A 144,179-nucleotide genomic window follows, 5' to 3' on the forward strand; every position below is an offset into this window, starting at 1 on the left:
GACCCGGTCCGTGCCCAGGGTGGTCAAATCAGAGGCAGAGTTATTGGTATGATGATAGTCCGACTACGCCACCCGTGGATTGCGGTCAGTGGGGACCGCCGCTGCAAGGCAGACCACTGAGGCCGGTGTTATGTGTGCAGCTAAGAATGGGATGACTCCCCACGGGAGGAGTACAGCCTCAGGGCAGTTAGTGTGAATGATGGGAGTGATGGTGCACGAGTGCAGCAGGAATAACTCAGAGTCCGTGCAGTGCAGTTCAGGGTCTTTACTGGTGTTATAAGGCAGACCCTCCCGGGAGTACTGGTTAGCAGTAGAGGCCTGGTCAGTCTGTGAGCAAGTAGGATCTCCCCTGGCCAGGTGGAGTTGTAGGCCTCCCCTTCTATCTGCACTCTTTCCTGGCTACCTTGTTGTATGCGGGTTGAAGTAGCCCACGTCCCTGAGTATACCGTGTGGTGCTCACCCGTATGGCCGGTGACTTGGGGCCTTCTGTTAGCCTCCACTCCACGACGGCGGTGCTGGTCCCTTGCTTGTGACCGTGCCTCCGGGCTTCTATGGCCAGAGGACCTGGAATCCCCTGCCGGTTGGATTCTGCTGCTGGACCTGGATGTCCCCACAGCCTCGGACTCCGTGTTCGGTATTAGTGTCTCCAGCCAGGGCGAGCTATCTGGCTTCCAGCCCCTGGCACTCACTCCTGCTCCTCCAGAGCTCCTGGTTCTTCCTTTCCCTGTGTCTGCTGTCCTCCAGACCAGACTGCATCTCTGTCTGGGGCTCTCTTTCCTAATCCCGCCCCAGACCCAGTTTATAAGGGCATATTTAACCCCTCCCAGGTCTGGGCGGGCGGTGTTGCATGCTTAGGGCTCCTGACCAGAGAAACCTCCTACCTGCTCTCAGACGTAATATTTCTATTACTGTGGTAACCAGACCCCTGTGGTGTCACACAGGCAATGGCCGAATTCAAGATACCCTCCATCGTAGTGGGTAATCCTACTACTAGAGAGATTTTAGACATTAAAAATATCCATCAATGAGCCTACTGTGGTATCTACACCTCGCTTGCTATTCACACCACGTCGTGCTATTCAATATTTCCGTTTTCCACCATTAGGTATCACATAAGGGACTTAGCAGAAAAAAAAGACTCTACCGCTACTACAATCATTTATGTGGTTAACAGTGTAACTGCTGTGATTCCTAAATGAAAAACATAAATCGTAATGCTCTGTATCATTCTGTAACAATTGTAATGGTATATATTATTAAATACAGATCACTGTATGTTATTGTAATACTTTATAATATTCCGTAATAATTGTAAAATAAAAAAAATTGTAATGCTGCATATTATTCTGTAATATTTTTAAAATAATTGTATTGCTCTATGTTATTACAAACAAATCACTCTGTATATTAATGAATTGTACTATATTAATCTGCAATCCTACTGAAATGTGATGTGTCTGATTTGTACTTGTTCAGTAAACTATAAACTTTAAAATATTGTGTCTCATTTTTGAGACACTATTGTGTTCATTTTTTTTTTTACAAACAGTATAAAATACACACCATTATACTTGAGATCTATATCTACTGAGTGGGAGCTATAAAGAAGAGGGAATATAATTATATATACAAACATATGGGCCATGCACACGGTGAACAAGTCTGTAGGACAGTGTTCACACCACCAAAAGACTGAAAAACACAAGGACACAGTAAAACAAATGTATAAAATACTCTCTTGTAAAAAAAAGTAACAGTAAACAGCAAGTGCTAGTAAAAAGGTGATAAAAAAAGAGCGTATTTAGTTCACATGTTTTTTTGCAGAAAATTATACTAAGGTGCTCTACCAGAGTCAGTGTTTTTCAGTCTTTTGGTGGTGTGAACACTGTCCTACAGACTTGTTCATCGTGTGCATGGCCCATGTGTTAGTATTTAATTTGTTTCTTGCTTTTACAAGATTAGGAAGGTCTCCACCCCTCCCTTGTGGGCCATGCACATAAATGCCGTTCTCTGCAGCATGTCCACATGGACATTACCTGTCAGATCTGCTCATATAGGTACTATACACATGATCAGTTTTTAAATACATCAGATAGGGACTGCTCTGATCTGGGTTACCTTGACGTTGGTAGAGCGGCTTAGTATACATTTTTTGCAAAAAAACATGTCAACCAAATACCCTGTTTTTTATCACCTTTTTACTAGCACTTGCTGTTTACTGTTACTTTTTTACAACAGAGCATTTTTATACATTTGTTTTACTGTGTCCTTGTGTTTTTCATATTATGTACAGTATATATGCCCAATAGCATTTTAAAAAAAGAATATCCATAACATATTAACTGAATTGGGAATAACTCTATCAATACCATATCAATTGCTAGGACAATTGGGCATACCACTATCAAAAAGAATGGAAGAACAATTAAATGAACTGCGCTTTCAAAAGCATTTATACTGTATACAGATGCTGACCGAGGAGAGAGGCCCTGTGTGTGGTGGGAAGGGAGGAGGGAGAGAACTCACACACTTTTTATACACCTGTCAGATTATATTTGACGATCGATATGTAAGCTTCACTACTACCAAACCCTATTTCTAACCATAACCTAAACCCTAAATCTAAACTAGTTAGGGTTTGGAAAATGCCAAACAAGATCTAAAGTGTAGTGTTTGTATTTTTTCACAGGTAACAACTTTTTAGATTTTAAACACATCTCTGACTCTCCTTTAATAAAATCACAAGTGAGAAAAAACACAGGGAGCTGTGGGAGAGTTTCCAGCAGCAATCACTATTGTAAAGGTTTATCACTTCACCCTATGTTAAGATGTTAAAGGCTTGGGATTAAGATTTTAGCTCTGCTTGTGGTACAAGATATTATAATTCAACACTGTTGCTTCAAAAAGGTGGCACAATAGAATTAAGCCTATTTATTTTGAATGCGAAAAGGCATTACAGCAGACATTAATGGGAATCAGTCGCCAGGTTTTTACTATGTAATCTGACATCACCATGATGTAAGGGAAAAGAGCATGAGCCAAGTGATGTATCACTTACTAGGCTGTGTTTTGCTGTTCCAATACTGTGTTTTATCAGTAGAAGATTATCACTACAGGACCAGCAGCCCTATTGCCTTCTAGTCCAAACACACCCCCCAGCACTGATTAGCACTTTTTGTCAATGTACATTGTACACAGAAAGCTGCTAATTAGTATGGTGGGCGGGTTATACAGGGCTCAACATCCTAAATTCTGCTAAATCTGCAACAGAGAAAACTGTGATTCTAGCATAACTGTTGAATCTAGAAAATTAAATGGTACATTCAGTGTCAGACTGGGGTGTCTGGGGCCCACAGGAGGAATTGATCCTCAGGGTCCACCCTACAGCAATATGCAAATAACTGTTAGCCGATATACCCGTTATAGTGGAGCGTCGACTGTAAATCGCAGGCGGCTCCTGCACATATACTGTGCACCACCATAACTTGGATGTAGAATTACGGTAGTTTGCATTAAAGGGGTTCTTTGGTGAAAACGAGTTATCACCGATCCATGGGATCCACAGGATCAGTGATCACTTATTGATTGTTTGGGTCCGAACATTGGAAAATGCACCTATCGGAAGAATGGGGAAGTTTTATCCCTGACAGGACACTTATCCCCATTTTAAAATGCAGCAGCAGGTGGGATGTCTGACCGCAGCGCCATTCATTCTCTTTGGGGCTTCCAGAAAAAAAACAAGAACAGCCACTGAGGGAATGAATGGATCAGTGGTCAAGTCGCACATGAGCTCCAGTCTAATGGTGATAGAAGCTCCACATTCTACCTATCGGTGCGTGTCCCAGAAGTCAGACCCCCACTAATCAATAATTTATCACTTATCCTGTGGAGAGGTGATTACTTGTTTTCCCCAGAGAACGCCTGGAAGTGCATCTTGTTCCAAGTATTTAATCACTAATGGAAATAAAGAATCTTCTCCTAATTAATATCAGAGAGAACAAATGACCACCATACACAGCACAATCCACTATACCAACACCAATAGTACCATATACAAGGAAGAAATACCACCACACCATGATAAGACCACATACAACCACCACATAGTGACTGAATAATACTACATACAAGGAAGAAATACCACCACACCATGACCAGACCACATATTACCACCACATAATGACTGAATAACACCACATACAAGGGAGAAATATCACCACACCATGACCAGACCACATATTGCCACCACATAGTGAATGAATAATACCACATACAAGGGAGAAATTCCACAACACCATGACCAGACCACATATTACCACCACATAGTGACTGAATAATACCAAATACAAGGGAGAAATACCACCATACCATGACCAGACCACATATTACCACCACATAATGACTGAAAAATACCACATACAAGGGAGAAATACCACCATACCATGACCAGACCACATATTACCACCACATAGTGACTGAAAAATACCACATGCAAGGGAGAAATACCACCACACCATGACCAGACCACATATTACCACCACATAGTGACTGAATAATACCACATACAAGGGAGAAATACCACCACACCATGACCAGACCACATATTACCACCACATAGTGACCGAATAATACTACATACAAGGCAGAAATACCACCACACCATGACCAGACCACATATTACCACCACATAGTGACTGAATAATACCAGATACAAGGCAGAAATACCACCATACCATGACCAGACCACATATTACCACCACATAGTCACTGAAAAATACCACATACAAGGGAGAAATACCACCACACCATGACCAGACCACATATTACCACCACATAGTGACTGAATAATACCACATACAAGGGAGAAATACCACCACACCATGACCAGACCACATATTACCACCACATAGTGACTGAATAATACCAGATACAAGGGAAAAATACCACCATACCATGACCAGACCACATATTACCACCACATAGTGACTGAAAAATACCACATACAAGGGAGAAATACCACCACACCATGACCAGACCACATATTACCACCACATAGTGACCGAATAATACTACATACAAGGGAGAAATGCCACCACACCATGACCAGACCACATATTACCACCACATAGTGACTGAATAATACCACATACATGGGAGAAATACCACCACACCGTGACCAGACCAGATATTAACAGCATATAGCATCCAAATAATTCCCCATCATTTCTCTCCCCCCACCTCCATCATTGCTCTTCCCATACCCATCATTGCATTCCCCCATTTCCTCCATCATTACTCCCTCCCATCCCTATCATTGCTCTTCCCCACCTTTTCCATCATTGCTCTCCCCCACCTTCACCATCATTGCTCTCCCCCACCTTCTCCATCATTGTCATATCTCCCCCACCTTCTCCATCATTGTCATATCTACCCTACCTTCTCCATCATTGTCATATCTCCTCCATCATTGCCATATCTCCCCCACCTCCTCCATCATCATTTCATCATTGCCATATCTCCCCCCACCACCTCCATCATTGCCATATCTCCCCCATCACCTCCTCCATCATCATTGCCATATCTCCAACCCACCACCTCCTCCATCATTGCCATATCTCCAACCACCACCTCCTCCATCATCATTGCCATATCTCTCCCTACCTCCTCCATCATCATTGCCATATCTCCCCCCACCTGCTCCGTCATCACTGCCGTATCTCCCCCCACCTGCTCAGTTATCATTGCCATATCTCCCCAACCTGCTCCATCATCATTGCCATATCTCCCCCCACCTGCTCCACCATCATTGCCATATCTCCCCCACCTCCTCCATCACCATGCCATGTCATATCTTCCCCACCTCCTCCATCACCATGCCATGTTTATCTCCCCCCATCTTCTCCATCACCATGCCATGCATATCTCCCCCAAGCTCCTCCATCACCATGCCATGCATATCTCCCCCACCTCCTCCATCACTCTCCCTCATGTCCCCCCACCATCACCATTGCTCTCCCTCATCTCCCCCCACCTCCTCCATCACCATTGCTGTCTCCATTTCTAACCATCTCCAGTCCAGTCTATTAGTTAAAAAAAAAACACTTACCTCTCAACATGCTCCCCCGAAGCATCGTCCTCTGCTTCCTGCCCAGCTTCTTTATCCCTGACACAGGCTCGCGCATCATCAAACAGTGAGAACCTGTGTCAGGAAGGAAGCGGCCGGCAGAGGTGAGGACAGATCCCTCCAGCTCCGCTGCCATTTTCCTCTTGTCGGCAGCGGAGCTGGAGGGATCGCTCCCTACCCATCGCACAGGATGAGGGCAATCTGGTCATGGGCCCCCCCGAGCCCGGGGGATCGAGAAGCAGGCCAGATTGCCCTCATCAGCTTCACTGCAAGGGCCCTCCTGACCCTCCGGGCCCTTGCAGTCTGGAGCACCGGTGGCCATGTTAACCAGGGGCCCTGTGCATCCTACTCGGGGGCCCACTGAGGACCCCGGGCCCACCGGAGAATTCTCCAGTGTTCCGGTGCCCCAGTCTGACCCTGGGTACATTGCTGTAATCAATGTCTCTGTCCATGCCTCATGCTGCTGTCAGATTATATAGCAAAAAAATTTTGAAAGATTCCCTTTAAGGGGTTTATATTATTTTCCATTTTTTCTTTACTCAGGCCACTAATGTCCCTCTATATTAAGCATTAAAAAATTCATATAGTTTGTAGTAACTTGTGATTACAACTGATCAATTAGTACATCTGAGGACTAAAAATGTTGACAATCTGAAAAATTAATTCAGACAGAATGAAAATTGGCCAAAAGCAAAGATAATGCGTTGAGATGGAATCATTTACAATCTGAGTGCTGAAAAAATAAATAGATGCATAAATTCTAGAATCTCATTATCAAAGAAAACATTTACATAATTTAACTTAAAAAATAAAATAAATTAGCAAATTTATATGTACAAGGCTAAACAAAAAAAGAGTCTTGAGCAAAAACAATCCAAATATGGAAATACATTTCATTTGTTTCATGTAGGAATGAGCGAACATATTCGAAAAACGTTCACCAATTTCAAATTGTGCGCGAATGTTACATATTTGGATTCGTGATCGGTCAGGCGGGCTACTCCACTCCCTTTTTTTGGCAGCCGCACAGCAGTACGCCTTGTAGATTAGGGCCAGAAAGAGCATGTGCTCCAGTGGATGGCAAGTGCTGCATCAAGTGGCCTCTCTTCCTCCACCTCAACATCACACACAGTACAGTCCTAAGAGTTGGCACCCCAATAATCCTTGTTTCTCTCCGCGTCACAACTTTTCAACTGCCCAACTGACTGTAGGGAACCATAGATGGGCGAGTCTGCGGAGCTGTTCACACATTCTATGCCATGGGCATCAGAGGTCTGCTCAAAAGATTCACAGACTCAGGAAAGCATCTGCACCGATGCTCAAAATTTTTTTAGGTTGCATCCGGGGCAGGACGAAGTATGTTCCAAGCAGAATCCTGACCCTCATAACCAGACGTTAACCACCATGGGGGGTAAGTTGATCCTGATGAGACCGAGATACCTGAGGCGCACTCAGACTGTACTATGCTGTCAGGGCAGAAAGAGGAAGAGGGTGACTTTCAGGGCGAGGAATGGGAGAACAGAGAGGATGATGATGAAGTTTTAGATCCCACTTGGTGTGAACCCAGAGGCATGCAGCTGAGTAGCTCATCTGAGGAGGTGGAGGAGGAAGACAAGGATGTTATGTTGCGGCCTTCCGCACTGCACAGACACAGAGTGATGTAACCACGATGAGCACTGCATCCTTAGCCACAACTGTAACTGTGGCCAGCAGTGGTTGCGAGGCTGCCGCTTGCAGCGGCAGCAAGGGTTGCCTAGCCTGGGCCTTTTTTGACACCGCAAAGGATGAGCCAACTGACATTATCTGCCAACTTTGCAAAAATAGACACAGTAGAGGGAAAAAATGCAATAATTTGACTACTACATCCATGAACCATCACATGCGCGATCAACATGCGTTACTCTGGCAGTCTCACTGCTAAGAAATGCAGATCAGTGGGCCTCACCAACCATCGACCGCCCTATCAACCGCATCTGGTGCTTCTTCCTCCTCCTTTGTCACCATGCCAAGTGTTCTTACGTAGGTCTCCAATCGCAGAACCTCCACTTGTTTACCTGCTCCAGTAAAGCTGAGTGAGAGACCATTAACTGTAATGGACGTTTACATACCTGCTGTTTTTGTTTCACCGAGCACACTACATCTTTCTCAATCCACCGCAACATCTCCGCCTGCACTTCACTCATGGTCCAGAAGTTGGTAGTGTTCACCCTATTCTGCCCTCTCTCTGCACTGCAGCCAGCCCTCTGTCCCGCAGTTGTGGTCACGTAAAAGATTGTTTCCTCCTACACATGACAAAGCTAAGAGGTTAAATGCCACCATCTCCAATCTGTTGAATGCTACCTTTTCACCTGGTGGATATAAACGGTTTCTGAAAGCTGATGGCCGTCACAGTCCCCCAGTACCAGTTGCCAGTCGCCATTACTTCTCTAAGAAAGCTGTGCCTGCGCTACACCAGCATGTCGCAGACAACATCACCTGTTCTTTGACAAAATCTATGTCTGCTAGGGTGCATATCACCACAGACACCTGGACGAAAGCTCTGCGGAATATCTTGGCGCTATATAAGTAAAAATATTATTATTATTATTATTCCAAGAATGATGATATTTAAAGAAAATATGTCAACTCCAAAATGGCATTAACAGACAGGAACAAAGCGTCAGAATGCACCCACAGCCACATAGGGTGTGTACCTGCATTGATACTTGAAGAGTGCCACTGTGCTCCTCCAATGTCGGTGCACAAGCGCAGATACACAAATTAATTTTAGACAACACTTGCTCTTACCAGTCGAGCGCTGTCAATCAAAACAAGGGACTTGTTGTAATATGCAAATATTCCCTCATCCTACTGTCTCCTTCCCCATCATCCTGTAGAATGTAAGCCCGAAAGGGCAGGGTCCTCTTCCTTCTTTACCAGTCTATGATTGTTAGTTTGTTTACTGTAAGTGATATCTGTATTTTGTATGTAACCCCTTCTCATGTACAGCACCATGGAATCAATGGTGCTATATAAATAAATTATTAATAATAGTAATAATAATAATTAGGGCATATTGGTACACAAAAACATAGGTCCCACCAAAGGTGCACTTAAACACCCTCATTTATATATTAAATAAATGTAGATTTTTAAGCAACTTTTAAGTTAAACTGTATGTGCCTGCTTTTTATAGTCGCTACATCCTCTATATAAATGATTGTGCAGTTTCATTGGCATTTTGGGGGCGACAGTCTCCTTTTAAGTAAGATCAAAAATTATTTTACCCAACAAACAAATGTTTTGTTTGTGCATCGGGTTATCGACTGTCTGCTTAAATAGTTCAATAATCGGTTATCAGTCACAATGTAAATGTACCTTAAAGAGTAACTAAACTTTTGAGAATTTTTTTATGTTTTAAGCCCAATAATTCTGAGCAGATTATTTGGAAACCCAGTCCTAAGATCCCCACTCAAAATTGCCATAAAAAACAGCAATCCAGCACCACAAAAAAAGGAAAAACTTTAAATACCCATATTCATAAAAATAGTTCTTATTACTTCTTTGACTATGGACTCTTAGCAGTCTGAAATGCACAAGGCTTTCAAATACATTCCTTCCATGTACTATTTTTTAAATCTATTTTTAAAATAATGTTTATTTAATAAAGACAAAGTATTTGTTTGTTTTTTGTATTCTTATACTGATGGTGGTTCAGGTTAGGTGGTCATGTGCTGATGATAGTTCTGACGTTGTATTTATATACTGTTTGTGGTTCTGCTGATGGGGTCATCTACTGATTATGGTTCTGGTGTATTAATGCAGTTGTAAGGTGCCCAAACGAGGTACTCATGGGCGAGTTGTAGTCCATGCTCGCTTTGGCACCCTACAGACAAAGTGTGTCCTTGCTCTGAATGTGGTGTTTACAACTCACTCCTGGCCAGTTGGCCTCTTCTGACTACAAGAATTCCTCTTTTGGAACCAGGGCAGCAATCAATTCAGAGGACACAGAGTTCATACACTGCTCAAAAAAAATGAAGGGAACACTTAAACAACACAATGTAACTCCAAGTCAATAGCACGTCTGTGAAATCTACCTGTTCAGTTATGAAGCAACACTGATTGTGAATCAATTTCTCCGGCTGTTGTGCAAATGGAACAGACAACTGGTAGAAATGATCGGCAATTATCAAGATACCCCCTATAAAGGAGTGGTTCTGCAGGTGGTGACTAGAGATGAGCGTTGTTTGACTCGAACTGTTCGCCAATCTCAAATTTGAGCTGTTTTGGGCGGTGTTCGAGCCGTTCGCCGAACACGAACAATTTGAGAAAAATTCGGCTGTTCGAGGTTATGTTCGATAACTGTTCGTGCACCAAAATCATAACTGGATTGTTTCTCAGTAATGATGAAAATTAATGTTAATACGCAGTTTGAGTGTACAGCGGGGTGGGGGGAGGGGCAGGGGATGGATCTCTGCAGGAATAATGAAGATCTCCATTTTTTTTTCTCTTTCCCGCATTTACAGTGGGGAGGTGCAATCTGTCAGCCTATCAGCAGCGCACACACGGAGCGAAGTGCTTTTTTTCACACAAGCAAGGGCATGTGTCATTGGCAGTGTATGTCACATGTCCTTGCCCTATAAGACCAAGCCATTTTCCCCGTCGCCACCATTTTCTCACTGCTGCAGCTGCATGTTAGACGGCACCGCTGTTGCTGTGTGCGCTATACCTTGTTAATTTCAAGTCAATTTTCGCACAAATCTACAGATAGCTTGGGAGTAGGGAATAGTTGTGATTGCAGTCCTTTTAAGGACTAGGTTACAGCATTTCCTACGACTTTTATCAGACAGGTCTGTGCTCTTAAATAGATAGATTGTGGGAGTAAAGACTAATTGTAATTGGAGTCCTTTTCAGGACTAGGTTACATCAGTTCCTATCAGTTTTTGCCAGGCAGGTCTGTGCCAGTGCTGTGCAAGTTTTTTTCACAGCATTTGGCTGAATCTAGCAAAGCTAATCCTTTTTGGCCTACTGCAGAGTGTGTTAGTCAGTGGAGTAGCCTATCTGTGTTGCAAGATATACCACCTGTGTATAGAATACCAATTTTTTTACTGCACCTAGTGAAGTAAAATCTTTTGGGCATAGCATCATTCTATTAGTCCATCTATACTGACCTCCATCAGGTTGCAAATTGAATACAATTTTTTTCTGCATCTAGCTCTGAAAAAATATTTGGGCTTCTAGCAGTGTGTAGGACTTGTTCTATTAGTCCATCTATACTGACCTCCATCAGGTTGCAAACTGAATATAATTTTTGTCTGCATCTAGCTCTGAAAAAATATTTGGCCTTCTAGCAGTGTGTGGGACTTTCTCTATTAGTCCATCTATACTGACCTCTATCAGGTTGCAAATTAAAAATAATTTTTATCTGCATCTACCTCTGAAAAAATATTTGGGCTTCTAGCTGTGTGTGGGACTTGTTCTATTAGTCAATCTATACTGACCTCCATCAGGTTGCAAACTGAATATAATTTTTTTCTGCATCTAGCTCTGAAAAAATATTTGGCCTTCTAGCAGTGTGTGGGACTTTCTCTATTAGTCCATCTATACTGACCTCCATCAGGTTGCAAATTAAACATAATTTTTATCTGCATCTAGCTCTGAAAAAATATTTGGCCTTCTAGCAGTGTGTGGGACTTTCTCTATTAGTCCATCTATACTGACCTCCATCAGGTTGCAAATTAAAAATAATTTTTTGTCTGCATCTAGCTCTGAAAAAATATTTGGTCTTCTAGCAGTGTGTGGGACTCTCTATTAGTCCATCTATACTGACCTCCATCAGGTTGCAAATTCAAAATAATTTTTTGTCTGCATCTAGCTCTGAAAAAATATTTGGCCTTCTAGCAGTGTGTGGGACTTTCTCTATTAGTCCATCTATACTGACCTCCATCAGGCTGCAAATTAAAAATAATTTTTATCTGCATCTACCTCTGAAAAAATATTTGGCCTTCTAGCTGTATGTGGGACTTGTTCTATTAGTCCATCTATACTGACCTCCATCAGGTTGCAAACTGAATATAATTTTTTTCTGCATCTAGCTCTGAAAAAATATTTGGCCTTCTAGCAGTGTGTGGGACTTTCTCTATTAGTCCATCTATACTGACCTCCATCAGGTTGCAAATTAAAAATAATTTATATCTGCATCTAGCTCTGAAAAAATATTTGGCCTTCTAGCAATGTGTGGGACTTTCTCTATTAGTCCATCTATACTGACCTCCATCAGGTTGCAAATTAAAAATAATTTTTTGTCTGCATCTAGCTCTGAAAAAATATTTGGCCTTCTAGCAGTGTGTGGGACTTTCTCTATTAGTCCATCTATACTGACCTCCATCAGGTTGCAAACTGAGTATATTTTTTTTCTGCATCTACCTCTGAAAAATTATTGGGCTTCTAGCTGTGTGTGGGACTTGTTCTATTAATCCATCTATACAGACCTTCATCAGCTGGCAAACTGAATAAAATTTTTTTCTGCATCTACCTCTGAAAAAATATTTGGGCTTCTAGCTGTGTGTGGGACTTGTTCTATTAGTCCATCTATACTGACCTCCATCAGGTTGCAAACTGAATATAATTTTTTTCTGCATCTAGCTCTGAAAAAATATTTGGCCTTCTAGCAGTGTGTGGGACTTTCTCTATTAGTCCATCTATACTGACCTCCATCAGGTTGCAAATTAAAAATAATTTATATCTGCATCTAGCTCTGAAAAAATATTTGGCCTTCTAGCAGTGTGTGGGACTTTCTCTATTAGTCCATCTATACTGACCTCCATCAGGTTGCAAATTAAAAATAATTTTTTGTCTGAATCTAGCTCTGAAAAAATATTTGGCCTTCTAGCAGTGTGTGGGACTTTCTCTATTAGTCCATCTATACTGACCTCCATCAGGTTGCAAACTGAGTATATTTTTTTTCTGCATCTACCTCTGAAAAATTATTGGGCTTCTAGCTGTGTGTGGGACTTGTTCTATTAATCCATCTATACAGACCTTCATCAGCTGGCAAACTGAATAAAATTTTTTTCTGCATCTACCTCTGAAAAAATATTTGGGCTTCTAGCTGTGTGTGGGACTTGTTCTATTAGTCCATCTATACTGACCTCCATCAGGTTGCAAACTGAATATAATTTTTTTCTGCATCTAGCTCTGAAAAAATATTTGGCCTTCTAGCAGTGTGTGGGACTTTCTCTATTAGTCCATCTATACTGACCTCCATCAGGTTGCAAATTAAAAATAATTTATATCTGCATCTAGCTCTGAAAAAATATTTGGCCTTCTAGCAGTGTGTGGGACTTTCTCTATTAGTCCATCTATACTGACCTCCATCAGGTTGCAAATTAAAAATAATTTTTTGTCTGAATCTAGCTCTGAAAAAATATTTGGCCTTCTAGCAGTGTGTGGGACTTTCTCTATTAGTCCATCTATACTGACCTCCATCAGGTTGCAAACTGAATATATTTTTTTTCTGCATCTACCTCTGAAAAAATATTGGGCTTCTAGCTGTGTGTGGGACTTGTTCTATTAATCCATCTATACAGACCTCCATCAGGTTGCAAACTGAATATAATTTTTTTCTGCATCTACCTCTGAAAAAATATTTGGCCTTCTAGCTGTGTGTGGGACTTGTTCAATTAGTCCATCTATACTGACCTCCATCAGGTTGCAAACTGAATATAATTTTTTTCTGCATCTAGATCTGAAAAAATATTTGGCCTTCTAGCAGTGTGTGGGACTTTCTGTAATAGTCCATCTATACTGACCTCCATCAGGTTGCAAATTAAAAATATTTTTTTGTCTGCATCTAGCTCTGAAAAAATATTTGGCCTTCTAGCAGTGTGTGGGACTTTCTCTATTAGTCCATCTATACTGACCTCCATCAGGTTGCAAACTGAATATATTTTTTTTCTGCATCTACCTCTGAAAAAATATTGGGCTTCTAGCTGTGTGTGGGACTTGTTCTATTAATCAATCTATACAGACCTCCATCAGGTTGCAAACTGAATATAATTTTTTTCTGCATCTACCTCTGAAAAAATATTTGGGCTTCTAGCTGTGTGTGGGACTTGTTCTATTAATCCATCTATACAGACCTCCATCAGGTTGCAAACTGAATATAATTTTTTTCTGCATCTACCTCTGAAAAAATATTTGGGCTTCTAGCTGTGTGTGGGACTTGTTCTATTAGTCCATCTATACTGACCTCCATCAGATTGCAAACTGAATATAATTTTTTTCTACATCTAGCTCTGAAAAAATATTTGGCCTTCTAGCAGCGTGTGGGACTTTCTCTATTAGTCCATCTATACTGACCTCCATCAGGTTGCAAACTGAATATATTTTTTTTCTGCATCTACCTCTGAAAAAATATTCTGCTTCTAGCAATGTGTGGGACTTTCTCTATTAGTACATCTATACTGACCTCCATCACGCTGCAAATTCAAAATAATTTTTTGTCTGCATCTAGCTCTGAAAAAATATTTGGCCTTCTAGCAGTGTGTGGGACTTTCTCTATTAGTCCATCTATACTGACCTCCATCAGGTTGCAAATTAAAAATAATTTTTATCTGCATCTACCTCTGAAAAAATATTTGGGCTTCTAGCTGTGTGTGGGACTTGTTTTATTTGTCCATCTATACTGACCTCCATCAGGTTGCAAACTGAATATATTTTTTTTCTGCATCTAGCTCTGAAAAAATATTTGGCCTTCTAGCAGTGTGTGGGACTTTCTCTATTAGTCCATCTATACTGACCTCCATCAGTTTGCAAGTTAAAAATAATTTTTATCTGCATCTAGCTCTGAAAAAATATTTGGCCTTCTAGCAGTGTGTGGGACTTTCTCTATTAGTCCATCTATACTGACCTCCATCAGGTTGCAAATTAAAAATAATTTTTTGTCTGCATCTAGCTCTGAAAAAATATTTGGCCTTCTAGCAGTGTGTGGGACTTTCTCTATTAGTCCATCTATACTGACCTACATCAGGTTGCAAACTGAATATATTTTTTTTCTGCATCTACCTCTGAAAAAATATTGGGCTTCTAGCTGTGTGTGGGACTTGTTCTATTGATCCATCTATACAGACCTCCATCAGGTTGCAAACTGAATATAATTTTTTTCTGCATCTACCTCTGAAAAAATATTTGGGCTTCTAGCTGTGTGTGGGACTTGTTCTATTAGTCCATCTATACAGACCTCCATCAGTTTGCAAACTGAATATAATTTTTTTCTGCATCTAGCTCTGAAAAAATATTTGGACTTCTAGCAGTGTGTGTGACTTTCTCTATTAGTCCATCTATACTGACCTCCATCAGGTTGCAAATTAAAAATAATTTATATCTGCATCTAGCTCTGAAAAAATATTTGGCCTTCTGGCAGTGTGTGGGACTTTCTCTATTAGTCCATCTATACTGACCTCCATCAGGTTGCAAATTAAAAATATTTTTTTGTCTGCATCTAGCTCTGAAAAAATATTTGGCCTTCTAGCAGTGGGTGGGACTTTCTCTATTAGTCCATCTATACTGACCTCCATCAGGTTGCAAACTGAATATATTTTTTTTCTGCATCTGCCTCTGAAAAAATATTGGGCTTCTAGCTGTGTGTGGGACTTGTTCTATTAATCCATCTATACAGACCTCCATCAGGTTGCAAACTGAATATAATTTTTTTCTGCATCTACCTCTGAAAAAATATTTGGGCTTCTAGCTGTGTGTGGGACTTGTTCTATTAATCCATCTATACAGACCTCCATCAGGTTGCAAACTGAATATAATTTTTTTCTGCATCTACCTCTGAAAAAATATTTGGGCTTCTAGCTGTGTGTGGGACTTGTTCTATTAGTCCATCTATACTGACCTCCACCAGGTTGCAAACTGAATATAATTTTTTTCTGCATCTAGCTCTGAAAAAATATTTGGCCTTCTAGCAGTGTGTGGGACTTTATCTATTAGTCCATCTATACTGACCTCCATCAGGTTGCAAATTAAAAATAATTTTTATCTGCATCTAGCTCTGAAAAAAGATTTGGCCTTCTAGCAGTCTGTGGGACTTTCTCTATTAGTCCATCTATACTGACCTCCATCAGGTTGCAAACTGAATATATTTTTTTTCTGCATCTACCTCTGAAAAAATATTGGGCTTCTAGCAGTGTGTGGGACTTTCTCTATTAGTCCATCTAAACTGACCTCCATCACGCTGCAAATTCAAAATAATTTTTTGTCTACATCTAGCTCTGAAAAAATATTTGGACTTCTAGCAGTGTGTGGGACTTTCTCTATTAGTCCATCTATACTGACCTCCATCAGGTTGCAAATGAAAAATAATTTTTATCTGCATCTACCTCTGAAAAAATATTTGGGCTTCTAGCTGTGTGTGGGACTTGTTTTATTAGTCCATCTATACTGACCTCCATCAGGTTGAAAACTGAATATAATTTTTTTCTGCATCTAGCTCTGAAAAAATATTTGGCCTTCTAGCAGTGTGTGGGACTTTCTCTATTAGTCCATCTATACTGACCTCCATCAGGTTGCAAGTTAAAAATAATTTTTATCTGCATCTAGCTCTGAAAAAATATTTGGCCTTCTAGCAGTGTGTGGGACTTTCTCTATTAGTCCATCTATACTGACCTCCATCAGGTTGCAAATTAAAAATAATTTTTTATCTGCATCTAGCTCTGAAAAAATATTTGGCCTTCTAGCAGTGTGTGGGACTTTCTCTATTAGTCCATCTATACTGACCTCCATCAGGTTGCAAATTCAAAATAATTTTTTGTCTGCATCTAGCTCTGAAAAAATATTTGGCCTTCTAGCAGTGTGTGGGAGTTTCTTTATTAGTCCATCTATACTGACCTGCATCAGGCTGCAAATTAAAAATAATTTTTATCTGCATCTACCTCTGAAAAAATATTTGGCCTTCTAGCTGTGTGTGGGACTTGTTTTATTAGTCCATCTATACTGACCTCCATCAGGTTGCAAACTGAATATAATTTTTTTCTGCATCTAGCTCTGAAAAAATATTTGGCCTTCTAGCAGTATGTGGGACTTTCTCTATTAGTCCATCTATACTGACCTCCATCAGGTTGCAAATTAAAAATAATTTTTTGTCTGCATCTAGCTCTGAAAAAATATTTGGCCTTCTAGCAGTGTGTGGGACTTTCTCTATTAGTCCATCTATACTGACCTCCATCAGGTTGCAAACTGAATATTTTTTTTTTCTGCATCTACCTCTGAAAAAATATTTGGGCTTCTAGCTGTGTGTAGGACTTGTTATATTAGTCCATCTATACTGACCTCCATCAGGTTGCAAACTGAATACAATTTTTTACTGCTTCTAGCTCTGAAAAAATATTTGGCCTTCTAGCAGTGTGTGGGACTTTCTCTATTAGTCCATCTATACTGACCTCCATCAGGTTGCAAATTAAAAATAATTTATATCTGCATCTAGCTCTGAAAAAATATTTGGCCTTCTAGCAGAGTGTGGGACTTTCTCTATTAGTCCATCTATACTGACCTCCATCAGGTTGCAAACTGAATATATTTTTTTTCTACATCTACCTCTGAAAAAATATTGGGCTTCTAGCTGTGTGTGGGACTTGTTCTATTAATCCATCTATACAGACCTCCATCAGGTTGCAAACTGAATATAATTTTTTTCTGCATCTACCTCTGAAAAAATATTTGGGCTTCTAGCTGTGTGTGGGACTTGTTCTATTAATCCATCTATACAGACCTCCATCAGGTTGCAAACTAAATATAATTTTTTTCTGCATCTATCTCTGAAAAAATATTTGAGCTTCTAGCTGTGTGTGGGACTTGTTCTATTAGTCCATCTACACTGACCTCCATCAGGTTGCAAACTGAATATAATTTTTTTCTGCATCTAGCTCTGAAAAAATATTTGGCCTTCCATCAGCGTGTGGGACTTTCTCTATTAGTCCATCTATACTGACCTCCATCAGGTTGCAAATTAAAAATAATTTTTATCTGCATCTAGCTCTGAAAAAATATTTGGCCTTCTAGCAGTGTGTGGGACTTTCTCTATTAGTCCATCTATACTGACCTCCATCAGGTTGCAAACTGAATATATTTTTTTTCTGCATCTACCTCTGAAAAAATATTGGGCTTCTAGCAGTGTGTGGGACTTTCTCTATTAGTCCATCTATACTGACCTCCATCACGCTGCAAATTCAAAATAATTTTTTGTCTGCATCTAGCTCTGAAAAAATATTTGGCCTTCTAGCAGTGTGTGGGACTTTCTCTATTAGTCCATCTATACTGACCTCCATCAGGTTGCAAATTAAAAATAATTTTTATCTGCATTTACCTCTGAAAAAATATTTGGGCTTCTAGCTGTGTGTGGAACTTGTTTTATTAGTCCATCTATACTGACCTCCATCAGGTTGCAAACTGAATATAATTTTTTTCTGCATCTAGCTCTGAAAAAATATTTGGCCTTCTAGCAGTGTGTGGGACTTTCTCTATTAGTCCATCTATACTGACCTCCATCAGGTTGCAAGTTAAAAATAATTTTTATCTGCATCTAGCTCTGAAAAAATATTTGGCCTTCTAGCAGTGTGTGGGACTTTCTCTATTAGTCTATCTATACTGACCTCCATCAGGTTGCAAATTAAAAATAATTTTTTGTCTGCATCTAGCTCTGAAAAAATATTTGGCCTTCTAGCAGTGTGTGGGACTTTCTCTATTAGTCCATCTATACTGACCTCCATCAGGTTGCAAACTGAATATATTTTTTTTCTGCATCTACCTCTGAAAAAATATTGGGCTTCTAGCTGTGTGTGGAACTTGTTCTATTAATCCATCTATAGAGACCTCCATCAGGTTGCAAACTGAATATAATTTTTTTCTGCATCTACCTCTGAAAAAATATTTGGGCTTCTAGCTGTGTGTGGGACTTGTTCTATTAGTCCATCTATACTGACCTCCATCAGGTTGCAAACTGAATATAATTTTTTTCTGCATCTAGCTCTGAAAAAATATTTGGCCTTCTAGCAGTGTGTGTGACTTTCTCTATTAGTCCATCTATACTGACCTCCATCAGGTTGCAAATTAAAAATAATTTATATCTGCATCTAGCTCTGAAAAAATATTTGGCCTTCTGGCAGTGTGTGGGACTTTCTCTATTAGTCCATCTATACTGACCTCCATCAGGTTGCAAATTAAAAATATTTTTTTGTCTGCATCTAGCTCTGAAAAAATATTTGGCCTTCTAGCAGTCTGTGGGACTTTCTCTATTAGTCCATCTATACTGACCTCCATCAGGTTGCAAACTGAATAGATTTTTTTTCTGCATCTACCTCTGAAAAAATATTGGGCTTCTAGCAGTGTGTGGGACTTTCTCTATTAGTCCATCTATACTGACCTCCATCACGCTGCAAATTCAAAATAATTTTTTGTCTACATCTAGCTCTGAAAAAATATTTGGCCTTCTAGCAGTGTGTGGGACTTTCTCTATTAGTCCATCTATACTGACCTCCATCAGGTTGCAAATTAAAAATAATTTTTATCTGCATCTACCTCTGAAAAAATATTTGGGCTTCTAGCTGTGAGTGGGACTTGTTTTATTAGTCCATCTATACTGACCTCCATCAGGTTGCAAACTGAATATAATTTTTTTCTGCATCTAGCTCTGAAAAAATATTTGGCCTTCTAGCAGTGTGTGGGACTTTCTCTATTAGTCCATCTATACTGACCTCCATCAGGTTGCAAGTTAAAAATAATTTTTATCTGCATCTAGCTCTGAAAAAATATTTGGCCTTCTACCAGTGTGTGGGACTTTCTCTATTAGTCCATCTATACTGACCTCCATCAGGTTGCAAATTAAAAATAATTTTTTGTCTGCATCTAGCTCTGAAAAAATATTTGGCCTTCTAGCAGTGTGTGGGACTTTCTCTATTAGTCCATCTATACTGACCTCCATCAGGTTGCAAATTCAAAATAATTTTTTGTCTGCAACTAGCTCTGAAAAAATATTTGGCCTTCTAGCAGTGTGTGGGAGTTTCTTTATTAGTCCATCTATACTGACCTGCATCAGGCTGCAAATTAAAAATAATTTTTATCTGCATCTACCTCTGAAAAAATATTTGGCCTTCTAGCTGTGTGTGGGACTTGTTTTATTAGTCCATCTATACTGACCTCCATCAGGTTGCAAACTGAATACAATTTTTTTCTGCCTCTAGCTCTGAAAAATATTTGGCCTTCTAGCAGTGTGTGGGACTATCTCTATTAGTCCATCTATACTGACCTCCATCAGGTTGCAAATTAAAAATAATTTATATCTGCATCTAGCTCTGAAAAAATATTTGGCCTTCTAGCAGTGTGTGGGACTTTCTCTATTAGTCCATCTATACTGACCTCCATCAGGTTGCAAACTGAATATATTTTTTTTCTACATCTACCTCTGAAAAAATATTGGGCTTCTAGCTGTGTGTGGGACTTGTTGTATTAATCCATCTATACAGACGTCCATCAGGTTGCAAACTGAATATAATTTTTTTCTGCATCTACCTCTGAAAAAATATTTGGGCTTCTAGCTTTGTGTGGGACTTGTTCTATTAATCCATCTATACAGACCTCCATCAGTTTGAAAACTGAATATAATTTTTTTCTGCATCTACCTCTGAAAAAATATTTGGGCTTCTAGCTGTGTGTGGGACTTGTTCTATTCGTCCATCTATACTGACCTCCATCAGGTTACAAACTGAATATAATTTTTTTCTGCATCTAGCTCTGAAAAAATATTTGGCCTTCTAGCAGTGTGTGGGACTTTCTCTATTAGTCCATCTATACTGACCTCCATCAGGTTGCAAATTAAAAATAATTTTTATCTGCATCTAGCTCTGAAAAAATATTTGGCCTTCTAGTAGTGTGTGGCACTTTCTCTATTAGTCCATCTATACTGACCTCCATCAGGTTGCAAACTGAATATATTTTTTTTCTGCATCTACCTCTGAAAAAATATTGGACTTCTAGCAGTGTGTGGGACTTTCTCTATTAGTCCATCTATACTGACCTCCATCACGCTGCAAATTCAAAATAATTTTTTGTCTGCATCTAGCTCTGAAAAAATATTTGGCCTTCTAGCAGTGTGTGGGACTATCTCTCTTAGTCCATCTATACTGACCTCCATCAGGCTGCAAATTAAAAATAATTTTTATCTGCATCTAACGCTGAAAAAATATTTGGCCTTCTAGCTGTGTGTGGGACTTGTTCTATTAGTCCATGTATACTGACCTCCATCAGGTTGCAAACTGAATATAATTTTTTTCTGCATCTAGCTCTGAAAAAATATTTGGCCTTCTAGCAGTGTGTGGGACTTTCTCTATTAGTCCATCTATACTGACCTCCATCAGGTTGCAAATTAAAAATAATTTTTTGTCTGCATCTAGCTCTGAAAAAATATTTGGCCTTCTAGCAGTGTGTGGGACTTTCTCTATTAGTCCATCTATACTGACCTCCATCAGGTTGCAAACTGAATAGATTTTTTTTCTGCATCTACCTCTGAAAAAATATTTGGGCTTCTAGCTTTGTGTAGGACTTTTTCTATTAGTCCATCTATACTGACCTCCATCAGGTTGCAAACTGAATACAATTTTTTTCTGCTTCTAGCTCTGAAAAAATATTTGGTCTTCTAGCAGTGTGTGGGACTTTCTCTATTAGTCCATCTATACTGACCTCCATCAGGTTGCAAATTAAAAATAATTTATATCTGCATCTAGCTCTGAAAAATTATTTGGCCTTCTAGCAGTGTGTGGGACTTTCTCTATTAGTCCATCTATACTGACCTCCATCAGGTTGCAAACTGAATATATTTTTTTTCTGCATCTACCTCTGAAAAAATATTTGGGCTTCTAGCTTTGTGTAGGACTTTTTCTATTAGTCCATCTATACAGACCTCCATCAGGTTGCAAACTGAATATAATTTTTTTCTGCATCTAGCTCTTAAAAAATATTTGGCCTTCTAGCAGTGTGCGGGACTTTCTCTATTAGTCCATCTATACTGACCTCCATTAGGTTGCAAATTAAAAATAATTTATATCTGCATCTAGCTCTGAAAAAATATTTGGCCTTCTAGCAGTGTGTGGGACTTTCTCTATTAGTCCATCTATACTGACCTCCATCAGGCTGCAAATTAAAAATAATTTTTATCTGCATCTACCTCTGAAAAATATTTGGCCTTCTAGCTGAGTGTGGGACTTGTTCTATTAGTCCATCTATACTGACCTCCATCAGGTTGCAAACTGAATATAATTTTTTTCTGCATCTAGCTCTAAAAAATATTTGGACTTCTAGCAGTGTGTGGGACTTTCTCTATTAGTCCATCTATACTGACCTCCATCAGGTTGCAAATTAAAAATAATTTATATCTGCATCTAGCTCTGAAAAAATATTTGGCCTTCTAGCAGTGTGTGGGACTTTCTCTATTAGTCCATCTATACTGACCTCCATCAGGTTGCAAATTAAAAATAATTTTTTGTCTGCATCTAGCTCTGAAAAAATATTTAGCCTTCTAGCAGTGTGTGGGACTTTCTCTATTAGTCCATCTATACTGACCTCCATCAGGTTGCAAACTGAATATAATTTTTTTCTGCATCTACCTCTGAAAAAATATTTTGGCTTCTAGCTGTGTGTGGGACTTGTTCTATTAGTCCATCTATACTGACCTCCATCAGGTTGCAAACTGAATATAATTTTTTTCTGAATCTAGCTCTGAAAAAATATTTGGCCTTCTAGCAGTGTGTGGGACTTTCTCTATTAGTCCATCTATACTGACCTCCATCAGGTTGCAAATTAAAAATAATTTATATCTGCATCAAGCTCTGAAAAAATATTTGGACTTCTAGCAGTGTGTGGGACTTTCTCTATTAGTCCATCTATACTGACCTCCATCAGGTTGCAAATTAAAAATAATTTTTTGTCTGCATCTAGCTCTGAAAAAATATTTGGCCTTCTAGCAGTGTGTGGGACTTTCTCTATTAGTCCATCTATACTGACCTTCATCAGGTTGCAAACTGAATATATTTTTTTTCTGCATCTACCTCTGAAAAAATATTTGGGCTTCCAGCTGTTTGTGGGACTTGTTCTATTAATCCATCTATACAGACCTCCATCAGGTTGCAAACTAAATATAATTTTTTTCTGCATCTACCTATGAAAAAATATTTGGCCTTCTAGCAGTGTGTGGCACTTTCTCTATTAGTCCATCTATACAGACCTCCATCAGGTTGCAAACTGAATATATTTTTTTTCTGCATCTACCTCTGAAAAATATTGGACTTCTAGCAGTGTGTGGGACTTTCTCTATTAGTCCATCTATACTGACCTCCATCACGCTGCAAATTCAAAATAATTTTTTGTCTGCATTTAGCTCTGAAAAAATATTTGGCCTTCTAGCAGTGTGTGGGACTATCTCTATTAGTCCATCTATACTGACCTCCATCAGGCTGCAAATTAAAAATAATTTTTATCTGCATCTAACTCTGAAAAAATATTTGGCCTTCTAGCTGTGTGTGGGACTTGTTCTATTAGTCCATCTATACTGACCTCCATCAGGTTGCAAACTGAATATAATTTTTTTCTGCATCTAGCTCTGAAAAAATATTTGGCCTTCTAGCAGTGTGTGGGACTTTCTCTATTAGTCCATCTATACTGACCTCCATCAGGTTGCAAATTAAAAATAATTTTTTGTCTTCATCTAGCTCTGAAAAAATATTTGGCCTTCTAGCAGTGTGTGGGACTTTCTCTATTAGTCCATCTATACTGACCTCCATCAGGTTGCAAACTGAATATATTTTTTTTCTGCATCTACCTCTGAAAAAATATTTGGGCTTCTAGCTTTGTGTAGGACTTTTTCTATTAGTCCATCTATACTGACCTCCATCAGGTTGCAAACTGAATACAATTTTTTTCTGCTTCTAGCTCTGAAAAAATATTTGGTCTTCTAGCAGTGTGTGGGACTTTCTCTATTAGTCCATCTATACTGACCTCCATCAGGTTGCAAATTAAAAATAATTTATATCTGCATCTAGCTCTGAAAAAATATTTGGCCTTCTAGCAGTGTGTGGGACTTTCTCTATTAGTCCATCTATACTGACCTCCATCAGGTTGCAAACTGAATATATTTTTTTTCTGCATCTACCTCTGAAAAAATATTGCTCTTCTAGCTGTGTGTGGGACTAGTTCTATTAATCCATCTATACAGACCTCCATCAGGTTGCAAACTGAATATAATTTTTTTCTGCATCTAGCTCTGAAAAAATATTTGGCCTTCTAGCAGTGTGCGGGACTTTCTCTATTAGTCCATCTATACTGACCTCCATCAGGTTGCAAATTAAAAATAATTTATATCTGCATCTAGCTCTGAAAATATATTTGGCCTTCTAGCAGTGTGTGGGACTTTCTCTATTAGTCCATCTATACTGACCTCCATCAGGCTGCAAATTAAAAATAATTTTTATCTGCATCTACCTCTGAAAAAATATTTGGCCTTCTAGCTGTGTGTGGGACTTCTTCTATTAGTCCATCTATACTGACCTCCATCAGGTTGCAAACTGAATATAATTTTTTTCTGCATCTAGCTCTAAAAAATATTTGGCCTTCTAGCAGTGTGTGGGACTTTCTCTATTAGTCCATCTATACTGACCTCCATCAGATTGCAAATTAAAAATAATTTATATCTGCATCTAGCTCTGAAAAAATATTTGGCCTTCTAGCAGTGTGTGGGACTTTCTCTATTAGTCCATCTATACTGACCTCCATCAGGTTGCAAACTGAATATAATTTTTATCTACATCTACCTCTGAAAAAATATTTGGCCTTCTAGCAGTGTGTGGGACTTTCTCTATTAGTCCATCTATACTGACCTCCATCAGGTTGCAAATTAAAAATAATTTATATCTGCATCTAGCTCTGAAAAAACATTTGGCCTTCTAGCAGTGTGTGGGACTTTCTCTATTAGTCCATCTGTACTGACCTCCATCAGGTTGCAAATTAAAAATAATTTTTTGTCTGCATCTAGCTCTGAAAAAATATTTAGCCTTCTAGCATTGTGTGGGACTTTCTCTATTAGTCCATCTATACTGAACTCCATCAGGTTGCAAATTAAAAATAATTTATATCTGCATCTAGCTCTGAAAATATATTTGGCCTTCTAGCAGTGTGTGGGACTTTCTCTATTAGTCCATCTATACTGACCTCCATCAGGCTGCAAATTAAAAATAATTTTTATCTGCATCTACCTCTGAAAAAATATTTGGCCTTCTAGCTGTGTGTGGGACTTGTTCTATTAGTCCATCTATACTGACCTCCATCAGGTTGCAAACTGAATATAATTTTTATCTGCATCTACCTCTGAAAAAATATTTGGCCTTCTAGCAGTGTGTGGGACTTTCTCTATTAGTCCATGTATACTGACCTCCATCAGGTTGCAAATTAAAAATAAGTTATATCTGCATCTAGCTCTGAAAAAACATTTGGCCTTCTAGCAGTGTGTGGGACTTTCTCTATTAGTCCATCTTTACTGACCTCCATCAGGTTGCAAATTAAAAATAATTTTTTGTCTGCATCTAGCTCTGAAAAAATATTTAGCCTTCTAGCAGTGTGTGGGACTTTCTCTATTAGTCCATCTATACTGAACTCCATCAGGTTGCAAATTAAAAATAATGTATATCTGCATCTAGCTCTGAAAATATATTTGGCCTTCTAGCAGTGTGTGGGACTTTCTCTATTAGTCCATCTATACTGACCTCCATCAGGCTGCAAATTAAAAATAATTTTTATCTGCATCTACCTCTGAAAAAATATTTGGCCTTCTAGCTGTGTGTGGGACTTGTTCTATTAGTCCATCTATACTGACCTCCATCAGGTTGCAAACTGAATATAATTTTTTTCTGCATCTAGCTCTAAAAAATATTTGGCCTTCTAGCAGTGTGTGGGACTTTCTCTATTAGTCCATCTATACTGACCTCCATCAGATTGCAAATTAAAAATAATTTATATCTGCATCTAGCTCTGAAAAAATATTTGGCCTTCTAGCAGTGTGTGGGACTTTCTCTATTAGTCCATCTATACTGACCTCCATCAGGTTGCAAACTGAATATATTTTTTTTCTGCATCTACCTCTGAAAAAATATTGCTCTTCTAGCTGTGTGTGGGACTAGTTCTATTAATCCATCTGTACAGACCTCCATCAGGTTGCAAACTGAATATAATTTTTTTCTGCATCTAGCTCTGAAAAAATATTTGGCCTTCTAGCAGTGTGCGGGACTTTCTCTATTAGTCCATCTATACTGACCTCCATCAGGTTGCAAATTAAAAATAATTTATATCTGCATCTAGCTCTGAAAATATATTTGGCCTTCTAGCAGTGTGTGGGACTTTCTCTATTAGTCCATCTATACTGACCTCCATCAGGCTGCAAATTAAAAATAATTTTTATCTGCATCTACCTCTGAAAAAATATTTGGCCTTCTAGCTGTGTGTGGGACTTCTTCTATTAGTCCATCTATACTGACCTCCATCAGGTTGCAAACTGAATATAATTTTTTTCTGCATCTAGCTCTAAAAAATATTTGGCCTTCTAGCAGTGTGTGGGACTTTCTCTATTAGTCCATCTATACTGACCTCCATCAGATTGCAAATTAAAAATAATTTATATCTGCATCTAGCTCTGAAAAAATATTTGGCCTTCTAGCAGTGTGTGGGACTTTCTCTATTAGTCCATCTATACTGACCTCCATCAGGTTGCAAACTGAATATAATTTTTATCTACATCTACCTCTGAAAAAATATTTGGCCTTCTAGCAGTGTGTGGGACTTTCTCTATTAGTCCATCTATACTGACCTCCATCAGGTTGCAAATTAAAAATAATTTATATCTGCATCTAGCTCTGAAAAAACATTTGGCCTTCTAGCAGTGTGTGGGACTTTCTCTATTAGTCCATCTGTACTGACCTCCATCAGGTTGCAAATTAAAAATAATTTTTTGTCTGCATCTAGCTCTGAAAAAATATTTAGCCTTCTAGCATTGTGTGGGACTTTCTCTATTAGTCCATCTATACTGAACTCCATCAGGTTGCAAATTAAAAATAATTTATATCTGCATCTAGCTCTGAAAATATATTTGGCCTTCTAGCAGTGTGTGGGACTTTCTCTATTAGTCCATCTATACTGACCTCCATCAGGCTGCAAATTAAAAATAATTTTTATCTGCATCTACCTCTGAAAAAATATTTGGCCTTCTAGCTGTGTGTGGGACTTGTTCTATTAGTCCATCTATACTGACCTCCATCAGGTTGCAAACTGAATATAATTTTTATCTGCATCTACCTCTGAAAAAATATTTGGCCTTCTAGCAGTGTGTGGGACTTTCTCTATTAGTCCATGTATACTGACCTCCATCAGGTTGCAAATTAAAAATAAGTTATATCTGCATCTAGCTCTGAAAAAACATTTGGCCTTCTAGCAGTGTGTGGGACTTTCTCTATTAGTCCATCTTTACTGACCTCCATCAGGTTGCAAATTAAAAATAATTTTTTGTCTGCATCTAGCTCTGAAAAAATATTTAGCCTTCTAGCAGTGTGTGGGACTTTCTCTATTAGTCCATCTATACTGAACTCCATCAGGTTGCAAATTAAAAATAATTTATATCTGCATCTAGCTCTGAAAATATATTTGGCCTTCTAGCAGTGTGTGGGACTTTCTCTATTAGTCCATCTATACTGACCTCCATCAGGCTGCAAATTAAAAATAATTTTTATCTGCATCTACCTCTGAAAAAATATTTGGCCTTCTAGCTGTGTGTGGGACTTGTTCTATTAGTCCATCTATACTGACCTCCATCAGGTTGCAAACTGAATATAATTTTTTTCTGCATCTAGCTCTAAAAAATATTTGGCCTTCTAGCAGTGTGTGGGACTTTCTCTATTAGTCCATCTATACTGACCTCCATCAGATTGCAAATTAAAAATAATTTATATCTGCATCTAGCTCTGAAAAAATATTTGGCCTTCTAGCAGTGTGTGGGACTTTCTCTATTAGTCCATCTATACTGACCTCCATCAGGTTGCAAACTGAATATAATTTTTATCTGCATCTACCTCTGAAAAAATATTTGGCCTTCTAGCAGTGTGTGGGACTTTCTCGATTAGTCCATCTATACTGACCTCCATCAGGTTGCAAATTAAAAATAATTTATATCTGCATCTAGCTCTGAAAAAACATTTGGCCTTCTAGCAGTGTGTGGGACTTTCTCTATTAGTCCATCTGTACTGACCTCCATCAGGTTGCAAATTAAAAATCATTTTTTGTCTGCATCTAGCTCTGAAAAAATATTTAGCCTTCTAGCATTGTGTGGGACTTTCTCTATTAGTCCATCTATACTGAACTCCATCAGGTTGCAAATTAAAAATAATTTATATCTGCATCTAGCTCTTAAAATATATTTGGCCTTCTAGCAGTGTGTGGGACTTTCTCTATTAGTCCATCTATACTGACCTCCATCAGGCTGCAAATTAAAAATAATTTTTATCTGCATCTACCTCTGAAAAAATATTTGGCCTTCTAGCTGTGTGTGGGACTTGTTCTATTAGTCCATCTATACTGACCTCCATCAGGTTGCAAACTGAATATAATTTTTTTCTGCATCTAGCTCTAAAAAATATTTGGCCTTCTAGCAGTGTGTGGGACTTTCTCTATTAGTCCATCTATACTGACCTCCATCAGATTGCAAATTAAAAATAATTTATATCTGCATCTAGCTCTGAAAAAATATTTGGCCTTCTAGCAGTGTGTGGGACTTTCTCTATTAGTCCATCTATACTGACCTCCATCAGGTTGCAAACTGAATATAATTTTTATCTGCATCTACCTCTGAAAAAATATTTGGCCTTCTAGCAGTGTGTGGGACTTTCTCTATTAGTTCATCTATACTGACCTCCATCAGGTTGCAAATTAAAAATAATTTATATCTGCATCTAGCTCTGAAAAAACATTTGGCCTTCTAGCAGTGTGTGGGACTTTCTCTATTAGTCCATCTATACTGACCTCCATCAGGTTGCAAATTAAAAATAATTTTTTGTCTGCATCTAGCTCTGAAAAAATATTTAGCCTTCTAGCATTGTGTGGGACTTTCTCTATTAGTCCATCTATACTGAACTCCATCAGGTTGCAAATTAAAAATAATTTATATCTGCATCTAGCTCTGAAAATATATTTGGCCTTCTAGCAGTGTGTGGGACTTTCTCTATTAGTCCATCTATACTGACCTCCATCAGGCTGCAAATTAAAAATAATTTTTATCTGCATCTACCTCTGAAAAAATATTTGGCCTTCTAGCTGTGTGTGGGACTTGTTCTATTAGTCCATCTATACTGACCTCCATCAGGTTGCAAACTGAATATAATTTTTTTCTGCATCTAGCTCTAAAAAATATTTGGCCTTCTAGCAGTGTGTGGGACTTTCTCTATTAGTCCATCTATACTGACCTCCATCAGATTGCAAATTAAAAATAATTTATATCTGCATCTAGCTCTGAAAAAATATTTGGCCTTCTAGCAGTGTGTGGGACTTTCTCTATTAGTCCATCTATACTGACCTCCATCAGGTTGCAAATTAAAAATAATTTTTATGTGCATCTACCTCTGAAAAAATATTTGGCCTTCTAGCTGTGTGTGGGACTTGTTCTATTAGTCCATCTATACTGACCTCCATCAGGTTGCAAACTGAATATAATTTTTATCTGCATCTACCTCTGAAAAAATATTTGGCCTTCTAGCAGTGTGTGGGACTTTCTCTATTAGTCCATCTATACTGACCTCCATCAGGTTGCAAATTAAAAATAATTTATATCTGCATCTAGCTCTGAAAAAACATTTGGCCTTCTAGCAGTGTGTGGGACTTTCTCTATTAGTCCATCTATACTGACCTCCATCAGGTTGCAAATTAAAAATAATTTTTTGTCTGCATCTAGCTCTAAAAAAATATTTAGCCTTCTAGCAGTGTGTGGGACTTTCTCTATTAGTCCATCTATACTGAACTCCATCAGGTTGCAAATTAAAAATAATTTATATCTGCATCTAGCTCTGAAAATATATTTGGCCTTCTAGCAGTGTGTGGGACTTTCTCTATTAGTCCATCTATACTGACCTCCATCAGGCTGCAAATTAAAAATAATTTTTATCTGCATCTACCTCTGAAAAAATATTTGGCCTTCTAGCTGTATGTGGGACTTGTTCTATTAGTCCATCTATACTGACCTCCATCAGGTTGCAAACTGAATATAATTTTTTTCTGCATCTAGCTCTAAAAAATATTTGGCCTTCTAGCAGTGTGTGGGACTTTCTCTATTAGTCCATCTATACTGACCTCCATCAGGTTGCAAACTGAATATAATTTTTTTCTACATCTACCTCTGAAAAAATATTTTGGCTTCTAGCTGTGTGTGGGACTTATTCTGTTAGTCCATCTATACTGACCTCCATCAGGTTGCAAACTGAATATAATTTTTTTCTGCATCTAGCTCTGAAAAAATATTTGGCCTTCTAGCAGTGTGTGGGACTTTCTCTATTAGTCCATCTATACTGACCTCCATCAGGTTGCAAATTAAAAATAATTTATATCTGCATCAAGCTCTGAAAAAATATTTGGCCTTCTAGCAGTGTGTGGGACTTTCTCTATTAGTCCATCTATACTGACCTCCATCAGGTTGCAAATTAAAAATAATGTTTTGTCTGCATCTAGCTCTGAAAAAATATTTGGCCTTCTAGCAGTGTGTGGGACTTTCTCTATTAGTCCATCTATACTGACCTCCATCAGGTTGCAAACTGAATATATTTTTTTTCTGCATCTACCTCTGAAAAAATATTGGGCTTCTAGCTGTGTGTGGGACTTGTTCTATTAATCCATCTATACAGACCTCCATCAGGTTGCAAACTGAATATAATTTTTTTCTGCATCTACCTCTGAAAAAATATTTGGGCTTCCAGCTGTGTGTGGGACTTGTTCTATTAATCCATCTATACAGACCTCCATCAGGTTGCAAACTGAATATAATTTTTTTCTGCATCTACCTCTGAAAAAATATTTGGCCTTCTAGCTGTGTGTGGGACTTTCTCTATTAGTCCATCTATACTGACCTCCATCAGGTTGCAAATTAAAAATAATTTTTTGTCTGCATCTAGCTCTGAAAAAATATTTGGCCTTCTAGCAGTGTGTGGGACTTTCTCTATTAGTCCATCTATACTGACCTCCATCAGGTTGCAAACTGAATACAATTTTTTTCTGCATCTACCTCTGAAAAAATATTTGGGCTTCTAGCTGTGTGTGGGACTTGTTCTATTAGTCCATCTATACTGACCTCCATCAGGTTGCAAATTGAATATAATTTTTTTCTGCATCTAACCCAGCCAATAGTTTTGGCCTAATACCACAGTTTGGCCACTCAGCTCTGCTCGGTTCCCATCCATTGTTTTTTTGTGCAAACAACTCCAGAGTTGTGAATTAGTTAACCACCAAAATGAGTGGAAAAAGGCCTGCTGCTGGTGGAAAGGGGAATAGGCGTGTTGGGAATGGGAGAAAAGGTTGTGTCCGTGGGGTAGGTGTTAAAGCAACAGTAACATCTGCAGAAGAAAGACCATCTTCCAGCCAAACTAAAATGTCTTCTTCTTTTAGCGGACAATGTGATAAGATCCCTTTCTTACGGCCACGCCAATCGCTACAAATTCCAGATGAGGAACAAAAACAGCAGGTGCTTCAACGGATATCAAGTGCTCCTTTAAGTGGGCTCTCCTCCACATCAACTTCAACATCACAAATACTCCAGTCCTCAAAGGTGTCACCCCAATCGCACTTGCTTCCTCACAGCTCCCAAATCTCCAGCTGCCCGTCTGAGTATGAGGTAGAACAGATGGTTGAGTCTGCAGAGCTGTTTACTCATACTATAGCCTGGGAATCAGAGGTCGACTCCAGCGCTTCTGTGAATCCAGACGAGGAAATGATCTGCACTGATGCCCAGAATCTTTATGAGTCGGATCCAGGACCAGACGCAGAAGGTTCTGACCATAATGTAGACCCTCATTCCCAAACTGTAACTCCTGTTGGTGGAGACAATGAGGAAGACGATGATGAGACTCAAATACCTGATTGGAGCGACAACTTTAGTTTTTTGTCAGGGCAGGAACAGGTTGGCTCTGAGGACGACGGGTGTGATAACGCACAGGGTGATGATGATGAGGTTGGAGATCCCACTTACTGTCAACCCACAGTCAGCCAAGAGATGAGGTCAGCAGAGGAGGTGGAGGAAGATGCTAGTGACGACGAGGTCAGGTTGCGCCTTCCTGGACAGAGACATAGTACTGGAAGCACGTCAACAACTGCATCCTCAAACACAACTCTGCCTCTCACCACAAGTCGTGGTGGCTCTTCAGGTCGCATGGGTGCTAAGCCTTGCATAGCCTGGGCATTTTTTCAGATCGATAAAGATGACCCAACTCGTGTTATCTGTAACATTTGTCAGCAAAAGCTAAGTAGAGGCCAAAAAATACATAGTTTGAGTACTTCATGCATGAACCGGCACATGGACATGAAGCATAAGTTGCAGTGGGAAGCTCAGTGTGCTACAATGCGGCCTAGCTGGCCGGGCCAACCACCGTCTGCCATATCTTGTGCATCCGCGGCCTCTTCATCCTCTGTGACTGGGGGGACAGCAGTCACACCTGTTTTGGGGCGCAGACCTGCCACCTCTTTACCCGCAACAGCCAGCGTGATTGGCAGGTCATCATTTTCTTTAGAGGTGGTAACACCAGCTGGTGTTGAGCGCTGTCCGACATCGATAGCACCACCTTTGGATCAAGGCAACCTAACATGTCCGCCTGCATCTTCCTCACAGACCGGCAGTTTGCCGGGGACACCCTTATCAACCCCGTCTAAGCACAATAGCCAGCCCTTGGTCCCTCAGATGTGGACAAGTAAAAGACCATTTCCTCCTAGCCATGAGAAAGCTAAGAGGTTGAATTTCACCATCTGCAAGCTCTTGGCTACAGAAATGCTGCCTTTCCGCCTGGTGGACACAGAGGATTTTCGAGACCTTATGTCCGTCGCAGTGCCCCAGTACCAGATGCCCAGTCGGCACTACTTCTCAAAGAAAGGTGTGCCTGCGCTCCACCAGCATGTCGCACACAACATCACCGCTTCTTTGAGAAACTCTGTGTGTGACAGGGTGCATTTCACCACAGATACTTGGACGAGTAGACATGGACAGGGGCGTTACATGTCGCTGACTGGGCACTGGGTAACTATGGTGACAGCAGGACAAGGGGCTGCTGTCCAAGTCTTGCCGTCCCCACGAGTTGTGCATCAATCCTCTTTATGTCAAAGTTCCTCCACTGCTTCTGCCTCCTCAACCTCCTCTCGGTCTTCCACCTGCACCCAAAGCCTGTCTGGTCATGCCACAAGCTTTCTAACTGCGCAGAAGGGATCCTGCACACCTCCTTACTATGCTGGCAGTAGGGCTCAACGTCATCAGGCGGTTTTTACTTTGAAATGTCTGGGAAATGTGAGTCACACAGCTGAGGAGTTGTGGTCAGCTCTGGAGAACCAATTTCATGAATGGTTGTCTCCACTGGACCTGAAACCAGGGAAGGCCGTGTGCGACAATGCTGCAAACCTGGGTGCGGCCCTTCGCCGGGGCAATGTCACACACGTGCCTTGTATGGCTCACGTGTTGAACCTGGTTGTCCAGCAATTTTTAGCCCACTATCCCAGACTAGATGGCCTTCTGCAGAGGGCACAGTCGCTGTGTGCTCACTTCCGCCGTTCGCATCCCGCAGCTCAGCGACTTGCATCTCTACAGAAGTCGTTGGGCCTGCCACTTCACCGGCTAAAATGCGATGTGCCTACCCGGTGGAATTCAACTCTGCACATGTTGCAGCGACTGTGGCAGCACCGACAAGCCCTGGTGCAATACGTTCTGACGTACAGCCTGGGCCAACGAGATCCAGAGGTGGGGCAAATCACGCTGGAGGAGTGGTCTCAGATCAGGGACCTATGCACCCTTCTGCACAGTTTTGAAATGGCGACGAAGATGTTTAGTGCTGACGATGCCATTATCAGCATGACTATTCCGGTGATTTACATGCTGGAGCACATGTTAAACAGAATTCGGAGTCAGGTGGTGGCACAAGAGGAGGTGGAGGAAGTAGAGGAGGAGGAGTTGTATGCGGAAGGGCTAACATCTGCAAGGTCCAGACGGTCGGCAGCACCAAGGCGGCAGGCATGTGAGGGTGGGGGAGATGGTTTTACCAGGGCGCATGGTAGCAGCCAAACTAGTGAGGAAGGTGCAGGAGCCCAGGAAGAAGTGGAGGACGAACTGATGGAAGACTCATCAGATGAGGGAGACCTTGATCACATTTCTGTTGTGCGAGGTTGGGGGGAGAGGACAGAGGAAGGAAGCATGATTGTTACCTCGCCACCAACACAACAGGGACTTGGTGCTCCTGGATGCGCAACACACATGAGTGCCTTCTTGCTGCACTACCTGCAACATGACCCTCGAATTGTGAGAATTAGAAATAATCCTGACTACTGGGTTGACAAACTGTTAGATCCCCGGTACAAAAGTAAATTTGCAGAAATTATTCCTGCGATAGAAAGGGATGCACGCATGCAGGAGTATCAGCAGAGACTGTTGCAGAATCTTACATGTGCTTTTCCACAAAACACCAGTGGTGCACGTAGTGAATCTCACAGTTCCAACTTGCCAACCATGGGACCGTCAAGTGTTCAGCACTCAAACCGTAACAGAACCACAGTATCTGCTGGTAACATCAATTTTGCGGAATCATTTCACCACTTTTTTAGCCCATCCTTTGCAAGGCCACAGGAGACAAGAAGTCTGACACATAGTCAACGCCTAGAGACGATGGTACAGCAGTATCTCCAAGTAAACATTGAAGCCATGACTGTGTCACTGGACCCTTGCTCCTTTTGGGCTTCCAATCTGGTTAAATGGCCGGAGCTAGCCACTTACGCCTTGGAGATCTTGTCATGCCCCGCAGCCAGCGTTCTGTCTGAACGTGTGTTCAGCGCTGCTGGTGGTGTGCTGACAGATAAGCGCACGCTGCTCTCCACTGATAATGTAGACAGACTCACGTTCATAAAGATGAACAAATCATGGATCCGAAACGACTTTTCTACCCCTGTGTCATCCTGGAGAGAGTAAAAGCTTGATGATTGGTTAAAATCACCCTACCAACCGTTTTAAGCTTTCAAATTACTAATCATGTTTATCTGTATCTTGGCTGGAAAATAATTTGGGCTTTGTAGCAGTGTGCAGCACTGATTCTATTAGGCCATCTATAATAAGCTCCACCAGATTTAAAATTACTAATCATGTTTATCTGTATCTTGACTGGAAAATAATTTGGGCTTTGTAGCAGTGTTCAGCACTGATCCTATTAGGCCATCTATACTAAGCTCCACCAGATTTAAAATTAATAATAATTTTTAGCTGCATCTAGCCCGGAAAATAATTTTGGGGCTCCGAGATGCGCAAGACACATAAGTGCCTTCTTGCTGCACTACCTGCAACATGACCCTCATATTGTCAGAATTCTAAGTAATCATGACTACTGGGTTGCCAGACTCTTAGATCCCCAAAACTTTTCGATCAACCTTTTCATTTTAATAAAGACTAAAAAAATGGTCATTTTTGAAATTATAAGCATTAGCAGGTTATTAGAAACTGAAATCAAACAGTTTTCAACTCAAAACTTTATTCTAGGTGATGTTACATTTTCACATAGGACCCCTTGTTCGAAAGGAGCTTCTGAACTCTCTCGTCCATTGAATTTGTCAGGTTTTGGATGGTTTCTGCTTCAATTGTTTTGCATGAGGACAGAATACCCTGCTAGGGCTGTTGCTTAGATGTGAACTGCCTCCCGCCATCATAGACACTCCTTTTGATGATGCTCCAGTGGTTCTGAATGGGGTAGAGGTCAGGGGAGCATGGGGGTCACACCATAAGTTTGTCCCCTTTTATGCCCATATCAGCCAGAGATGCAGATGTTTTATGTGCAGCATGAGATGGTGCATTATCATGCAAAAAAATGATCTTGCTGTGAAATACACGGTTCTTCTTCTTGAACCATGGCAGGAAGTGCTGTTTGAGAAAATCCACATACATTATGGAGTTCATCTTTAGTGCCTTCAGGGATCCTAAAGGGGCTGACAATCTCTCTCCCCATGATTCCAGCCCAAAACATTACTCCACCTCCTCCTTGTTGGCGCTGTAGCCGTGTTTGCGTGGGATGTCCATCAACCAGCCATCCTCCACTCCATCCATCTGGACCATCGAGCGCTGCATGGCACTCATCCGTGAACAAAACAGTTTTGAAATCAGTCTTTATGTAATGTTTGGCCCACTGGAGCCGTTTCTGCTTGTGTGAAGTGGATAGAGGAGGTCGACAGGATGGCGTATGCACAGCTGCAAACCTCTGAAGGACCCTGCATCTTGTTGTTCGGGGGACGTTGGAGGCACCAGCAGCTTCAAAAACTTGTCTGCTGCTATGACAAGGCTTTTTTGCCGCTGCTCTTTTAACCTGACGTAATTGCCTGTAGGAAAGAGTCCTCAATTTGCCCTTATCAGCACGCACACGTGTGTACTGTGAATCAGCTACATACTTCTTGATTGCCAAGACACTTCATCCTGATCATCGCACAATGTTGATTGTAGTCATGCCTTGACCTAAACACTCCACAATTTGTTGCTTCTCAGCAGCCGACACATCCTTTTTCTTTCCCATTTTGGCAGAAAATGTAGGCTGCTTAATAATGTGAGACAGCCTTCTTAAGTAGTCTTGCCTTTCATTGGACACACCTGCCAAACTAATTAGCACAGGTGTCTGCAATTGCTTACAGTGATATAAAGAGCCCTGACACACATCACCATCAATGAGTTTAACTGACAAACAAACAAATTCTTCCCTTATCACTCCTAAACACTTTTTGCATAATAATTTGGAACACAGTGTACATGTGCTTTTCCACAAAACACCAGTGGTTCACATAGTGAATCTTACAGTTCTAACTTGCCAACCGTGGTCTGTATGGAGTTGTTCAATAAAGGGCCCAAAATTAAGATAACATAGATGGGAGAGGTCTCTATGAATAGGAATTCCTAAGTATTTGATACCCTGTGAGGGCCAGGCAAAGGGAAAGTTGGACTGGATGGAATCCTATATGGATTTGGGGAGGGAGACATCGAGGGCCTCAGACTTCGCTGCATTGATTTTAAAATTTGACCATGTAACAAAGTGATCTATTTCAGCCATAACAGCATGGATGGATATATGTGATTGAGTGATATATACTAGGACATCATCAGCAAATAGAGAGCACTTGTACTCGGTGCCTCCCACCTCAATCCACCTAATATTGGGGTTATGGCGAATTGATGAGAGCAGGTGCTCCGTCACTAAGATGTATAAGAGAGGGGACAGAGGACATCCCTGCCTTGTCCCATTGGTGATTGTGAAAGGTGATGAAAATGTTCTGATGCACCCCCTGGGCCTTGGGACACCCGGAGCCGGACCCTTTTTGGTGGATGCTGGTGGTTGTAGTCTTCGTGGCGGCGACCCGGTTCCGTGGCTCAGGGTGGTCAAACCAGTGGCGGAACTATTTATGTGGTTTTGATGTTTAAATGTCCGACTACGCCACCCGTGGATTGCGGTCAGAGTGAACCGCCGCTGCAGGGCAGACCGCTGAGGCTGATGTTGTGGGTGAAGCAGAGCATAGCATAACTCCCCACGGGAGGAGTATAGCCTCAGGGCAGTGTATGCGGAGGATGGGGGTGATGGTGCACGGCAGCAGCAGTAATGACACGGAGTCAGTGATGCAGTCCAGGGCCTTTACTCACAGTTCTTATTATCCAGACCACGTCTGCAGGTAACGGCTGCCCACGTCGTACTGTGCTCACCAGGTGAGGGGCTCAGACAACTCCCAGATAACTTTGGAGCGCTTCACAGGACCCCCTTTGTGTGTCCTTTGTCTGGCCTTTCTTACCAACCCTTCTGTCCGGCTGCCTCGGGCCTCCTCTTGGTAAACTTGGCGCCAGTTTCCCTGACCCTATGTGGTGCCTTCCTAGCGGGTGTAGCGAGGGGCTGCGCCACATAAAATGTCACAGCCTCCGGTTTCTAGCTGAGGGTCGTTTCCTGCCTCCACTAGTTTCGGGGACCGGTCTCCCCCTTTGGCCTGACCCCTCCACGCAGGTGGATTCGGGCGTGCGGTGGCGACTCGCCCGTCCGCACCCCTGGGATCCCTTCATTCCTCGTTCCTGGGGCCTTCTCCGCTCCTCTTCCTTCCTTCTCCCTCTTCCAGGCCTGGGCCTCTGTTACTAGGCCCGCCTCCGGAGCAGAGCTCATGCAGAACCCCTGCTCCCTGCCACTTCTGCTCAGACTTCTCTGCACTGAACTAAGATGGTGCCCACCTTTTATACTCCCTTCTCAATGCACCCAGGAACTGCTTCCTCCCTGCTCCTGCACTACAGGGTTCCCCTTCCTCAGTGTTCCCTCCCCCCACTCCAGCCAGGGACAGGGACTGTCGTGCCCATCTCAGAGGCATATTGGTCGCCCTGCCCCACGGCAATGTGGTGTAATGCATGCAGGTGTCGGGTCCTGATCCACACTCCATCCTTACCTGAGAGTGAGATATCACACCTCTGGGTGAGGTGCAATACCTCTGTAGCAACCGAGCCCTCAGGGTGCTACAGTTCCATTTATCTTCAGCCTAGGTGACGTATTGTGATACAGGGCCGTGATTTTGGCTATAAAAGGGTCCCCTAGACCCCTACCCCAAGCTTTTTAAGAGAATCATATATGGCGTGCCAGGAGACTCTATGGAATGTTTTCTCAGCATCCACCGAGAGTATCTAATTACAAATTTTTAACTGCATCTAGCCCAGGAAATACTTTGTGCCTAGTAGCAGTGTCTGCTAGTCAGCGGATTATCCCGGCTGTTAAGCAAGCTACACCACCTGTAGTTTGGACACTTAATTTTTTCAAAGGAAATGCTTCGGGACCACGGGATACTCAGTGAAGAGCATCAGGAGGCACCCCAAGGCATAGGGGCTGGGACTGGCAGTAGGATGCCTTGTGGTGGACAGCCGAGCTCGATCCTTATAAAAGCTTTTTAACTGCAGCAGCTTTAGTGGATGCTACTGGAGCTGGAATTACGCAGCTGCTGGCATGAGACTTGCCCTCTAATAGATCCTTGTAAATGGATTTAAAGTGTATTCATTCAAATTAGAGAGACAATTTAAATTAAAAAACTTAGAGCTGCCTCCACCACAGGGGGGCTCGCTCGACCCACCAGCGGACAGGCACCAGTATTGGGAGAGGGGGGCTGGCCGCCAGGGTTCGCCGCGGCTCTGGCACAATCCCGGTGACACGGAGGTGGCACGGGCAGGAGCGGACTGAACGTGTCGGCTTCTCACTTTTTGGATTTTAGAAGGGCATGACATGCCTATATCTGTGTCTCCCCCTCCTTTTACTCCTCCACCTCTTTTCTTTTCTCATGACTATATGTACTTGTCACTTTTCCATGTGTTAGTTGTGTCTTCTGAGCAGTTTGTCAGCTTTTGGACACCTTTGAAGGTGTTTTCTATGTGTTTCTATGTGTTTTTGTTTGCCTGCCATTGGTTTTAACGGTGTTCGAAGGTGTTCGACGAACAGTTCGACGAACAGTTCGGCGAACACACGGGTGTTCGACGAACCGAACCGAACTCGAACACTACGGGGGTGGCTCAACACTAGTGGTGACCACAGACCATTTCTGTGTTCTCATCCTATTTGGCTGTTGTTTTGGTCACTTTTTCATTTTGCCATTGCTCTCACCCCTATAGGTACAGTAGCATGAGGCGGTGTCTACAGTACAACCCACAGAAGTTGCTCAGGTAGTGCAGTTCATCCAGGATGGCACATCAATGCGAGCTGTGGCAAGAAGGGTAGCTGTGTCTGTCAGCCCGGTTTCCAGAGCATGGAGCAGATCCCAGAAGACCTGGAGGGAGCCATAGGGGGGCAACAACCCAGCAACAGGACCATTACCTCCTCCTTTGTGCAAGGAGGAAAAGGAGGAGCACAGCCAGAGCCCTGCAAAATGACCTCCAGCAGGCCACAAATGTGCATGTGTCTGCACAAACGGTTAGAAACCGACTCCATGAGGGTGGTATGAGGGCCCGACGTCCACAGATGGGATTTGTGGTCACAGCCCAACACCGTGCAGGACGCTTGGCATATGCCACAGAACACCAGGATTGTCAGTCACCAATGGCGCCCTGTGCTCTTCACAGATGAAAGCAGGTTCACACTGAGCACATGTGACACACATGACCGAGTCTGGAGACACCGTGGAGAGCAATCTGCTGCCTGCAACATCCTTCAGCATGACCGGTTTGGCAGTGGGTCAGTAATGGTGTGGGGTGGCATTTCTTTGGAGTGCCGCACAGCCCTCCATGTGCTCGCCAGAGGTAGCATGACTGCCATTAGGTACCAAGATGAGATCCTCAGACCCCTTGTGAGACCATATGCTGGTGTAGTCGGCCCTGGGTTCCTCCTAATGCAGGACAACGCCAGACCTCATGTGGCTGGAGTGTGTCAGCAGTTCCTGCAAGATGAAGGCATTGAAGCTATCGACTGGCCTGCCCGTTCCCCAGACCTGAATCTGATTGAGCACATCTGGGACATCATGTCTCGCTCCATCCACCAACGTCACGTTGCACCACAGACTGTCCAGGAGTTGGCGGATGCTTTAGTCCAGGTCTGGAAGGAGATCCCACAGGAGACCATCCACAACCTCATCAGGAGCATACCCAGGCGTTGTAGGAAGGTCATACAGGCACGTGAAGGCCACACACAATACTGAGCCTCATTTTGACTTGTTTTAAGGACATTACATCAAAGTTGGATCAGCCTGTAGTGTGTTTTTCCACTTTAATTTTGGTGGTGACTCCAAATCCAGGCCTCCATTGGTTAATGAATTTGATTTCCATTGATGATTTTTGTGTGACTTTGTTGTCAGCACATTCAACTTTGTACAGAACAAAGTATTCAATGAGAATATTTCATTCATTCAGATCTAGGATGTGTTATTTAAATGTTCCCTTTATTTTTTGAGCAGTGTATAAACAACCAGAACTTTACTTGGTAACTGGCAGTATTTACAGTACTTACAGGCAGGTATAAAGGATAAGGCCCAACGGGTTGTCATCTTTCCCACAGGTACCGGATACAACTTCAGCCCTGGTTCCTGATCTAGGTGAAGCATCTCTGTTGCTTCCTTCTCTAGCCTTAGAGACTCTTCTTCACCAATGACATTATATCTGGATCCCAATTCACTCCACCTCCTAGAGCTTGAGTCCTGACTTCTGCAGCCTCGCAGACAGAATGTGCCCCCAGGCCCCCTATGACTTCCTCGAGGTTCCCAGGTCGGCTAAGGGGACTCTTGTGGAGAGATTCTCTGGCGATCCACTGTCCAGGATACTAGGCCCATGTGTACTCTAGCAGCCCTTACAGAGCCTGCTAACTTTCTGCAGTACTGCACACTATTAACTGTGCTCACTTCCTGCACTAAGACACTAGAATTGAGTTCTCCCTCTTTCTACTGGGCCGGCGGATACAATTAACCCCACCTGGACCAAACTGCAGTCCCAGAGGGTTCTAATTACGGGAACATGCTTTTAACCCTTTCTAGTATCGGGGGTAGACTATTACCTCCATCACTACTACACAGTCACAAACTGATGGAGATTAAGCCATGTGCTGATGATGGTTCTGCTGTTGTATTCATATACTGATGGTGGTTTTGGTTAAGTGGTTATATACTAATGGCAAATCTCATGGTGTAGTCATGTGCTGATGGTGTTTCTGGTGACGTATTATGTACTGAAAGTGGTTCTGATGATGTATTAATGTAGATGTTGTAATCTTTAATTTATTAGATTTGTTACTAAATCATTATAGTGTCAATGTACTGAATGGAAATAAAGCTGTCTGTATAAGAAGATATACTGTATATCAGCCCAACAAGGGTTTGACTAAAGCTCCTATACACTATAGCCAGCTCTCGCGATCAGTTTGCTGGCTACTATCTCTACCAACACTCCCATACATAGGACTGCACACTCTGCAGAGCACTTCGGTGTGCACTATGAGAGAACTGCTGCTAGATCTCTGGCAATGGCTTATCACTTAAAGAACAAAAACATCTGCAGTACTAAATTGGACCACTCCCTCTGCAGAGTGCTCCTGTGTGCTCTATAAGAGAGCCACTGATAGACATCTCTGGCAGTGCCTTATCAGTAACGAACAAAAGAATGTGCAGTACATAATTGGACTTGCTGCACCCTTGTCTCTCCCCAATAATCTCCAGTCAGAGGCATTCATACACATTAGACAGTCGGCTGAACCTGTTGATATTGGCGAATTCAGCAAACTTTAATTTAATGTTTTGGGGGTCTTTAAGGAAATCTGTCAGCAAAATTTCACAAGTTCAACCCAAACTATTTATATGCACATGTAGCTCTTTTAGAGGAAAGTCCAGCAATACCTTTACATGGCCAGTCCGTTCCTCCTTTGCAGAGAAATCAGTATTTGAATTGATATGCATATGAGACTGAAGAAATATTGTAGAACTGAAGTCTCTATTACTCCACACTTTATTTCCCACTCAGCACTGCTGCCTGCTTGACTGACAGCCTCTTTGCTGTGTGACTTTGGGCAAAGGAACTGTCAGTCAAGCAGGAGGAGGTGGTGCTGGACATGTAATAGAGCTGTGTAGACAGATGCTTGAGATCTACAATTGCTCCACAGCCTCATTTCCATAACAATTAAAATGTAGATTTCTCATGGACTGGCCATGTAAAGATATTGCTGGATTTGCCTTTAAATGAGCTACATGCACATATAAAAAGTTTGTGGGGTGAAATCCTGTTGACCGATACCTTTTAACCCTTTACCGACATATGATGTACAGTTATGTCATATGCTGGCTTCATGATTTTCATGCGGGCTCAGAAACTGAGTCCACATCTTTCCCAGCAGATGATAGCTGAGTTATTCCGCTATCGTCTGTGCCTGACAGCAGCACATAAAGTGGAGCTCCACTAGCTGCTGTTAACCTGTTATAAGCCACTGTCAATCTCTGACGATATTATTTGCTGTGCACCATTTTTGTTTTAATTTTACAAATTTCTGATTTTTTTTCTCCTCTTAAAGGGGTTTTAAACCAAAAGATCGTTGAATAATAATAAGTTCCATAATTGGGTATGTTTAAAAAAATATTGCTGTGCTGAGATAATCTTATAAATGTGTCCCTGCTGTGTACTGTGTAATGGCTGTGTGTGACCATGCAGGAACATGGTCTGATCATACCACATCTCCTGGGCAGGGGAGGAAGCAAAAGAGTATACAGACATTACAGCATGGGATCGCAGCTGATTCTTTCTTTGAGGTAAAATATTACTTAAAACAGGTACTGAAATGTTTTGCCTTACAAAAAGAATCATCTGTAGTCCTATGTGGTAATGTCTGTATATTCTTTTGCATCATCCGCTGGCCAGGAGTTGTGCTATATTCAACCATGTTCCAGCATGGTAAGACACAGCCATTACACAGTACACAGCAGGGGCACATTTTTAAGATTATCTCAGCACAGGAACATTTTTTTAACATATCCAATTGTAGAACTTGTTATAATTCAAAGATATATTAATTAAAATGTACTTTGTTCATGGGAAAACCCCTTTAAGTAAAAAAACTATGCATGTTTGGTATCTCCATACAATCAGAGAAAACTTATGATAGAAACATTGGAACCACTTCTGCATTTTTCACCCACTCCTTGTTTAAGCTTACAAATACTGATTAGAGATGAGCGTTGTTCTACTCGAACTGTTCGCCAATCTCAAATTCGAGCTGTTTTGGGCGGTGTTCGAGCCGTTCGGCGAACACGAACGATTTGAGAAAAATTCGGCTGTTCGAGGTTATGTTCGATAACTGTTCGTGCACCAAAATCATAACTGGATTTTTTCTCAGTAATGATGAAAATTAATGTTAATACGCAGTTTGAGTGTACAGCGGGGTGGGGGGAGGGGCAGGGGATGGATCTCTGCAGGAATAATGAAGATCTCCATTTTTTTTTCTCTTTCCCGCATTTGCAGTGGGGAGGTGCAGTCTGTCAGCCTATCAGCAGCGCACACACGGAGCGAACTGCTGTTTTTCACACAAGCAAGGGCATGTGTCATTGGCAGTGTATGTCACATGTCCTTGCCCTATAAGACCAAGCCATTTTCCCCGTCGCCACCATTTTCTCACTGCTGCAGCTGCGTGTTAGACGGCACCGCTGTTGCTGTGTGCGCTATACCTTGTTAATTTCAAGCCAATTTTCGCACAAATCTACAGATAGCTTGGGAGTAGGGAATAGTTGTGATTGCAGTCCTTTTAAGGACTAGGTTACAGCATTTCCTACGACTTTTATCAGGCAGGTCTGTGCTTTTAAATAGATAGATTGTGGGAGTAAAGACTAATTGTAATTGCAGTCCTTTCCAGGACTAGGTTACATCAGTTCCTATCAGTTTTTGCCAGGCAGGTCTGTGCCAGTGCTGTGCAAGTTTTTTTCACAGCATTTGGCTGAATCTAGCAAAGCTAATCCTTTTTGGCCTATTGCAGAGTGTGTTAGTCAGTGGAGTAGCCTATCTGTGTTGCAAGATATACCACCAGTGTATAGAATACCAATTTTTTTACTGCACCTAGTGAAGTAAAATCTTTTGGGCATAGCATCATTCTATTAGTCCATCTATACTGACCTCCATCAGGTTGCAAATTGAATATAATTTTTTCTGCATCTAGCTCTGAAAAAATATTTGGGCTTCTCGCAGTGTGTGGGAGTTGTTCTATTAGTCCATCTATATTGACCTCCATCAGGTTGCAAATTAAAAATAATTTTTTGTCTGCATCTAGCTCTGAAAAATTACTTGGCCTTCTAGCAGTGTGTGGGACTTTCTCTATTAGTCCATCTATACAGACCTCCATCAGGTTGCAAACTGAATATAATTTTTTTCTGCATCTACCTCTGAAAAAATATTTGGGCTTCTAGCTGTGTGTGGGGCTGGTTCTATTAGTCCATCTATACTGACCTCCATCAGGTTGCAAACTGAATATAATTTTTTTCTGCATCTAGCTCTGAAAAAATATTTGGGCTTCTAGCTGTGTGTGGGACTTTCTCTATTAGTCCATCTATACTGACCTCCATCAGGTTGCAAATTAAAAATAATTTTTTGTCTGCATCTAGCACTGAAAAAATATTTGGCCTTCTAGCAGTGTGTGGGACTTTCTCTATTAGTCCATCTATACTGACCTCCATCAGGTTGCAAACTGAATATAATTTTTTTCTGCATCTACCTCTGAAAAAATATTGGGCTTCTAGCTGTGTGTGGGACTTGTTCTATTAATCCATCTATACAGACCTCCATCAGGTTGCAAACTGAATATAATTTTTTTCTGCATCTACCTCTGAAAAAATATTTGGGCTTCTAGCTGTGTGTGGGACTTGTTCTATTACTCCATCTATACTGACCTCCATCAGGTTGCAAACTGAAAATAATTTTTTGTCTGCATCTAGCTCTGAAAAAATATTTGGCCTTCTAGCAGTGTGTGGGACTTTCTCTATTAGTCCATCTATACTGACCTCCATCAGGTTGCAAATTAAAAATAATTTTTATCTGCATCTACCTCTGAAAAAATATTTGGGCTTCTAGCTGTGTGTGGGACTTGTTCTATTAGTCCATCTATACTGACCTCCATCAGGTTGCAAGCTGAATATAATTTTTTTCTGCATCTAGCTCTGAAAAAGTATTTGGCCTTCTAGCAGTGTGTGGGACTTTCTCTATTAGTCCATCTATACTGACCTCCATCAGGTTGCAAATTAAAAATAATTTTTATCTACATCCAGCTCTGAAAAAATATTTGGCCTTATAGCAGTGTGTGGGACTTTCTCTATTAGTTCATCTATATTGACCTCCATCAGGTTGCAAATTAAAAATAATTTTTTGTCTGCATCTAGCTCTGAAAAATTACTTGGCCTTCTAGCAGTGTGTGGGACTTTCTCTATTAGTCCATCTATACTGACCTCCATCAGGTTGCAAACTGAATATATTTTTTTTCCGCATCTACCTCTGAAAAAATATTGGGCTTCTAGCTGTGTGTGGGACTTGTTCTATTAATCCATCTATACAGACCTCCATCAGGTTGCAAACTGAATATAATTTTTTTCTGCATCTACCTCTGAAAAAATATTTGGGCTTCTAGCTGTGTGTGGGACTTGTTCTATTAGTCCATCTATACTGACCTCCATCAGGTTGCAAACTGAAAATAATTTATTGTCTGCATCTAGCTCTGAAAAAATATTTGGCCTTCTAGCAGTGTGTGGGACTTTCTCTATTAGTCCATCTATACTGACCTCCATCAGGTTGCAAATTAAAAATAATTTTTATCTGCATCTACCTCTGGAAAAATATTTGGGCTTCTAGCTTTGTGTGGGACTTGTTCTATTAGTCCATCTATACTGACCTCCATCAGGTTGCAAACTGAATATAATTTTTTTCTGCATCTACCTCTGAAAAAATATTTGGCCTTCTAGCAGTGTGTGGGACTTTCTCTATTAGTCCATCTATACTGACCTCCATCAGGTTGCAAACTGAATATATTTTTTTTCTGCATCTACCTCTGAAAAAATATTTGGGCTTCTAGCTGTGTGTGGGACTTTCTCTATTAGTCCATCTATACTGACCTCCATCAGGTTGCAAATTGAATATAATTTTTTTCTGCATCTAACCCAGCCAATAGTTTTGGCCTAATACCACAGTTTGGCCACTCAGCTCTGCTCGGTTCCCATCCATTGTTTTTTTGTGCAAACAACTCCAGAGTTGTGAATTAGTTAACCACCAAAATGAGTGGAAAAAGGCCTGCTGCTGGTGGAAAGGGGAATAGGCGTGTTGGGAAAGGGAAAAACGGTTGTGTCCGTGGGGTAGGTGTTAAAGCAACAGTAACATCTGCAGAAGAAAGACCATCTTCCAGCCAAACTAAAATGTCTACTTCTTTTAGCAGACAATGTGATAAGATCCCTTTCTTACGGCCACGCCAATCGCTACAAATACCAGATGAGGCACAAAAACAGCAGGTGCTTCAACGGATATCAAGTGCTCCTTTAAGTGGGCTCTCCTCCACATCAACTTCAACATCACAAATACTCCAATCCTCAAAGGTGTCACCCCAATCGCTCTTGCTTCCTCACAGCTCCCAAATCTCCAGCTGCCCGTCTGAGTATGAGGTAGAACAGATGGTTGAGTCTGCAGAGCTGTTTACTCATACTATAGCCTGGGAATCAGAGGTCGACTCCAGCGCTTCTGTGAATCCAGACGAGGAAATGATCTGCACTGATGCCCAGAATCTTTATGAATCGGATCCAGGACCAGACGCAGAAGGTTCTGACCATAATGTAGACCCTCATTCCCAAACTGTAACTCCTGTTGGTGGAGACAATGAGGAAGACGATGATGAGACTCAAATACCTGATTGGAGCGACAACTTTAGTTTTTTGTCAGGGCTGGAACAGGTTGGCTCTGAGGACGACGGGTGTGATAACGCACAGGGTGATGATGATGAGGTTGGAGATCCCACTTACTGTCAACCCACAGTCAGCCAAGAGATGAGGTCAGCAGAGGAGGTGGAGGAAGATGCTAGTGACGACGAGGTCAGGTTGCACCTTCCTGGACAGAGACGTAGTACTGGAAGCACGTCAACAACTGCATCCTCAAACACAACTCTGCCTCTCACCACAAGTCGTGGTGGCTCTTCAGGTCGCATGGGTGCTAAGCCTTGCATAGCCTGGGCATTTTTTCAGATCGATAAAGATGACCCAACTCGTGTTTTCTGTAACATTTGTCAGCAAAAGCTAAGTAGAGGCCAAAAAATACATAGTTTGAGTACTTCATGCATGAACCGGCACATGGACATGAAGCATAAGTTGCAGTGGGAAGCTCAGTGTGCTACAATGCGGCCTAGCCGGCCGGGCCAACCACCGTCTGCCATATCTTGTGCATCCGCGGCCTCTTCATCCTCTGTGACTGGGGGGACAGCAGTCACACCTGTTTTGGGGCGCAGACCTGCCACCTCTTTACCCGCAACAGCCAGCGTGATTGGCAGGTCATCATTTTCTTTGGAGGTGGTAACACCAGCTGGTGTTGAGCGCTGTCCGACATCGATAGCACCACCTTTGGATCAAGGCAACCTAACATGTCCGCCTGCATCTTCCTCACAGACCGGCAGTTTGCCGGGGACACCCTTATCAACCCCGTCTAAGCACAATAGCCAGCACTCGGTCCCTCAGATGTGGACAAGTAAAAGACCATTTCCTCCTAGCCATGAGAAAGCTAAGAGGTTGAATTTCACCATCTGCAAGCTCTTGGCTACAGAAATGCTGCCTTTCCGCCTGGTGGACACAGAGGATTTTCGAGACCTTATGTCCGTCGCAGTGCCCCAGTACCAGATGCCCAGTCGGCACTACTTCTCAAAGAAAGGTGTGCCTGCGCTCCACCAGCATGTCGCACACAACATCACCGCTTCTTTGAGAAACTCTGTGTGTGACAGGGTGCATTTCATCACAGACACTTGGTCGAGTAGGCTTGGACAGGGGCGTTACATGTCGCTGACTGGGCACTGGGTAACTATGGTGACAGCAGGACAAGGGGCTGCTGTCCAAGTCTTGCCGTCCCCACGAGTTGTGCGTCAATCCTCTTTATGTCAAAGTTCCTCCACTGCTTCTGCCTCCTCAACCTCCTCTCAGTCTTCCACCTGCATCCAAAGCCTGTCTGGTCATGCCACAAGCTTTGCAACTGCGCAGAAGGGATCCTGCACACCTCCTTACTATGCTGGCAGTAGGGCTCAACGTCATCAGGCGGTTTTTACTTTGAAATGTCTGGGAAATGTGAGTCACACAGCTTTGGAGTTGTGGTCAGCTCTGGAGAACCAATTTCATGAATGGTTGTCTCCACTGGACCTGAAACCAGGGAAGGCCGTGTGCGACAATGCTGCAAACCTGGGTGCGGCCCTTCGCCGGGGCAATGTCACACACGTGCCTTGTATGGCTCACGTGTTGAACCTGGTTGTCCAGCAATTTTTAGCCCACTATCCCAGACTAGATGGCCTTCTGCAGAGGGCACGGTCGCTGTGTGCTCACTTCCGCCGTTCGCATCCCGCAGCTCAGCGACTTACATCTCTACAGAAGTCGTTGGGCCTGCCACTTCACCGGCTAAAATGCGTTGTGCCTACCCGGTGGAATTCAACTCTGCACATGTTGCAGCGACTGTGGCAGCACCGACAAGCCCTGGTGCAATATGTTCTGATGTATAGCCTGGGCCAACGAGATCCGGAGGTGGGGCAAATCACACTGGAGGAGTGGTCTCAGATCAGGGACCTATGCACCCTTCTGCACAGTTTTGAAATGGCGACGAAGATGTTTAGTGCTGACGATGCCATTATCAGCATGACTATTCCGGTGATTTACATGCTGAGGCACATGTTAAACAGAATTCGGAGTCAGGTGGTGGCACAAGAGGAGGTGGAGGAAGTAGAGGAGGAAGAGTTGTGTGCGGAAGGGCTAACATCTGCAAGGTCCAGACGGTCGGCAGCACCAAGGCGGCAGGCATGTGAGGGTGGGGGAGATGGTTTTACCAGGGCGCATGGTAGCAGCCAAACTAGTGAGGAAGGTGCAGGAGCCCAGGAAGAAGTGGAGGACGAACTGATGGAAGACTCATCAGATGAGGGAGACCTTGATCACATTTCTGTTGTGCGAGGTTGGGGGGAGAGGACAGAGGAAGGAAGCATGATTGTTACCTCGCCACCAACACAACAGGGACTTGGTGCTCCTGGATGCGCAACACACATGAGTGCCTTCTTGCTGCACTACCTGCAACATGACCCTCATATTGTCAGAATTCGAAGTAATCATGACTACTGGGTTGCCACACTCTTAGATCCCCCAAACTTTTCGATCAACCTTTTCATTTTAATAAAGACCAAAAAAATGGTCATTTTTGAAATTATAAGCATTAGCAGGTTATTAGAATCTGAAATCAAACAGTTTTCAACTCAAAACTTTATTCTAGGTGATGTTACATTTTCACATAGGACCCCTTGTTCGAAAGGAGCTTCTGAACTCTCTCGTCCATTGAATTTGTCAGGTTTTGGATGGTTTCTGCTTCAATTGTTTTGCATGAGGACAGAATACCCTCCCAGAGCTGTTGCTTAGATGTGAACTGCCTCCCGTCATCATAGACACTCCTTTTGATGATGCTCCAGAGGTTCTGATTGGGGTAGAGGTCAGGGGAGCATGGGGGTCACACCATAAGTTTGTCCCCTTTTATGCCCATATCAGCCAGAGATGCAGATGTTTTATGTGCAGCATGAGATGGTGCATTATCATGCAAAAAAATGATCTTGCTGTGAAATACATGGTTCTTCTTCTTGAACCATGGCAGGAAGTGCTGTTTGAGAAAATCCACATACATTATGGAGTTCATCTTTAGCGCCTTCAGGGATCCTAAAGGGGCCGACAATCTCTCTCCCCATGATTCCAGCCCAAAACATTACTCCACCTCCTCCTTGTTGGCGCTGTAGCCGTGTTTGCGTGGGGTGTCCATCAACCAGCCATCCTCCACTCCATCCATCTGGACCATCGAGTGCTGCACGGCACTCATCCGTGAACAAAACAGTTTTGAAATCAGTCTTCATGTAATGTTTGGCCCACTGGAGCCGTTTCTGCTTGTGTGAAGTGGATAGAGGAGGTCGACAGGATGGCATATGCACAGCTGCAAACCTCTGAAGGACCCTGCATCTTGTTGTTCGGGGGACGTTGGAGGCACCAGCAGCTTCAAAAACTTGTCTGCTGCTATGACAAGGCTTTTTTGCCGCTGCTCTTTTAACCTGACGTAATTGCCTGTAGGAAAGAGTCCTCAATTTGCCCTTATCAGCACGCACACGTGTGTACTGTGAATCAGCTACATACTTCTTGATTGCCAAGACACTTCATCCTGATCATCGCACAATGTTGATTGTAGTCATGCCTTGACCTAAACACTCCACAATTTGTTGCTTCTCAGCAGCCGACACATCCTTTTTCTTTCCCATTTTGGCAGAAAATGTAGGCTGCTTAATAATGTGAGACAGCCTTCTTAAGTAGTCTTGCCTTTCATTGGACACACCTGCCAAACTAATTAGCACAGGTGTCTGCAATTGCTTACAGTGATATAAAGAGCCCTGACACACATCACCATCAATGAGTTTAACTGACAAACAAACAAATTCTTCCCTTATCACTCCTAAACACTTTTTGCATAATAATTTGGAACACAGTGTACATGTGCTTTTCCACAAAACACCAGTGGTTCACGTAGTGAATCTTACAGTTCTAACTTGCCAACCGTGGTCTGTATGGAGTTGTTCAATAAAGGGCCCAAAATTAAGATAACATAGATGGGAGAGGTCTCTATGAATAGGAATTCCTAAGTATTTGATACCCTGTGAGGGCCAGGCAAAGGGAAAGTTGGACTGGATGGAATCCTATATGGATTTGGGGAGGGAGACATCGAGGGCCTCAGACTTCGCTGCATTGATTTTAAAATTTGACCATGTATCGAAGTGATCTATTTCAGCCATAACAGCATGGATGGATATATGTGATTGAGTGATATATACTAGTACATCATCAGCAAATAGAGAGCACTTGTACTCGGTGCCTCCCACCTCAATCCACCTAATATTGGGGTTATGGCGAATTGATGAGAGCAGGTGCTCCGTCACTAGGATGTATAAGAGAGGGGACAGAGGACATCCCTGCCTTGTACCATTGGTGATTGTGAAAGGTGATGAAAATGTTCTGATGCACCCCCTGGGCCTTGGGACACCCGGAGCCGGACCCTTTTTGGTGGATGCTGGTGGTTGTAGTCTTCGTGGCGGCGACCCGGTTCCGTGGCTCAGGGTGGTCAAACCAGTGGCGAAACTATTTATGTGGTTTTGATGTTTAAATGTACGACTACGCCCCCCGTGGATTGCGGTCAGAGTGAACCGCCGCTGCAGGGCAGACCGCTGAGGCTGGTGTTGTGGGTGCAGCAGAGCGTAGCATAACTCCCCACGGGAGGAGTATAGCCTCAGGGCAGTGTATGCGGAGGATGGGTGTGATGGTGCAGGGCAGCAGCAGTAACGACACGGAGTCAGTGATGCAGTCCAGGGCCTTTACTCACAGTTCTTATTATCCAGACCACGTCTGCAGGTAACGGCTGCCCACGTCATACTGTGCTCACCAGGTGAGGGGCTCAGACAACTCCCAGATAACTTTGGAGCGCTTCACAGGACCCCCTTTGTGTGTCCTTTGTCTGGCCTTTCTTACCAACCCTTCTGTCCGGCTCCCTCGGGCCTCCTCTTGGTAATCTTGGCGCCAGTTTCCCTGACCCTATGTGCTGCCCTCCTAGCGGGTGTAGCGAGGGGCTGCGCCACATAAAATGTCACAGCCTCCGGTTTCTAGCTGAGGGTCGTTTCCTGCCTCCACTAGCTTCGGGGACCGGTCTCCCCCTTTGGCCTGACCCCTCCATGCAGGTGGATTCGGGCGTGCGGTGGCGACTCGCCCGTCCGCACCCCTGGGATCCCTTCATTCCTCGTTCCTGGAGCCTTCTCCGCTCCTCTTCCTTCCTTCTCCCTCTTCCAGGCCTGGGCCTCTGTTACTAGGCCCGCCTCCAGAGCAGAGCTCATGCAGAGCCCCTGCTCCCTGCCACTTCTGCTCAGACTTCTCTGCACTGAACTAAGATGGTGCCCACCTTTTATACTCCCTTCTCAATGCACCCAGGAACTGCTTCCTCCCTGCTCCTGCACTACAGGGTTCCCCTTCCTCAGTGTTCCCTCCCCCCACTCCAGCCAGGGACAGGGACTGTCGTGCCCATCTCAGGGGCATACTGGTCACCCTGCCCCACGGCAATGTGGTGTAATGCATGCAGGTGTCGGGTCCTGATCCACACTCCATCCTTACCAGAGAGTGAGATATCACACCTCTGGGTGAGGTGCAATACCTCTGTAGCAACCGAGCCCTCAGGGTGCTACAGTTCCATTTATCTTCAGCCTAGGTGACGAATTGCGATACAGGGCCGTGATTTTGGCTATAAAAGGGTCCCCTAGACCCCTACCCTAAGCTTTTTAAGAGAATCATATATGGCGTGCCAGGAGACTCTATGAAATGCTTTCTCAGCATCCAACGAGAGTATCTAATTACAAATTTTTAACTGCATCTAGCCCAGGAAATACTTTGTGCCTAGTAGCAGTGTCTGCTAGTCAGCGGATTATCCCGGCTGTTAAGCAAGCTACACCACCTGTAGTTTGGACACTTAATTTTTTCAAAGGAAATGCTTCGGGACCACGGGATACTCAGTGAAGAGCATCAGGAGGCACCCCAAGGCATAGGGGCTGGGACTGGCAGTAGGATGCCTTGCGGTGGACAGCCGAGCTCGATCCTTATAAAAGCTTTTTAACTGCAGCAGCTTTAGTGGACGCTACTGGAGCTGGAATTACGCGGCTGCTGGCATGAGACTTGCCCTCCAATAGATCCTTGTAAATGGATTTAAAGTGTATTCATTCAAATTAGAGAGACAATTTAAATTTTAAAGCTTAGAGCTGCCTCCACCACAGGGGGGCTCGCTCGACCCACCAGCGGACAGGCACCAGTATTGGGAGAGGGGGGCTTGCCGTCAGGGTTCACCGCGGCTCTGGCACAAACCCGGCGACACGGAGGTGGCACGGGCAGGAGCGGACTGAACGTGTCGGCTTCTCACTTTTTGGATTTTAGAAGGGCATGACATGCCTATATCTGTGTCTCCCCCTCCTTTTACTCCTCCACCTCTTTTCTTTTCTCATGACTATATGTACTTGTCACTTTTCCATGTGTTAGTTGTGTCTTCTGAGCAGTTTGTCAGCTTTTGGACACCTTTGAAGGTGTTTTCTATGTGTTTCTATGTGTTTTTGTTTGCCTGCCATTGGTTTTAACGGTGTTCGAAGGTGTTCGACGAACAGTTCGACGAACAGTTCGGCGAACACACGGGTGTTCGACGAACCGAACCGAACTCGAACACTACGGGGGTGGCTCAACACTAATACTGATGTAAAATACTGAACAAATACTGATAGTGTGACCGTAGACTAAGTCCGACTTAGTATTGGGGTATGTGACAGCTTAAAGTGCCCATGGCAGCATGAATGCCAAATACAGTACAATCATGCAGAGATATAAAAACCGAAAGTACTAGGGTAACTATAAATATTACATACTCATTGTTTTTTAACTCCTGAAATGTAAGTGTGCGATAATTGCAGTGATTTGTCAATTGGAATAGCTGAAAACTCCACTTATAAGATTATTCCTGGCAGACAGGGGATAATGAATGCAGCAATCATCGTGGCATAGATTGATTTTATTTTTTTTTACTTTAAAACATTTTTATTGACTGATGTGAGTCTAGAACTTTCAATTAATCAATCATGCCAAACTATATTTGAAATGTCTTCTTGCCTGAAAAATGAAACACCAAGAGAGCAAAGACAGTCCAGCATGTTTGATAAATAATTTTGTATCTAATTGATAGACCTCATAATTCAGATGATCATATAGTTTGGAGGTTGTTTCTGACCCTGTGAATATGACTCCATTGGCAAATCTATGGCATAATTCATGTATTCATTACACAGTTATAACTCCAGACATTTTTAGTGTCTAGGAAAATTAGATCAAGAGACTTCGATTTAAAATTCTCCTGAGCTAAGTTATTGGTAAACCTTCTCAAAAACTGTGACATCGTTTACTGTCTAGTAGAGATGAGCACATTCAAGTCAGATTTTGAATTAAAATAATTTGCCATTTGATTCACGATAATCGCAAAAAAAAGAGTAGTGACATTTCACACAATGCTGAAGTCTGCATCAGCTAAAAAGTGTTTCACTGACAAAAGCCCCTTAGACCATGCTTTGTGCATGGTAAAAGGGGCTTGGCGTAGCCTGATGACTTGGATGTCATTACGACATCTGGGTCATCAGGCTAAGGTAAGCCCCTTAGACCATGCGAAAAGCATGGTCTAAGGGGCTTGTGTCAGTGCAACACTGAAAGTTATAAAGCATTGCAATGCTTTATAACAGAGACCAGAGCTATGAAAGGGAAAGTACCATAGAGGGATTAGGTAAAAAAAAAAAAAAAATCACAAAATAACAATGAAAAGTATATATATTGTACCCATAAATAAGTATTTTTATGTAAAAAATATATAATTTAAAAAAAATACACATATTTGGTATCGGCGTGTCCAAAACCACCCGACCTATAAAACTGTCACACTATTTAACCCCTTCAGTGAATACCGTAAAAAAAAAAAAAACGAGGCAAAAAGGTATGCTTTTCATCATATCACTGAACAAAAAGTGGAATAAAACGCGATCAAAAAGATGAATGTAAATAAAAAAAGTTATCACTGAAAACATCATCTTCTCCTGCAAGAATCAAGCCATCATACAGCTCCATAAGTGAAAAAATATAAAAGGCTCTCAGAATACAACGATGCAAAAAAATACTTATTTTTCCTACAAAATAGTTTTTATTGTGTAAAAGTGCCAAAACAAAAAAAAACTATTTAAATTTGATATTGCTGTAATCATACTGACCTGAAAAATAAAGCTGACTTATCAGTTTAATCAGAATGTTACAGTGGCATGTAAAAGTTTGGGCACCAGTGCTCAAAATTACTGTTAATGTGAGCAGTTAAGCAAGTTGAACATGAAAATGCCTAAAGTTAAAGATGACACATTTCCTTTGTATTTTAGGTAAAAAAATATATATATTTTCATCTTTTAAATTTTAAAAATTACAAAAAGGAAAATGGGCAGATGCAAAATTTTAGGCACCCTGCGTGGTTAGTGCCTATTACCACCCCTTTTTGAAAGTTTCACAGCTTGTAAACACTTTTTGTAGCCAGACAAGAGTCTTTCAATTCTTGTTTGAGGGATTTTCATCCATTCTTCCTTGGAAAATTCTTCCAGTTCTATGAGATTCCTGGGTCATCTTGCATGCACTTCTATTTTGAGGTATAGCCACAGATGGAGTAACTTTGGATGTTGTCTGGCCTATGATCCTTCAGTGTCCATCTTTTTAGGCGTGCATAAAAGCGCTGTCCGCCAAAGTTTTGTGCACTTCTGAAAAGGACACCGCTGAACAAAGGCCAAATGGAGTCCAGAGTAACTCTGCTGCCTCATAGTGAAAGGACCCGTCAGGCGGTCATCTGAATTACGTCATTTGGAGATTTAGATGGAAACACTGATGTAATTGCTCAACGTAGAGCACAGGAAAAATGTGTTCTAAAATGTTATATAAAATGTTCCCAATAAAAGCTTCAACTGAATCTACAAAAAAAGCAAGTTCCCACTCAGGACCTTCATCTGTTAATGGAAATATATGGGGCTTCCACATTACTGGTAGTGTGACGCTCGCAGCCCTGCCCTGGGAAGATGGTGGGGGTACTCGGAACCGGGTCAGATGTTTGGGGGATGCAGTCGTGGATCGGACCCGTCCCGTGCCCAGGGCCATCACATTAAAAATGATGTTAGGGCATTCAGGCTTGAGTGGTTTTAACGACTACGCCACCTGCGGTGTCTGGTGATGAGCCACCAGCGCTGCTAGCAGTCCTTTGAGGCCGGGTGTTGTGGCAGCTTGCGATGGTATAACTCCCCACAGGCGGAGCTGTGCCTCAGGGCAGATGAGACAGGAGGTAGGGAGAGTAGTCCTGGGTCACTCAGGTGCTGTGTGGTGCAGTGTGGAAATAGAGTCCGGAGGCCATAGGGATAGTCTTCCAGGGTTTTTGCTCACAGTTCTTTTAGCTCAGCCGCAAGGTTTCTCCCTGCTCCTCACGGATCACTGCGGCCACCAGGGATGAGGGCCCGGCGCACCCAGGTGCTTCAGGTGCCTTGATCAGGACCCTCAGAGTGTTCCTAACAGTCCCCTTTGAACCTCTCCTGTCCGTGTGCGTGCAAAGGCAGGGTCTCCCTCTGGACTATGCACAGATATAGGGTAAGGCGGCAATTCCGTTCCGCCCGTCACCCGACGGGAGCCACTGTAGCCTACCGGGCTTCTCTGACAGAGACTTATAGTGACAAAGTCAGATATCGGGGGCTGGTACCCCTCTTGCAGCAGGAGTCCCTCTGCCTGGGCCAGTATAGCGAGGACAGGTGGCGTATACGGCACCGTCTGCATCCTCCTGGGATCCTTTTGCTTGTGGAGCTGTTACTATTGCTCCCGACCTTCTTAAGCAAGGGAACTTGACCGGGGTAGAGGCACTGTTAACTCATACCCGCTCCTCGTGTCAAGGTCAGAGCACGAGGACCGTGCATCTTCAGCACACTGCAGGCTCCTACACAAGGCCACTGTCAGCTGCAAAGACCACAATCAAAGACCTAAGAATCAAGAACTAGGAATCAAGACTAGGAATCAAGAACCTTGTGCTTAAGATGGCTGGCTATTATATATGAAACTATGTGTGTAACTAAAAGTGTGTTCTACACCCTTCACCCACTACATGGTTCCCCTAACTTTTGGTTCCCCCACTCGTGATCCTGCTGAGGCAGCACTATGGTGCATACTTGCCTCCCATCGGTCAGGAGTGTGTAGTGTTGGATGCAAGACAGGGTCCTGATTAGTACACCTTCCTTACCTGGGTGAGGAGACACTACACCTGCTGACAGGCTGCAGTGTCCCCCCTTGTGGCGACCGAACCCTCAGGGGCGCCACATTAGCACAAAGGCTTTGGAAAAACAGTATGGCTCCTTATCCCCCCAAAAGAATTTTACAAATTCTCCCAAATCCAAATGTCCCTCTTCTTTCTGAGCCCCGCAGTGTACCTAAACCACACTTAGCGTCCACATGTTTGGCATTTCTGTAGCCACGAGAGCCCGCCTAATTTACAAGTGCATGTCTCCAGAACAACAAGGTGGGCACTACAACCTACTCGGCACTACAATGTACTGGACACTACAATGTATGGGCACTACAATAGCAGATTTGCAATTTTCACTCAGCAACATCCACTGCTGCTTGTTTCCGGAAAACACCTATGGAGTCAAATCATCACTACACCTGTAGATAAATTCCCAAAGGGGCATAATTTCCAAAATGGGGTCACTTGAGGGGGTATTCTGCTCTTCTAGCACGTAGGGACTTTGTATATGGAGTCTGCAAAGTATTCTAGGAAAATCTATTCTAGGCAAAGTATTCTAGGCAAATATCACTGCATCCCTCCCGAGTTTTGCCATGTGGCTAAACTGTACTGTACAGCCACATATGGAGTATTTATAAATTCAACAGAAATTGTGTGACAAATTTTGGTGACATTTTTACCCATTTGCCTGTGTAAAAATGTAAAATCTGGGGCTAAAACAAATTTTTTTGTGGCAAAAATTGTATTATTTTTTTCTTCACTGCCTAATGGTATAAAATTCTGTAATACACCCGCAGTGGTAATATGATCACTGCACTCTTAGATGAATTAATTGAGAGTTATTGTTTATAAAATGGGGTCAATTATGGGGGGTTCTGCTGTTCTGACACCTCAGGGGCTTTCCCAGTTGGTCTTGGCACTCACAAACCATAACAGTAAAATCTGCCTTATAATATGGCGCTCCTTTCTTTCTGAGCTTTGCACTGTCCCTGAAAAGTAGTTCCCGTTTACAAGCAGGGTATTGGCACACTCAGTAGAAATTTCACAACAAACTGTACATTTTTTTGTATTAGCCCTTATAAAAATTAAAAACTTGGGTTTAAAACAACATTTTAGTGGTAAAAATGTAATTATTCTTTCTTCACCACCCAATGGTATAAAATTATGTGAGGCACATGTGGTGTCAACATGCTCACTGCACCACTAGATAACTTCATTGGGACTGTAGTTTGTAAAATGAGGTCACTTATGGGGGGGGTTGTGCTGTTCTGGCACCTCCGGTGCTCTGCCAATGTGACATGGCACCCTCAAATCATTCCAGCAAAATCTGAACTCCAATATGTCGCTCCTTCCCTTTGGAGCTTTGTACTGTGCCTCAAAAGCAGTATTCAACCAATTATGGGGTATCAATGTACTCAGGAAAATTTGCACAACAAATTTTAGGGTCCATTTTCTCCTGCTATTCTTGCGTAAACATAAAAGTTTTGGGCTAAAACAACATTTTTGTGGAAAAAAAAATATATGTTTTCATTTTCACAGTTCATTGTTGTAAAATTCTGTGAAGCACATTGGGTTCAAGGTGCTCAACACACATCTAAATAAATTCCTTGAGGGGTCTAGTTTCCAAAATGGGGTCACTTGTGGGGGGTTTCCACTGTTTATGCACTTTAGAGACTCTTTAAATGCATTATGACTAGTGTTGAGCGGGCACTAAAATGCTCAGGTGCTCGAAGCTCGGGCCGAGCTCGCGGTGATACTCGGGTGCTCGACCCGAGCACCAAGCCCAATGTTAGTCTAAGGCAGACCCGAGCATTTTTGAGGCGGCACCCCCGGCAGTCTTTTAAAAGCCTAACAAGTGCCCAAAACGATAGTGACTGTGCTCAAATGACATGGGGACAGCATGGGGATCGCCCCAGGAAGCATTTCTGACCCCCAGGTCACAGCTGTCAACAACGTGGTCAGAGGTATTAAGCCACTTTTAAGGGCTCACAATAAAACATTCAAAAACGAAACTGAAACTGCTTTCCTGTGAAATATGTTAAGGAAGTTCCTTTACAGGGCAAAGACTTGTGTATAAGGAAAAATAAATAGCCCAAAAAAAAATACTCCTCCACACCTTGGGCTATGTTCACAAGTAGCATTTTTTATGCGTTTTTGCACATTTGTATTGATTTCAACCGTGACAAATGCATTCACCGGGAAATGGCATTTTAACATTTTACAATCTTATCTGGCCATGTGCTGTGTGACACATGCATACAGTGCTGAAAAGACATGGGAACAGCATAGGGAAGACCCCTGGAAGCATCTCTGACACCCAGGCCACTGCCTAAAAGTGTGCCCATCAGAAGTGATCCTTGCCGCATCAGAAGATGCAGACTTGCAACTATCCCAGTGCAAGTCCTTGTCCCAGGGCAGTGTTCAATTGTACCTCCCCCATTCCTTGAAAAGCAAGCACAAATATGCAGCCAACCAACCACCCACCCACCCGCAGGCTGCAATACCATACTGCTAATTTTCACTTGAAATGGGGCCTTTTAGTTTGGAGGAGGCCGTAGCTGTCCACTACCTCATGGCTGCTTCGGCAGCGAGGTATCCATACTCAGTCCCCAGCCGCCCGGCGGCCGGGTGTTCACGCTCGGTCCCCAGCCGCCCCGTGGCCGGGTGTCCACATACGGTCCCCAGCCGCCTGGGGGCGGCCGGGTGTCCATAAACGGTCCCCAGCCGCCCCTATTTCTCCTGTTAACTTCCCCCCACACACTTTTCTTAGCCTGACCTGCTTTAGGGCAGCATTGGATGAGCCCACCAGAGAACCAGACTCATCCAGTGGGCCCTGGATTCCCCATCAGGGGAGTTGAGAGTGCCAAGGTGTGGAGCATGATGATGATGATAGAAGTTAGCATCTGCTTTGTTTTCTTGGAATGCAAGCGCATGTAAGTAGTAGCGGCTAGGCCTGAGGTGGTCAGTGTTTTGGCGCATATCCTACCTCCTCCGAGGATTGCTGGATGTTTTCCTGCTATTATCCCAGTTCTATGACTCCCGTTAAAACAAAGCTTCAGGTGATAAATGATGGATGAGGTAGTGGCAAAGGAGAAAGAGCAGGAGGAACAGGGACCATTCACATCAATATCAGGCCAGTCAACCACACATGTCTTGTAGAATATGTTTCTGTACGAAAAGGAGCGGTTCGGCTACACAGTTATAGGGCATACAGTGAGTGCAATGCCTACCAAAAATTTAGAGGCATTCCAATGCCCCTTGGAAGTGAAATGGAGGTCAGAGGGCCTTAACTAAACCATTTTTTCCATTTATAGCAACTGGGTCTCCTGTGCACTTTTGGCCTAAGCAGTGAATGGAAGGCTTTCCAAAAATTATGAGGAACTGCAATGCCCCTTGAAACAGACGTGGATTACAGAGTACTAAAAACCTTCTACCCATTATTGGGGAGTGGGTCTCCCTTAGTGTTCGCCTATGCATTGAAAAGCAAAAGCTGACTAAAATTAGGAGGAAATGCAATGCCCGTTGGAAGAGTCGTGGAGGTTGCAGTAGCTTAACAAGACAGTTTTAATGCCCCTTGGAAGAGACGTGGAGGTCACAGTAGCTTAACAAGACGGTTTTAATGCCCCTTGGAAGAGACGTGGAGGTCGCAGTAGCTTAACAAGACTGTTTTAATGCCCCTTGCAAAAGTGGTGGAGGTCACAGTAGCTTAACAAGACGGTTTTAATGCCCCTTGGAAAAGTGATGAAGGTCGCAGTAGCTTAACAAGATGGTTTTAATGCCCCTTACAAGAGCCATACAGTACAGCATCTTAAAAACATTATTCCCATTATTGGGGAGTGGGTCTCCCATAGTCTTTGCTTATGCCTTCCAAGCAAAAGCTGCCAAAAATTAGGATGGAGGAACTTGCAATGCCCATTACAAGAGCCATGCAGTACAGCATATTACAAACATTATTCCCATTACTGGGGAGTGGGTCTCCCATAGTCTTTGCCCATGCCTTCCAAGCAAAAGCTGCCAAAAATTAGGACGGAGGAACTTGCAATGCCCCTTACAAGAGCCATGCAGTACAGCATATTACAAACATTATTCCCATTATTGGGGAGTGGGTCTCCCACAGTCTTTGCTTATGCTTTCCAAGCAAAAGCTGACAAAAATAAGGACGGAGGAACTTTCAATAATGGCAACACGGACCACGGTCACCCTGGTGGTATAGTGGTGGTGGAGGCTGAGGATAAGGAGAAAAACATAAAACAGCCGAAATGAGGAAGCGTATACCCATGTGTGGGTGTGAAGCAGTGCATGTGAATACACCTCCTGAAATAACACAGTGGATTTGACTTTATGTTACTCTGCTGTCATTTGGTGGTGATGAGAAGTCTGGCCCAATCCAGCCCTTGTTCATTTTGATAACGGTCAGCTTGTCAGCATTGTCAGTTGACAGGCGAGTGCTCTTTTCAGTTATAATTCCCCCAGCGGCACTAAAAACACGCTCCGATAACACGCTAGCGGCAGGGCAGGTCAGGACATCTTTTGAAACTTTCCACTCCTTGTGAGAGTACCCCGCGCCTCAGGGTCTGTCCAAAGGGAGGGTCTGAAAAAACTGTCCCAGAACGTTGACAGTGTACCCCTGCCTCTGCTGGATTGGAGTTGCTACTCTCTCGCATGTACACCTTGGTTGGGCAACGAACTGTCACCTCTGCCGCTAGTGTGTTCAGATGGGAATTTTTTTTAACAGTTCTGCAGCAAGGTCCTTCTGGTACTGCCCTATTCTTGTAGACCTCTCCACCTCAGGAATAAGAGAGTGAAAGTTCTCTTTGTAGCGGGGGTCTAAAAGTGTCACCAACCAGTAATGACTGTCACCCAACATTTTGACAACGCGAGGGTCACGGTTAATGCAGCGTAACATAAAGTCAGCCATGCGTGCCAGACTGGTAACCGGCAAGACTTCTGTGTCCTCGCCAAGATGACGACTGACCATGCTCTCCTCCTTCTCCTCCTTCTCCCCCCGTCCTCAGGCCACCCACGCTGAACCGATGGTATGACAGTTGTACAGGTACTACTGTCTACAGCGCATGATACAAGCTCCTGTTCTTCCTCCTCCTCCTCTCCCTCATTTTCCCCCAATGCACGTTGGGATGAGATGAGGCTGGGCTGTGTGTAATCGACCGCTACGGCTTCTTGATACATCTCATCATACTCTGGCTGCAATGCCTCCTCTTTAATTCTCTGCAGAGAGCGTTACAAAAGATAGACAAGTGGAATGATGACGCTAATGATGGCGTCATCGCCACTCACCATCTTGGTGGACTCCTCAAAATTTGTCAGGATGATACATATGTCAGACATCCAGGTCCACTCCTGAGGTCTTATGTGTGGAGTCTGACCTGAATATCGACGGCCTTGTTGCAGCTGGTACTCCACAACTGCTCTCTTCTGCTCACAAATCCTTTGCAACATGTGGAGGGTAGAGTTCCAAGGTGTGGGGACATCACACACCAGTCGGTGTGACGGAAGCTGCAAACGCTGCTGCAACACAGCAAGGGCGGCGGAAGCTGTAGCCGACTTGAAAATGAGCAGACAGGCGGCGTACTTTGACGAGCAGATCTGGCAACTCGGGGTACGATTTAAGAAACCGCTGAACCACAAGGTTAAGGACATGAGCCAGGCATGGTACGTGTGTGACCTCGCCTCGCCTCAGAGCCGCCACCAGGTTACGGCCATTGTCACACATGACCATGCCTGGATGTAGGTTCAGGGGTCTCAGCCACAGATCTGCTTGCTCTTTCACACCTGTCCACAACGCACAAGCAGTGTGAGGTTTCTCACCTAAGCTTATGAGTTTCAGCACAGCCTGTTACTACTTGGCGGAAGCAGTACTGCAGTGCTTCCAGCTTGCAACTGATGTGGTGATATCTGAGATGGAGGCTGAACATGAGGAGGAGGAGCAGGATTATGCACAGGAGCTGTACACTGTGGGGGCAACTCTGACTGACATAGGGCCCACAATCCTCGGAGTGGGGAGGATGTGTTCCGTTCCAAGGCCGACTGGGTCCCGGCTTCCACTATGTTTACCCAGTGTGCCGTCAGGGAGATGTACCGTCCCTGGCCATTGTCAGGTGGACTCTCCCAATAACTGCGTTGTTGAGGGCACGGCAGATATTTTGGGACACCTGCTTGTGTAGTGCGGGGATGGCACACCGGGCAAAATAGTGTCGGCTGGAGACCGAGTACCAAGGGACAGCCACCGCCATAAGGTTGCGGAAGGATTCCGTCTCCAGCAGCCTAAAAGGCAGCATTTCCAACGCAAGCAGTCGTGAAATGTGCGAATTTAGGACTGTGGCCTGTGGGGCGTTGGCTGCGAATTTCCGCTTTCGTTCAAAGGTCTGGGATATGGACAATTGAACGCTGCGATGGGACGTGGACGTGGACGTTCATGCTGTTTCTTGAGAAACTGCCATAACAAGTGAAGACTGAAAGGAGGGGGCATCTTTGCATGCAGTATGGACAGGGGATTGCCTTGCACACACAACAGGGGTTTCTATTGCACGCACAACAGCGGAAGAAGCAGTGGTGACACCCGCTGACACTGGTCGTGGACCCTGGGGTTCACCCCACAAAGTCGGGTGCTTTGCTGCCATGTGCCTGATCATGCTGGTGGTGGTCAGGCTGGTAGTTTTGTCACCCCTGCTGATGCTGGCATGGCAGGTGGTAAAAATGGCCTTTTAGGGGTTATCAGCAGAGTCTTTAAAAAAATTCCAGACTCTGAAAGACCTACAGGTTGTACTGGCAACGTCCCTCATGTTGGTGTTACGGGGAACTGTTGCCTGCCTTCTGTGTGCAGCCACCACACTGCTTCTTCCTGCCTGTTGGGGTACTCTGCCTCCCTCACCCTGTGTGCTGCTGGCCTCGCTCTGCATGTCCTCCTGCCACATTGGGTCAGTTACTAGATCATCCACCACCTCCTCCTCTTCCACTTGCGCACCACGAGCCTCCTCCTCACTTCCTGGCAATTGTGTCTCGTCATCGTCCACCTCTTGTGACAATTTGCCAGCGTCGACCTCCTGTGGCCGTGGCTGTTCAAATATTTGGGCATCGCTACATGGGATCTCCTCTTCCACCACTTCAAGCATAGCAGGCAAGTGGCACAAATCTGGAAATGGACCAGCAGTGAACAGCTCTTCAGAGTGTCCAAGTGTGGGATCAGTTGCTGTCTGACGACACTCGGCATGGTGGGAGGATCAGGGTGACGAGGAGTATGCGGTCGAGACTCACGGCTACTAAGATTTGACCGTGTGGAAGACAGACCAGAGGTGGTGGTTCCCAGGTAACTGGAAGTATTATCTGCTATCCAATTAATAACCTGTTCACTCTGATCAGTTTTCAATACTGGTGTTGTTCTGTGCTTCCCTGGTAATTCGGTCAAGAAGTGGGAGCGAGAAGATGTGGCTGTTGGCTGTGGCACATTTTCTCCTTGGCTACGGCCCCATCCTCTGCATGCACCATCACCAGAATGTCCAGTTCCACGTCCCTTGCCACGCGCCTTGCCCATTGTAAAGGAAGTAAAATAGCTTACACTCGCACTATCAATGGAAAAAGGGTAATAAAAAGTAGATTAGAAACGTGGAAGAGTAAAACCACAGTTCTATTTCTCTGGCCTACACCCAACTCTTTTAAACAATCTGAACCATCAGGGAGAAACTGTTTCTGTTTTTCTTTACGGAAAAAATACCAAAAGCTGAATAATAGAGATTTTTTACCATGGAACAGCAAAACCACAGTTATAATTTACTGGTGTATACCAGACTTTTTTAAATATATATATTTGCGGCTGAACAGTGAGGGATACACTCAAACTGTTTTTTTTTTTAGGTACAAATGGCCCAAAAGTCGATAATACAGAGGTTTGAACCGTGGAACTGCAAAACCACACTTCTGTTTCTCTGGCCTACACCACACTATTTTAAATAGATATATTTGTGTCTGACCTGTCACAGACAGACTTTTTTTTTGGGGGGGGGGGGGGACACCAAAAGGTTAATAAGACGGGTATTTGTACAGTGTGAAGGAGGAAAAAAAAAAGGATTTAGATGAAAAAAAAAAGATTTTTCCTGGCCCCCGAGACCTGGAGCTAAGTCCAGCAATTTCAGCAACAGGAGCACACAGGACTGTAATGCAGCGTTTGCTGGTATAACCACTGCATCTCCTATACAGCATGCCTGCCTGCCTGATATCTGTGATGTATATTAGTCCTGAGAAGGACTGTTTTTTTGATCTAGCAGCCATTACAGACCCTACACTAACTATTTTGCAGTATATATCTCTCCCTTAATCAGCAGCGCTGTCCCTACACTGTCTGATCCCAGCCGTCTGTGTCCAAGATGGCGGCGCCCGGTTTTAAATACTCGAGGTGACGCTGTGCGGCCAGCCAATCAATGTAATGCCCACAACCAACATGGCTGCGGCATTACAGTGACTGGCTGGCAATCCCTGCTCCGGATCAGACAGTGTGGGGACAGCGTTGCTGATATAGGGAGAGATATATCCTGCAAAATAGTTAGTGTAGGGTCTGTAAAGGCTGCCAGATCAAACAAACAGTCCTTCACAGGACTAATATCCATCCCAGGTATATCAGGCAGGCAGGCTCTATAGGAGACGCAGTGGTTATACCAGCAAACTCTGCATTACAGTCCTGTGTGCTGCTCCTGTTGCTGAAATTGCTGGACTTAGCTCCAGTTCCCGGGGGCCTGGAAAAATCCTTTTTTTTAATCTAAATCCTCTTTTTTTTTCCTCCTTCACAATGTACAAATACCCATCTTATTAACCTTTTGGTGCCCCCCCCCCCCCCCAAAAAAAAAGTGTGCCTCTGATTTTTCAGACACAAATATATCTGTTGAAAATAGTCTGGTGTAGGCCAGAGAAATAGAAGTGTGGTTTTGCAGTTCTATGGGCCATTTGCATCTAAAAAAAACAGTTTGAGTGTGTCGCTCACTGTTCAGCCACAAATATATATATATTTTAAAAAGCCTGGTATACACCAGTAAATTATTACTGTGCTTTTGCTGTTCCACGGTAAAAAATCTCTATTATCCTGCTTTTTGCATTTTTTGCTGTAAAAAAAAAAAAATAGTGTCTCCCTGATTTTTCAGACACAAATATATCTGTTGAAAATAGTCTGGTGTAGGCCAGAGAGACAGAAGTGTGCTTTTGCTGTTCCACGGTAAAAAATCTCTATTATCCTGCTTTTTGCATTTTTTGCTGTAAAAAAAAAAAAAAATAGTGTCTCCCTGATTTTTCAGACACAAATATATCTGTTGAAAATAGTCTGGTGTAGGCCCAAGAAATACAAGTGTGGTTTTGCAGTTCCACGGTACAAACCTCTGTATTATCCACTTTTGGGCCATTTGTATCTAAAAAAAACAGTTTGAGTGTGTCGCTCACTGTTCAGCCGCAAATATATACATATTTTAAAAAGCCTGGTATACACCAGTAAATTATTACTGTGGTTTTGATGTTCCACGGTAAAACATCTTTATTATCCTGTTTTTGGCATTTTTTGCTGTATAAAAATAATAATAGTGTCTCCCTGATTTTTCAGACACAAATATATCTGTTGAAAATAGTCTGGTGTAGGCCAGAGAGACAGAAGTGTGCTTTTGCTGTTCCACGGTAAAAAATCTCTATTATCCTGCTTTTTGCATTTTTTGCTGTAAAAAAAAAAAAATAGTGTCTCCCTGATTTTTCAGACACAAATATATCTGTTGAAAATAGTCTGGTGTAGGCCCAAGAAATACAAGTGTGGTTTTGCAGTTCCACAGTACAAACCTCTGTATTATCCACTTTTGGGCCATTTGTATCTAAAAAAAACAGTTTGATTGTGTCGCTCACTGTTCAGCCGCAAATATATATATATTTTAAAAAGCCTGGTATACACCAGTAAATTATTACTGTGGTTTTGATGTTCCACGGTAAAACATCTCTATTATCCTGTTTTTGGCATTTTTTGCTGTATAAAAATAATAATAGTGTCTTCCTGATTTTTCAGACACAAATATATCTGTTGAAAATAGTCTGGTGTAGGCCAGAGAGACAGAAGTGTGCTTTTGCTGTTCCATGGTAAAAAATCTCTATTATCCTGCTTTTTGCATTTTTTGCTGTAAAAAAAAAAAAAATAGTGTCTCCCTGATTTTTCAGACACAAATATATCTGTTGAAAATAGTCTGGTGTAGGCCCGAGAAATACAAGTGTGGTTTTGCAGTTCCATGGTACAAACCTCTGTATTATCCACTTTTGGGTCATTTGTATCTAAAAAAAACAGTTTGAGTGTGTCGCTCACTGTTCAGCTGCAAATATATATATATTTTAAAAAGCCTGGTATACACCAGTAAATTATAACTGTGGTTTTGCTGTTCCATGGTAAAAAATCTCTATTATTCAGGTTTTGGTAGTTTTTTCCGTAAAGAAAAACAGTAGTGTCTCCTGACTGTTGTGACACAAAAATATATCTGTTGAAAATAGTCTTGTGTAGGCCCCACATCCCAGTGTGGTTTTGCAGTTCCACGGGTCAAATCGCTGTACTATCCAGTTTTGGGACTTTGGTATCTAAAAAAAAAGCAGTTTGAGTGTGTCACTCACTGTTCAGCCGCAAATATCTCTATTTAAAAAAGTGTGGTATACCCCAGTAAACAATAACTGTGGTTTTCCTCTTCCACGGTTCTAATCTACTCTTTATTACCCTTTTTCCATTGATAGTGCAAGTGTAAGCTATTTTACTTCATTTACAATGGGCAAGGCGCATGGCAAGGGACATGAAAGTGGACGTTCTGGTGATGGTTCGTGCAGAGGACGGGGCCGTGGCCAAGGTGAAAATGTGCCACAACCAACAGCCACATCTTCTCGCTCCCACTTCTTGACCGAATTACTAGGGAAGCACAGAACAACGCCAGTATTGAGAACTGATCAGTGTGAACAGGTTATTAATTGGATAGCAGACAATACTTCCAGTTACCTGGGCACCACCACTTCCGGTCTGTCTTCCACACGGTCAACTCTTAGTAGCCGTGAGTCTCTACCGCATACTCCTCCTCACCCTGATGCTCCTTCCTCCCACCATGCCGAGTGTCGTCAGACAGCAAGTGATCCCACACTTGGACACTCTGAAGAGCTGTTCACTGGTCCATTTCCATATTTTGGCCCCTCGCCTGATACGCTTGAAGTGGTGGAAGAGGAGATCCCATGTTGCGATGCCCAAATATTTGAACAGCCACGGCCACAGGAAGTCGACGTTGGCAATCTGTCACAAGAGGTGGACGATGACGAGACACATTTGCCAGGAAGTGAGGAGGAGGATCGTGGTGCGCAAGTGGAAGTGGAGGAGGTGGTGGATGATCTAGTAACTGACCCAACGTGGAAGGAGGACATGCAGAGTGAGGCCAGCAGCACACAGGGGGAGGGAGGCAGAGTACCCCAACAGGCAGGAAGAAGCAGTGTGGTGGCCGCAGACAGAAGGCAGGCAACCGTTCCCCGTAACACCAACACGACGGACGTTGCCAGTACAAGCGGTAGGTCTTCCAGAGTCTGGAATTTTTTTAAAGACTCTACTGATAACCCCAAAAAGGCCATATGTTCCACCTGCCATGCCAGCATCAGCAGGGGTGACAAAACTACCAGCCTGACCACCACCAGCATGATCAGGCACATGTCAGCAAAGCACCCGACTTTGTGGGTCGAAACCCAGGGTCCACGACCAGTGTCAGCGGGTGTCACCACTGCTTCTTCCACTGTTGTGCGTGCAATAGAACCCCCTGTTGTGTGTGCAAGGCAATCCCCTGTCCATACTGCATGTAAATATGCCCCCTCCTCTCAGTCTTCACTTGTTATGGCAGTTTCTCAAGAAACAGCATCAACGTCCACGTCCACGTCCCACCGCAGCGTTCAATTGTCCATATCCCAGACCTTTGAACGAAAGCGGAAATTCGCAGCTAACGCCCCACAGGCCACAGTCCTAAATTCGCACATTTCACGACTGCTTGCATTGGCAATGCGGCCTTTTAGGCTGGTGGAGACGGAATCCTTCCGCAATCTTATGACGGTGGCCGTCCATCGGTACTCGGTCCCCAGCCGACACTATTTTGCCCGGTGTGCCATCCCCGCACTACACAAGCACGTGTCCCAAAGCATCTGCCGTGCCCTCAACAACGCAGTTACTGGGAGAGTCCACCTGACAACGGACACGTGGACAAGTACTTGTGGCCAGGGACGGTACATCTCTCTGACGGCACACTGGGTAAACATAGTGGAAGCCGGGACCCAGTCGGACCTTGGGACGGAACACATCCTCTCCACACCGAGGATTGCGGGCCCTATGTCAGTCAGAGTTGCCCCCACAGTGTACAGCTCCTGCGCATCCTCCTCCTCCTCCTCCTCATGTTCAGCCTCCATCTCAGATATCACCACATCAGTTACAAGCTGGAAGCATTGCAGTGCTGCCTCCGCCAAGCGGCAACAGGCTGTGCTGCAACTCATAAGCTTAGGTGATAAACCTCACACTGCTTGTGAGTTGTGGACAGCTGTGAAAGAGCAGGCAGATCTGTGGCTGAGACCGCTGAACCTACATCCCGGCATGGTCGTGTGTGACAATGGCCGTAACCTGGTGGCGGCTCTGAGGCGAGGTGAGATCACACACGTACCATGCCTGGCTCATGTGCTTAACCTCGTGGTTCAGCGGTTTCTTAAATCGTACCCCGAGTTGCCAGATCTGCTCGTCAAAGTACGCCGCCTGTCAGCTCATTTTCGCAAGTCGGCTACAGCTTACGCCGCCCTTGCTGTGTTGCAGCAGCGTTTGCAGCTTCCGGCACACTGACTGGTGTGTGATGTCCCCACACGTTGGAACTTTACCCTCCACATGTTGCTAAGGATTTGTGAGCAGAAGAGAGCAGTTGTGGAGTACCAGCTGCAACAAGGCCGTCGATATTCAGGTCAGACTCCACACATAAGACCTCAGGAGTGGACCTGGATGTCTGACATATGTACCATCCTGACAAACTTTGAGGAGGCCACCAAGATGGTGAGTGGCGATGACGCCATCATTAGTGTCAGCATCCCACTTGTCTGTCTTTTGCAACGCTCTCTGCAGAGAATTAAAGAGGAGGCATTGCAGCCAGAGTATGATGAGATGGATCAAGAAGCCGTAGCGGGCGATTACACACAGACCAGCCTCATCTCATCCCAAAGTGCATTGGGTGACAATGAGGGAGAGGAGGAGGAGGAGGAGGAGGAGGAAGAACAGGAGCTGCTATCATGCGTTGTAGACGGTAGTACCTGTACAAGTGTCATACCGTCGGTTCAGCGTGGGTGGCCTGAGGACAGGGGGGAGGAGGAAGAGGAGGAGGAGAGCATGGTCAGTCGTCATCTTGGTGAGGACACGGAAATCTTGCCCGTTACCAGTCTGGCACGCATGGCTGACTTTATGTTACGCTGCCTTAACCGTGACCCTCGCGTTGTCAAAATGTTGGGTGACAGTCATTACTGGTTGGTGACACTTGTAGACCCCCACTGCAAGGAGAACTTTCACTCTCTTATTCCTGAGGTGGAGAGGTCTACAAAAATGGGGCAATACCAGAAGGCCCTTGATGCAGAGCTCTTAAAAAAATTCCCATCTGAACACGCTAGCGGCAGAGGTCACAGTTCGTTGCAAAACCAAGGCGTACAGGCGAGAGAGATGCAACTCCAATCCAGCAGAGGCAGGGGGACACTGTCAACGTTCTGGGACAGTTTTCTGACACCCGCCCAGCTTACAGGCCCTGAGGCGCGGGGTACTCTCACAAGTAGTGGAAAGTTTCAAAAGATGGTGAGGGAGTACCTTGCCATTGTACCAGTGTCCTCCGTGATTCCTCTGTGCCTTTTAATTATTGGGTATCCAAGCTGGTCACTTGGAATGAACTCGCTCTGTACGCCTTGGAGGTCCTGGCCTGCCCTGCCGCTAGCGTGTTATCGGAGCGTGTTTTTAGTGCCGCTGGGGGAATTATAACGGATAAGCGCACTCGCCTGTCAACTGACAATGCTGACAAGCTGACCCTTATCAAAATGAACAAGGGCTGGATTGGGCCAGACTTCTCATCACCACCAAATGACAGCAGAGTAACATAAAGTCAAATCCACTGTGTTATTTCGGGAGGTGTATTCACATGCACCGCTTCACACCCACACATGGGTATACGTTTCCTCGTTTCGGCTGTTTAATCTTCTTCTCCTTATCCTCAGCCTCCACCACCACTATACCACCAGGGTGCCAGCATTGGAAGTTCCTCCATCCTAATTTTTGGCAGCTTTTGCTGGGAAAGCATAAGCAAATACCATGGAACACCCACTCCCCAATAATGGGACTTATGTTTGTAATATGCTGTACTGCATGGCTTTTGTAAGGGGCATTGCAAGTTGCTCCGTCCTAATTTTTGGCAGCTTTTGCTGGGAAAGCATAAGCAAATACTATGGGAGACCCACTCCCCAATAATGGGACTTATGTTTCTAATATTCTGTACTGCATGGCTCTTGTAAGGGGTATTGCAAGTTGCTCCATCCTAATTTTTGGCAGCTTTTGGTGGGAAAGCATAAGCAAATACTATGGGAGACCCACTCCCCAATAATGGGACTTATGTTTGTAATATGCTGTACTGCATGGCTCTTGTAAGGGGCATTGCAAGTTGCTCCGTCCTAATTTTTGGCAGCTTTTGCTGGGAAAGCATAAGCAAATACTATGGGAGACCCACTCCCCAATAATGGGACTTATGTTTGTAATATGCTGTACTGCATGGCTCTTGTAAGGGGCATTGCAAGTTGCTCCGTCCTAATTTTTGGCAGCTTTTGCTTGCAAGGCATAAGCAAATACTATGGGACACCCACTCCCCAATAAAGGGACTTATGTTTGTAATATGCTGTACTGCATGTGACGCGCCCCCTAGGCTGTGTGTTCACGTGTGTGGGATACCCGGTGCAGGGTCTCTGGGGTCTGTAGTCTCCGTGGCGGTGACCCGGTCCCGTGGCTCAGGCTGGTCAAACCAGTGGCAATCTTTCTTAGGTTTTGAGGTTAATTGTGCGACTGCGCCACCCGTGGATTGCGGTCAGAGAGTTCCACCTCTGCGAGGCAGACCGCTGAGGCTGGTGTTGTGTGCGCAGCATAAAATAGGATAACTCCCCTCGGGAGGAGTATAGCCTCAGGGCAGTGAGTGTGGATGATGGGGGTGATGGTGCACGAGCGCAGCAGGAATGACTCAGAGTCTTTGCAGTGCAGTTCAGGGTCTTTACTGATGATCATAAGGTAGACCCTCCCGGGAGTACTGGCTAGCATAAGAGGCCTGGTCAGTCTGTGAGCAAGCAGGAGATCCCCTGGCCAGGTGGAGTTGAAGGCCTCCCCGTCTGTCTGCACTCTTCCTGGCTACCTTGCTGTAAGCGTGTAGAAGTAGCCCACGTCCCTGAGTGTACCGTGTAGTGCTCACCCGTATGGCTGGTGACTTGGGGCCTTCTGTTAGCCTCCGCTCCACGACGGCGGTGCTGGTCCCTTGCTTGTGACTGAGCCTCCGGGCTTCTATGGCCAGAGGACCTGAAATCCCCTGCCGGCTGGTTTCTGCTGCTGGATATATAAGTCCTCACAGCTTCGGACTCCTGTGTCCGGTTCCTATTGTCTTCTGCCAGGGCGAGCTCTGCTCAGCTTCCAGCCCCTCGTCTTTAGCTCCTAGCTCCTACAGAGCTCCTTGCTGTTACTTTCCCTTGCTCTCACTCTGACTCTGACTGTTCTCTGTTCTCTGACTCACTCAACCCCACCCCAGATCCAGTTTATAAGGGCAGAATTCTCCCCTCCCAGGACTGGGGCAGGAAGATGTTGCATGTTTAAGGGATCCTGAACAGGAAACCTCCCACTTGCTGTCCGACGTAATCTCTATTACTGTGGTGACCAGACCCCTGGGGTGCCACACATGGCTCTTGTAAGGGGCATTGCAGTACCTCATAATTTTTGGAAAGCATTCCATTCACTGCTTAGGCCAACAGTGCACAGGAGACCCAGTTGCTATAAATGGAAAAAAAGGTTTAGTTAACGCCCTCTGACCTCCATGTCATTTCCAAGGGGCATTGGAGTGCCTCAAAATTTTTGGTAGGCATTGCACTCACTGTATGCCCTATAACTGTGTAGCCGAACCGCTCCTTTTGTTACAGAAACATATCCTACAAGACATATCTGGTTGACTGGCGTGATATTGATGTGAATGGTCCCTGTTTCTCCTGCTCTTTCTCCTTTGCCACTACCTCATCCATCATTTATCACCTGAAGCTTTGTTTTAACGGGAGTCATAGAACTTGGATAGTAGCAGGAAAACATCCAGCAATCCTCGGAGGAGGTAGGATATGCGCCAAAACTCTGACCTCCTCAGGCCTAGCCGCTACTACATACATGCGCTTGCATTACATCAAAACAAAGCAGATGCTAACTTCTATCATCCTCATCATGCTCCTCACCTTGGCACTTTCAACTCCCCTGATGGAGAAGCCAGGGCCCACCGGAGGAGTCTGATAGTCCGGTGGGCTCGGCCAATGCTGCCCTAAAGCAGGCCAGGCTAAGAAACGTGTGGGAAAGGTTACCGGTACAAATAGGGGTGGCTGGGGACCGAGTATGGACACCCGGCCACCCCCTGGAGGCTGGGGAGCAAGCGGGGACACCCGGCCACCAGGCGGCTGGGGACTGAGTATGGATACCAGGCCGCCGACACAGCCATGGCGTGGTGGCCAGATTCCGCCTCCACATGCCTAAAAGGCCCAATTTAAAGTGCAAGCAAGCAGTATGGTATTGCAGCCTGGGGGTGGGTGGGTGGCAGGCTGCATACTTGCGCTTGCATTGCAAGGAATGGGAGAGGTACAATTGAACACTGCCCTGGGACAAGGACTTGAATGGGGATAGTTGCAAGTCTGCAACGACAGGTGCAAGGTGGGAGGCATCTTCGCATGTACCATGAACAGGGGTTTGGCATGCACACACTACAGCGGAATAGGCTCTCCTTCCCACTAAATGCACTGGGGAGGGCACAGGTAATGTTTTGGTATACGCGCTTAATCTTATGTATAAGGCACACCAGGACAAATAGGGGCGGCTGGGGACTGAGTATGGATACCTCGCTGCTGAAGCAGCCATGAGGTAGTGGCCAGCTTTGGCCTCCTCTAAACTAAAAGGCCCCATTTCAAGTGCAAGCTAGCAGTATGAATTGCAGTCTGGGGGTGGGTGGGTGGCAGGCTGCACGCTTACACTTGCATTAAAAGAAAACATAGCAGATGCTAACTTCTGTCATCATCATCATGCTCCTCACCTTGGCACTCTCAACTCCACCGATGGAGAAGTCAGGGCCCACCGGAGGAGTCTGGTTCTCTGGTGGGCTCGTCCAATGCTGCCTAAAGCAGGCCGGGCTAAGAAAAGTGTGTGGGGGGATGTTCCAAGGAGAAATGGGGGCGGCTGGGGACAGTTTATGGACACCCGACTGCCCCCAGGCGGCTGGGGACCGTGTGGACACTCGACCGCGTGGCGGCTGGAGACTGAGTATGGACACCTGGCCGCCAGGCGGCTGGGGACTGAGTATGGATTCCAGGCCGCCAACACAGCCATGACATGGTGGCCAGATTCCGCCTCCACATGCCTAAAAGGCCCAATTTCAAGTTCAAGCAAGCAAGCAGTATGGTATTGCAGCCTGGGGGTGGGTGGGTGGCAGGCTGCATACTTGCGCTTGTATTGCAAGGAATGGGGGAGGTACAATTGAACACTGCCCTGGGACTAGAACTTGCATGGGGATAGTTGCAAGTCTGCATCTTCTGATGCGGCAAGGATCACTTATGATGGGCACACTTTTAGACAGTGACCTGGGAGTCAGAGATGCTTCCAGGGGTCTTCCCCATGCTGTACCCATGTCTTTTCAGCACTTTATGCATGTGTCACACAGCACATGTCCAGATAAGGTTGTAAAATGCTAAAATGACATTTCCTGGTGAATGCATTTGTCATAGTTGAAAGCAATACAAAAGTGCAAAAACGCATAAAAAATGCTACTTGTGAACATAGCCGAAGGTGTGGAGGAGTATTTTTGTTTTTGGTCATTTATTTTAACTTATACACAAGTCTTTTCCCTGGAAAGGATGTTCCTTAACATATTTCACAGGAAAAAAGTTTCACTTTCGTTTTATTGTGAGCCTGTAAAAGTGGCTTAATACCTCTGACCACGTTGTTGACAGCAGTGACCTGGGGGTCAGAAATGCTTCCTGGGGCGATCCCCATGCTGTCCCCATGTCATTTGAGCACTGTCACTATCGTTTTGGGCACTTGTTAGGCTTTTAAAAGACTGCCGGGGGTGCCACCACAAAAATGCTCGAGTCTCCCATAGACTAACATTGGGCTCGTTGCTCGGGTCGAGCACCCGAGTATCACGGCGAGCTCGGCCCGAGCTTCGAGCACCCGAGCATTTTAGTGCTCGCTCAACACTGGTTATGACGTCTACTCTCGATCCCAGACATTTTTGCATTAGAAAAGTCAAATGATGCTCCTTCCTTTCCAAGTCCTGCCATGAGCCTAAACAGTAATTTTCCACTACATATGGGGTATCGGCATACTCAAGAGAAATTGCATAAGAAATTTTAGGGTCCAATTTTTAATGTTACCCTTGTGAAAATTTAAATAATTGGGCTAAATCAACATTTTTATGGGAAAAATTTGATTTTTCATTTACATGTCTCTATGTTAGAAATTTCTGTGAAGCACTTGGGGGTTCAAGGTGCTCACTACATATCTAGAAAAATTCTTTGATGGGTCTAATTTCCAAAATAGGGTCAGTTGTGGAGTGTTTTTTATTGTTTAGACACATCAGGGGCTCTCCAAATGAGACATGGTGCCTGCTCTCAATTCCAGCCATTTCTGTGTTCAAAAAGTCAAACGGTGCTCCTTCCCTTCCGAACCCTGCCATGCTCCCAAACAGTAGTTTTCCCCCACATATGGGGTATCTTCATACTCAGCAGAAATTGCACAACAAATTTTGGGGTCCATTTTCTCCTGTTACCCTTTTGAAAATAAAAAAATTGGAGCTAAATTAAATTTTTAAAAAAAAAATTAAAATATTTATTTTTTTCCTTCCGCATTGCTTTAATTCATTTGAAGCACCTGAAGGGTTAATAGACTTCTTATATGTGGTTTTGAGGACTTTGAGGAGTGAAGTTTTTAGAATGGTGTCACGTCCGGGTATTTTGTGTCATATAGGCCCCCCCAAAGTCACTTCAAATGTGATGTGGTCCCTAAAAAAATGGATTTGTAAATTTTGTTGGAAAAATGAAAAATTACTGATCAACTTTTAACTCTTCTCACTTCCTAACAAAAAAAAAATTAAAAAATTATGCATAAATAGACATGTGGTAAATATTATTTATTAGCTATTTTGTGTGACATAACTCTCTGGTTTAAGGGCATAACAATTAAAAGTTTGAAAATTTGAACATTTTCAAAATTGTAGCCAAATTTCTGATATTTTCACAAATAATAGCAAATCATATCGAACAAATTGTATGACTGTTATAAATTACAATATATCATGAAAAAACAAACTCAGAATCACTGGGATCCATTGAAGCGTTACAGAGTTATCACCACATAAATTGACACTGGTCAGAATTGTAAAATTTGGCCTGGTCATGAAAGTGAAAACAGGCTCGAGGGTAAAGGTAATAAGTGAGAGGGGTTGTCTCGCACTGTGAATAATAATAGGGAGGTGCCGTATCTGCATAATCAGTATTAATTTACTTTGACTGATCTGTGAAATTCTGCAGTACAGCACTTATTTTGCTTTAAAAAAAAATTGCAAAAAAAGATTAAGATTTTGCAACTGTTTTACAAGTCAATTTTAACAACCATACATGCCACAACAATATTGCTTCCTTTTGCCACAAATTACTTTCTGCGCATGTACCTACTTAGCATCCTAGTTTATTAGGTTACAACATTTTTGTTAAAGAGTGGAGAATTTTATAAAAAAAAATTATATATAGAAGAATCTAAAAATCATGTTTTTGTTTTACTAGTCCAAATTAACAAGTGTATGCACCACAACAATATTGCTGGCTATTGCCACAATTTACTTTCTATATATGTACCTATGTAGCGGCATAGTTTTTAGGATTATATACGTTTTTTTAAGGGGGGAGAATTTAAGCCCCAAAAATATCTATAAAGTAAAACTAAAAATAAGTTTCCTTTTCTGAATAACTGTTACCATTTAACAACATACTGTATATGCCACAAAACTAATGCTGTCTTTTGCCACAAGTCTCTTTCCATCCTTGTACCTACAAACCAACATAGCATTCTCTGTTGTGCTTTTGTGTTGGTGGAGAAAATAGTGTTAAAAAAATAAACAAAAATGAAAAAACATTATATACACATTTTAATATTTCAGTTTGCAACCATGCAGTCCACAATAATACTGTGGGCTGTTTCAGCATGTTTATGTCATGTTATTACCTCCTGGTATTTGTTGCTACCTAGTATTTTTTGGGAAGGTGTAATAAATCTGCTATAAGCAAAAATCTGTAAGCAAATTATTACGTTAAATTGAGACATTTAACTGTGTTAGGTCTGTTTTAGTACACCTGTTTAATTTGTCAAATTTGAGAAACATCCCTGAAACACCGATATTACTGTCAAGCTGAATTATTGCAATAGCCATTTTTGTCATTACATAAACCCTGCCTCGCATTTGTGAGTGGTAATTTTTTTTTTAAAATGACATTAACATTATACTTGTGTCCAAAATGTAAGTTAACCCAAAATGTGGTACAAATAATTTGAGAACCATTAGCAGAACCACCAACGACACTGTGCCTTACTGGAAGCAATTGTCTTAGCAGTAGTTGTGAAAAATGCAAGACACACTTGGCCTCCTGTGTCACTGACAATATAAGAGTGTCACTGCCCCCTCACGAATGTTTTTAGCAGCAGCAATGCACCACCAGAACTGGGAAAGGTGGTGAAGCCTAAACGACTGGGTTATCTGTTTCCTCCTGCAACTCCCCCAAGTTCTACTCAACAGGCATGACACAATCTCCAAAAGCTACATGACACAGCATTGATTCAAGACAATGACCTTAATCTTTTTGTTCATGCAATATAAAGTCAAGTGGTTTTACATCTTGAAAGCATGGATGACAAAAGCAATAAAATTAAGGAGTTGTGCTGTGCAGCAAGCGTCAAATCTCATTCAGGCTGCCTAGCCATCAACTGCAGCTGTGAATTGTCATGAAGATCATTTCCCGGAACCTTCTGGTTGTTTTACGGTCAGGCAAAGTAAACTCACACTCCTTGCATGGCCCACATTCTAAATTTAATTGTGGAACATTTCTTTAAAAAAGATACTTGTTTGAGGAAGGTTTTGGCTATGACCAGGAAAATGTCTGCTCATTTCAACCATTCTTAAGTTGCAAAACATGCCCCTTTGGCTTTGCAAAAACAGAACAGTCAGCCAAAGCTGTTGGAAAGTTGGATTTCGAAGATGCATATGTTGAAGCATCAGTATGAGCAGCATAAAGTGGTAACTGATTACATCATGCTAAAGCCAATTGGAAGTGTGGATTTCTTTAATATTCACCAATGGCAACAGATGAAGGCTGAATAGCCTTTTGAAGCCCTTAAATGAGGCATCCAATTTTGTCAGTACGGACAAATGTGGAATCAATGATATCTTCCTCCTCATATTTATCTTGGAAGTAACACTCACCTGAATGCAAGCAGTGATAGAGGGATAACAGAAACTTGCACATCTAAATTATAATCCTTGTCATGTCTTATGGGGACCATCATGGTCCATTTTTCAGGAAGTGGGGGGGAGGAAGAAGAGGGGAGCAACAGGTAAATGTGGAGGGGAAAAAGAGTTGGCATAAGCAGGGAAACAGTCTGGCTGTCAGAGTGAAAATGATGACAAAGATGATGCTAGCCATGCCAAGCAACTGTCCTAGCAAGGGGATAAAATTGAACAAATGGGGCCATCGGTCATGGTGGCATGCAAGGAAATCTGTATGCTGGAATGCTCGTGAAATGGCAGATGTATTGCTTCCACCAAACCAAAGGTTGATTATTGCATAGCCATTCTTTAAGACCCTCATTATAAAAAAAAATGGTCTTTTTTTCCAGCTTCCGAAGGGGAATCTAAATATGCTTATAAAAAATGAAAACTGTGTTACCTGCAGTGAGAAGCTTAACTGCTCTGTGACTCAATCATAAGCAGACCCCTTTGCAAACCCACTGGAACAACAGTCTCTCACCTGTGCTAGCAATAAGGCTAGAACAACTAACTGAGGCAGCAACTGCTAAAGTATATATAACATGATGAACCGGATTTTTTTCTGCCATTGCAACAACCTGATCCTACACTGTAAACCAGGGATGTCAAACTTAAACACACAGAGGGCCAAAATGAAAAACTTGGACAAAGTCGTGGGCCAACCAGTATACAATATAATGGGCCCACATAGTTCTCCATACTGAATAATGGGCCCCACATAGTCCTCCATACAAAATAATGGGCCCCACATAGTCTTCCAAACAGTATAATAGGCCCCACATTGTCCTCCATACAGAATAATGGACCCCCATAATACTCCATACAGAATAAGAGGCCCCACATAGTCCTCCATACAGTATAATGGGCCTCACATAGTCCTCTATATAGAATAATGGTCCCACATAGGGCTGGCGGTTTTGGTGTCGAGGGCCAAATATAACCACCTTGCGGGCCAGATTTGGCCCACGGGCCAGAGTTTGAAATGTATGTGTGGCACCCTGCTACTACAGGTACCACAGGACCCAAAATGGTGCATGGACGGACTCCTCCACAAGAGGCCCTCACTACAAACACCTCCACCCTTTCACCTCATACCACCAGAGGGAGCCCTGTTAGGGATATATATATGGAGGGTGGAGTCAGGCAGTTGAGTTCAGTCAGACAGTGTGCTGGCACTTAGACCAGTGAAGAAGCAGCACATGAGCTGCTGTGTGTGTACTGAGGGCCCGGAGTGTGGCCGAGGCAAGGAGAGAGGAGCGAGGAGTTAAGGGGGCAGAGGAGCGTCTGACGCTCACCCCAAGATACTAGCCGGACACCGGGTCCACGCCTACAGGGTTCTCTACACCCAGTAGGGACAACCGGCATACCAGGAGGCTTCCAGACCCCTGGTCACCCTGAAGCTACCATCAAATACAGGACTAGAAACCACGAAGGCCCCGGCGTCCAGGGATAGTGATTGCCAAAGGAAAGTCCTACTACCAAGCGGTCAGGTGAGAGAGCAACACAACATAGAAGCTAGGACAAGTTCCAGGTGGGCCAGAAGCTTAGAGAGGGGAAGAAACGGATCAGGAGGCCTTATACCCGCTCACTGGGGAGAGTCCTGAAGTCCATCCTTCCTAGCAAGTACCCTGGACCATACCTGCCATAACACCAGTAAAGGTACTGAAGCGAATCCCCTGTGTGCGTGTCCGTCATTCCCCCTGACCCGACCAGTCCATCTCTCACCTGCATCCCTTCCATCAACCCTGCCCCGGGGGGCCCGCTCTGCCTGTGGGGAGCAGAAACATCCCAGCTGCCATCCCATCACCCCCCGGACGTCTGCAGCGGCGCTGGTAACCATTACCAGAAACCACAGGTGGCGTCATGAGACAAACTGTTAACAAAACCCCTTTTTTAAAGAGTGACCCAGAGGACGGGCCCGGGAGCCGACTGCCGTGATATCCTACAAAGAAGGTAAAGGCCTGGGTACCGAGTCTCCCCCATATATCCCCCAGGGCGAGTCACACTCTTTCCTGGCATCACGAACTGGATTCGTGCCCGTTGCCACCGGGTACTGTGTGCCGTATTGAACTGTGTTTTAACTGTGGTGAACATCGCCGCCATTACCGCATCGCCACGCGGGAAGAAGAGGGGCGTAACCGCGGGAACCAGAGAGGCATGACCGTTGGTAGAGCGCGAAGCTCAAGCCCCGCCTCGCACTCTGACGCAGCACCAGGAAGCTTCAGGTCCTGGAAGGAGACCGTCATCTGCGGAGCTGCAGCCTGCCCAAAAAAAGAAAAAGAAGGTAGGCTACGGATTGCTAGGGGGGCGCAACTATGGCCGACGACCAGCAAGACGCCGGAGCACCAGTTAACTCTTCCGATGTTCAACTCGTGCCCGGCGCTGCTCAGGCCAGAGCGGCCGCCCCACCAGCAGGGGTCGTGACTCCATTGATACCCATGGCCCTGCCGTATATCCACGGAGCGAAATGGCTTCCCCAGTATGACGGCAAACCAGTCTGGATTCAAAAGGGAAATATGCGGTGTATTAGACATGTACTCAATGACTGGTAAACAGAGAGCTGCTGTTGTACTGGGACAATTGACTGGTGCCGCAGAGCGGGAAGTTGAAACCTGGCCAGCCGCAGACCAGGAATCAGCATCCATTATATTTAAGAGACTGCTAACTGTCTTTGAAAACCGCACTGAGACAGATCTTCAGATGAGGTTCTACCACGGTACCTAGAAACCTGAGGACAGTATCTGGGACTATGCCTGGCGTTTACAAGAGGCACTGAGGGCCCTGAAACAGGTTAGTCTGGCCAGCATACATGATGAGAACAAAATGCTGACAAGGAGAGCAGAACTGTACAGTGGTGGGCCTTAGATCAAATGCCCCATTTGACACCCTGAAGGACATGGCTATTAAGGGCCTTCAGCCCCTGGAAACATCAGATACTGCTATCCAGAATTACCAGGGTGGGGCCACCCAAATGGCCACAACACTCACTGCCCCTTCATTAGCGGCTGAGACAAAAGTGCAAACAACGCCCCCTAGCGAGCTGGACAGCCTGCGCTCTGAAGTGTGTCAGTTAAGTAAAACCCTGACCACTGTCCTGAGCGCCCTGCAGCTACAGGCGGAGCCCGAGCCGGATGGAAGGATCCTACTCGCTGACAGTCCGGAGGATGTCCCCTGGATGAGGAGAAGGAGGACAACGCCACCCCATGGGAGGACCAATGACCAACGTCACCCTCCAGGAGAACTCATCTGCTACCGTTGCCACAAGGCAGGCCACAACGCGCGGATCTGTCCTTTAAACGGGCAAACCCTGGGGCCAAGGGCCGACACCCAGGAGTAGATCAACCAGGCCCATCAAGCTGGTACGACCGGTTTGTAGGAGGAAGGCCTTTCCTGTCCATCGTGCTGGACGGCATAGCAACACCTGCACTACTGGACACCGGCTCACAGGTAACCATCATACCTGATGTCCTCTACAAATGGTATTGGTCCATAGATGAACTCCACCTACCAGCCCCGAATCTCTCTGTGTATGCCTCCAATGGCCTTCCTCTTAACCTGGTAGGGGTTAAAGATGTGACAGTGAAGGTGGGAAGAGTGGAACTAAAGGACCAAGGACTGATTGTTATAGAGTCTAACCCTGGTGCTACAAATCCATATATGATACTTGGTACAAATGTTGTTGGTAACTGTTTGGGAGAGGTGTTGTTCTTGCTCCAACAGATTGCTGACACTGCCAAACCAGGGCAGAGGAAAGTGCTCCAGAAGGAAATTTGCACCCTCCTGTACCAGCAACAGGTAAAGCTAAAGGTGGTGAGATTGGTAATGTACGGATGACAGACCCGATACCCATTGTGATTCCCCCAATGAGTGAAATGCTGATTTGGTGTAGGGCAGCAATAGGTCTCAAGGGACAGAACTACCAGGCGGTAGTAGAGCCCATCAACTCAGAACAAAGACCTACACTCCTATCTGCTAGAGGGGTAGTTGATGTGCGCAATGGGAGGGTACCCGTACGTCTCCTAAATTGCGGGGAGGAGGAAGTTAAATTGCCACGATACGCCACTGTTGCCAGACTGTATACTGTGAATAATGATGCCATACACACAGTGGAATCCTTGATCCCACTGGATACAGTGGAGGACAATGACTCCGAAGCTCAGCTGGAAGAATGGTGTCAACAACTCCATTTTGGGACTGACGCCACTCCTGTCCATCATAAACACGGTGTTTACAGAGTGGTTCAGGAATATGAACAGGTGTTTAGTAAACACCCACTTGATTTTGGAAGGGTTAAAGGGGTACAACACCACATACCAACCAGTAACCATCCACCCATTAAGGAGCGTTACAGACCCATACCACCAGCACATTAACAAAAAGCCAAAGAAATGTTGCATGACATGAAAAAGGCAGGGATAGCTGTAGCCCCTGGGCAGCTCCCCTGGTCCTGGTCAGAAAGAAGGATGGTAGCATGAGGATGTGTGTAGATTATAGACAAATTAATCGAATAACATAAATAAAGATGCATACCCTTTGCCCCGTATAGAGGAATCCCTGGCTGCACTAAAATCTGGCAATTACTTCTCCACATTGGATCTCACTAGCAGGTACTGGCAAGTCTCTGTTGCTGAAGAAGTCCAGGAGAAGACAGCCTTCACCACCCCGATGGGATTAAGCGAATTCAACAGCATGCCATTTGGACTCTGCAGCGCACCTGGAACGTTCCAGAGGTTGATGGAGTGTTGCTTGGGACATCGGAACTTTGAGACAGTGCTGCTATACCTAGATGACGTTATCATGTACTCGAAGACGTATGAAGACCATCTGAAGCACCTGGCGGAGGTATTTGAGGCATTGTCCCGGTATGGGATGAAACTAAAACCTTCTAAGTGTCACCTGCTCAAGCAGAAGGTTCAGTACCTGGGACACGTGGTCAGCTCAGAGGGAGTAGCACCAGACCCAGAGAAGGTCACTGACATCCAGAAGTGGCCTGAACCAAGGATCATCAAAGAAGTACGTCAATTTCTGGGACTGGTCGGGTACTACAGGAGGTTCATTAAGGACTAAACCAAAAAGGCAGCACCTCTACAAGATCTCCTGGTAGGACAGTCCAAAAGAGGAAAAAGTCCCCCATTCCAGTGGGGCAAAGAGCAGACTGAGTCCTTTGCATCAATGAAGGAAGTCCTAACCGGTGAGGAAATCCTGGCTTACCCCGACTATAGCCAACCTTTCCTGTTGTACACCGATGCCAGCAACGAGGGACTGGGAGCTGTGTTGTCCCAGAAGCAAAATGGAAGAGAAAAGGTAATTGCGTATGCCAGCAGGAAGCTACATCCTACTGAGAGGAACCCAGAGAATTACAGTTCCTTCAAGCTGGAGTTCCTGGCCTTGGTCTGGGCTATCACTGAAAGATTCAAGCATTACCTAGCCTCAACTAAATTCACAGCCTTTACCGACAATAACCCCTTGACACACCTGGAGACAGCCAGGTTGGGAGCCATGGAACAGCGTTGGGTGGCCAGACTGTCGAATTATCAGTTCACAATCAAGTACCGGGCAGGTCACAAGAACACCAAAGCTGATGCTCTGTCGAGAATGCCCCACCAGTCAGACACCGAGGATGAAGTGGATGACCTAGAAGAAGTTGAATTGCCTGCTTTCCACAGAAGCAGAGTGGTCCACGAGCAACACGCCTCCAGAAGACGTCATGGTAGGACACTGAATCCTTTACCTCATCACAGTTGGAAGGAGACCCAGGACAGTGACCTGGTTGTCCGCCTCATCAATTGACTGATAACCCAAGAAGGTTCTCACCTGGAGAAGGATGCTCCTCCACAAGCCAAACACCTGTGGAATAAGAGAAGCTGGCTGTTCATCTACAGAGAAAAGCTGTGCAGAAGGTATGTCAACCCCAGAACCCATGAAATGGTGTGGCAGATTGTTGTACCCAGGATGGATATCCAGATGGTGTTAGAGGCCTACCACGACCAAGCAGGTCACTTTGGCTGGAAGAAGCTGGAAACCCTGCTGAAGGACCGATTCTATTGGGTTGGAATGCGGAGTTCCATAGAAAAGTGGTGCCGGAATTGTGGGCCCTGTAGCCTCAGAAGGAAAGACTATGGCAGCCAGAAAGCACCCTTGCAGTCCATCAAAACAACCAAACCCCTGGAGATTGTCGCTCTGGATCACGTCAAACTGTCGCCCAGCAGATCAGGCTATTCCTATGCCCTGACCATGGTGGATCACTATTCCCTGTTCCTGGTGGTAGCCCCTGTCAAGGATCTGACAGCAGAAACTGCAGCAAGAACGTTCCAAGTCTACTTCTGCAGACCCCATGGATATCCGGACAAAGTGCTAACAGATCAAGGCCCTGCTTTTGAAGCTGAGCTATTCAAAGAATTCTGTCACCTGCATGGATGCAAGAAGATCCGGACTATGCCATATCATCCGCAAACCAACGGTATGTGCGAGAAAATGAATAACATCATTATAGACCTGTTAAAAACCCAACCTTTGGAAGAGAGGAACCAGTGGCCAGACAAGCTACCTGACCTAGTGGACCTGTGTAACCACATACCTGTGAGTTCTACTAATTGTACCCCAGCGTACCTCATGAGAGCAAGACCTGGAAAATTGCCCATTGCCTGGAGCTCGGAGTGGTGGAACCTGCTGCAGATACATCCACTGAATATTGGGACACAAGTCGGGAAGAGCAGTACAGGAAAGTACAGGCCTGTGTCGAAGACAGTCTAAACAAGGTGAGGGAAAGACAAGAAGAGCAGTATAACAAACATGCACCAGCAGGACCCTTGGCACCCGGAGAGATAGTGCTCAAGCAGAAAAGAAGAGGTCACAAGCTCGATGACCAGTGGGAAGAGAGCCCTACACAGTGTTAAATTCCAAATTTGACAACACTAAAACCTGCCTGATCAGCAAGGATGGAGGTAAAACAACCTCAACAGTTTCAAGAGACCTCTTGAAATTGTGCCCAGGTCTACTGAAGACAGCGGAGGAAGAAGCAACCCGTTGTAATGCCGGAGAAACCCAAGAAAGATGTACTTAATACAGTTCTAGAAGACTTCCCTGCGGACTGGCCTCAACTTGATGGAGCAGTTATTATACCAGTACTACACTTCTGTCAACCACAAGAAGAACCTGTGAGCACCCTAGAAGAACCTGCTCCGGAACAGCAAGAGTCCCCAGTAAGAAGAGGATCACCCGTTGAGGCAGAGCCTGAAGGCCCAGTAATCAGTGCACTTGCCAGTCCCATAGAGAGATTGAGGCAGTTTTATAATCTACCAGCACGTACACCTGATAGGTTAACAGGGAAAGCATGCACAGACACCAGTATCACCCCAGTGCTACGAAGGTCCACACGCAGCATACAAGGCCAAATCCCTGCCAGGTATAGGGAATTAGTACAAAGTGCCTACATTGTAAATAGTTACCCAGTTGGGTATTGCCTATTGTTATTTATTGTGTGAACTGAAAATAATGTGTTCATTTAGTTACCCGTAAAGGTATAAAGACTTGTAGGCTGAGGACTGTGAGCAGCCAAAAACTTTACATTGTAAATAGTTGCACTTATCAAAGTGCCCCCTTATTTGTTTCATAAAAAGACCACAGAACAAAAACCCGTTTGGCGTGGCCGAAGACGTGGTCCAAGACCTGGACCACTTATGCCCTGTAGCCACGCCCAGGGCCTACATTGAGGGTTTTCAGGCGGGTCCCTCATGTTACTCTTGTCACACCTTCATCAGTGAAATGGACACCTGGTGACGGGACTTACTGTAACACTGTTATTGTTATTATTATTGTTACTTGTTGTTACCTGTTTAAAATGCTTCAGTCAAGGAGTACTGAATTGTACTAGGGGGGAATGTGGCACCCTGCTACTACAGGTACCACAGGACCCAAAAGGGTGCATGGATGGACTCCTGCACAAGAGGCCCTCACTACAAACACCTCCACCCTTCCACCTCATACCACCAGAGGGAACCCTGTTAGGGATATATATATGGAGGGTGGAGTCAGGCAGTTGAGTTCAGTCAGACAGTGTGCTGGCACTTAGACCAGTGAAGAAGCAGCAAGTGAGCTGCTGTATGTGTACTGAGGGTCCGGAGTGTGGCCGAGGCAAGGAGAGAGGAGCGAGGAGTTAAGGGGGCAGAGGAGCATCTGAAGCTCACCCCAAGATACTAGCCGGACACCGGGTCCGCGCCTACAGGGTTCTTTACACCCAGTAAGGACAACCGGCATACCAGGAGGCTTCCAGACCCCTGGTCATCCTGAAGATACCATCAAATACAGGACTAGGAACCACGAAGGCCCCGGCGTCCAGGGATAGTGGTTGCCAAAGAAAAGTCCTACTACCAAGCGGTCAGGTGAGAGAGCAACACAACATAGAAGCTAGGACAAGTTCCAGGTGGGCCAGAAGCTTAGAGAGGGGAAGAAACGGATCAGGAGGCCTTATACCAGCTCACTGGGGAGAGTCCTGAAGTGCACCCTTCCTAGCAAGTACCCTGGACCATACCTGCTGTTACACCAGTAAAGGTACTGAAGTGAATCCCCTGTGTGCGTGTCTGTCATTCCCCCTGACCTAACCGGGCCATCTCTCACCTGAATCCCTTCCATCAACCCCGCCCCGGGGGGCCCGCTCCACCTGTGGGGAGCAGAAACATCCCAGCTGCCATCCCATCACCCCCCGGAGGTCTGCAGCAGCGCTGGTAACCATTACCAGAAACCACAGTTGGCGTCACGAGACAAACTGTTAGCAAAACCCCTTTTAAAGAGTGACCCAGAGGAAGGGCCCGGGAGCCGACTGCCGTGATATCCTACAAAGAAGGTAAAGGCCCGGGTACCGAGTCTCCCCCATATATCCCCCTGGGCGAGTCATATGCTCTAAACAGAGATGCACTGGCTAAACAATCACGCTCAGCTGTACCTGCACTGCTTCCTTTCTCAGGCAGATACCCTGAACCCCAATCCCATGCACTTTTATATCAGTAGATTGGACCAGTGGCAACAACTTCAAATTGCATCTCTACCTCCCCAAAATGATATGATTAAAGGTCAACTACCTCTGTATACCATTCATTTCAACCCTCCTTCGAAGCCCTGAACACGCGTTAGACATTTAGATTATTTACATTTATATTTACAAGGTCATGCTAGATTCATATTTCTATGCTGGTGTTTATGTAAATGTCCCTGAACCTTTCAAACAATCTGATTTACAATGGATATTGAAACTTTTTGCTAATTTCTTATGGTTATTCAGATAAATAAAAAAAAATTATAGATAAATTCTGTAGGTAAACCTCATTTATGAACAGGATGAAATATTTTCTAAATTATTACACAGCATGAATCTACGCTAATTAGGTTATTGTATAAGTAATGATTTTCTTAAATCATTTATTTCTTATTTTAGTAGCAAGGATAGTTTTATTATACAAGTGCTTGTCTCATTTGTTAACGTCAAAATATTAGTGAATGATATCAGTATTGATTCATCAAAGATAAAACAAAGTATGAATCATGTTCAGTGCTAAAATTTCTAAAATATAAAGAATTTTGATTGCATCTCTCTTTAGTAGCCCATTTGTATAATATCCTAGCAAAGATAAGTTGTAATATTGCTTTTGTATTAATTAGAATTAATATTATTATTATAATTTATTTTCAATTTAAAATATTTAATAATCAAAAATGCATGATGAGAATAGAAAGAATTTCATCAAGATTAAGTAAAGTAGTACATTATCTGACCAAGACTGTGCAGGTTAACATAATCGTTAATTGTGAATTAAACTGATTAAATGAAACTATAGTTGATAAACTCAGTCTATGGTAAGTGTTTCGAGGTCACTTTTAAGAAAAAGAAAGCAGTTTTATGGACACTGCTTTTCTGTAAAGCTTTAATGTCAGTCTTTTTTATTTCTTTGGATGAAATATAGGGTACTTAGTGAACTATTTTTGATCAAAAAAAGTATACAAGCCGACCCACCAGCGACAAGGTGGCCCTAAATTAGGACAGTACCTACACTGTCTATATTAAAAACCTTACTGTATATCAAAGTTGAAGTAATGCATATAAAAGGGTAGACAAATAGGACAGGATCCCAACTTCAGACCACCTAGGCCCGTGGTAAGCTACATATGTACTATTCAGCTCAACAAAGGGGATGCCACACCCTTAATTTGCACAGAATGCAAACAAGACAAAAAAACAAGCAATGTGAACTGAGGTCTAAGATGGTACACATGCAAGAAATAGGAGCATGTTCACACTAGCAAAAAGAAGCAAAACCTACAAAAGACAAAAAATATATCTCATACCCTACCATCATTATATATAAATGTAAAGCAAAGTTGCATATTAAATATAGGGTACTTAGTGAACTATTTTTGATCAAAAAAGTATACAATCCGTCCCACCAGCGACAAGGTGACCCTAAATTAGGACCGTACCTACACTGTCTATATTAAAAACCTTACTGTATATCAAAGTTGAAGTAATGCATATAAAAGGGTAGACAAATAGGACAGGGTCCGAACTTCAGACCACTTAGGCCCGTGGTAAGCTACATATATACTAATCAGCTCAACAAAGGGGATGCCACACCCTTAATTTGCACAGAATGCAAACAAGACAAAAAACCAAGCAATGTGAACAGAGGTCTAGGATAGTACACATGCAAGAAATAGGAGCATGTTCACACTAGCAAAAAGAAGCAAAACCTACAAAAGACAAAAAATATTTCTCACACCCTACCATCATTATATATAAATGTAAAGCAAAGTTGCATATTAAATATAGGGTACTTAGTGAACTATTTTTGATCAAAAAAAGTATACAAGCCGTCCCACCAGCGACAAGGTGACCCTAAATTGGGACGGTACCTACACTGTCTATATTAAAAACCTTACTGTATATCAAAGTTGAAGCAATGCATATAAAAGGGTAGACAAATAGGAAAGGGTCGCAACTTCAGACCACTTAGGCCCGTGGTAAGCTACATATATACTAATCAGCTCAACAATGGGGATGCCACACCCTTAATTTGCACAGAATGCAAACAAGACAAAAAACCAAGCAATGTGAACTGAGGTCTAGGATAGTACACATGAAAGACCTACAAAAGACAAAAAATATTTCTCACACCCTACCATCATTATATATAAATGTAAAGCAAAGTTGTCTACCGGTCCTATGTGTCTACCCTTTTATATGCATTACTTCAACTTTGATATACAGTAAGGTTTTTAATATAGACAGTGTAGGTACTATCCCAATTTAGGGTCACCTTGTTGCTGGTGGGATGGCTTGTATACTTTTTTTGATCAAAAATAGTTCACTAAGTACCCTATATTTAATATGCAACTTTGCTTTACATTTATATATAATGATGGTAGGGTATGAGATATATTTTTTGTAGGTTATGCTTCTTTTTGCTAGCGTGAACATGCTCCTATTTCTTGCATGTGTACCATCTTAGACCTCAGTTCACATTGCTTGTTTTTTTGTCTTGTTTGCATTCTGTGCAAATTAAGGGTGTGGCATCCCCTTTGTTGAGCTGATTAGTATAAATGTAGCTTACCAAGGGCCTAGGTGGTCTGAAGTTGGGACCCGGTCCTATTTGTCTACCCTTTTATATGCATTACTTCAACTTTGATATACAGTAAGGTTTTTAATATAGACAGTGTAGGTACTGTCCCAATTTAGGGTCACCTTGTTGCTGGTAGGATGGCTTGTATACTTTTTTTGATCAAAAATAGTTCACTAAGTACCCTATATTTAATATGCAACTTTGCTTTACATTTATATATAATGATGGTAGGGTATGAGATATATTTTTTGTCTTTTGTAGGTTTTGCTTCTTTTTGCTACTGTGAACATGCTCCTATTTCTTGCATGTGTACCATCCTAGACCTCAGTTCACATTGCTTGGTTATTTGTCTAGTTTGCATTCTGTGCAAATTAAGGGTGTGGCATCCCCTTTGTTGAGCTGATTAGTATATATGAAGCTTACCACGGGCCTAGGTGGTCTGAAGTTGGGACCCTGTCCTATTTGTCTACCCTTTTATATGCATTACTTCAACTTTGATATACATTAAGGTTTTTAATATAGACAGTGTAGGTACCGTCCTAATTTAGGGTCACCTTGTCGCTGGTGGGACGGCTTGTATACTTTTTTTGATCAAAAATAGTTCACTAAGTACCCTATATTTAATATGCAACTTTGCTTTACATTTATATATAATGATGGTAGGGTATGAGATATATTTTTTGTCTTTTGTAGGTTTTGCTTCTTTTTGCTAGTGTAAACATGCTCCTATTTCTTGCATGTGTACCATCTTAGACCTCAGTTCACATTGCTTGTTTTTTTGTCTTGTTTGCATTCTGTGCAAATTAAGGGTGTGGCATCCCCTTTGTTGAGCTGATTAGTATAAATGTAGCTTACCAGGACCTAGGTGGTCTGAAGTTGGGACCCGGTCCTATTTGTCTACCCTTTTATATGCATTACTTCAACTTTGATATACAGTAAGGTTTTTAATATAGACAGTGTAGGTACCGTCCCAATTTAGGGTCACCTTGTTGCTGGTGGGGTGGCTTGTATACTTTTTTTGATCAAAAATAGTTCACTAAGTACCCTATATTTAATATGCAACTTTGCTTTACATTTATATATAATGATGGTAGGGTATGAGATATATTTTTTGTCTTTTGTAGGTTTTGCTTCTTTTTGCTACTGTGAACATGCTCCTATTTCTTGCATGTGTACCATCCTAGACCTCAGTTCACATTGCTTGTTTTTTTGTCTTGTTTGCATTCTGTGCAAATTAAGGGTGTGGCATCCCCTTTGTTGAGCTGATTAGTATAAATGTAGCTTACCAGGGGCCTAGGTGGTCTGAAGTTGGGACCCGGTCCTATTTGTCTACCCTTTTATATGCATTACTTCAACTTTGATATACAGTAAGGTTTTTAATATAGACAGTGTAGGTACCGTCCCAATTTAGGGTCACCTTGTTTCTGGTGGGGTGGCTTGTATACTTTTTTTGATCAAAAATAGTTCACTAAGTACCCTATATTTAATATGCAACTTTGCTTTACATTTATATATAATGATGGTAGGGTATGAGATATATTTTTTGTCTTTTGTAGGTTTTGCTTCTTTTTGCTACTGTGAACATGCTCCAATTTCTTGCATGTGTACCATCCTAGACCTCAGTTCACATTGCTTGTTTTTTTGTCTTGTTTCCATTCTGTGCAAATTAAGGGTGTGGCATCCCCTTTGTTGAGCTGATTAGTATATATGAAGCTTACCACGGGCCTAGGTGGTCTGAAGTTGGGACCCTGTCCTATTTGTCTACCCTTTTATATGCATTACTTCAACTTTGATATACATTAAGGTTTTTAATATAGACAGTGTAGGTACCGTCCTAATTTAGGGTCACCTTGTCGCTGGTGGGACGGCTTGTATACTTTTTTTGATCAAAAATAGTTCACTAAGTACCCTATATTTAATATGCAACTTTGCTTTACATTTATATATAATGATGGTAGGGTATGAGATATATTTTTTGTCTTTTGTAGGTTTTGCTTCTTTTTGCTAGTGTGAACATGCTCCTATTTCTTGCATGTGTACCATCTTAGACCTCAGTTCACATTGCTTGTTTTTTTGTCTTGTTTGCATTCTGTGCAAATTAAGGGTGTGGCATCCCCTTTGTTGAGCTGATTAGTATATATGTAGCTTACCACGGGCCTAGGTGGTCTGAAGTTGGGACCCGGTCCTATTTGTCTACCCTTTTATATGCATTACTTCAATTTTGATATACAGTAAGGTTTTTAATATAGACAGTGTAGGTACCGTCCCAATTTAGGGTCACCTTGTTGCTGGTGGGGTGGCTTGTATACTTTTTTTGATCAAAAATAGTTCACTAAGTACCCTATATTTAATATGCAACTTTGCTTTACATTTATATATAATGATGGTAGGGTATGAGATATATTTTTTGTCTTTTGTAGGTTTTGCTTCTTTTTGCTACTGTGAACATGCTCCTATTTCTTGCATGTGTACCATCCTAGACCTCAGTTCACATTGCTTGTTTTTTTGTCTTGTTTGCATTCTGTGCAAATTAAGGGTGTGGCATCCCCTTTGTTGAGCTGATTAGTATAAATGTAGCTTACCAGGGGCCTAGGTGGTCTGAAGTTGGGACCCGGTCCTATTTGTCTACCCTTTTATATGCATTACTTCAACTTTGATATACAGTAAGGTTTTTAATATAGACAGTGTAGGTACCGTCCCAATTTAGGGTCACCTTGTTTCTGGTGGGGTGGCTTGTATACTTTTTTTGATCAAAAATAGTTCACTAAGTACCCTATATTTAATATGCAACTTTGCTTTACATTTATATATAATGATGGTAGGGTATGAGATATATTTTTTGTCTTTTGTAGGTTTTGCTTCTTTTTGCTACTGTGAACATGCTCCAATTTCTTGCATGTGTACCATCCTAGACCTCAGTTCACATTGCTTGTTTTTTTGTCTTGTTTCCATTCTGTGCAAATTAAGGGTGTGGCATCCCCTTTGTTGAGCTGATTAGTATATATGAAGCTTACCACGGGCCTAGGTGGTCTGAAGTTGGGACCCTGTCCTATTTGTCTACCCTTTTATATGCATTACTTCAACTTTGATATACATTAAGGTTTTTAATATAGACAGTGTAGGTACCGTCCTAATTTAGGGTCACCTTGTCGCTGGTGGGACGGCTTGTATACTTTTTTTGATCAAAAATAGTTCACTAAGTACCCTATATTTAATATGCAACTTTGCTTTACATTTATATATAATGATGGTAGGGTATGAGATATATTTTTTGTCTTTTGTAGGTTTTGCTTCTTTTTGCTAGTGTGAACATGCTCCTATTTCTTGCATGTGTACCATCTTAGACCTCAGTTCACATTGCTTGTTTTTTTGTCTTGTTTGCATTCTGTGCAAATTAAGGGTGTGGCATCCCCTTTGTTGAGCTGATTAGTATATATGTAGCTTACCACGGGCCTAGGTGGTCTGAAGTTGGGACCCGGTCCTATTTGTCTACCCTTTTATATGCATTACTTCAATTTTGATATACAGTAAGGTTTTTAATATAGACAGTGTAGGTACCGTCCCAATTTAGGGTCACCTTGTCGCTGGTGGGACGGCTTGTATACTTTTTTTGATCAAAAATAGTTCACTAAGTACCCTATATTTAATATGCAACTTTGCTTTACATTTATATATAATGATGGTAGGGTATGAGATATATTTTTTGTCTTTTGTAGGTTTTGCTTCTTTTTGCTAGTGTGAACATGCTCCTATTTCTTGCATGTGTACCATCTTAGACCTCAGTTCACATTGCTTGTTTTTTTGTCTTGTTTGCATTCTGTGCAAATTAAGGGTGTGGCATCCCCTTTGTTGAGCTGATTAGTATAAATGTAGCTTACCAGGGGCCTAGGTGGTCTGAAGTTGGGACCCGGTCCTATTTGTCTACCCTTTTATATGCATTACTTCAACTTTGATATACAGTAAGGTTTTTAATATAGACAGTGTAGGTATCGTCCCAATTTAGGGTCACCTTGTTGCTGGTGGGGTGGCTTGTATACTTTTTTTGATCAAAAATAGTTCACTAAGTACCCTATATTTAATATGCAACTTTGCTTTACATTTATATATAATGATGGTAGGGTATGAGATATATTTTTTGTCTTTTGTAGGTATTGCTTCTTTTTGCTACTGTGAACATGCTCCTATTTCTTGCATGTGTACCATCCTAGACCTCAGTTCACATTGCTTGTTTTTTTGTCTTGTTTGCATTCTGTGCAAATTAAGGGTGTGGCATCCCCTTTGTTGAGCTGATTAGTATATATGTAGCTTACCACGGGCCTAGGTGGTCTGAAATTGGGACTCTGTCCTATTTGTCTACCCTTTTATATGCATTACTTCAATTTTGATATACAGTAAGGTTTTTAATATAGACAGTGTAGGTACCGTCCCAATTTAGGGTCACCTTGTCGCTGGTGGGACGGCTTGTATACTTTTTTTGATCAAAAATAGTTCACTAAGTACCCTATATTTAATATGCAACTTTGCTTTACATTTATATATAATGATGGTAGGGTATGAGATATATTTTTTGTCTTTTGTAGGTTTTGCTTCATTTTGCTAGTGTGAACATGCTCCTATTTCTTGCATGTGTACCATCTTAGACCTCAGTTCACATTGCTTGTTTTTTTGTCTTGTTTGCATTCTGTGCAAATTAAGGGTGTGGCATCCCCTTTGTTGAGCTGATTAGTATAAATGTAGCTTACCAGGGGCCTAGGTGGTCTGAAGTTGGGACCCGGTCCTATTTGTCTACCCTTTTATATGCATTACTTCAACTTTGATATACAGTAAGGTTTTTAATATAGACAGTGTAGGTACCGTCCCAATTTAGGGTCACCTTGTTGCTGGTGGGGTGGCTTGTATACTTTTTTTGATCAAAAATAGTTCACTAAGTACCCTATATTTAATATGCAACTTTGCTTTACATTTATATATAATGATGGTAGGGTATGAGATATATTTTTTGTCTTTTGTAGGTTTTGCTTCTTTTTGCTACTGTGAACATGCTCCTATTTCTTGCATGTGTACCATCCTAGACCTCAGTTCACATTGCTTGTTTTTTTGTCTTGTTTGCATTCTGTGCAAATTAAGGGTGTGGCATCCCCTTTGTTGAGCTGATTAGTATATATGTAGCTTACCACGGGCCTAGGTGGTCTGAAATTGGGACCCTGTCCTATTTGTCTACCCTTTCATATGCATTACTTCAACTTTGATATACATTAAGGTTTTTAATATAGACAGTGTAGGTACCGTCCTAATTTAGGGTCACCTTGTCGCTGGTGGGACGGCTTGTATACTTTTTTTGATCAAAAATAGTTCACTAAGTACCCTATATTTAATATGCAACTTTGCTTTACATTTATATATAATGATGGTAGGGTATGAGATATATTTTTTGTCTTTTGTAGGTTTTGCTTATTTTTGCTAGTGTGAACATGCTCCTATTTCTTGCATGTGTACCATCTTAGACCTCAGTTCACATTGCTTGTTTTTTTGTCTTGTTTGCATTTTGTGCAAATTAAGGGTGTGGCATCCCCTTTGTTGAGCTGATTAGTATATATGTAGATTACCACGGGCCTAGGTGGTCTGAAGTTGGGACCCGGTCCTATTTGTCTACCCTGTTATATGCATTACTTCAACTTTGATATACAGTAAGGTTTTTAATATAGACAGTGTAGGTACCGTCCCAATTTAGGGTCACCTTGTCGCTGGTGGGACGGCTTGTATACTTTTTTTGATCAAAAATAGTTCACTAAGTACCCTATATTTAATATGCAACTTTGCTTTACATTTATATATAATAATGGTAGGGTATGAGATATATTTTTTGTCTTTTGTAGGTTTTGCTTCTTTTTGCTAGTGTAAACATGCTCCTATTTCTTGCATGTGTACCATCTTAGACCTCAGTTCACATTGCTTGGTTTTTTGTCTTGTTTGCATTCTGTGCAAATTAAGGGTGTGGCATCCCCTTTGTTGAGCTGATTAGTATATATGTAGCTTACCACGGGCCTAGGTGGTCTGAAGTTGGGACCCGGTCCTATTTGTCTACCCTTTTATATGCATTACTTCAATTTTGATATACAGTAAGGTTTTTAATATAGACAGTGTAGGTACCGTCCCAATTTAGGGTCACCTTGTCGCTGGTGGGACGGCTTGTATACTTTTTTTGATCAAAAATAGTTCACTAAGTACCCTATATTTAATATGCAACTTTGCTTTACATTTATATATAATGATGGTAGGGTATGAGATATATTTTTTGTCTTTTGTAGGTTTTGCTTCTTTTTGCTAGTGTGAACATGCTCCTATTTCTTGCATGTGTACCATCTTAGACCTCAGTTCACATTGCTTGTTTTTTTGTCTTGTTTGCATTCTGTGCAAATTAAGGGTGTGGCATCCCCTTTGTTGAGCTTTTTAGTATAAATGTAGCTTACCAGGGGCCTAGGTGGTCTGAAGTTGGGACCCGGTCCTATTTGTCTACCCTTTTATATGCATTACTTCAACTTTGATATACAGTAAGGTTTTTAATATAGACAGTGTAGGTACCGGCCCAATTTAGGGTCACCTTGTTGCTGGTAGGGTGGCTTGTATACTTTTTTTGATCAAAAATACTTCACTAAGTATCCTATATTTAATATGCAACTTTGCTTTACATTTATATATAATGATGGTAGGGTATGAGATATATTTTTTGTCTTTTGTAGGTTTTGCTTCTTTTTGCTACTGTGAACATGCTCCTATTTCTTGCATGTGTACAATCCTAGACCTCAGTTCACATTGCTTGTATTTTTGTCTTGTTTGCATTCTGTGCAAATTAAGGGTGTGGCATTCCCTTTGTTGAGCTGATTAGTATATATGTAGCTTGCCACGGGCCTAGGTGGTCTGAAATTGGGACCCTGTCCTATTTGTCTACCCTTTTATATGCATTACTTCAATTTTGATATACAGTAAGGTTTTTAATATAGACAGTGTAGGTACCGTCCCAATTTAGGGTCACCTTGTCGCTGGTGGGACGGCTTGTATACTTTTTTTGATCAAAAATAGTTCACTAAGTACCCTATATTTAATATGCAACTTTGCTTTACATTTATATATAATGATGGTAGGGTATGAGATATATTTTTTGTCTTTTGTAGGTTTTGCTTCTTTTTGCTAGTGTGAACATGCTCCTATTTCTTGCATGTGTACCATCTTACACCTCAGTTCACATTGCTTGTTTTTTTGTCTTGTTTGCATTCTGTGCAAATTAAGGGTGTGGCATCCCCTTTGTTGAGCTGATTAGTATAAATGTAGCTTACCAGGGGCCTAGGTGGTCTGAAGTTGGGACCCGGTCCTATTTGTCTACCCTTTTATATGCATTACTTCAACTTTGATATACAGTAAGGTTTTTAATATAGACAGTGTAGGTACCGTCCCAATTTAGGGTCACCTTGTCGCTGGTGGGACGGCTTGTATACTTTTTTTGATCAAAAATAGTTCACTAAGTACCCTATATTTAATATGCAACTTTGCTTTACATTTATATATAATGATGGTAGGGTATGAGATATATTTTTTGTCTTTTGTAGGTTTTGCTTCTTTTTGCTACTGTGAACATGCTCCTATTTCTTGCATGTGTACAATCCTAGACCTCAGTTCACATTGCTTGTATTTTTGTCTTGTTTGCATTCTGTGCAAATTAAGGGTGTGGCATCCCCTTTGTTGAGCTGATTAGTATATATGTAGCTTGCCACGGGCCTAGGTGGTCTGAAATTGGGACCCTGTCCTATTTGTCTACCCTTTTATATGCATTACTTCAATTTTGATATACAGTAAGGTTTTTAATATAGACAGTGTAGGTACCGTCCCAATTTAGGGTCACCTTGTCGCTGGTGGGACGGCTTGTATACTTTTTTTGATCAAAAATAGTTCACTAAGTACCCTATATTTAATATGCAACTTTGCTTTACATTTATATATAATGATGGTAGGGTATGAGATATATTTTTTGTCTTTTGTAGGTTTTGCTTCTTTTTGCTAGTGTGAACATGCTCCTATTTCTTGCATGTGAACCATCTTAGACCTCAGTTCACATTGCTTGTTTTTTTGTCTTGTTTGCATTCTGTGCAAATTAAGGGTGTGGCATCCCCTTTGTTGAGCTGATTAGTATAAATGTAGCTTACCAGGGGCCTAGGTGGTCTGAAGTTGGGACCCGGTCCTATTTGTCTACCCTTTTATATGCATTACTTCAACTTTGATATACAGTAAGGTTTTTAATATAGACAGTGTAGGTACCGTCCCAATTTAGGGTCACCTTGTTGCTGGTGGTGTGGCTTGTATACTTTTTTTGATCAAAAATAGTTCACTAAGTACCCTATATTTAATATGCAACTTTGCTTTACATTTATATATAATGATGGTAGGGTATGAGATATATTTTTTGTCTTTTGTAGGTTTTGCTTTTTTTTGCTACTGTGAACATGCTCCTATTTCTTGCATGTGTACCATCCTAGACCTCAGTTCACATTGCTTGTTTTTTTGTCTTGTTTGCATTCTGTGCAAATTAAGGGTGTGGCATCCCCTTTGTTGAGCTGATTAGTATATATGTAGCTTACCACGGGCCTAGGTGGTCTGAAATTGGGACCCTGTCCTATTTGTCTACCCTTTTATATGCATTACTTCAACTTTGATATACATTAAGGTTTTTAATATAGACAGTGTAGGTACCGTCCTAATTTAGGGTCACCTTGTCGCTGGTGGGACGGCTTGTATACTTTTTTTGATCAAAAATAGTTCACTAAGTACCCTATATTTAATATGCAACTTTGCTTTACATTTATATATAATGATGGTAGGGTATGAGATATATTTTTTGTCTTTTGTAGGTTTTGCTTCTTTTTGCTAGTGAACATGCTCCTATTTCTTGCATGTGTACCATCTTAGACCTCAGTTCACATTGCTTGTTTTTTTGTCTTGTTTGCATTCTGTGCAAATTAAGGGTGTGGCATCCCCTTTGTTGAGCTGATTAGTATAAATGTAGCTTACCAGGGGCCTAGGTGGTCTGAAGTTGGGACCCGGTCCTATTTGTCTACCCTTTTATATGCATTACTTCAACTTTGATATACAGTAAGGTTTTTAATATAGACAGTGTAGGTACCCTCCCAATTTAGGGTCACCTTGTCGCTGGTGGGACGGCTTGTATACTTTTTTTGATCAAAAATAGTTCACTAAGTACCCTATATTTGATATGCAACTTTGCTTTACATTTATATATAATGATGGTAGGGTATGAGATATATTTTTTGTCTTTTGTAGGTTTTGCTTCTTTTTGCTAGTGTGAACATGCTCCTATTTCTTGCATGTGTACCATCTTAGACCTCAGTTCACATTGCTTGTTTTTTTGTCTTGTTTGCATTCTGTGCAAATTAAGGGTGTGGCATCCCCTTTGTTGAGCTGATTAGTATAAATGTAGCTTACCACGAGCCTAGGTGGTCTGAAGTTGGGACCCGGTCCTATTTGTCTACCCTTTTATATGCATTACTTCAACTTTGATATACAGTAAGGTTTTTAATATAGACAGTGTAGGTACCGTCCCAATTTAGGGTCACCTTGTCGCTGGTGGGACGGCTTGTATACTTTTTTTGATCAAAAATAGTTCACTAAGTACCCTATATTTAATATGCAACTTTGCTTTACATTTATATATAATGATGGTAGGGTATGAGATATATTTTTTGTCTTTTGTAGGTTTTGCTTCTTTTTGCTAGTGTAAACATGCTCCTATTTCTTGCATGTGTACCATCTTAGACCTCAGTTCACATTGCTTGTTTTTTTGTCTTGTTTGCATTCTGTGCAAATTAAGGGTGTGGCATCCCCTTTGTTGAGCTGATTAGTATAAATGTAGCTTACCAGGGGCCTAGGTGGTCTGAAGTTGGGACCCGGTCCTATTTGTCTACCCTTTTATATGCATTACTTCAACTTTGATATACAGTAAGGTTTTTAATATAGACAGTGTAGGTACCGTCCCAATTTAGGGTCACCTTGTTGCTGGTGGGGTGGCTTGTATACTTTTTTTGATCAAAAATTGTTCACTAAGTACCCTATATTTAATATGCAACTTTGCTTTACATTTATATATAATGATGGTAGGGTATGAGATATATTTTTTGTCTTTTGTAGGTTTTGCTTCTTTTTGCTACTGTGAACATGCTCCTATTTCTTGCATGTGTACCATCCTAGACCTCAGTTCACATTGCTTGTTTTTTTTGTCTTGTTTGCATTCTGTGCAAATTAAGGGTGTGGCATCCCCTTTGTTGAGCTGATTAGTATATATGTAGCTTACCAGGGGCCTAGGTGGTCTGAAGTTGGGACCCGGTCCTATTTGTCTACCCTTTTATATGCATTACTTCAACTTTGATATACAGTAAGGTTTTTAATATAGACAGTGTAGGTACCCTCCCAATTTAGGGTCACCTTGTTTCTGGTGGGGTGGCTTGTATACTTTTTTTGATCAAAAATAGTTCACTAAGTACCCTATATTTAATATGCAACTTTGCTTTACATTTATATATAATGATGGTAGGGTATGAGATATATTTTTTGTCTTTTGTAGGTTTTGCTTCTTTTTGCTAGTGTGAACATGCTCCTATTTCTTGCATGTGTACCATCTTAGACCTCAGTTCACATTGCTTGTTTTTTTGTCTTGTTTGCATTCTGTGCAAATTAAGGGTGTGGCATCCCCTTTGTTGAGCTGATTAGTATAAATGTAGCTTACCACGAGCCTAGGTGGTCTGAAGTTGGGACCCGGTCCTATTTGTCTACCCTTTTATATGCATTACTTCAACTTTGATATACATTAAGGTTTTTAATATAGACAGTGTAGGTACCGTCCTAATTTAGGGTCACCTTGCCGCTGGTGGGACGGCTTGTATACTTTTTTTGATCAAAAATAGTTCACTAAGTACCCTATATTTAATATGCAACTTTGCTTTACATTTATATATAATGATGGTAGGGTATGAGATATATTTTTTGTCTTTTGTAGGTTTTGCTTCTTTTTGCTAGTGTGAACATGCTCCTATTTCTTGCATGTGTACCATCTTAGACCTCAGTTCACATTGCTTGTTTTTTTGTCTTGTTTGCATTCTGTGCAAATTAAGGGTGTGGCATCCCCTTTGTTGAGCTGATTAGTATAAATGTAGCTTACCACGGGCCTAGGTGGTCTGAAGTTGGGACCCGGTCCTATTTGTCTACCCTTTTATATGCATTACTTCAACTTTGATATACAGTAAGGTTTTTAATATAGACAGTGTAGGTACCGTCCCAATTTAGGGTCACCTTGTTGCTGGTGGGATGGCTTGTATACTTTTTTTGATCAAAAATAGTTCACTAAGTACCCTATATTTAATATGCAACTTTGCTTTACATTTATATATAATGATGGTAGGGTATGAGATATATTTTTTGTCTTTTGTAGGTTTTGCTTCTTTTTGCTACTGTGAACATGCTCCTATTTCTTGCATGTGTACCATCCTAGACCTCAGTTCACATTGCTTGTTTTTTTGTCTTGTTTGCATTCTGTGCAATTTAAGGGTGTGGCATCCCCTTTGTTGAGCTGATTAGTATATATGTAGCTTACCACGGGCCTAGGTGGTCTGAAGTTGGGACCCTGTCCTATTTGTCTACCCTTTTATATGCATTACTTCAACTTTGATATACATTAAGGTTTTTAATATAGACAGTGTAGGTACCGTCCTAATTTAGGGTCACCTTGTCGCTGGTGGGACGGCTTGTATACTTTTTTTGATCAAAAATAGTTCACTAAGTACCCTATATTTAATATGCAACTTTGCTTTACATTTATATATAATGATGGTAGGGTATGAGATATATTTTTTGTCTTTTGTAGGTTTTGCTTCTTTTTGCTAGTGTGAACATGCTCCTATTTCTTGCATGTGTACCATCTTAGACCTCAGTTCACATTGCTTGTTTTTTTGTCTTGTTTGCATTCTGTGCAAATTAAGGGTGTGGCATCCCCTTTGTTGAGCTGATTAGTATAAATGTAGCTTACCAGGGGCCTAGGTGGTCTGAAGTTGGGACCCGGTCCTATTTGTCTACCCTTTTATATGCATTACTTCAACTTTTATATACAGTAAGGTTTTTAATATAGACAGTGTAGGTACCTTCCCAATTTAGGGTCACCTTGTTGCTGGTGGGGTGGCTTGTATACTTTTTTTGATCAAAAATAGTTCACTAAGTACCCTATATTTAATATGCAACTTTGCTTTACATTTATATATAATGATGGTAGGGTATGAGATATATTTTTTGTCTTTTGTAGGTTTTGCTTCTTTTTGCTACTGTGAACATGCTCCTATTTCTTGCATGTTTACCATCCTAGACCTCAGTTCACATTGCTTTTTTTTTTGTCCTGTTTGCATTCTGTGCAAATTAAGGGTGTGGCATCCCCTTTGTTGAGCTGATTAGTATATATGTAGCTTACCACGGGCCTAGGTGGTCTGAAGTTGGGACCCTGTCCTATTTGTCTACCCTTTTATATGCATTACTTCAACTTTGATATACATTAAGGTTTTTAATATAGACAGTGTAGGTACCGTCCTAATTTAGGGTCACCTTGTTGCTGGTGGGACGGCTTGTATACTTTTTTTGATCAAAAATAGTTCACTAAGTACCCTATATTTAATATGGAACTTTGCTTTACATTTATATATAATGATGGTAGGGTATGAGATATATTTTTTGTCTTTTGTAGGTTTTGCTTCTTTTTGCTAGTGTGAACATGCTCCTATTTCTTGCATGTGTACCATCTTAGACCTCAGTTCACATTGCTTGTTTTTTTGGTTTGTTTGCATTCTGTGCAAATTAAGGGTGTGGCATCCCATTTGTTGAGCTGATTAGTATATATGTAGATTACCACGGGCCTAGGTGGTCTGAAGTTGGGACCCGGTCCTATTTGTCTACCCTTTTATATGCATTACTTCAACTTTGATATACAGTAAGGTTTTTAATATAGACAGTGTAGGTACCGTCCCAATTTAGAGTCACCTTGTCGCTGGTGGGACGGCTTGTATACTTTTTTTGATCAAAAATAGTTCACTAAGTACCCTATATTTAATATGCAACTTTGCTTTACATTTATATATAATGATGGTAGGGAATGAGATATATTTTTTGTCTTTTGTAGGTTTTGCTTCTTTTTGCTAGTGTGAACATGCTCCTATTTCTTGTATGTGTACCATCTTAGACCTCAGTTCACATTGCTTGGATTTTTGACATTTTTTGTGCCAAAGTATTCAAAAAGTCATATGTGGGTTGTGAATTTTAATGCATTTTTGTACCTTTTCTTAGGAAAAATTAGCCTTTTCCACAAATAAGTCACAAAATTTTTGCACAAAAAATACAGATATACATAAAATCACTCTAGCTGAGGCAAACACATAAAATAAACTAAAAAAAAGGTCCAAATTAAAAGAAGAATAAGGCACAAATGCAATAATGAATTGGGCCCTGTGTGTTTAAAGTATAACACCTCTGCAAGATGAATAATAATAATCTTTTTATTTATATAGCGCCAACATATTCGTCAGCTCTTCACAATTCAGACAATTTACAGACATTATCGGCACTGTCACCATTGGGGCTCACAATCTAGATTCCCTATCAGTATGGCTTTAGAGTGTGGGAGGAAACCGGAGAACCTGGAGGAAACCCACACAAACAAGCGGAGAACATACAAACTCCTTGCAGATGTTGTCCTTGGTGGGATTTGAACCCAGGACCCCAGCACTGCAAGTACTAACCACTGAGCCCCTAGAAGATGAGCTTCTAAATGTGCAGCATATTTATTAAGCAGTCTAATTTTTTAAACAGCTAAGTTAATTGTATTTTGTATTTCTGAGGGGAAAGGGAAATTTGTGAGGAGTGATTTATTAGCCAGTGTTGTGTAATAAAATAAATGCGTGTGCGTTTTGTATTAGCATGTACACATATTGTTAGATTGTATTCAACGTGAATATGAATGTAAAAATGGATGTGTTCATATTGGTGGTTCTAACTGGTGGGAGACCCAAAACACACGTTATCAAGGATGACAGCCGGGAGAGTCGCGCAGATCTCACTGCTGTCACAACTTTGTCAGAGATAACAGCAGAGGGAGTCACCCAGATCCCAGTCACAAGTTGTCAAAGGAACGCAACTCCACTGCCTCCAAATATCAGGGCAATTACGCAATTGACTGACGAGTGATGGACGAGTTAGATGGAGAAGAAAGACCAGCAATACTGTCCTTTAAAAAATTGTGTGCTTGAGGAAGGGATTCATTTCCTGGTTCCCGACTCTTGCTATACACAAATGTCTTTGACAAAAACCGTTCTTGGGCGAAACGTTGGACCATATCTGTTTTGACTCCTTGCTGGATCAAAATAAATAACACTGCAGCAAAACCTACAGTCTCATTTTCTTTTGTGGTGCTGAGTGATGGACGAGGCCGCGGCTGCTTCCACTACTGGGCTGGTTATTGGGGAACGCACAGTGAGTGAATGGTATATACACCTTTGATTCCAATGCATGGAATATATACTGTATATATACCCCGGTACGATCACTGCCAACTCCACAATAACAAAAGCGCTGTACACAGGAGATATCCTTGCAATATGATAGATTTGGAGTGCTACAGCAAGGAATATAGGTGTGCCTTGTTGATAGACTCTTACTCAAAAAGACTGCTGTCATAAATCCAAAAGGTACTTCAATAAAATATTAGCTTAAGGATGTACATATTTATGCAACCTCATTATTTTAATTCTTTATTTTTCTTTTCTTCTGGAAAAGATTGCAGTTTTATTTTTCATTTGAATTGTTAAGATTATAGATGACATTAAAGTTGAAAAAAGTTCTGAAAGGCTTATTCTTGGTATGATTTTTTTATATGATAAAAACCTGGCATTTTAACAGGAGTCTGCAGAATTATATGCACTGTATTTATATATTGTGAACTACAGAACTATGACATTTTTTGAGCATTAAAAAACATGGTAAAAAACATTTGCTTTTACATTGTGAAGGTAGAGTATTTGGTTATATTACTTATTGGTGTTATCACAGGTGATGATATGACTTACAAACTGATATAGTGTTCTTACTATGTAAGTTATATGAAATTTAGATTTATTACTTACCTTGAATTGTAGTGTCTTTTCTTGATGATAATTAAAGGAAAGACCATTAGTAGAACTTTACTTTCAATACCAATGTATTGGTTTTCTTTTAGAAGCATGAAAGCAAAAGGACCAAAGTGACAGTAAATAATGACTAGGACCTTGAGGCAGTAAGAATGATTCACGAGGAATGAGAGGTAGAAATTGTAGCTCTTTAATTCTTAATAGGATTATTTTTCTTATATCATCTGTGTCGACAGAACATGTTCATGAATATATTACAAAAAAATCATAGAAATCTAGCTTATAATTAGAATAGGCTCGGTTACCTATAATATTAATAATAGTAACTCATCATACATTCTAAAATTATTCTTCAGTCCAGGTATGAAATTTAGTATGTGATTGGACATATGGAGAGATAAAATCTGACGCCCTCTTTTTGCATCCCTTTGCCATTGATCTGCTCCTTAAAGGGAATCTGTCAGCATGTTTTTGCTATTTATCTGAAAGTGCCATAATATAGAGCAAGTAAGCCTGATTCCACCAATGTATTACTTAGTTTACTGGGTGCAGCAATTGTGACACAATCAGAGTTCTTAAATGCAGCATGTAGCAGAGCTGAGCAAGCTAACCCCGCCCACATTATGCTTTGTATGTATATTGTTTACTGACAGTAAGCTGATTACAGGAGGGGGCATGGTCTGACCACTGCTCAAGTGAGCACCGGTCTTGCAGTGATAATTCCCAGGAGATTAAACCTTGATTGTAAAAAAATGACAGAACACAGCTTAATAAGTGATACATTGCTGAAATCTGTGTTTCAGCCCCTATCTCTTGCTGTCATCAGATTACATAGCAAAAATCTGCTGACATATTCCTTTAAGAAACCACAGTGTGCATCGGAAAAGCAAAATGCCCCCTCTTCATTTGTGGAATGTGAGCAGGGCTGGTAATTCTGAGAACAGAGGTACTCTCCCACAATTCAGATGCACAATGTAGTAGCTGAAACAGACGATTACTAGCATAAAACTGAAGGAAAAGGAGGGAAACAGGTATTATTGTTATTCATACTCAATCACACATTACATTTTGTCCCTGTATCAGAGAGTTGTCACTCAAAGTACTTTGATTCAACAAGATAATTGGTTTTGATACACCACTTTTACGGACTTACAATAAAACATACTAAAATGAAACCAAAATGGATTTTCCTGGGAAGTATGCTAAGGAACATCCTTTCCAGGGTAATGACTTGTATAGAAGGCAAAATAAATAACCAAAAACAAAAATATTCCTCCCCACCTTTGGTGATGTTCACACATAGCCTATTTGATGCGTTTTTGCACTTTTGCATTGCTTTCAACTGTGACAAATTATTTCACCGGCAAATGTCATTTTAACATTTCGCATTCTAATTTGGCCATGTGGTGTGTGAGACATGATCAAACACATCCTGTTTAAGAAGGAGGGACTCTGAAAGTCACAAAGCCTATTTTTATAGGGTCATCAGGTGTCCTTTACTATTCTTAAAGGGCCAGCAATCTGCCCTCACTATTCTTAGAGAGCCATCAGCCGGTTATGCTTTGTTGTTCCCATTACTAAAGAATGGGTCTCCTATACTGTTTTTGCATATGCAGTGAGTGGCAGGGCTGCCCAAAATTTGGACGCACCCCAATACCCCTTTGAAAATTTGGACGCACCCCAATACCCCTTTGAAGAGACTTAGAGGAGGGCCTCCTGACAACATTGTTCCCATTATTAGGAAGTAGGTCTCCCATACTGTTTGCCTATGCAGTGAATGCAAGGGCTGCCAAAAATATGGATCTACTTCAATACGCCTTGGGAGAGACGTAGAGGAGGGCCTCCTGAAAAAAAATGTTCCTATTATTAGGAAGTGGTTCTCCCATTGTGTCTGCCTATGCAGTGAATGCAAGGGTTGCCAAAAATTTGGAGGCACTCCAATGCCCCTTGGAAGAGACGTAGAGGTCAGGGGGCCTTTTGAAAACAATGTTCCCATTATTAGGAAGTGGGTCTCCTATTGTGTTTGCCTATGCAGTGAATGCAAGGGTTGCCAAAAATTTGGAGGCACTCCAATGCCCCATGGAAGAGACGTGGAGGTCAGGGGGCCTCTTAAAAACAATGTATAGGGCCATCAGGTGGCCTTTACTATTCTTAAAGGGCCAGCAATCGGCCCTCACTATTCTTAGAGAGCCATCAGTCGGCTATGCTTTGTTGTTCCCATTACTAAAGAGTGGGTCTCCTATACTGTTATTGCATATGCAGTGAGTGGAATGGCTGCCCAAAATTTGGATGCACCCCAATACCCCTTTGAAAATTTGGATCCACCCCAATACCCATTGGAAGAGACTTAGAGGAGGGCCTCCTGACAACAATGTTCCCATTATTAGGAAGTGGGTCTCCCATACTGTTTGCCTATGCAGTGAATGCCAGTTTTGCCAAAAATTTGGAGGAAGAGACGTGGAGGAGGGCCTCATAAAAAAAATTTCCCATTAGAAATGAGCGGGTCACCTATACTTGTAAGTGTATGTGCTGACAAAACATTTACCCCTGGGGGGTATACATGAACATACTGTATAACATTTTTTTTATACGGGCATCATACACACCCTTTAAAAAAATTATGTGGGTGTTGCATCACGGACCACGGTCACCCTGGTGATATGGTGGTGGAGGAGGAGGATGAGGAGAAGGAGGAGGACAAGAGCAAATAGTCAAAATCAGGAAGCATATACCCTTGTGTGGGTGTGAAAAGGTGCATGGGAATACACCTCCCAGAAAAAGAAACTGGATTTGAGTTTATGTTGCGCTGCTATCATTCGATGGTGTAGAGAAGTCGGGCCCAATCCAGCCCTTGTTCATTTTTATAAGAGTCAGCCTGTCAGCATTTTCAGTTGACAGGCGGATGCGCTTATCAGTTATAATTCCACAAGCGGCACTAAAATCCCACTCTGATAAAATGCTAGCAGCAGGCCAGGCCAGGACCTCTAAGGCAAAGAGAGCCAGTTCATTCTCCGTATCCAGTAGTCCTTGGTTGTCCAACGAACTGTGACCTCTGCCGCCAGCGTTTTCTGATTTTTTAATAGTTCCGCCACAAGGTACTGCCCCATTTTTGCAGACCTATCCGCCTCAAGAATAAGAGATATAAAGTTCTCCTTGTAGCGTGGGTCTAGAAGCGTCATCAACTAGCAATGACTGTCACCCAAAATTTTGAGAACGCAAGGGTCATGGGAAAGGCAGCATAACATAAACTCAGCCATGCATGCCAGACTGCTAACAGGCAAGACTTTCATGTCCTCACCAAGAGGACGACTGACCATGCTCTCCACCTCTCCACCTACTCATCCTCCTCCTTTCTGTCCTCAGGCCATCCACGCTGAACAGATGGTATGACAGTTGTGCAGGTAGTACCATCTATAGCGCATGAAACTAGCTCCTGTTCTTCCTCCTCCTCCTCTTTCTCATTGTCACCCAATCCACATTGGGATGAGAAAAGGCTGGGCTGTGAGTAATCACCCTATATGGTTCCTTGCTCCATCTCATCATGCTCCGCCTGCAATGCATCCTCTTTGATTGTGAGCAGAGAGAATTTCAGGAGACAGAGAAAGCGGGATGGTGATGCTAATTATGGTGTCATCGCCGCTCACCATCTTGGTGGAGTCCTCAAAGTTTTGGAGGATGGTACATATGTCTGACATCCATGTCCACTCCTGAGGTCTTGTGTGTGGAGTCTGAACTGAATACCGACGGCCTTGTTAATGCTGGTACTCAACAACAGCCCTCTTCTGCTCACAAATCCTTCCCAACATCTGCAGTGTAGAGTTCCAACATTTGGGGACATCACACAATAGTCTGTGAGCCGGAAGCTGCAAATGCTGCTGAAACACGGCAAGGGCGGCGGAAGCTGTAGGTGACTTTCTAAAATGAGCACACAGGCGGCGTACTTTAACAAGGAGATCCGGCAGCTCCGGGTAGGATTTGAGAAACTGCTGAACCACGAGGTTAAGCACATGGGCCAGGCATGGTACATGTGTGAGCACGCCTCGCCTCAGAGCCGACACCGAGTCACGGCCATTGTCACACAGGACCATGCCTTCCTGTAAGTTCAGCGGTGTGAACCACAGATCTGCCTGCTCTTTCAGAGCTGTCCACAACTCTTCAGCATTGTACGGTTTTTCACTTAAGCATATGCTTGCTGCCGTTTGGTCGAGGCAGTGCTGCTGTGTTTCCAGCTTGTGACTGATGTGGTCATTTCGGAGATGGAGGCTGAAGAGAAGGAGGGGGCTGAGGAGGATGAGGTGCAGGAGCTGTAGACTGTGGGGGCAGCCCTGATTGACCTAGGGCCCGCAATCCTTGGCGTCGGGGGGACGTGTTCCATCCCAAGGTCCGACTGGATCCCTGCTTCCACTATGTTAACCCAGTGTGCAATCAGCGAGATGTACCATCCCTGGCCACAAGCACTTGTCCACGTGTCTGTGGTTAGGTGGTCCTCCCCAGTAACTGCGTTGGTGAGGGTACAGGTAATGTTCTGGGACTCGTGCCTGTATAAGGCAAGGATGGCACACCGGGAGAAATAGTGGTGGCTAGAGACCGAGTACCGAGGGACAGCTGCTGCCATGAGGTTGCGGAAAACTTCCGCCCACACAAGCTAAAAAGGCAAAATTTCTAGTGCAAGCAGTCGAGAAATGTGGCAGTTTAGGATTGTTGCCTGTGGATGGCTGCGTATTTATGCTTACATTCCAAGGACTGGGGTAGGGACAACTGAACGCACAACTGAGGAATATGCCGACTGCAAGTAAAAAAAATCTCCCAGATCTGCACATTCCTCAAACAAGAATCTCTAAAAATAATTGTGCATGCCCTCATCATCTCCCGTCTGGACTAGTGCAACCTCCCTTTGGGGCCCCCCTTCTCCGACCAGTCCAATCTATCCAAAACTCTGCTGTCCGACTAATTCGCCTGTCCCCCAGCTATTCTCCGGCCTTTCCTCTCTGTCAATCCCTTCACTGGCTCCCCATTGTCCAGAGACTCCAGTTCAAAACGCTAACCTTGCCATGCAAAGCCATCCACAACCTGTCTCCTCCATACATCTGTGACCTAGTCTCCAGGTACTTACCTGCACGCAACCTCCAATCCTCACAAGGTCTCCTTCCCTAGTCCCATCTTATCTCCTCTTCCCAAAATTACATACAAGACTTCTCCCATGCATCCCCCCTACTCTGGAACTCTCTATCCCAACATATTAGGCTCTCGCCTACCGTGGAAACTTTTAATAGGAACCTGAAGACCTACCTCTTCTGACAATCCTACAACCTGCAGCAACCACCGCTGCACCATACCGTTGCACAAGCAGCTCTACCCTCACCTACTGTATCCTCACCCATCCATTGTAGACTGTGAGCCCTCGTGGGCAGGGTCCTCCCTCCTCCTGTACCTGTCACCGTCATGGTTTTTTTAGTGTGTTTTTTTGCCTACTATACAACTCATTACCCTGGAAAGAAAGTTCCTTAACATTTTTTCCAAGAAAATCCATTTTGGCTTAGTTTTTGTATGTTTTATTGTGAGTCCATAAAAGTGGCGTAATACTCTGACAACATTGTTCACAGCAGTGACCTGGGAGTCAAAGATGCTTACAGGCATCTTCCCCATGCTGTTCCCATGTCATTTCAGCACTATGACCATAGATTTGGGCCATTTTTAGGCCCCCTATAGACCTCCGTGGGGGGGCTGCTGGAAAAATGCTCTAGTTTCCCATTGACTTACATTGGGCTCGTTGCTTGGGTTGAGCACCAGAGCATTACGATTTGCTTGACCCAAGCAACGAGCACCCGAGCATTTTAGTGCTCACTCATCACTAATAAACAGACTTCATTTCGTATTCTTCCAACTATCATGGCACTCACATAATGCAGTTTGGCAATTTTCCAGGCCGAGAGACAACTATAGATGAGCTGGATGATGCTGTTTCTCTTTACTTCGTAAATCTTCATGGCTGCTCCTCCATTCGAACTAGTGACTTTTCAATTGAAAATCAACCTAATAACACACTGAGCTATTAGAAAATGTGAGTACAGGTTGTATTTTGTAGTATGTAGGAAGAAAAAGATTTTTCCACCACCAGGAGCAAAACAGTAACATGACAAGAATCTGCATAACTAATCATATGCTAAATAGTTGTAAGTCATATATACCAGTATATACACTGCTCAAAAAAATAAAGGGAACACTCAAATAACACATCCTAGATCTGAATGAATGAAATATTCTAATTGAATACTTTGTTCTGTACAAAGTTGAATGTGCTGACAACAAAATCACACAAAAATCATGATTGGAAATCCAATTTATTAACCAATGGAGGCCTGGATTGGGAGTCACCCCCAAAATTAAAGTGGAAAAACACACTACTGGCTGATCCAACTTTGATGTAATGTCCTTAAAACAAGTCAAAATGAGGCCCAGTATTGTGTGTGGCCTCCACGTGCCTGAATGACCTCCCTACAACGCCTGGGCATGCTCCTGATGAGGTTGCGGATGGTCTCCTATGGGATCTCCTCCCAGACCTGGACTAAAGCATCCGCCAACTCCTGGACAGTCTGTGGTGACGTTGGTGGATGGAGAGAGACATGATGTCCCAGATGTGCTCAATCTGACTCAGATATGGGGAACAGGCGGGTCAGTCCATAGCTTCAATGTCTTCATCTTGCAGGAACTGCTGACACACTCCAGCCACATGAGGTCTGGCATTGTCCTGCATTAGGAGGAACCCAGGGCCAACCGCACCAGCATATGGTCTCACAATGGGTCTGAGGATCTCATCTCGGTACCTAATGGCAGTCAGGCTACCTCTGGCGAGCACATGGAGGGCTGTTCGGCCCTCCAAAGAAATGCCACCCCACAACATTACTGACCCACTGCCAAATCGGTCATGCTGAAGGATGTTGCAGGCAGCAGATCGCTCTCCACGGCGTCTTCAAACTCTGTCACCTCTGTCACATGTTCTCAGTGTGAACCTGCTTTTATCTGTGAAGAGCACAGGGCGCCAGTGGCGACTTTGCCAATCCTGGTGTTCTGTGGCAAATGCCAAGAGTCCTGCTCGGTATTGAGCTGCGAGTACAACCCCCATCTGTGGATGTCTGGCCCTCATACCACCCTCATGGAGTCGGTTTCTAACCGTTTGTGCAGACACATGCACATTTGTGGCCTGCTTGAGGTCATTTTGCAGGGCTCTGGCAGTACTCCTCCTGTTCCTCCTTGCACAAAGGCAGAGGTAGGTTCCTGCTGCTGGGTTGTTGCCTTCCTACTGCCCCCTCCTTGTCTCCTGGTGTGCTGGCCTGTCTCCTTGTAGCTCCTCCAGCCTCTGGAAACTACGCTGACAGACACAGCAAACCTTCTTGCCACAGCTCGCATTGATGTGCCATCCTGGATGAGCTGCACTGCCTGAGCAACTTCTGTGGGTTGTAGAGTCTGTATCATGCTACCACGAGAGTGAAAGCAAAACCAACATTCAAAAGTGACCAAAACATCAGCCAGAAAGCATGGGTACTGAGATGTGGTCTGTGGTCCCCACCTGCACAACCACTTCTTTATTGAGGGTGTCTTGATAATTGCCAATAATTTCCATCTATTGTCAATTCCATTTGCACAACAGCATGTGAAATTGATTGTCAATCAGTGTTGCTTCCTAAGTAGACAATTTGATTTCACAGAAGTTTGATTTACCTGGAGTTATATTCTGTTGTTTAAGTGTTCCCTTTATTTTGTTGAGCAGTGTATATATATACAGTACAGACCAAAAGTTTGGACACACCTTCTCATTTAAAGATTTTTCTGTATTTTCATAACTATGAAAATTGTACATTCACACTGAAGGCATCAAAGCTATAAATTAACACATGTGGAATTATATACTTAACAAAAAAGTGTGAAACAACTGAAAATATGTCTTATATTCTAGGTTCTTCAAAGTAGCCACCTTTTGCTTTGATGACTGCTTTGCACACTCTTGGCATTCTCTTGATGAGTAGAGATGAGCGTTGTTCTACTCGAACTGTTCGCCAATCTCAAATTCGAGCTGTTTTGGGCGGTGTTCGAGCCGGTCGGCGAACACGAACAATTTGAGAAAAATTCGGCTGTTCGAGGTTATGTTCGATAACTGTTCGTGCACCAAAATCATAACTGGAGTTTTTCTCAGTAATGATGAAAATTAATGTTAATACGCAGTTTGAGTGTACAGCGGGGCGGGGGGAGGGGCAGGGGATGGATCTCTGCAGGAACAATGAAGATCTCCATTTTTTTTCTCTTTCCCGCATTTGCAGTGGGGAGGTGCAATCTGTCAGCCTATCAGCAGCGCACACACGGAGCGAAGTGCTTTTTTTCACACAAGCAAGGGCATGTGTGATTGGCAGTGGATGTCACATGTCCTTGCCCTATAAGACCAAGCCATTTTCCCCGTCGCCACCATTTTCTCACTGCTGCAGCTGCGTGTTAGACGGCACCGCTGTTGCTGTGTGCGCTATACCTTGTTAATTTCAAGCCAATTTTCGCACAAATATACAGATAGCTTGGGAGTAGGGAATAGTTGTGATTGCAGTCCTTTTAAGGACTAGGTTACAGCATTTCCTACGACTTTTATCAGGCAGGTCTGTGCTCTTAAATAGATAGATTGTGGGAGTAAAGACTAATTGTAATTGGAGTCCTTTTCAGGACTAGGTTACATCAGTTCCTATCAGTTTTTGCCAGGCAGGTCTGTGCCAGTGCTGTGCAAGTTTTTTTCACAGCATTTGGCTGAATCTAGCAAAGCTAATCCTTTTTGGCCTATTGCAGAGTGTGTTAGTCAGTGGAGTAGCCTATCTGTGTTGCAAGATATACCACCTGTGTATAGAATACCAATTTTTTTACTGCACCTAGTGAAGTAAAATCTTTTGGGCATAGCATCATTCTATTAGTCCATCTATACTGACCTCCATCAGGTTGCAAACTGAATATAATTTTTTTCTGCATCTAGCTCTGAAAAAATATTTGGGCTTCTAGCAGTGTGTGGGACTTGGTCTATTAGTCCATCTATACTGACCTCCATCAGGTTGCAAATTAAAAATAATTTTTTTCTTCATTTAGCTCTGAAAAAATATTTGGGCTTCTAGCAGTGTGTGGGACTTGTTCTATTAGTCCTTCTATACTGACGTCCAGCAGGTTGCAAATTGAATATAATTTTTTTCTGCATCTAGCTCTGAAAAAATATTTGGGCTTCTAGAGGTGTGTGGGACTTGGTCTATTAGTCCATCTATACTGACCTCCATCAGGTTGCAAATTAAAAATAATTTTTTTCTGCATCTAGCTCTGAAAAAATATTTGGGCTTCTAGCGGTGTGTGGGACTTGGTCTATTAGTCCATCTATACTGACCTCCATCAGGTTGCAAATTAAAAATAATTTTTTTCTGCATCTAACCCAGCCAATAGTTTTGGCCTAATACCACAGTTTGGCCACTCAGCTCTGCTCGGTTACCATCCATTGTTTTTTTGTGCAAACAACTCCAGAGTTGTGAATTAGTTAACCACCAAAATGAGTGGAAAAAGGCCTGCTGCTGGTGGAAAGGGGAATAGGCGTGTTGGGAAGGGGAAAAAAGGTTGTGTCCGTGGGGTAGGTGCAGAAGAAAGACTATCTTCCAGCCAAACTAAAATGTCTACTTCTTTTAGCGGACAATGTGATAAGATCCCTTTCTTACGGCCACGCCAATCGCTACAAATTCCAGATGAGGCACAAAAACAGCAGGTGCTTCAACGGATATCAAGTGCTCCTTTAAGTGGGCTCTCCTCCACATCAACTTCAACATCACAAATACTCCAGTCCTCAAAGGTGTCACCCAAATCGCACTTGCTTCCTCACAGCTCCCAAATCTCCAGCTGCCCGTCTGAGTATGAGGTAGAACAGATGGTTGAGTCTGCAGAGCTGTTTACTCATACTATAGCCTGGGAATCAGAGGTCGACTCCAGCGCTTCTGTGAATCCAGACGAGGAAATGATCTGCACTGATGCCCAGAATCTTTATGAGTCGGATCCAGGACCAGACGCAGAAGGTTCTGACCATAATGTAGACCCTCATTCCCAAACTGTAACTCCTGTTGGTGGAGACAATGAGGAAGACGATGATAAGACTCAAATACCTGATTGGAGCGACAACTTTAGTTTTTTGTCAGGGCAGGAACAGGTTGGCTCTGAGGACGACGGGTGTGATAACGCACAGGGTGATGATGATGAGGTCGGAGATCCCACTTACTGTCAACCCACAGTCAGCCAAGAGATGAGGTCAGCAGAGGAGGTGGAGGAAGATGCTAGTGACGACGAGGTCAGGTTGCGCCTTCCTGGACAGAGACGTAGTACTGGAAGCATGTCAACAACTGCATCCTCAAACACAACTCTGCCTCTCACCACAAGTCGTGGTGGCTCTTCAGGTCGCATGGGTGCTAAGCCTTGCATAGCCTGGGCATTTTTTCAGATCGATAAAGATGACCCAACTCGTGTTATCTGTAACATTTGTCAGCAAAAGCTAAGTAGAGGCCAAAAAATACATAGTTTGAGTACTTCATGCATGAACCGGCACATGGACATGAAGCATAAGTTGCAGTGGGAAGCTCAGTGTGCTACAATGCGGTCTAGCCGGCCGGGCCAACCACCGTCTGCCATATTTTGTGCATCCGCGGCCTCTTCATCTTCTGTGACTGGGGGGACAGCAGTCACACCTGTTTTGGGGCGCAGACCTGCCACCTCTTTACCCGCAACAGCCAGCGTGATTGGCAGGTCATCATTTTCTTTGGAGGTGGTAACACCAGCTGGTCTTGAGCGCTGTCCGACATCGATAGCACCACCTTTGGATCAAGGCAACCTAACATGTCCGCCTGCATCTTCCTCACAGACCGGCAGTTTGCCGGGGACACCCTTATCAACCCCGTCTAAGCACAATAGCCAGCCCTCGGTCCCTCAGATGTGGACAAGTAAAAGACCATTTCCTCCTAGCCATGAGAAAGCTAAGAGGTTGAATTTCACCATCTGCAAGCTCTTGGCTACAGAAATGCTGCCTTTCCGCCTGGTGGACACAGAGGATTTTCGAGACCTTATGTCCGTCGCAGTGCCCCAGTACCAGATGCCCAGTCGGCACTACTTCTCAAAGAAAGGTGTGCCTGCGCTCCACCAGCATGTCGCACACAACATCACCGCTTCTTTGAGAAACTCTGTGTGTGACAGGGTGCATTTCACCACAGACACTTGGACGAGTAGGCATGGACAGGGGCGTTACATGTCGCTGACTGGGCACTGGGTAACTATGGTGACAGCAGGACAAGGGGCTGCTGTCCAAGTCTTGCCGTCCCCACGAGTTGTGCGTCAATCCTCTTTATGTCATTTTTCCTCCACTGCTTCTGCCTCCTCAACCTCCTCTCGGTCTTCCACCTGCACCCAAAGCCTGTCTGGTCATGCCACAAGCTTTCTAACTGCGCAGAAGGGATCCTGCACACCTCCTTACTATGCTGGCAGTAGGGCTCAACGTCATCAGGCGGTTTTTACATTGAAATGTCTGGGAAATGTGAGTCACACAGCTGAGGAGTTGTGGTCAGCTCTGGAGAACCAATTTCATGAATGGTTGTCTCCACTGGACCTGAAACCAGGGAAGGCCGTGTGCGACAATGCTGCAAACCTGGGTGCGGCCCTTCGCCGGGGCAATGTCACACACGTGCCTTGTATGGCTCACGTGTTGAACCTGGTTGTCCAGCAATTTTTAGCCCACTATCCCAGACTAGATGGCCTTCTGCAGAGGGCACGGTTGCTGTGTGCTCACTTCCGCCGTTCGCATCCCGCAGCTCAGCGACTTACATCTCTACAGAAGTCGTTGGGCCTGCCACTTCACCGGCTAAAATGCGATGTGCCTACCCGGTGGAATTCAACTCTGCACATGTTGCAGCGACTGTGGCAGCACCGACAAGCCCTGGTGCAATACGTTCTGACGTATAGCCTGGGCCAACGAGATTCAGAGGTGGGGCAAATCACGCTGGAGGAGTGGTCTCAGATCAGGGACCTATGCACCCTTCTGCACAGTTTTGAAATGGCGACGAAGATGTTTAGTGCTGACGATGCCATTATCAGCATGACTATTCCAGTGATTTACATGCTGGAGCACATGTTAAACAGAATTCGGAGTCAGGTGGTGGCACAAGAGGAGGTGGAGGAAGTAGAGGAGGAGGAGTTGTATGCGGAAGGGCTAACATCTGCAAGGTCCAGACGGTCGGCAGCACCAGGGCGGCAGGCATGTGAGGGTGGGGGAGATGATTTTACCAGGGCGCATGGTAGCAGCCAAACTAGTGAGGAAGGTGCAGGAGCCCAGGAAGAAGTGGAGGACGAACTGATGGAAGACTCATCAGATGAGGGAGACCTTGATCACATTTCTGTTGTGCGAGGTTGGGGGGAGAGGACAGAGGAAGGAAGCATAATTGTTACCTCGCCACCAACACAACAGGGACTTGGTGCTCCTGGATGCGCAACACACATGAGTGCCTTCTTGCTGCACTACCTGCAACATGACCCTCGAATTGTGAGAATTAGAAATAATCCTGACTACTGGGTTGCCACACTGTTAGATCCCCGGTACAAAAGTAAATTTGCAGAAATTATTCCTGCCATAGAAAGGGATGCACGCATGCAGGAGTATCAGCAGAGACTGTTGCAGAATCTTACATGTGCTTTTCCACAAAATACCAGTGGTGCACGTAGTGAATCTCACAGTTCCAACTTGCCAACCGTGGGACCGTCAAGTGTTCAGCACTCAAACCGTAACAGAACCACAGTATCTGCTGGTAACATCAATTTTGCGGAATCATTTCACCACTTTTTTAGCCCATCCTTTGCAAGGCCACAGGAGACAAGAAGTCTGACACATAGTCAACGCCTAGAGACGATGGTACAGGAGTATCTCCAAGTAAACATTGAAGCCACGACTGTGTCACTGGACCCTTGCTCTTTTTGGGCTTCCAATCTGGATAAATGGCCGGAGCTAGCCACTTACGCCTTGGAGATCTTGTCATGCCCCGAAGCCAGCGTTCTGTCTGAACGTGTGTTCAGCGCTGCTGGTGGTGTGCTGACAGATAAGCGCACGTGGCTCTCCACTGATAATGTAGACAGACTCACGTTCATAAAGATGAACAAATCATGGATCCGAAACGACTTTTCTACCCCTGTGTCATCCTGGGGAGAGTAAAAGCTTGATGATTGGTTAAAATCACCCTACCAACCGTTTTAAGCTTTCAAATTACTAATCATGTTTATCTGTATCTTGACTGGAAAATAATTTGGGCTTTGTAGCAGTGTGCAGCACTGATCCTATTAGGCCATCTATAATAAGCTTCACCAGATTTAAAATTAAAAATAATTTTTAGCTGCATCTAGCCCGGAAAATAATTTTGGGGCTCCGAGATGCGCAAGACACATAAGTGCCTTCTTGCTGCACTACCTGCAGCATGACCCTCATATTGTCAGAATTCGAAGTAATCATGACTACTGGGTTGCCACACTCTTAGATCCCCCAAACTTTTCGATCAACCTTTTCATTTTAATAAAGACCAAAAACATGGTCATTTTTGAAATTATAAGCATTAGCAGGTTGTTAGAAACTGAAATCAAACAGTTTTCAACTCAAAACTTTATTCTAGGTGATGTTACATTTTCACATAGGACCCCTTGTTCGAAAGGAGCTTCTGAACTCTCTCGTCCATTGAATTTGTCAGGTTTTGGATGGTTTCTGCTTCAATTGTTTTGCATGAGGACAGAATACCCTCCCAGAGCTGTTGCTTAGATGTGAACTGCCTCCCGCCATCATAGACACTCCTTTTAATGATGCTCCAAAGGTTCTGAATGGGGTAGAGGTCAGGGGAGCATGGGGGTCACACCATAAGTTTGTCCCCTTTTATGCCCATATCAGCCAGAGATGCAGATGTTTTATATGCAGCATGAGATGGTGCATTATCATGCAGAAAAATGATCTTGCTGTGAAATACACGGTTCTTCTTCTTGAACCATGGCAGGAAGTGCTGTTTGAGAAAATCCACATACATTATGGAGTTCATCTTTAGCGCCTTCAGGGATCCTAAAGGGGCCGACAATCTCTCTCCCCATGATTCCAGCCCAAAACATTACTCCACCTCCTCCTTGTTGGCGCTGTAGCCGTGTTTGCGTGGGGTGTCCATCAACCAGCCATCCTCCACTCCATTCATCTGGACCATCGAGCGCTGCACGGCACTCATCCGTGAACAAAACAGTTTTGAAATCAGTCTTCATGTAATGTTTGGCCCACTGGAGCCGTTTCTGCTTGTGTGAAGTGGATAGAGGAGGTCGACAGGATGGCGTATGCACAGCTGCAAACCTCTGAAGGACCCTGCATCTTGTTGTTCGGGGGACGTTGGAGGCACAAGCAGCTTCAAAAACTTGTCTGCTGCTATGACAAGGCTTTTTTGCCGCTGCTCTTTCAATCTGACGTAATTGCCTGTAGGAAAGAGTCCTCAATTTGCCCTTATCAGCACGCACACGTGTGTACTGTGAATCAGCTACATACTTCTTGATTGCCAAGACACTTCATCCTGATCATCGCACAATGTTGATTGTAGTCATGCCTTGACCTAAACACTCCACAATTTGTTGCTTCTCAGCAGCCGACACATCCTTTTTCTTTCCCATTTTGGCAGAAAATGTAGGCTGCTTAATAATGTGAGAGAGCCTTCTTAAGTAGTCTTGCCTTTCATTGGACACACCTGCCAAACTAATTAGCACAGGTGTCTGCAATTGCTTACAGTGATATAAAGAGCCCTGACACACATCACCATCAATGAGTTTAACTGACAAACAAACAAATTCTTCCCTTATCACTCCTAAACACTTTTTGCATAATAATTTGGAACGCGGTGTACATGTGCTTTTCCACAAAACACCAGTGGTTCACGTAGTGAATCTTACAGTTCTAACTTGCCAACCGTGGTCTGTATGGAATTGTTCAATAAAGGGCCCAAAATTAAGATAACATAGATGGGAGAGGTCTCTATGAATAGGAATTCCTAAGTATTTGATACCCTGTGAGGGCCAGGCAAAGGGAAAGTTGGACTGGATGGAATCCTATATGGATTTAGGGAGGGAGACATCGAGGGCCTCAGACTTCGCTGCATTGATTTTAAAATTTTACCATGTAACAAAGTGATCTATTTCAGCCATAACAGCAGGGATGGATATATGTGATTGAGTGATATATACTAGGACATCATCAGCAAATAGAGAGCACTTGTGTTCGGTGCCTCCCACCTCAATCCACCTAATATTGGGGTTATGGCGAATTGATGAGAGCAGGTGCTCCGTCACTAGGATGTATAAGAGAGGGGACAGAGGACATCCCTGCCTTGTCCCATTGGTGATTGTGAAAGGTGATGAAAATGTTCTGACGCACCCCCTGGGCCTTGGGACACCCGGAGCCGGACCCTTTTTGGTGGATGCTGGTGGTTGTAGTCTTCGTGGCGGCGATCCGGTTCCGTGGCTCAGGGCGGTCAAACCAGTGGCGGAACTATTTATGTGGTTTTGATGTTTAAATGTCCGACTACGCCACCCGTGGATTGCGGTCAGAGTGAACCGCCGCTACAGGGCAGACCGCTAAGGCTGGTGTTGTGGGTGCAGCAGAGCGTAGCATAACTCCCCACGGGAGGAGTATAGCCTCAGGGCAGTGTATGCGGAGGATGGGGGTGATGGTGCAGGGCAGCAGCAGTAACGACACGGAGTCAGTGATGCAGTTCAGGGCCTTTACTCACAGTTCTTATTATCCAGACCACGTCTGCAGGTAACGGCTGCCCACGTCGTACTGTGCTCACCAGGTGAGGGGCTCAGACAACTCCCAGATAACTTTGGAGCGCTTCACAGGACCCCTTTTGTGTGTCCTTTGTCTGGCCTTTTCTTACCAACACTTCTGTCCGGCTGCCTCGGGCCTCCTCTTGGTAAACTTGGCGCCAGTTTCCCTGACCCTATGTGGTGCCTTCCTAGCGGGTGGAGCAAGGGGCTGCGCCACATAAAATGTCAGAGCCTCCGGTTTCTAGCTGAGGGTCGTTTCCTGCCTCCACTAGTTCGGGGACCGGTCTCCCCCTTTGGCCTGACCCCTCCACGCAGGTGGATTCGGGCGTGCGGTGGCGACTCGCCCGTCCGCACCCCTGGGATCCCTTCATTCCTCGTTCCTGGAGCCTTCTCCGCTCCTCTTCCTTCCTTCTCCCTCTTCCAGGCCTGGGCCTCTGTTACTAGGCCCGCCTCCGGAGCAGAGCTCATGCAGAGCCCCTGCTCCCTGCCACTTCTGCTCAGACTTCTCTGCACTGAACTAAGATGGTGCCCACCTTTTATACTCCCTTCTCAATGCACCCAGGAACTGCTTCCTCCCTGCTCCTGCACTGCAGGGTTCCCCTTCCTCAGTGTTCCCTCCCCCCACTCCAGCCAGGGACAGGGACTGTCGTGCCCATCTCAGGGGCATATTGGTCGCCCTGCCCCACGGCAATGTGGTGTAATGCATGCAGGTGTCGGGTCCTGATCCACACTCCATCCTTATCTGAGAGTGAGATATCACACCTCTGGGTGAGGTGCAATACCTCTGTAGCAACCGAGCCCTCGGTGCTACAGTTCCATTTATCTTCAGCCTAGGTGACGTATTGTGATACAGGGCCGTGATTTTGGCTATAAAAGGGTCCCCTAGACCCCTACCCCAAGCTTTTTAAGAGAATCATATATGGCGTGCCAGGAGACTCTATGGAATGCTTTCTCAGCATCCAACGAGAGTATCTACTTATAAATTTTTAACTGCATCTAGCCCAGGAAATACTTTGTGCCTAGTAGCAGTGTCTGCTAGTCAGCGGATTATCCCGGCTGTTAAGCAAGCTACACCACCTGTAGTTTGGACACTTAATTTTTTCAAAGGAAATGCTTCGGGACCACGGGATACTTAGTGAAGAGCATCAGGAGGCACCCCAAGGCATAGGGGCTGGGACTGGCACTAGGATGCCTTGAGGTGGACAGCCGAGCTCGATCCTTATAAAAGCTTTTTAACTGCAGCAGCTTTAGTGGACGCTACTGGAGCTGGAATTACGCGGCTGCTGGCATGAGACTTGCCCTCCAATAGATCCTTGTAAATGGATTTAAAGTGTATTCATTCAAATTAGAGGGACAATTTAAATTAAAAAGCTTAGAGCTGCCTCCACCACAGGGGGGCTCTCTCGACCCACCAGCGGACAGGCACCAGTATTGGGAGAGGGGGGCTGGCCGTCAGGGTTCACCGCGGCTCTGGCACAAACCCGGCGACACGGAGGTGGCACGGGCAGGAGCGGACTGGCCGTCTCGGCTTCTCACTTTTTGGATTTTAGAAGGGCATGACATGCCTATATCTGTGTCTCCCCCTCCTTTTACTCCTCCACCTCTTTTCTTTTCGCATGACTATATGTACTTGTCACTTTTCCATGTGTTAGTTGTGTCTTCTGAGCAGTTTGTCAGCTTTTGGACACCTTTGAAGGTGTTTTCTATGTGTTTCTATGTGTTTTTGTTTGCCTGCCATTGGTTTTAACGGTGTTCGAAGGTGTTCGACGAACAGTTCGACGAACAGTTCGGCGAACACACGGGTGTTCGACGAACCGAACCGAACTCGAACACTACGGGGGTGGCTCAACACTATTGATGAGCTTCAAGAGGTAGTCACAGGAAATGGTCTTCCAACAATCTTGAAGGAGTTCCCAGAGATGGTTAGCATTTGTTGGCCCTTTTGTCGTCACTCTGCGGTCCAGCTCACCCCAAACCATCTCTATTGGGTTCAGGTCTGGTGACTGTGGAGGCCAGGTCATCTGGCGTAGCACCCCATCACTCTCTTACTTGGTCAAATAGCCCTTACACAGCCTGGAGGTGTGTTTGGGGTCATTGTCCTGTTGAAAAATAAATGATGGTCCAACTAAACGCAAACCGGGTGGAATAGCATGCCGCTGCAAGATGCTGTGGTAGCCATGCTGGTTCAGTATGCCTTCAATTTTAAATAAATTCCCAACAGTGTCACCAGCAAAGCACCCCCACACCATCACACCTCCTCCTCCATGCTTCATGGTGGGAACCATTCATGTAGAGTCCATCCATTCACCTTTTCTGCGTCGCACAAAGAGACGGTGGTTGGAACCAAAGATCTCAAATTTGGACTTATCAGACCAAAGCACAGATTTTCACTGGTCTAATGTCAATTCCTTGTGTTCTTTAGCCCAAACAAGTCTCTTTTGCTTGTTGCCTGTCCTTAGCAGTGGTTTCCTAGCAGTTATTTTACCATGAAGGCTTGCTGCACAAAGTCTCCTCTTAACAGTTGTTGAAGAGATGTGTCTGCTGCTAGAACTTGGGTGACATTGACCTGGTCTCTAATATGAGCTGCTGTTAACCTGCTATTTCTGAGGCTGGTGACTCGGATAAACTTATCCTCAGAAGCAGAGGTGACTCTTGGTCTTCCTTTCCTTGGGAGGTCCTCATGTGAGCCAGTTTCTTTGTAGCGCTTGATTGTGTTTGCAACTGCACTTGGGGACACTTTCAAAGTTTTCCCAATTTTTCGCACTGACTGACCTTCATTAAAGTAATGATGGCCACTAGTTTTTCTTTACTTAGCTGTTTTTTTCTTGCCATAATCCAAATTCTAACAGTCTATTCAGTAGGACTATCAGCTGTGTATCCACCAGACTTCTGCACAACACAACTGATGGTCCCAACCCCATTTATAAGGCAAGAAATCCCACTTATTAAACCTGACAGGGCACACTTGTGAAGGGAAAACCATTTCCGGTGACTACCTCCTGAAGCTCATCAAGAGAATGCCAAGAGGGTGCAAAGCAGTCATAAAAAGCAAAAGGTGGCTACTTTGAAGAACCTAGAATATAAGACATATTTTCAGTTGTTTCACACTTTTTTGTTAAGTATATAATTCCACATGTGTTAATTTATAGTTTTGATGCCTTCAGTGTGAATGTACAATTTTCATAGTCATGAAAATACAGAAAAATCTTTAAATGAGAAGGTGTGTCCAAACTTTTGGTCTGTACTGCATATATATATATATATATATAAGATAGCTAAGATGATTGTCTATAAAATGATTGTAGTCTTACGTTCAAAAAAGCATTGAATGGTGAGATAAGTAGCCTGAAAGTCAAAAGTTCAAAATATTGGTACCATTTTGCTTGTCACTGTATATATGACAATGAGGTAGAGTATTATGTGTACATTTCTTAATTATAGAAGTCTTTCTTTAGGATGAAAAAGATGGCTTCCCCGTCTTACAATGTAGGAAGCACGCTTTCTGTGACACAGCCTTGAATTCAAGATTTTACTTTAGTTGCAAAAATACAGTAGCACTGAAGGGTTTAATATTGCCCTTCTTGTTTGAAGTGTGTAAAGAATGAAAAACAATGCTATGATTAATGTTATGTTACTGCAGTATATTTCAGATCAATTAATTCACAGTCACACTAAGTGACTATACTGATAAAAACACTTCATTATAGCACTTGAATCTTGTATTAGTATTCATTATTGTTTTTCTTAGTCCTTTCTCAGCCCTCAGAATCCAGCCAAAGGGCAGCTTGCCATTCGCAAAATCAAATCGCCCAAAATGCAGGTCCTCCTGGATCCCCAATTTTTATGACATTTTAGACAAATTTGATTAGTTTAGATCTATTTTGCTTATCTCTAATAATAGGCATGCTTTAAGCTAGGAGGCTAGGGTAGTGTAGAGAACATGATTTTTACAGGTAACTTAGTAATATTTTGAAAGAAATTGTTCAAGTAATTTAAACAATACACCTTATGTGTACAGTTGATCTCAACAATTTCAATGATTGAGTACTGACAGCTTCTCAACTTTCACTCACAGCCAGATCTTAGGGGAAATTGGGATTTATGAATGTTATATACTTTTCTTTTATAAACATTTTTCTAATTTTTTCTTTTTTGAGAAAGACTCTAATCAAGTGTATACAGTAGTCAGAAACTTTGGAGAGTTCTGTATTGAACATGCTAACATTATAAGTAGGCTTTTACTGATGAAACACCTCCAGCTGTGCAGAGGAACTGCTCAAAGCATTTATTGGAATCTGAATGAATAATACATATGAAGCTGGTCATGTGAAATTAACATCACGATTACCCTATATTCTTTGATCTTGACTGTAAGAAGATTATCTGCGCACTAAGCAATTTCCATATCGTCTCTTCAAATATTATTCTCTGAATTAGTTTGTGGATACGGAAAACATTCAATTTTTTCTACAAATAGGTATCCTGAAAAAGGATTTATGCTGTAAAAAACAGTAACTTTCTATTGCTCATGTTTCAGGTCATATTCATTGTACAACTATTCCAGTTATACAGTCCTAACAGGGAGACTAAAACTTGTAAAAAGGCTTTGGAAGTCCTGTAATTAAATCATTCCCTGTAAACAAGTAAATGTTTCTCATACAGATAAGATGCCCTATATTATATCATAGCTATATGGCTAGATGACACTGATAGAATGCAAAATGTAATAGTTAATTGGATAACTCAGTTGGAAACCATCAAGTCGACTCATTCCTTTATAAGATTCCAAAGTGAATGAATTCACTTTCATACTCAAATCTAACACTTCATTACTGTTATCTTCTAATTTGCATAAACTATGAATTAAACAGTGTTTCAATCCATTAGTGAAACATCAAAGCAAAGGTTTTGATTTACTTAACCCTGTTTTTTCTTTTTCCACACTGCTTCTGTATCTTAAAGGACAATATGTTTTGGAATTTTTACTGTTATCTAGGAAAAACAGTATGCATTGCCAATAAGCTTCTTTTTAGCAGCTTTAAATGTCCCATGGGCATAGATTTATACACAGAATTAGGGTATGGTTATGGTATCATTTCTACTTCTCTGTTGATGTTAATGTTAAACATATCCAGGGGGACTCATACAAGACTCTGTATCAGAAAGGTTCCTGAGTTTTTTGCCTTGTCAGAAGTCTAACAGTAGGCATATACATATACCTTACATAGTTGTATGCTAAGCACTCTTTCGGATTTTCACAGTGCATGCATTCAGATTGGGAACTTGGGTGTATGCCACTGTTAGACACTTTGAATGAAGGTTTATCTCCATTGACAAGAAAACATCATTTTCACCCTCACATGGGAAGATTGAACTTTGGACGAACATCTAATATATCTGATGATCGATGGGTCAAACTAAAGTTGATGAGTTCAGCCAACCTTATAGTAATGTGTATGTGTACCTTTAGTCATGATGTCAATGCGAATCAATGTTTTGATGAGAACAGATTAAGATTTCTGTTCTCAATTTTATAAACAATGCACTAAGAGTCAAGGCTACTGTTTGATTATATAAAGAAAAAAGAAAAAAATCTGTAGTTTTTCCCCAATTCATTGCCATGAAATACTGCATAAAGTATTTTACTGGCAATGAAGAATTTAAGTGTAGCATCAGGAATTAATCTACAAAATCATCAAAATGAAACATCAAAAAACTGTTTACATTCTATATTTTGTTGTACATTGGCTTTCACATTTTGAACAGTAAATCAGGAATAATAATATCACTGAACTGTATTATAGGAAAAAGGAAACCGTTACAAATGGTGAGAAAATATTGTTAAATACATTGCATCCTTTCTCCATGTGCATTCATTGTTTCATGGTGCAGGTGATTCACACAGTGCACAAAACAGCTTGGTGAGGCTATAAGCTTACTTGGTAAAGACCAAATGATTGACTTTAAAATCTAGCAACTGGGTTATTAAAAAAATGAAAAACTATTACAGTTCCATTAAAAGTGCAATAAGGACATGTATAATTTTATGACACATTTTAAATCAGAGTTGTATCTATGATTAAAAACAGGACTGTCTTGATACGCATCAGAATATTATACATGTCCTTACTGCATTTTAATAGAACTTTAATAAAGATTTTGGGATTTTTTCGTGAATCAGGTGCTGGATTTGAAAGTCAATCATTTGGAGAACTTTTTCAATCATACTTTATATAGAAAGATGGCCTTGTCTAAAAAAAAAGGTTTACAAAATTACAGGACATAATAGGAAGGTATATGTCCTAGATGCAGATGCTTTAATGTCCCAAACCTTTATTGCACGGTAAATCAGCAGTACATGATTACAAGTCTGAGGCTGTTTGCCCACTATGCGTTTTTTAAGCGTTTCCGCAGCGGCAATTCCGCTGCAGAAATGCTTAAAAGACGCTTGGTAGAAGGTCTGCCATGTTCCCCAATGATAATCTGCATGTGCTGTGCACATGCGGCGGATATTTCCGCTACCAATTATTTTGCGGAATCGCCACGTTTTCGCCGCCATTGACTTGCATTGGACCGCATGGAATCCGCATCACTGCATATGCAGATGCGGATTCCATGCATTTCAATGTGCGGATGGTACCCGGGTTTGGAGAAGAGGAGACTCTCCTCCGGATCCGGGTACCATAGTACCTGTAAAAAAAAGAATAAAATAAAAAATAAATATTATACTTACGTTCTGATGGCCCCCGGTGTCCTTGTCTCGGCTTGCCGGCAGCTCGCGGTAGACTAAAGGACCTGCATTTAGTCATGTGATGGTTTACGCGACCGCTGACATCGGCAGCTCCTTTAGTCTACCGCGAGCTGCAGGCAAGCCAAGACAAGGACACCGGGGGTCATCAGAAGGTAAGTATATATTTATTTTTTATTTTTACTATTCTTTCGGTCACACTATATAAATCCATGCCGGTTACATGGATTTATATAGTGTGACCAAGTTGTCAAGCACTTTCCAAGTGATGCTAAAATCTCATGGAAAGTGCTTGACAACCCGCATGCGGAAATGCATGTGAAGAACGCTTGTCTCTGGCAGGAAAAAACGCATTTACAATCCACATGCGTTTTTTTCTGCCAGAGGGATGCAGAAACACTCAGGAAAAAATCCCGAGCATTTCTGCATCGTGGGCACATAGCCCAAGTCTTACATATTGTAGACATCCAGAAGGCAGGTCTACAAAAAATTCATAGAAGTTGAAACAAAAATCAAAAGCAATAATTTATAGATTGCTGTGCTGCATGTTGCAAACAATGTATGCCTCCTAAAGTGTTATTACTGTGCTCAAATTATTTGCTTACTATTCAATGTTTGGATTCTATTACCCAAGATTTAGCCAATGACAGCTTTTCAATTTTTAATATCATGTGTAGCAATTAAATGCATGGGTTGATACCTTAAAGGGCTATTACCATCTTCATAGATGGATATTGTCAGATAGTGCTTGCAAAAACAAGCACTTTTGAAATTTACTTATTTTTAAAATTTGTAGCCATTCTTAATGTAAATACTTTTATGCCCCAAAATTACTTAAGTACAATACTTAAGTAAGTATAATGACTTAAGTAAGTATAATGTATATTTTTTATTTTAATTCTTTTTTTTTACAGGTACTATAGTTCCCGGGTCTGGAGGAGAGTCTCCTCTTCTCCAAACCCGGGTACCATCCACACATTGAATCGCTTAATATCCGCATGTGCACATGTAGTCATGCGGATATTAAGCGATTCAATGCAATTCAATGGCGGCGAAAACACCGCGATTCCGCAAAATAATTGGTAGTGCTGCAGATTTTTCCGCAATGATAATCCGCAGCGGAAATTTCCGCAGCATGTGCACAGCACATGCGGATTATCATTGGGGAACATAGCAGACCTTCTACCAAGATTTTTTTAAGCGTTTCTGCAGCAGAATTGCCGCTGCGGAAATGCTTAAAAAACGCATAGTGAGCACACAGCCTTAAGAGATGTTACAATAGGTCATTTGTGCATGGGAAAGATGGGGTGATGCCTCCTAAAGATAATCCAAAGTAATCAAATTAAGGATTTTGAATCAAATGGAGAGTTGATGGGAGTGATGGCCTAGTGAACTCAAGTAAGTCTGGTAATGGTGTAAACTGTAGGGTTGAGCAAGCACTAAAAGGCTCGGATGCTCCTTACTCAAACCAAATAATTCTTAATAGTCAGTGGCTCGTTTCGAGTATCAAGTATAATAGGAGTTAATGGAATATCAAAGCATTTTTCCGGCAGATCCTACAAGGAGGTCAGGAGTAGTGTTGAGCCACCCCCGTAGTGTTCGAGTTCGGTTCGGTTCGTCGAACACCCGTGTGTTCGCCGAACTGTTCGTCGAACTGTTCGTCGAACACCTTCGAACACTGTTAAAACCAATGGCAGGCAAACAAAAACACATAGAAACACATAGAAAACACCTTCAAAGGTGTCCAAAAGCTGACAAACTGCTCAGAAGACACAACTAACACATGGAAAAGTGACAAGCACATATAGTCATGCGAAAATAAAAGAGGTGGAGGAGTAAAAGGAGGGGGAGACACAGATATAGGCATGTCATGCCCTTCTAAAATCCAAAAAGTGAGAAGCCGACACGTTCAGTCCGCTCCTGCCCGTGCCACCTCCGCGTCGCCGGGTTTGTGCCAGAGCCGCGGTGAACCCTGACGGCCAGTCCCCCTCTCCCGATACTGGTGCCTGTCCGCTGGTGGGTCGAGCGAGCCCCCCTGTGGTGGAGGCAGCTCTAAGCTTTTTAATTTAAATTGTCTCTCTAATTTGAATGAATACACTTTAAATCCATTTACAAGGATCTATTGGAGGGCAAGTCTCATGCCAGCAGCCGCGTAATTCCAGCTCCAGTAGCGTCCACTAAAGCTGCTGCAGTTAAAAAGCTTTTATAAGGATCGAGCTCGGCTGTCCACCGCAAGGCATCCTACTGCCAGTCCCAGCCCCTATGCCTTGGGGTGCCTCCTGATGCTCTTCACTGAGTATCCCGTGGTCCCGAAGCATTTCCTTTGAAAAAATTAAGTGTCCAAACTACAGGTGGTGTAGCTTGCTTAACAGCCGGGATAATCCGCTGACTAGCAGACACTGCTACTAGGCACAAAGTATTTCCTGGGCTAGATGCAGTTAAAAATTTGTAATTAGATACTCTCGTTGGATGCTGAGAAAGCATTCCATAGAGTCTCCTGGCACGCCATATATGATTCTCTTAAAAAGCTTGGGGTAGGGGTCTAGGGGACCCTTTCATAGCCAAAATCACGGCCTTGTATCGCAATACGTCACCTAGGCTGAAGATAAATGGAACTGTAGCACCCTGAGGGCTCGGTTGCTACAGAGGTATTGCACCTCACCCAGAGGTGTGATATCTCACTCTCAGGTAAGGATGTAGTGTGGATCAGGACCCGACACCTGTATGCATTACACCACATTGCCGTGGGGCAGGGCGACCAATATGCCCCTGAGATGGGCACGACAGTCCCTGTCCCTGGCTGGAGTGGGGGGAGGGAACACTGAGGAAGGGGAACCCTGTAGTGCAGGAGCAGGGAGGAAGCAGTTCCTGGGTGCATTGAGAAGGGAGTATAAAAGGTGGGCACCATCTTAGTTCAGTGCAGAGAAGTCTGAGCAGAAGTGGCAGGGAGCAGGGGCTCTGCATGAGCTCTGCTCCGGAGGCGGGCCTAGTAACAGAGGCCCAGGCCTGGAAGAGGGAGAAGGAAGGAAGAGGAGCGGAGAAGGCTCCAGGAACGAGGAACGAAGGGATCCCAGGGGTGCGGACGGGTGAGTCGCCACCGCACGCCCGAATCCACCTGCGTGGAGGGGTCAGGCCAAAGGGGGAGACCGGTCCCCGAAACTAGTGGAGGCAGGAAACGACCCTCAGCTAGAAACAGGAGGCTGTGACATTTTATGTGGCGCATCCGCTTGCTACACCCGCTAGGAAGGCACCACATAGGGTCAGGGAGACTGGCGCCAAGTTTACCAAGAGGAGGCCAGAGGCAGCCGGACAGAAGGGTTGGTAAGAAAGGCCAGACAAAGGACACACAAAGGGGGTCCTGTGAAGCGCTCCAAAGTTATCTGGGAGTTGTCTGAGCCCCTCACCTGGTGAGCACAGTACGACGTGGGCAGCCGTTACCTGCAGACGTGGTCTGGATAATAAGAACTGTGAGTAAAGGCCCTGGACTGCATCACTGACTCCGTGTCGTTACTGCTGCTGCCCTGCACCATCACCCCCATCCTCCGCATACACTGCCCTGAGGCTATACTCCTCCCGTGGGGAGTTATGCTATGCTCTGCTGCACCCACAACACCAGCCTCAGCGGTCTGCCCTGGAGCGGCGGTTCACTCTGACCGCAATCCACGGGTGGCGTAGTCGGACATTTAAACATCAAAGCCACATAAATAGTTCCGCCACTGGTTTGACCGCCCTGAGCCACGGAACAGGGTCGCCGCCACGGAGACTACAACCACCAGCATCCACCAAAAAGGGTCCGGCTCCGGGTGTCCCAAGGCCCAGGGGGCGCGTCAGAACATTTTCATCACCTTTCACAATCACCAATGGGACAAGGCAGGGATGTTCTCTGTCCCCTCTCTTATACATCCTAGTGACGGAGCACCTGCTCTCATCAATTCGCCATAACCCCAATATTAGGTGGATTGAGGTGGGAGGCACCGAGTACAAGTGCTCTCTATTTGCTGATGATGTCCTAGTATATATCACTCAATCACATATATCCATCCATGCTGTTATGGCTGAAATAGATCACTTTGTTACATGGTCAAATTTTAAAATCAATGCAGCGAAGTCTGAGGCCATCGATGTCTCCCTCCCCAAATCCATATAGGATTCCATCCAGTCCAACTTTCCCTTTGCCTGGCCCTCACAGGGTATCAAATACTTAGGAATTCCTATTCATAGAGACCTCTCCCATCTATGTTATCTTAATTTTGGGCCCTTTATTGAACAACTCCATACAGACCACGGTTGGCAAGTTAGAACTGTAAGATTCACTACGTGAACCACTGGTGTTTTGTGGAAAAGCACATGTACACTGTGTTCCAAATTATTATGCAAAAAGTGTTTAGGAGTGATAAGGGAAGAATTTTTTTGTTTGTCAGTTAAACTAATTGATGGTGATGTGTGTCAGGGCTCTTTATATCACTGTAAGCAATTGCAGACACCTGTGCTAATTAGTTTGGCAGGTGTGTCCAATGAAAGGCAAGACTACTTAAGAAGGCTGTCTCACATTATTAAGCAGCCTACATTTTCTGCCAAAATGGGAAAGAAAAAGGATGTGTCGGCTGCTGAGAAGCAACAAATTGTGGAGTGTTTAGGTCAAGGCATGACTACAATCAACATTGTGCGATGATCAGGATGAAGTGTCTTGGCAATCAAGAAGTATGTAGCTGATTCACAGTACACACGTGTGCGTGCTGATAAGGGCAAATTGAGGACTCTTTCCTACAGGCAATTACGTCAGGTTGAAAGAGCAGCGGCAAAAAAGCCTTGTCATAGCAGCAGACAAGTTTTTGATGCTGCTGGTGCCTCCAACGTCCCCCGAACAACAAGATGCAAGGTCCTTCAGAGGTTTTCAGCTGTGCATACGCCATCCTGTCGACCTCCTCTATCCACTTCACACAAGCAGAAACGGCTCCAGTGGGCCAAACATTACATGAAGACTGATTTCAAAACTGTTTTGTTCACAGATGAGTGCCGTGCAGCGCTCGATGGTTCAGATGGATGGAGTGGAGGATGGCTGGTTGATGGACACCCCACGCAAACACGGCTACAGCGCCAACAAGGAGGAGGTGGAGTAATGTTTTGGGCTGGAATCATGGGGAGAGAGATTGTCGGCCCCTTTAGGATCCCTGAAGGCGCTAAAGATGAACTCCATAATGTATGTGGATTTTCTCAAACAGCACTTCCTGCCATGGTTCAAGAAGAAGAACCGTGAATTTCACAGCAAGATCATTTTTTTGCATGATAATGCACCATCTCATGCTGCACATAAAACATCTGCATCTCTGGCTGATATGGGCATAAAAGGGGACAAACTTATGGTGTGACCCCCATGCTCCCCTGACCTCTACCCCATTCAGAACCTTTGGAGCATCATTAAAAGGAGTGTCTATGATGGCGGGAGGCAGTTCACATCTAAGCAACAGCTCTGGGAGGGTATTCTGTCCTCATGCAAAACAATTGAAGCAGAAACCATCCAAAACCTGACAAATTCAATGGACGAGAGAGTTCAGAAGCTCCTTTCGAACAAGGGGTCCTATGTGAAAATGTAACATCACCTAGAATAAAGTTTTGAGTAGAAAACTGTTTGATTTCAGTTTCTAACAACCTGCTAATGCTTATAATTTCAAAAATGACCATTTTTTTGGTCTTTATTAAAATGAAAAGGTTGATCGAAAAGTTTGGGGGATCTAAGAGTGTGGCAACCCAGTAGTCATGATTACTTCGAATTCTGACAATATGAGGGTCATGCTGCAGGTAGTGCAGCAAGAAGGCACTTATGTGTCTTGCGCATCTCGGAGCCCCAAAATTATTTTCCGGGCTAGATGCAGCTAAAAATTATTATTAATTTTAAATCTGGTGAAGCTTTAGTATAGATGGCCTAATAGGATCAGTGCTGCACACTGCTACAAAGCCCAAATTATTTTCCAGTCAAGATACAGATAAACATGATTAGTAATTTTAAATCTGGTGGAGCTTATTATAGATGGCCTAATAGAATCAGTGCTGCACACTGCTACAAAGCCCAAATTATTTTCCAGCCAAGATACAGATAAACATGATTAGTAATTTGAAAGCTTAAAACGGTTGGTAGGGTGATTTTAACCAATCATCAAGCTTTTACTCTCCCCAGGATGACACAGGGGTAGAAAAGTCGTTTCGGATCCATGATTTGTTCATCTTTATGAACGTGAGTCTGTCTACATTATCAGTGGAGAGCCGCGTGCGCTTATCTGTCAGCACACCACCAGCAGCGCTGAACACACGTTCAGACAGAACGCTGGCTGCGGGGCATGACAAGATCTCCAAGGCGTAAGTGGCTAGCTCCGGCCATTTATCCAGATTGGAAGCCCAAAAAGAGCAAGGGTCCAGTGACACAGTCATGGCTTCAATGTTTACTTGGAGATACTCCTGTACCATCGTCTCTAGGCGTTGACTATGTGTCAGACTTCTTGTCTCCTGTGGCCTTGCAAAGGATGGGCTAAAAAAGTGGTGAAATGATTCCGCAAAATTGATGTTACCAGCAGATACTGTGGTTCTGTTACGGTTTGAGTGCTGAACACTTGACGGTCCCACGGTTGGCAAGTTGGAACTGTGAGATTCACTACGTGCACCACTGGTATTTTGTGGAAAAGCACATGTAAGATTCTGCAACAGTCTCTGCTGATACTCCTGCATGCGTGCATCCCTTTCTATGGCAGGAATAATTTCTGCAAATTTACTTTTGTACCAGGGATCTAACAGTGTGGCAACCCAGTAGTCAGGATTATTTCTAATTCTCACAATTCGAGGGTCATGTTGCAGGTAGTGCAGCAAGAAGGCACTCATGTGTGTTGCGCATCCAGGAGCACCAAGTCCCTGTTGTGTTGGTGGCGAGGTAACAATCATGCTTCCTTCCTCTGTCCTCTCCCCCCAACCTCGCACAACAGAAATGTGATCAAGGTCTCCCTCATCTGATGAGTCTTCCATCAGTTCGTCCTCCACTTCTTCCTGGGCTCCTGCACCTTCCTCACTAGTTTGGCTGCTACCATGCGCCCTGGTAAAACCATCTCCCCCACCCTCACATGCCTGCCGCCTTGGTGCTGCCGACCGTCTGGACCTTGCAGATGTTAGCCCTTCCGCATACAACTCCTCCTCCTCTACTTCCTCCACCTCCTCTTGTGCCACCACCTGACTCCGAATTCTGTTTAGCATGTGCTCCAGCATGTAAATCACCGGAATAGTCATGCTGATAATGGCATCGTCAGCACTAAACATCTTCGTCGCCATTTCAAAACTGTGCAGAAGGGTGCATAGGTCCCTGATCTGAGACCACTCCTCCAGCGTGATTTGCCCCACCTCTGGATCTCGTTGGCCCAGGCTATATGTCAGAACGTATTGCACCAGGGCTTGTCGGTGCTGCCACAGTCGCTGCAACATGTGCAGAGTTGAATTCCACCGGGTAGGCACATCGCATTTTAGCCGGTGAAGTGGCAGGCCCAACGACTTCTGTAGAGATGTAAGTCGCTGAGCTGCGGGATGCGAACGGCGGAAGTGAGCACACAGCGACCGTGCCCTCTGCAGAAGGCCATCTAGTCTGGGATAGTGGGCTAAAAATTGCTGGACAACCAGGTTCAACACGTGAGCCATACAAGGCACGTGTGTGACATTGCCCCGGCGAAGGGCCGCACCCAGGTTTGCAGCATTGTCGCACACGGCCTTCCCTGGTTTCAGGTCCAGTGGAGACAACCATTCATAAAATTTGTTCTCCAGAGCTGACCACAACTCCTCAGCTGTGTGACTCACATTTCCCAGACATTTCAATGTAAAAACCGCCTGATGACGTTGAGCCCTACTGCCAGCATAGTAAGGAGGTGTGCAGGATCCCTTCTGCGCAGTTAGAAAGCTTGTGGCATGACCAGACAGGCTTTGGGTGCAGGTGGAAGACCTAGAGGAGGTTGAGGAGGCAGAAGCAGTGGAGGAACTTTGACATAAAGAGGATTGACGCACAACTCGTGGGGACGGCAAGACTTGGACAGCAGCCCCTTGTCCTGCTGTCACCATAGTTACCCAGTGCCCAGTCAGCGACATGTAACGCCCCTGTCCATGCCTACTCGTCCAAGTGTCTGTGGTGAAATGCACCCTGTCACACACAGAGTTTCTCAAAGAAGCGGTGATGTTGTGTGCGACATGCTGGTGGAGCGCAGGCACACCTTTCTTTGAGAAGTAGTGCCGACTGGGCATCTGGTACTGGGGCACTGCGACGGACATAAGGTCTCGAAAATCCTCTGTGTCCACCAGGCGGAAAGGCAGCATTTCTGTAGCCAAGAGCTTGCAGATGGTGAAATTCAACCTCTTAGCTTTCTCATGGCTAGGAGGAAATGGTCTTTTACTTGTCCACATCTGAGGGACCGAGGGCTGGCTATTGTGCTTAGACGGGGTTGATAAGGGTGTCCCCGGCAAACTGCCGGTCTGTGAGGAAGATGCAGGCGGACATGTTAGGTTGCCTTGATCCAAAGGTGGTGCTATCGATGTCGGACAGCGCTCAACACCAGCTGGTGTTACCACCTCCAAAGAAAATGATGACCTGCCAATCACGCTGGCTGTTGCGGCTAAAGAGGTGGCAGGTCTGCGCCCCAAAACAGGTGTGACTGCTGTCCCCCCAGTCACAGAGGATGAAGAGGCCGCGGATGCACAAGATATGGCAGACGGTGGTTGGCCCGGCCGGCTAGGCCGCATTGTAGCACACTGAGCTTCCCACTGCAACTTATGCTTCATGTCCATGTGCCGGTTCATGCATGAAGTACTCAAACTATGTATTTTTTGGCCTCTACTTAGCTTTTGCTGACAAATGTTACACTGTATAGATGGATTAATAGAACAAGTCCCACACACAGCTACAAGCCCAATATTTTTTCAGAGGTAGATGCAGAAAAAAAATATATTCAGTTTGCAACCTGATGGAGGTCAGTATAGATGGACTAATAGAGAAAGTCCAACACACTGCTAGAAGGCCAAATATTTTTTCAGAGCTAGATGCAGACAAAAAATTATTTTGAATTTGCAACCTGATGGAGGTCAGTATAGGTGGACTAATAGAACAAGTCCCAAACACTGCTAGAAGGCCAAATATTTTTTCAGAGCTAGATGCAGAAAAAAATTATATTCAGTTTGCAACCTGATGGAGGTCTGTATAGATGGATTAATAGAACAAGTCCCACACACAGCTAGAAGCCCAAATATTTTTTCAGAGGTAGATGCAGATAAAAATTATTTTTAGTTTGCAACCTGATGGAGGTCAGTATAGATGGACTAATAGAGAAAGTCACACACACTGCTAGAAGGCCAAATATTTTTTCAGAGCTAGATGCAGATAAAAATTATTTTTAATTTGAAACCTGATGGAGGTCAGTATAGATGGACTAATAGAGAAAGTCCCACACACTGCTAGAAGGCCAAATATTTTTTCAGAGCTAGATGCAGATAAAAATTATATTCAATTTGCAACCTGATGGAGGTCAGTATAGATGGACTAATAGAACAAGTCCCACACACAGCTAGAAGCCCAAATATTTTTTCAGAGGTACTGTAGATGCAGATAAAAATTATTTTTAATTTGCAACCTGATGGAGGTCAGTATAGATGGACTAATACAACAAGTCCCACACACAGCTAGAAGCCCAATATTTTTTCAGAGGTAGATGCAGAAAAAAATATATTCAGTTTGCAACCTGATGGAGGTCAGTATAGATGGAGTAATAGAACAAGTCCCACACACAGCTAGAAGCCCAAATATTTTTTCAGAGCTAGATGCAGATAAAAATTATTTTTAATTTGCAACCTGATGGAGGTCAGTATAGATGGACTAATAGAGAAAGTCCCACACACTGCTAGAAGGCCAAATATTTTTTCAGAGCTAGATGCAGATAAAAATTATATTCAATTTGCAACCTGATGGAGGTCAGTATAGATGGACTAATAGAACAAGTCCCACACACAGCAAGAAGCCCAAATATTTTTTCAGAGGTACTGTAGATGCAGATAAAAATTATTTTTAATTTGCAACCTGATGGAGGTCAGTATAGATGGACTAATAGAGAAAGTCCCACACACTGCTAGAAGGCCACATATTTTTTCAGAGGTAGATGCAGAAAAAAATATATTCAGTTTGCAACCTGATGGAGGTCTGTATAGATGGATTAATAGAACAAGTCCCACACACAGCTAGAAGCCCAATATTTTTTCAGAGGTAGATGCAGAAAAAAATATATTCAGTTTGCAACCTGATGGAGGTCAGTATAGATGGACTAATACAACAAGTCCCACACACAGCTAGAAGCCCAATATTTTTTCAGAGGTAGATGCAGAAAAAAATATATTCAGTTTGCAACCTGATGGAGGTCTGTATAGATGGATTAATAGAACAAGTCCCACACACAGCTAGAAGCCCATTATTTTTTCAGAGGTAGATGCAGAAAAAAATATATTCAGTTTGCAACCTGATGGAGGTCAGTATAGATGGACTAATACAACAAGTCCCACACACAGCTAGAAGCCCAATATTTTTTCAGAGCTAGATGCAGAAAAAAATTATATTCAATTTGCAACCTGATGGAGGTCAGTATAGATGGACTAATAGAATGATGCTATTCCCAAAAGATTTTACTTCACTAGGTGCAGTAAAAAAATTGGTATTCTATACACAGGTGGTATATCTTGCAACACAGATAGGCTACTCCACTGACTAACACACTCTGCAATAGGCCAAAAAGGATTAGCTTTGCTAGATTCAGCCAAATGCTGTGAAAAAACTTGCACAGCACTGGCACAGACCTGCCTGGCAAAAACTGATAGGAACTGATGTAATCTAGTCCTGAAAAGGACTCCAATTACAATTAGTCTTTACTCCCACAATCTATCTATTTAAGAGCACAGACCTGCCTGATAAAAGTCGTAGGAAATTCTGTAACCTAGTCCTTAAAAGGACTGCAATCACTATTCCCTACTCCCAAGCTATCTGTAGATTTGTGCGAAAATTGGCTTGAAATTAACAAGGTATAGCGCACACAGCAACAGCGGTGCCGTCTAACACGCAGCTGCAGCAGTGAGAAAATGGTGGCGACGGGGAAAATGGCTTGGTCTTATAGGGCAAGGACATGTGACATACACTGCCAATGACACATGCCCTTGCTTGTGTGAAAAAAATCACTTCGCTCCGTGTGTGCGCTGCTGATAGGCTGACAGATTGCACCTCCCCACTGTAAATGCGGGAAAGAGAAAAAAAAAATGGAGATCTTCATTGTTCCTGCAGAGATCCATCCCCTGCCCCTCCCCCCACCCCGCTGTACTCTCAAACTGCGTATTAACATTAATTTTCATCATTACTGAGAAAAAATCCAGTTATGATTTTGGTGCACGAACAGTTATCGAACATAACCTCGAACAGCCGAATTTTTCTCAAATTGTTCGTGTTCGCCGAACGGCTCGAACACCGCCCAAAACAGCTCGAATTTGAGATTGGCGAACAGTTCGAGTAGAACAACGCTCATCTCTAGTCAGGAGGGCAGTGAAAATGTTGCAATGGATGGAAAAAGTGCTTAATGGAAGGAGAACACATGGGGACTATCTCTGGAAGTATCTCTGACTCCGAGATCACTGCTGAGAACAATGGTGTCACACTTTTACTCTAATTTAAGGACTGACAATAAAACATTCAAAATTGATAAGAAATTGGAGTTTACAGGGAAAAAAATGTCAAGAATCATTCTTTCCTGTATAATGACTTGCATATATAAGGCAAAATTTAAAAAGGATTTTTAAAAAATAACCATTTAAATAAACCAAAATTTAAATTTGTATTAAAAAAAAACTGGAAAATTCTGTGTAATTTATGAAGGAAGCAATAACTGCCAAAAATATGATGAAAAATAAACTCAGATACATCCTGTATTAGACATAAAGGGGGGCCTCATACTCATTCTGTTCAAATTGTCATGTAGTAGTACTCCTAGACTCATAAAGGCTATGCACTAAGTGCAAAGCCTGCCACAAATTACAAGCAAGGTAATCAATACAACCTTGAAGGCACCAACTGTAGTGCCTGATTCAAATATTGTGAACAAAGTGTAGTTGTGGTACTCCTACACTCATGAAAGCTCTGCACACAGTGCAAAGCCTGTCATAAATTACAAGCAGGGTCATCCATACACCCTTGAAGGCACCAACTGGAGTGCCTAATAAAAAAATTAAGAAAATGTAGTTGTGGCACTTTTACACTCATAAAGGCATTGCACACAGTGCAAAACCAGAAAAATATTATAAGGAGGGTCATCCATAGACTCTTGAAGGCAACAACTGGTGGGCCTCTTTCAAACATTTAACATTAAAAACACTTTATGAGCTGCTGTCATCTGGTGGTGTGGAAAAGTCAGGGCTATTGAATGATAATCCTATCAAAACTTCACTATTTCTTTAGAACTGTTCCAATTCAGATTCCAGATATATGGATTAAGAACTTCCATAAACAAATGTTAAAATATATTTGGAATAGCCAAATCATTATTAAATAAGAACAAAAGAAATGGAGGCATTGGTCTCCCAAATCTAAAGGCCTACTCTGAGGCTAATATCTGTGATTTATGTGTGATCTATCTTGCCATTCCTGTCTGAACTATCCTTGTATGACACCCAGCTTTCCATATGTGTGATCTATCTTGCCATTACTGTCTGAACTAACCTGGTATGTTTGTAAGCTGAGCACAGCATGACCCCTGTTCAACACTTTTCTTTTCTTTATGCCCAGCCTGTTTTACTTTGCTTGTGTTATATCCTGCATCTGGTCCAATTTGTACTTATCTGATACACATGGGTCAGAGGCCTCTCCCCTCTGCTTAACAGCTGAATGCATTTGCCAGCATTTATATTGTGAAGTCTAAGTCTGGTAACATAGTCTGGCCAGTGTGTATCACCAAGTGTGATCATACAAGTGGCCATTGAATTAATCCTGAATTGAACCTGAAGGGAACAGAAGGAAACAGGATACCCAGGCAAAGTAAACAATGTTTCTGTCTGTTTTCACTCTCTACCCTATAGTCCTCCACTTTCTACTAAGCCCCCTAATCCCTACACCTAGTAATGAACTCTTCATCTCTCACTCCATCCTCCCCATTCATCTCCCCTCCTCCTCAGAACTATTCCTCAATATTCACTCCTGTGTCTCCAAACACAGGCAGCCGCCTCATGCTCTCTCCTGCTCCCACCAACTAACACTTTCCCTGCTCCTTCTGGCTGCTGGCGATATCTCTCCAAATCCTGGCCTTCCTCAGCACATCCCCACTTCTGCCTCCTATCCACGATCTGACACAAACTGTTGCAACCTTTCAAACCTTATACCCATCCGCCCAGTCTCTTTCCCCGAGTCCCACTAACATCAGCTTTATGGAACGCTCGCTCTGCCTGAAACCAACTTTCCTACATTCTTGATCTTTTCATTACTGGCAGACTCTCCTTCCTTGGCATCACCTTAACTTGGCTCACCCCCTTTGACATGGTCTCCCCAGCTGCACTTTCATACGGTGAATTCCATCTTTCTCACACACCCCGATCCAATGGCAAGCATAGTGGAGAAGTAGGATTTCTCCAGTCAGATAACTGCTCCTTCACCCATATCCCACCCTCCATTACTCTCCCCTCTTTTGATGTGCACTGTGTGCGCAACTACTCTCCCTCCAACTGGGTGTCATTTACCACCCCCAGGACCAGCCACCACCTTCTTTGACCACTTCACCACTTGGCTGCTTCATTTATTTTCCACTGACATCCCCACTATCATCATGGGTGACTTCAACATCCCCATTGACACTTCCTACTCATCTGTCTCCAAGCTTCTATATCTCACTTCCTCCTTCAACCTTGCACAATGGTCTTCTGCCCCCACTCACAAAGATGGCCACACACTGGACCTCATCTTCACCCTCCTCTGTTCCCTATCTAACCTCTCTAGCTCACCTCTCCCTCTTTCTGACCACAACCTACTCACATTCTCTTCCCTCTCCTCTCCAAGTCCACAATTCCCACTCCACAAACTTGCACACCCTCGCAGAAATCTCAAACACCTTGACCTACACTCACTCTCTGAATCCCTGCTCCCTCTCACAGGCATAAGTTCATTACACTTAACCAAAAACGGAGAGGAGGACAAAGACCTCTGATCTACAGTATATAGTCACAACAATTGAGCCCAAAAAGAAATAGAATATTATGACAGTATTAAGGTTTTAGCTAAGGGTTCAAATGAGTCTCAGAGGAATAAAGAAAGACCAGAGGACTCTTTGTCAAAAGAAAAACCGCGGGATCGGTTTAAATATCAAATTAATTTTATTAGAGCAAAATATTAATACATATAGAAAATCCACATATGGTGAAGGAAGACAAATTGCTAAAATATTTGCAGCAATAATGAGTGATAGAAACTCATAGAAACACAGAGGATTCCCAGCCCTCAATCAAAATAGGCAGAAATTCGCCCCCCACACTAACAGGCATGCATAGCAGCCTCCGAGAAGGCAAAACTTTAGGTATAGATAGGGATCGAAATGTGCTTGGCAATGAGCACTAAGCGGGTATAACACGGCATAGTAAAATATATTAAATACATGCTGTACCTGGGGACATATCCGCGTTGTGGGGAGAGGGCTGGAGATCCACACAAGCGCTGCTATGCATGCCTGTTAGTGTGGGGGGCGAATTTCTGCCTATTTTGATTGAGGGCTGGGAATCCTCTGTGTTTCTATGAGTTTCTATCACTCATTATTGCTGCAAATATTTTAGCAATTTGTCTTCCTTCACCATATGTGGATTTTCTATATGTATTAATATTTTGC

The sequence above is a fragment of the Phyllobates terribilis genome, unplaced genomic scaffold (assembly GCF_046119375.1).
Source record: "Phyllobates terribilis strain yellow unplaced genomic scaffold, ASM4611937v1 Scaffold_11__3_contigs__length_659146591, whole genome shotgun sequence".
Classification (NCBI taxonomy): domain Eukaryota; kingdom Metazoa; phylum Chordata; class Amphibia; order Anura; family Dendrobatidae; genus Phyllobates; species Phyllobates terribilis.